The following is a 132,618-nucleotide window of genomic DNA, read 5'->3' on the forward strand; positions in this document are numbered from 1 at the left end:
CCCCAGCCTCGCTGGGCAGCCCGTGCCAGGGCTCCGTCACCCGCAGGGCAGGGAAGTTCTTCCTCACGTGGAGCTGGAACTTCTCGTGATGCGGTTTGTGCCCGTTGCCCCTTGTCCTGTCGCTGGGCACCACTGGAAGGGGCCTGGCCCCGTCCTGCTGGCACTCGCCCTGAAGACATTTGTATGGGTGAATAAAGACCCCTCTCAGCCTTCTCCTCTCCAGGCTAAACAGGTGTAAATTTGTAAAAATGTGTTAGTGCTAAGCAGATGCATTGTCTCCATGTTAGTTATCTTTGCTATAGATTCTGAAAATTCTGAACTTTGCAATCCCTCTATTTCACCTAAACAATATACGCTTGTGAAAACACACCACCCGGGGGCATGCTGGGTGTGTAGCGACAGGGTATGCTATAAAAGCCTTAGTTTTGCTCCCAAACCGTTAAAAGGCAACAGCTCTATCCTTAAGGATAAGCCGCCTGGCAAAGTTCATTGACAGGGTGACGTTCTCTGCTGTGCACGCTGAGCTGTGCCCAGGTGCCACCCCAGTCCCAGTCCCAGTCCCAGTCCCCTGCCGCCAGAGCCACCCTGGTGGTGCCACCGCCGAGCGCCCGCGGTGGCTCCCAGGAAGGGTCTGGAAGAGCGAGGGGACGTTCCAAGCTCGACAGCGCGTCGCCTTCGCGCTTGTCGCACCCCGACCCCTCCCCAGCCTGCAGAGCAGGGGTCCGCGTGCAGGCCCAGCTCGGCCCCGCTCACCCCCAGCCCCAGCCCTAGGCAGGACTTGCCCGAGGCGGCCGCTCCGGACCCCACTGCTGACCGCGCCGGGGAAAACCCCAGCCCAGGCTCCCCCCGAGCCGGCCGGGCGGCTCGGTCCCGCCCCCGCCCCGCCCCTGTGCCGCGCCGCGCCGCGCCGAGCCGAGCCGAGGAGAAGGGGTTCGGCCGGCGGTGGCGAGTGGGAGTCGGAGCCGCAGCCGCCCGCGGGCAGGGAGCGTTGCGCCGCCGCCATGTCCCACTCGGTGGTCCTGCGCGGCCCCTCGCCGTGGGGCTTTCGCCTGGTGGGCGGTAAAGACTTCAGCGCCCCGCTGACCATCTCCAGGGTGAGCCGGAGCGGGGCCGGAGCGGGGCGCGGCGGCAGGTGATGGGCGGCAGGGCCGGGACGAGGGGCAGCGCTGGGGGTCCCCCCCCTAACACCCGGGTTCCCCCCCTAACACCCGGGTCCCCGCACCCGCCCCGCTCCCGGCCGGTGCCCCCCACGGCGGGCAGCGCCGGCTGCTCCTCCCCGCGCTAGTGCGGAGCCTGCTCCGTGCGGGATTTCTCTGGATGTTAATTCATAAAGATCTGCTCTCCGAGTTCTCAGTGCTCAGCGCTGCAGAACGCTTGGACTCGTGCCCTGGACTGAGTTCACAGGCTGCTGGGTCTGGGGTTTTTGTAGGAAGGCATAAGTAAAGTCAGCAAGAAGTTTCTCCGCACGGGCTGCTGTGTTATGGGGTCCCTGTGGGCTGGTAGTAATTACCGTGAAAGTGCGCTCACACTTGCATTTAATCTCACAACGATATTTTCTGGAAACTTCTTTGGTAAGACAGCGCAGCTAGTTTGGGATCAGCTTTGTGGGTAGACCTATGTGAAAACAAACCCGTTGGCTGTGCGGGAGGGAGCGGGGCGAGAGGTGCAATGGGCTGTGTGATGGATGAGGCGCTGGGCACGTTCCTGCGGGTGCTGGTGGTCCCGTCACCGTCGGGCTGCCCTGGGGAGGCTGCTCTGCTTCCCCGGCATGTCGAGGCCATGTGGGATGCTGGGCTTTCCTGGGCTGCCGCTGCCGGAGCACTGGAGCAAGCGCCGAGGGTATTGATAGAGCTATAACTTCAAAATATTGTCGTAACACATACAAGCTGTTTGCCATCTTCTCTTCTTCTCTTCGTTCTTCTGCCAAAGCCATGACAGAAAAGGGAAAACATGTGCCCTGAGTTTTAAATATGGAAGAGAGCATGTTTTAAAGAGATTCGGTTTGTATTTCAGTTTGAACACGCCTGTTACGCAGCTTTATGTCTCTGTTTTTCCTTTGGACTGTCCCTTACCAAGTGTGCCAGCAAGGGCTCATTTTTGGAGGCGCAGCAGGAGGTGGATGGTGAGGGAAGCCCCACAGCAGGGAGGCCGGGGCCGCACGCAGCAGCCAGGGGGTCTGCGCTGCAGGGGGAGGCGCTCGGCTTTGTGGGCTCAGCGGCACCTCCCGGGCGCGGGGAAGTCCTCTTTCTCCCCCAGTAACATGGATATACCGCAGCAAAACACAAAACCACCTCTCGGTGACTGTAAAAATGTTCCTGTTGTGAAAATGAACATTTGAATTTAGCGCAGGGAGCCTGTTTTCCTGTTACTTTGGGGGAAAAAAATGGTTTAATTTTAAACAAGAAAAAACAAAGTCTGCTTTTGCCTAGACAGGTGGCCTGCCAAATTCCTTGTTTGATTCAGCAAACCTGGGAGGTGTGAGGATAATTCTCATCAGGCCAGTCTGGCTTTGGATCACAACTAGCTGTAACACAAGGAGCAGCTGTAGGGTGATACTTTGTATTACTGAGTGTTGCAGCCTTTTAAATTGGATACTTTTAAAATTCTGCTCTCCCTGAAGAGAGGGGTGATGCTCTGATGTGCTGTATGCCAACCGCTGCTCCCAAAGAGTGATAAACAACTTGCTGGGATGTAAATATGGGTGTAGAGTGCTTCTGCTTGGGCTCTAGTCTCTTAACGTAGGAAAAGACCTCACTGGCTCCGCCAATAGCACCTGGAAATGTTAAAACTGGGGAAGAATTAGCTTCTGCGGCAGCTTTCAGCCATGGGGTGTGGGAAGGGGCTGCTGGAGGGCTTCCCAGGGAGCTGGGGCTTTGCTTGGTGGTGGGTCTGTTCAACCCTGTCTGTTTGCAGAAGACTGAACACGGCCAGTGTGGTGCCATATTTGCTTTTATTCTGTAATTGTTTGTTCTGTAATTAGTTTAATTGTCTCACCAGGAAATCTGTTCTTTTGAGCTTGAAGCCCGGGCAAGGGGGCTGGATTACTGCAGGAGGGAGGGAGCTTCTTGCTATAGCCTAATTGTGGAGTCTTTTGGCTGACTTCTGCTTCCTTCAAAGTGCTTTGCGCTTTTTTTGCCTTTTTTTTTAAAAAAAAAAAAAAAAAAAGACTTATTTGTTTTTATACCAAAATGCCATTAAATTACAAACATATTTTTACAAGCAGAAATTCTGCTGGGAGGTGGGACCAGACTCTGAGACTGCCACATCCAGCTGTGAGCCCAAGATGCTGACATGCCCTGGGTGTGATGGACTGTCCGAGGGATGCGGGTTTGCCCTATTTCTGTGCCTGAGGGGGGCTGAGAACCGATATGCTACCAGGGGTTTGGGCTGTACAGCTCTACAAGCATCCTATCTGGATTGGTTAGATTGGGAATTCATAGATCTGGGATTTGAGGCACCCAAAGGCCACCCACATTCAGTTCTGGGTGCCAGAGGTTGGCTGCCTACTTATAAAACACAAATTCATCTGCATAGGGATTGAAAAAAAATTATTCAGTCATTAACATGTTGGTTTTCTCTACTCTTTGCTAAGCTACTGCAGGAAACATTTTCTCCCCAGACCTCTCACCAGCTGTAACAGAGCAGATGTGTCGTTGCCACAGCAAGCGATGCTTTGCCATCTGCTGGGGCAACCCTGTAAAGGTGCGGCTCCTTCTCTGAAGCTTGTCTGAGTGTTGTTGCTTGGGGTTCAGTGAAGGCAGAATTCCTTGATGTTGCATTAGTGGGACCTGAAGTCAAAGTGCCACTGCTAGAGCAGAAATAATGAAGCAGTTGGTGTGAGAGAAGCTGCCGGACCAGGCTGAGCGGCACAGCAGTGTGGCCCAACACCAGGCAGGGAGAGGTGCCTGGCGTGGGGCAGGGAGGAAGGCTGAAGGTAGTCACCAAAAGTGGCTTGTGACAGTATTGTCAAGGGATAACCTTGAAAAAACAGGGATTCTTCAGCAAGGAAAACAACGATCACACAGTCCTGCTTTGCAATAGAAGTGGACTCGCTCACCAGGGCTTGCTTTAGCCTGCAGCCCCCTGCAAGGCCACTGCATTTGTGCAGGTGCAGCTGATGGTGTTGAGCCCATCCTTGCAGCTCTTTCAAATATGCTGCTGAAATCAAGCGAAGATCTTTTTTTTTTTTTTTTTTTTTTGAGAGCAGGTCACTTCCTTCTGTGGTTTGAGATCTGATCGCTGAAGTGACCAGTAACAGCTGATGCTGAGCACTACCCTAGAGAGGCCAGGGCTCCAGCTGGGATGTTAAGTTCTTTGGTATTAAAGGTAAGGAAAGATAAATGCAAGTCCAGATGGGTGTGCTTAGGGCATCTTTCTTAGGTGGTTGTGTAAAAAGCTAAGTGTGCTAGCCACCTTTTTTCCCCCTTGTTTCATCTTGCATTTTCTGCAGGACCCAGATGAGCAGGGCTGGTGCTTGCTGGCTGGTTTGGGTGCCGCAGCAGCTATGCGCTGTCAGCGCGGTGCTGAGAAGGGAACTGTAGCCCAGGGCTGTGCTCTGGGGAAGAAACCCGGCTGGGTTTGTACCCACACTTATAGCAAGTGAAGGCCGGGGGTATTACATCATGAAGTTAATGGTTCCCCTTCCTAATGATGTTTATAGGGGTATGGGAGTGACCCCAAACATCTTTTAGACTTGGCCTTAATGACTTGATGGAAAGTCATTTTAAGGCTTAATTAAGTTTCTGGTAGCGCGTAGCTGCTTTTTCTTGGTTGAGCAGGTCAGCAAGTGGATGCTGTGTTCGCCCTTGGTGGGAAGGGGAGCCTACTCAGCCTTTACTCAGGGTAGCAACCAGATTGCCTTTGACCAGCAGCCATGGCTCAGGAACAGGAATGGAATAACTTACTCAGCTGCTCCCAGTGTTGTGCTTGTAACCACATCAGTGAGTGCTGCAGTTCTCTGTGGGATCACAGCTGATCTACCCCTTGCCTGGGATTAAAAGATAATCGGTCATTAGCGTAACTAGAGGAGCTGAATGCATTTAATCACTTGAACTTGCTTGTCCAGCTTCTAGAGCAGTCGATGTCATCGTCTACCAACTCTGCCGGTGTTAATCCACTTGCTGCTTTTAGAATCATAGAAAAATTACTTGGCTGAACAGATAATTGACAAATGGACCCATTCCAGTATCTTTTAAAAGAAGTTTTTAATACAACTTTTCCTTTATCTGCTGGCTTCAGCATCCTTTTACCCACTAGTCTCTAACAAAGCAGCAAAAATGCATTTTTCAGTGTTGGCTTGGAACTGTAATACAAGAAGGGTGGGAAATAATTGGTCTGCAATCCATTATCCAGGTATTGTTTGAGTTAAGGTTGACTTTTAAACTTAAGCAGCTTTTGTATTTGAGCAAATACGTGCCCTGTTAAAGTATAGGATACGCAAGAAGGAATTCTGCTGAGGGAGGAATTCCACTAAAAGTCATCTTGTTGACTCCATCGGGGCAGCAGCAAATGCCCGAGTGCTTCACTGTGATTCCACTTGAACAGAGAGTATCCACTCATAGTAGTAACTTCTGGGGTGGGCTGTGAGGCTTGCTCGGGGATGTCGGAGCACAAAGGGCTTGGCAGACCTCTGGCTGGGGGGTCCGGGTTTGGTTACCCCAGGAACTCCGTGTATGTTGGTGGGGAAGGCAGGAACCAGAGATGCCAGCAAAAGGAAACAGGGCTTTTTTCTTCGCATTCCATAAGGCTTTTTTCCTGGTTTTACATGTAACTTCTTAAGTATTTGATTGTTTATTAAACGGGAATGATGTACTTTCAGTTTAGAGCTCCCAAATGGACTGAAGTTGTTGCTCTGTGTTGATGAATCCCAAAACTAGGACCCCTGCTGATTTCTGCTGACCCTTGGTGTTTTCATTGCCTGCACAAGCCAAGCCATGCTAACAGTTCCTCAGTTGGTTACATATTAATGTTTGCTATAACATAATAGTTCAAGTGGGATGATTATTTTTTTTTCTTCTTCTTCCGATGACTGTTTGTTGTAACGGCTGGAGTGAGAGACCTGGGCAGTTATGCTTGAAGCCGTAGTGGTACTTAACGGTTAATCTGAACTCAGATGAGAGCTAATGAAAGTATGTAACAAATATATTTGCTGCTGAAGTTATTTTATCACTGAGGCTTTATTAAATAAACTGAGAGAGAAGACTAAATGCTTGTGCTGATTCAGGAGACAGTAATGGTGTGGAATGAAAGCCTAATGTTAATTACCATAATCAAGCACACTGATAATCCAGAGTGGGAAAGCAGGCGGAAAGAATGATTCATGTAGGTCCATTCGTGCAAGGTCTGACCTTGGGGCGAGTTTAGCAAAATAAACCCAGCACACCCTTGAAAACACTCCCGGCCTCTGCCAGGCTGAACAAAGCAGAAGGGGTTGGGGTGAGGGGGGGTTGTGGGTTTGGGGTGGGGTTTTTCCCTTTTTTCTTTTTTTTTTTCTCTTTAAATGATGGTGATGTCAATTTTCTGACTCGAAGATTGAAAGATTGCCTGTTGGGACAGGTATTCAGAGTTACTTTGGAAAAGTGCATGGTTGTAGCCCACTTGATAAAGGGATAAAAGAGAATGAGGTTAGATAGCAGACTCAATAACATGACTCTGTTAGTGTAGGAAGCATACAAGGGGAAATATGTGGAATTATTCTTTTTTTCTTAAACACTGCTGCTGTATAGCAGAATAGATGGTCCTGGTCCTGCTGAGAGTAGATCAGTTCTTTAATTTTAATACAAATACACCATTAAGAATTGTGTGGAATTAGTGCAGACTACTGCAATCTAATTTTTTTTTTTGGTAGTAGGGGAAAATGCATATCACAAGTCTGCAGAAGTTACATAGCAAACCCTATAAGGCACAAGTTCTCTTAAATACAGTATTTCTAACCTAATTTGTTGTTTGATTTCTGAGCTCTTTAAAATGCATTGACTCATGGTTCTTAGATACCCAAACACTTAGCGAAAACGTTTTTATTTTTTTAAGTCATCTGTGACCACAGGTGCTAGAGTGTGAAAGAAAACAGTAGATCTCTCAAGATCTGGTAGTGTTGATAAAAAAGCTAAACCAAACATGTTCACAGAAAATACTCTGCTTGATTTGTTGTCAGTGCAGCACTGCCAGATGTGTACCGAAGCAAAAGGCAGCGTATCTAGCCAGAGCTTGTTAATGTAGTGGATTTGTAGGCAGCCGTTAACACCCCACTTGCCCCAAGCCCTGGAAGATAAGGTTATGTTTGGTTTCTACTTCAGGACTTACACAAAAACTTCAAGCAAAACCAGGATTCATTGGGTTACAGGGAGGAATTGCAAAGATGTTGAGGCACAGCGTGGCATTTAAGGAGCTTGTACAGCCAGCAGAGACCTAAAATAAACCCCGCACTCTCACTGTGGAGAGCAGAGCTCTATTTAAAAAAAAAACAAAACCAACAACAAAATTTGCTGTGCAAGAGTATTGCAGCCAATGAATTTTCCAAACATCGTAAAGATGCCTCAAAGCCCATGCCACACTCAATCTTTCTTGTCAACCAGGGCAACTTACATTTATGCTCATTAAACCTGAGGTTGTTTTATGTGTTGTGTGGACTGATAGCAGAGTACGTGTGAATGACATTTTACAGTACAAGCTTCAGAAGGCAAAATACACCAGATCATAGAAGATTATTAAGAGTAATTACGTTAAATAATCAGGTATGGGCAATGCACAGCTGAAAGAGAAACTGTCTTGAACAACTGAATCCAGGACTGTTCAGCAACAGGCACCACAGAGTAGATGCTCACCTGGGAAGTTTACGGGACATTGGCTCTGAATGCTGTCCTTCACCGAGAGCCACAAAACGCTTCCCAGAAGCCTTTAGCACACATCAAGCTTCTGGTACAGAAGACCAAGCCCCACAAAATACCTGGTGTTCACAACTGAACTTGGGGAAAGCAGCCACGCTGCAAAGGCAGAGAACCCCGCAGGCTGCGCGAGACCCACGCGTTTCTTGAGAGCGAAGCTTCAGGTTTGCTCAGCAGCTGGATTCAAACATTTTGTGTTGGAGAATTATCTTCTGTTTGGAGATACCTTTGTGGCTACTTTCCTTTTTGATAGGAAAGAAAGTATTGACCCATCTTCCCAGCCAAGAAGGCTGGGGATTTGGAAGGGAGAGCTCCAGGCAGCTCCCGTGTGTCTTCTGCCAAGCACCCAGGGCTTTCTCCGAACAAGAGAGCTGGGAGAGGAGGCTTCACAGGAGAGCTGAGCACTAAACCTCTAAACAGATGAACCAGTGGTGACCACAAACACTTTCTCTGATGCTGCTGAATCCAGTTTGCCATGTGGTGTGCAGCTATGTCTGGAGGACCGCAGTGATGCTCCAAGCGCACCTACACCAAGGTTAGTCAGTGTCGCCCAGGGCAGGCTGTCCTACCCTGGCCTTGCTCCCCGGCATAGCAAAGGATAAAGCAGATGTAAGTGTAGTAGCAGCCGTAGTGGTTAACAGTGGGTCACTCCGTGTAGTAAAGCAGCATATCTGCAACTTGTGCTTGGAGGAAGGGGTGACTGTGGGCGCAGGAGGCAGCATGGCATGCTGCTGCGAGTGCTGCTGGAGTCTGGGTGCCCTTGGGCTGAGCAGGGCAAGCTTTCCGCAAAACAAGCCAGATGGGAGCGTTTGAACGACCTGTGTCTTTCTCCGTCAGCCTTTTGAGGTTTGCACGCAGGTTGTGTGGTTGGTCGCTCTAAAATTTGTGTCTGGTTTCATTGATTCTCAGCCCTTTCTTTGTACAAAGACCTCAGCCCTTGAGGTGAATTGGAATCTACGCCACAAATCTGATTCTAAATTTGGATTTGGATCCGTCAGTACTTGGATTCAAAAGGATTTTCAAGTGTCTTGCCTTTTGTAATACTCATACTCTGGTTCTTTCCCTTTTATGCTCTTAAGCTTCTTATTTTCTTCAGTAGTTAAATGAATTAATGTTGCATAAAAAGTGCTCTTCATTCACTGGCCTGTGCAGCATACCTAAATAATGTCCTGATATTTTGGACTTTTATATAACCGTTTAGCAAAATGCAAATGGATTGGCGAGAAATGTATGTCAGTTCAACGCACAATGCTTTGAAAAGCTGGAGAGAATCCCTGGAAGGATTGCTTAAAGGATTTGGGGAATTTATCTTCATTAGTTAGTCATTTAACTCTCGGTTCTTCCTGTTTTAGAAGATATTGCTACCTCAAGATCCTCTGCTGCCTCGTAGCATGCCTCCTGATAATAGAATAGGCTTCCTTTGTTTAAAAGCTGAGAATTTTGTCACGCTACCTTGAAAGCCTCTCAAAGACTTTAATCAGACCCTTTTGATCATGCTTGCAGAACGAAAATTTCCCCAGACTCGCCTGCAACAAACTGCTATTGATTTAAGAGAAGAGTGGTGTGGTCTGTGTAGGCTTGGATGGGCTCACACGTTTTAACCCATTACATTCTGGGAAGATGGCTTCATTAATTGGTGATGCATTTTATTCCGGTCGTTTTGGGGGTGTGTGGGTGTGTTTGTTTTTTAAAGACAGAGAGAAAGCTGCCTTTATTATGTAGGGGTGATTGGCCTGAAATTGACCTTTTTTAATTTGAATAAGAACTACTGGGAGAATAAATAGTAAGTTCTTCTTTCCAGTGGCTGTACTGAGACTGTGCAGGCAGCAAGGAGGAACCTCATCCCTGGGCTCTGACACAGGTGACGTTACAGAGGCAGGTTTCTGGGGAAAATAATTTTTTTTTAAAAAAAAGGTGGTTGAGTTAATATAACAAATTAACCTTTCACTGAAGTGTTCATCATTTCAGCTTGTGGTGTTGGCCCAATTCTGGCTTGATCAAAGCTGCTTGTGAGCTGAGCCGTCCCCGCGGCATGCAGGACTACCCCCACGTGGGCAGGGGGATGCATACAGCGATGCACGGGGGGCTTTGCCCTGTCAGACCTGCTCTGCGCTGCCTGGTCTCACAGCCCTGGCACGCTCCTGTAGTTGATCTCCAGGGGGGAAAGTGTAATGCTGTGTGCGTTTCAAGAGTAAACCCCTCTCGGTGCAAATAATCTTACTTTACTAAATTAGGCTGCACAGCTTCCAACACCAACTGGCTTAGTACAACAGTTGCCTTAATGTGCTTTATTTTATTGGCCTGATGTCAGATGCTAGCACTTAGTAAATCCTAACGAGGCTCCAGTGGCCCGATAAGATAGCTGCTGCCGGCTTGGGGATTTTTCCAATCTATTCCATAGCATCAGAGTATCCACTTGGCTGGGGAGGCAGCTGCTTGAGGCTGGTCCCCTTGGAGAGGCGAGTGGCAGTCTTGGGAAAGGTGATGGGGAAAATAATTGGAAAAACTTTTCAAAAAAGGTGGTTTGTAATCATGCAGATCCAGTTCACTGGTTGACAACTTGGCAAAAGGAGAGGTGAACCTGCAGGGTGTTGGCCCGGTGCTACAGATGTGGGTCACGTTTCCCCTCATCATCCTCAGCATGGGGGTGATGCTCGCAGCACTGTGACTGAGCCTCCTGTAGTGGCAGAGGACAGTGAGAGAGGGGCTACTTACTGGAGTCTCTTCTTTAAAATTCCCCTTGTCCTGCTGGAATAATACAAAAGGGCTGAGACAGGCAGTGATATTGGACCTCTCACCTTTTTTGAAGCACAGTGCTATGTGGAGGACATACAAAGGCATCACAAATGAGACTTGTCCTGAGGGGTTTAGGGACAATAATATACTTTGTAGAAAAGGGAAAAAGACATATGTTCTGGTGTCCTACTGGAGTGAATCCCTGCAGGAGGCATGGTCTGCAGGCATTGCTGCACGGGGAGGCCGATCTCAGAGCCTGGAGCTACTTACCAGGGCCACTTACACTGCAAACTCCACGTGCCCCGCTGCTACAATATTGTTAGCTGCGCATGTTTTTTGTTTCTTTTACTAGTTTCTGTTTATAAATATTCTTCTGCATCTGCATTTTTTGGAAAGAAATGAAGCAGCTTTTGCTTGTTTTTGTGGAGGGGTTAAATGCAGAACATTTTTCTCTTGGCTTTAATTTTGGGAAAGCACTAAAACCGACACGTGTTTATGCTGTGTTCCCAGAGCAGATGCTGTGCTGTGCGTGCGCGATCACCTCGGGCAGAGTGTGCATGAATGTGCTTCTGTGGGCATAAAAGGAGCTGTGAAAACATGAGTGCCAGTGACCTCCCCAGCATGCTGGCTGGTCCTGCACCCATTTCATGCTCAGTTCCTTCCTGCTGAAGATGCAGCAGTGATTAGGTGATGGCTAGTGGGTATTACACCCATAGCGCTGTGTGGGATCTGCTTAATCATCTCATGAAGAGCTCATCACCAGCTAACTCCATCCCTGCCTGGCTCACAGATTACAGGTCCAGTGCAGTGGACCCATTACTCAGAGTTGCTTTGATTCACTCTTAGAAAACCACACCAGGGGAGGTTTAGATGGGATATTGGGAAAAATTTCTTCACAGAAAGGGTGGTCAAGTATTGGAACAGGCTGCCCAGGGAGGTGGTAGAGTCACCATCCCTGGAGGTGTTTAAAAAACACACAGGTGCAGTGCTTGGGGCCGTGGGTTAGTGGTGGGCTTGGCAGTGCTGGGTTAGTGGCTGGACTTGATGATCTCAAAGGTCTTTTCCAACCTCCATGATTCTGTGATTCTATTGCATTCCAGGCTGTGCTTCAACCTGCTGAGCACCAGGGCTGGCACCCAGGAGCAGGAAGGTGCAGAAAGTCCTCTACCCTCTCGTGGGCAAGCTATGGGGTTGCCTAGGCTGTCTTGTGCAACTTCACCCCAAGTCTCCCATCAGCTGGCTTTGAATTTATATTGGTGTGAAAGTATCTTCAAGTGCAGGGCAACAATAACTAGCAGTGTAAGTTAGCTGATGGCCAGGAGTTCACATCAGTGCTGCTTCGTTGCTGTGTAAATTTGTAGCTTTGCGAGCTCAGAGCTTCCAAATGAGGCAGGATTCTTGTCTAGTTGAAAAAAGAAAAACCTTTAGGGGAACCTTAATAAAAATATTTATGTTTCTTCAAGCCTGTGGTGTTTGCGGTGGGTTTGGCTCTCAGTGCTATATGCTTGACTGCTCTGAACGTGTATTGAGGTTGCTGTCACCCCACAGCATGAGCAGGGCCCTTTGGGAGCTGCGTGGCCTCACAGGGAGTGATATCTGTAGGGGCTCAGACCACCCCATCCACCCATGTAATTCTCCACCAGCACCTTGCTCCATCCCTGAAACACCGGCAGCCACGTGGGGTTACCCCCCGGGGTTAGCAGGGTGTGAGGGACCGGGCTGGCTCCTTGCTAGCATGTAATTGCCCCACTTGAGCTCTTCACTGGAGAAAAGCAAACAAACAGCCCAGATCCTGGCAGGTGCCCAGCGTGGGCGAGACGAGGCATGGCACATGCAGGGTGCAGCAGGAGCCCGTGTTCAGCCCCAGCGCGTGAGCTGGGACGCTGCTTTAGGGTACTCGGCATTGTCCGTAGAAAGACAGCGTGGCGTGGGGGGACAAGGCTTGTCCTTGTCCCGGGGAGATCGCTCGCACCACCCTGGGTTACGTATCCCTTGGTCTGGTCTTGGTCTGTGTTCATTCAGCCTTGATTTTTAAAACTGTTTGTTCCTGGTGCTGATGGCTAATGTCAAAACCAAGCAAACAAAAATCTTATGGCTGTTTTTCTTAAACCTATCCTATCCTCAAACCTCAGTGCCTTTGGAGGCCCCTTTCAAGAACCCAGGGGTCCAGTGCCTCAGCGCAGGTTTTCTTCGCAGCATTTTTAACTTCATAACATGTCCAGCTACACTCAAATCCGTGTGCGCTTCATTCACACCGTGCACGTGGCGGTTATTGCTCACGGCAGCCCCCCGGCCCCTCTGCAGGGCAGTGAGCAGGAGTGCCTCCGGTAAAACCTCCGTCCCAGAACCTCTGTGCACTGCTGGCCTTTAATGTCACTGCCCTGGAAAGACCTGGCACCCATGGGCAACGCACGCAGCTGTAATTGCATTGCATAGAGCCATAGCCCTGGAGAATGGACTAATATTCAAACAAGGCTTATCGCTTGAACAAAAAATTCTGTATTTGTTTATAATGGTAGATGCTCAGCAGCCCTTGGGCAGTAGCTGGCCTTTGTAGAGAAGAGAGGCTGGTTGAGGAGCATTCTGGGTTGAGTTGATTGCTGCTGGGCACGAGTGCTGCCTGAACAAGACACTGAGATCCCTCCGGCTCCTTCCTTGTGTATTTGTTCATTTCCACGGGACAGTAGAGAGTTTATCTGTCTTGGATATTTTGCTCCAAGCATAGACAGGGTCATTTTTCTTGGATGTTTCACTCCAAGCATAGACACTCTTACAAAACATGCTATATTTAAAATTGCATCCTTGTCCTTATGGAGATGCTGGTTTTGTAGTAGGCTGTCTGCATGGATCTGCATGGTGCGAAGCAGGTAGGACCCTTGCATGAGGATTCATGCACAGCCCTGACCCATAACCAAGTTCGTAGGGCTTTCTGTGGCATGTTTGGTGTCAATGGCTTTGCACAGCTGTGAGTTAGGAAAACTCGCTTTGCAGTATTTTAAACACTATTCACGAAAATACAAACTTGGGACCTGACAGACACTGTAATACTGACTCCCAAGCTGCCATGACACTGGTGCTGTATCTCAAATTAATGAGTTCTTGGAGTACAGCTCTATTTCAAACCCTCAGTCATCTCCACGGCTAGCATGAAATGCTAATATGAAGATACTGCCAAAACAATTTGAAATAAACCAGAATCTAAAAATAGGAAACAGCTAAGAGCTCCATTTATGATCAGCTTATTCTCCAAGGACGCTACAATCTGGTGAAGATCAGTGCAGGGGGGAAACAAATCCATCGGACATTTAGACAGCATTGGATAGACAAGAACAAAATACAGCTGTCCTGGGTCAAACTGAAGGTCGGTTATTCCAAGAGCCCGCTGGCAGCCGGAGCTGCAGGGCGAGCACCGAGGGAAGCAGCTAATAACAGGCAAACGCATGGAGATGCCTCCTTGGAGGTGGTGGTTGAGCTTCTGGTTGACTTTCTGGTGGGTCTGGCAGCTTTGGTGGCTGTAGGAGGACCCTGACGCTCTGTGAATGCCACATCTTCTTATACAGATTCAAAAGTACCCAACAGGACAAATGCATGCCGGGAAAAAATGAACCTTTCTGGGGTTGAAGCGCCCTGTGTCAGGGCTCTACAGCTAACGTGTACCCTGTTCAGAAGGGCCTCCTGTGTCTGCTCTGAGCCGAGCTGCAGGGAAGCCCAGGAGCAGGGAAGGAGTTGGCCTGGCAGGTTTTTTAGAGCGAAAAAGCCTGGCTGAAACTATTGAAGAGCAAATGGCAAATGCTGATTCACTCTGACAACGCAACAAAAGCCTTAATTCAGGCTGCCAGTTCTACTTAAATGTAAGAAGTGGTTTGGAGCTCCCCACACACCTTCAGGTTCATGTTTCGGTGGTTTTGGTGGCTGTAGTCACGCGGGGAGCGGTGCAGCAGGTCTGTGTTACACCTCTCACAGCCCTGTGAGCGGCTGCGGTGCGATCCATGAAGGGCTTTGGTGGTAGGACGAAATCCTCTTCAAATTTCCTATGAAAACAGATGTGGAGAAAGCAAATCGAGATGGAAACAGGGATGCGTGCATGCCTCTTTTCTAAAAGACTGCCAGTTTAATGGTGGCCTGTGGTGGTCGGGGGCCGGGGGGGGGGCTTGTGGGCACCGCTTGGTCTCAAACTGTCCAAAAAACCCTACCTGGTTTGTCAGCATCTGGTTGCCACTGTGGACCCATGTAAGCCCCGTCCAAGGGGAGAGGCAGCACAGAGCAGTTGCTCGGATCTTTCAAGCGGGGTGTGACAGAGCAGATGCATTGCCAGAGACGGGATTATAGCCCTGTAAGTCATGAGCGAGCAGAATCAAAGCACCATCGCACTCTAAATGTGGGGGGACAGGAGTAACCAAAGTCAGACTCACTGTACTTTCTCACTTGATAAACCATGTGGTTGGTTAGCGGAGCGTTAGCAGATCCTCTGAATGACTGAAGAGGAAATTAGAGGGCAAGCACATAGCTATTAAGAGTTTAAACAGACACATTTACCTGTCCTGCCTATGCCTTGCATCATTTTTATATTATTGCAAAAATTAAAACCACATTTGGGCTGATGTAAACGAAATGGTAATTTCTTGAGGAACTCTTTTTTATGGGTGGCAGGATTGGTCTTATGGCTGGCCACAAACAGTACCTGGATCTGTCATTAGTTCCTCAGGAAAGAAGTTACGAGTTTTGTAAGGTTCTGGCGTTCCTACAAAACCAAAAGGAAAGAGCTGTGGAGACTTAACGAGCAGCATGATATTCCATGCAGGGCTAGAAGGAGACAAGTCAGTTGAACAACGGTCAGGAAAAACTGATGTCAAATATAACCTCTTTGCAGGAAGCAATTAGGGTGACTGCGCTCATCTTCTAATTACATAGTTATCCAAAGAGGAAGGTTTCATGTGCTCTATAGGGACTGATTCTTGTAGTGTGATTTAAGGCCTACAAGCCAAAGGAGTGTAAAGGATCCCTCTGGAAAGAGGGTATCGCATTATTTCAAGCAAGAGGCGAATCTGAAGAGAGGATCTGGTCACACACTGACTGGGGTTGACAGAAATCTCTATTTAAGAGCACTGTTGTAGGCGATGGCCCGAGCGCCCTGGCTCTGACATCCAACATCTGGTAGATGCCATCGGTGTAGGCAAAACACCTATCTTCTCCAGAAATAACTATTCCTTTTATCTGCTGCTTATTCCAAGAAACTCTTTAAAAACTGATCACTTTTAAGTAACCCTTTTATTTTTCCTTGCCTAGATTAACCCCGGCAGTAAAGCAGCCATGGCAAACCTGTGCGCAGGAGATATTATTCTGGCAATTAATGGAGAGAGCACGGAGAACATGACACACCTAGAAGCTCAAAACAAGATCAAAGCATGCATGGACCAACTGCTGCTTTCCCTGAACAGGTAGGTCCTCTTCTGTTTGAGGTGCTTTGGGGTCAGCTTTGCTTGGCCTCCGCAGAAGGCTTGCAGCTGGCCCTGGCGTGGTTGCACCCTTAGGCCCAGTTCTTGGTGCATGCCCATGGTCTCTGTAATTGTTCTGCATTTTTAAGTACAGTAAAACAAAATTATTTTTAAAGGGTCATTGACACAAAAAAAGGGGTTCAGTTCATGTATATGTGTGTATTATCATTCGTACCTTGCAAGGCTTATCCAGGCTGTGAGCTGGGTCAGATCCTTCAACCCAAGGGAGGTTTTATTGACTCGAGCAAGACTAGTACTGGGATTGCAATCTCCTTTGGGCAAAGCCTCCCACTTAGTTAACATCCACTTACCATTTTCCTAAACATCTGTTCAATGAATAGGCATTTGAAGGTCCTGCGAAATTAACATTTTTAGAATATTTCAGAGCAAAATGAAGGCTTGGCCTTTTTTTTGCTTTCCATTGGAATTAATTCTGTAGCTGAAGGTTCCTAGCATGAACCACAGGTTATCCAGGCAGAATGAGTGCTCCTTATAAGGCTCACAAATGCCCAGTGCTATCTGTAATAGGTTTAAATAAGTGTATACAATTTTTGACTTCAGATTAAAAAGGCATTTCCTGCTATAAAGAGCTATCGCTTACTGTTTATACTTCTCTTGGAAAACATGTAGTTTCTGACTGGAAGCCTGGGCAGTGGGGAAGGAGCGCTGCTGTAAATGGAGCACAGGCTCGCTGGCTCCTCATGGCTCATCAGTGGTGGCCGAGCCACCCGGCTGATGCAGAGTCCCCGAGCTTAGCCTGTGCCATAGGGATGATGTGGCTTCAGCATTAGGAAAGAAAGAAAAAAAGAAAAACAAGAAAACTCTTCGTGCAGGCAGAATTTCCCATAGCCAAGTAGGGTGGTCATTTGGCTTTCCATTTGGAGCAGCTTTAGGGAGGTGTGGATGGTCTTCCACCCCAGATGGGGCTGTACCCAGGGCAGGACCAGGGTTCCCTTCCTGGCTGTCCACAGGCTGGTGGAGCTCTCCTTGGAAGAGGTGGAAATCCTCGTGTAGTGATGGAAGCTTTCAGTGAGCAGAACAGCTTCATCAGGAGTTAGAATAAAGTTTTGCTGAAAAGAGCTTCCACCTGCAGCACGGCAGCGCTTTGCTTTCACGTACGAGCGTTTCCACTGTGTGAATTCACGGGCTGAATTCCCACTTTTACACCTCATTTTAGCCACCAGTATTAACTGGCATTTGGTTTGTTTTGTGGCTGAGGTGGGACCCTTGAGTGCTCCCCCTCTGTGGGTGGCACACTGTATGTGCCTGGCTTTCTGCCGGTGTCCAGCTGGTCCTCACACTTAGGAAGAGGTGCTTGGATCCTGCTGGAGGCAGCTGTGACCGTACTGGTGGTGGTAGCTGCCAGGTCAGTGTATGTGGTGTCAGCAGTATCTCTGTGAAAGCGCATCTCCTCTCCTAAGAGGTGACCTTGCACAGACACAGGGCAGGGGTTGCGTCACACTGGCGCGGCAGGGCTCCACCACGAGAGGAGCGGGCAGAGGTCCCAGCAGTGCTGGTATGTGCCTTGGTGGGATTACGGATGTTCTGTCTAGTTTCCCTCAGGCACAGAAATGGTCATTAATGACTTCGTGGTGATCTGGAAGCTGCTGTGTGGAAGACTTCTGGCAGCAGGAGGGTCTGTGGCTTCAGGCTGGGTTTGCCTAAGGACACCTAGTGAGGGTGGCATTTCTAACTGTGGGACCGTGCAACGTGCCCGGAGGGGCAGTGGGCTCTCTGTAGCAGCGGTCACTGGTGATGGCCCACAGCCTTGCAGCGGTGCAGGGTTCATGGGTGAGGTGGCCTGGGCTTTGCTAGGCAAGAGGGTTGCAGCGGTTTTGTCAGGACTTAGCCTTCAGAAATGCAGATTTTGAAGGCTCTTGTATCTGACAGGCAAAAATAAATGTGCAGGCTTCTGCAAGACTGGAGCAGACAGGAGCTGGTGATGGAGGGGAGCTGTTGGGAAGGAGTGGCTCCTCTCGGGAGGAAATTGCACTGTTGGGTCGGTGAGGTGGCTCCTCCAAGAGAAGAACAGACGTTGGCTGTGCCCAGAGAAGCCCATGAGAGTGGCCTTTCTCTCAATAGGGAAAACTGAATCGTTTATTTTTTTGACACTAAGGACAGCAGCTCCAGTAATGCTTTATTAGTCTGTTCTTAGTTCAGCCCAAAGCTACATGGTTCTTGGATCTCTCTCCTCTTTCCCGAGTGACCTGTTGGATCCAGACAGCTCTGCCCAGCTGTTTGTCATCCTTGGTGTGAGCAGATCCCTGTGCCGGGAGCTGCTGGCGAGGGAGCCGTGTCCTGGGGCAGCGGCAGGGGATTGCACTGGTCTCTGTGCACGTCCAGCAGCTGCGGTTTGCAATAGCTGCGGGTCACTGGCCTGGGCTCCCTGCGAGGCTGAGCTCCAGGAAAGCCCCACGCAGAGGTGTGGATTAGCATCATCTCCCTCGGGCAAGAGCATGCTCTCCAAGCAGTGTCTGTCTCTGTACTCTGCCTTCAACAAAACATAGCTTGCAAATCAATGTAAGGAAATTTTTTCTTAAAGTGTGTTTGTCTGGAATATATTTGAAATAACGAGCTTGTTTGTTTTATTTCTCTTAGTGAAGACGTATGAAATTTGATGTTAATTCTGTTCTGCTGAAGCTGGCTCCCTCCAGCTGGGCGTGTGTGCCAAGGGAGGGCAGTGAGCCTGGCAGCGAAGGGCTTCCAGCCCTTGGTGCCCTCTGGGCTTCTTCCATCCCGTGCCCTTTCTCTGTGAACCCTTGACATTATGCGTTACCATGACAGAGAACAAGATTGTTTTTGTTTTCAAACTGTGGTCGGTAAATGCTCTTTGACTGGAAAGTTCAGTAGGAAAATCGAAATGGGGGGAACACAAGGAGAGGGAGTTGCTGTGTGGTCTGACAGGATGTCCTGAGACCAGCATGGCCCGTCTGGGTTTCGGAGGTGTCAGGGATGCAGAGTACCCATGGCATTTGATGGGAAGAGATGCTAATTATCCCATTTACAAAATTTGTCTCATTAAGACATTTGGATGCACCGGTGGAGAAACAAGTAAGGAGCCAGGAGGACTGTGGGTCTTTGTGGGTAGAATAAACAATGGGAGCGTAAAACTTTCCCATGAAGTGCAGGCAATTTCTCTCCCCAATACTCGGGGAGGAAACAACTGAAGTAAGTGGGATTTCTGTTGCGATGCAAACTTTGGCCACAGTCAGGCGTGATGATGTGGATGGACTGCAAATAGATCAGCATGTTGGTCATTAGCACAGTTTGTCATTAGGAACGTCACACTGGGTCTGATGGTTTTTCTCTTACCCGGCTGCATGGTAGAATCTGTTCATTTAAGTCAATCTGGAAGGAGAAAAGCTTGAGTTTGAGATCAAACGTGAACATGTAATTTCCAAACACTGTAATGGAAAGCAGCACCCAGAGCACTCCTCCTTGTGGCTCTGCTGGCCAGAGGACCGTGCCAGCTGTTGGGAAGCACATCTGCTATGGTTTTGCTTGCCGGGACCTGCACTGAGCTCCAGAGGGATGTCTGGAGAAGTGATTTTTTGAGGCAGCAGAAAGATCCATGGTGCAAGGAGTATGGCTGTGTTGGCAGAAAGAAGCCACATCATTCCCTGGTGTATCTGGCACCGTTGCACGACAGCTCCTGGGAAACTGAAGCATCTGTTTTCTCTGCTTGGGGCACTCCAGTTCCCTGGACTGGTTATGATCGCTAGGGCTGGGCGTGCGGTGCTGAGGAGGTAGCTCTGGGAAAGCTCTGCATCTGGTCTTTGATGTAATTCTGGGGTGGCTGAGAGAGGCGGTGTCTGGAGGGCATCAGCAGCAAAGCACACAGCATGGTGAGAAGCTGGCAGAGCCTGGGCGTTCTGCCTCCCAGCAGTGGTCACCTTGGATGGAAAAGCTGGTTTGTTTCCTAACAGTAGCAAAGGATCCAGCAACACGGGCTTGATAAATTGCATCTGGATTCTCTCTAGTGATGTATGTTCATGTGAACAAGTACTTGTGCATTAAAATCAGTATTTTTTTCTTGCAATCAACCCTTTCTTGCCCTGGAAGACAGTCAGTGTCCAGTCAAGTGCACACAATGAGCCTAGGGCTCAGAGATAACCAGCGTGGCAGTGCAGCTTGCCCTGCTCTTGCTTACATATTACTGTGTATTTTCTTAACTCTTTTAAAGAAAGCCTTCCCAGCTCCTTTGAATATTAACATCTCTCGTGGTTATGCTGCAGCCCTAAAATTGGGTTGGAGCTGTGCTCTGCTGAAGCCACTGCTTGAGAACAGAGAGTTGAGCACCCAAAGGACCTCAGATGCTGGACAGGAGACCTTGTGGCACCACTGATGCTGTTCCCACTGACGCACACTGCTGGAAAGTCCTTGGCAGCACTGTCCAGACCTGCCCATCTGTGCCAGAGGGGGAAGGCAAGTCTGAAAGCTTTTTTTCCTGAAGCTTTTGTCATCTGCCAGCTGGGAGCATGAAAGTTTGTGCTGCATCCTTCCTGGAGGAGCTGGCCCCAAGCCCCCCCCTTGGGAAAACTGCTGGGAAGGGGATGTTACAGCTTTTCAGGTGTGCTGGGGTCTGTGACTCTCCCATGTCCCCTGCAGCCCCAGAGTCAGTGTTGGTGTCTGGGAGGCTGCCTCTGCTCTCAGGCTGTACTAACATGTATTTCTTAAAAAAAAAAAAAAAAAAAAAAAAAAATCTCCACTCTGTCCTTTATCAAGGACTTTAAGCGCTCTTGGTGTGGTTCTCCCTCCTTCTTCACACCCCTGTTCTCTTGACGCCTTTCTGGGCTGGACCCCTATGCCCCCTGACGTTAATGGGAGTTTTGTCCCCAGCTTTGCTGGGTCCCGTTTTGCCCAGAGATGTGCAGGGCTGTTTCTGGGCAGCGGTGCTGTGGAAGGCAGAGCAGCACAGTAGCTTTACTGTTCCTAAAGGGAGTAGAGGAAAATCCTCATCAGCTCATGAAAGGAGTCGATTTATGTAACCAATGCTCGTGTGGGTACTGGTGTAACGTGTGAGGAATTACCTCCGCATCCCTGTAACAAGGGGGTGGGCGGTCAGGTCGTGGCTAACAGCTCCAAGATGTGAGGCCAGGAGTTCAGCTGAGCTTAGTAAGGCTGGAGCAGTGCCTGGCACCTGGGCTGTGGGGGGAGGCGGCGGTGGCGCTGATGGAGATTTGAGTGGGATGGTCTGGGATGCCCTGCTGATAAATCAGGCAGCCTGTTCCAGCATCGTCTTCCCAGCTGCTGAATCCCAAGCCAAGGTAGCGCAGGGTCTGCTCCGCCTGCCTTACTGGTACCTGCAAGGGAGGGCAAGGGCAGGTGGGTGGCAGCTGGGTGGAGAGGATCCCGGCTGTCAAGCAGCCCTGTGAGTTATTGCTCACAGAGACGTGGTGTGGAGATCTTGGTAGTTAGCCACTAAATGTATGTATTTGACTGGTGGCCAAGGGTTTCAGAGTTTTGAATAATTTAAATGTGTGGTTAAGGTTGATCCCATGGTAAAACTTGTTCTTTTTTATGACTGCAAAGTTGTCTCTAGGTTGCACAAATAAGGAATTTCTTAACCAGGCACAAAGTGTGCTGGGGAGCAAGAGGTCCCTGGCTCGAGTAACATGTTCATACTCCTGTGATGTGCAGGGAGGAATTAATGTGTGTTGTGAGACTTTTTTTTTTTTTTTTTAAATAGTAATCGTAACGATTTTGATGCTGTTCTTCTCAGTCCAATCCAACTACGGCCCTTTCTTTGGGTAATAATACAGGCTGTTTGTGCATGGGGCCAGATGGGTGCTGGGGGACTGACAGCACCTGCCTGGCCCCAGGCACAACCAAGGACTCCTGGGTAGCTGCATTGTATTTATTTTCTGACTGTGGTGTCAAAGCATCTATCCTCAAAGGTTCAGCTTCGGTTCCTTCCATCTAAAGTAAATCCTGGAAGCAGTTTCTTCCCCCTCCATCTGGTGTGCGGGCTGCAGGAATGGCCTTTGCCTGCGGAGGGAAGGTGTTTCAGAGATGGTAACTCTTCTTTCTAAAGAGCAGCTGTGGAACCCCCTGCCCAGCTCTAGGGGCTGTTTTGCTCTGGGCAACCCTGGCAGAGGGAGGACAAGGGGCTGAGAAGGAAGCAAGGCAGCATGCATGGGCTGGGAAACCCACATTGCTTTACAGACAGCAGTGACGTGCAGCACTGCACTCGCAGCGTGGATCAAATTTGTTCTCGTTTGCTTGAGACCGAGTGACAAAGGCCAAGTGCAGAAGGGCAGTGAGGCTCGCAGCCATGTGCTGTGCCCTGCTGCAGGATGGATAACCAAAACCCCCTTCCCAGGGGATGAGCAGCGTGCAGGGAGCCCTCATGGACCGATGCACCGTTACAGTTTTGCTGAGTCTACTTGGAAAATTTGCATATAAAAGTTTTATATTTTCTCCTGCTTTCTGTACAGAGATAGAGCTTCTCTGGAAGTTTCTATGGGAGAAAGCCCAGTAATGAGTCTGCTGGACATATAGCCCCAAAAGTCCCTGGAACCTCACGTAGTTAGTGTTCTTCTGACCCCCTCTCCTGCCTCCCGCAGCCCATGGAGGTTTTGTGGGGTCCGTTTGCTGCGAGCAGCGCAGGCACGCTGCTGGAAGATGGGAAGGATGACAATGTATGATGTTCTCAAGTTTCCAGTAAAAGTACAACTGGAAAAGTGAATCACAGCTTCCCCTCCAGAGCTCCTCAAGGACTAATAGAGAGGAAAACCGGCATCTTTCCAGAGCCTCGATACACAGCAATGGTTTCAGCCAAGAGGAATGAAGGAGAAAACCTGCAGCTGCTCTTTCACATAGCCTGGATGAGCTGGGTCCATCAGGGTGTCAGCAGAGCTCAGCTACATCAGCCCCTGCCTGCATCACTGCAGGGATGCATCCAATGCCGTGCAGTTGTCACGGTGAGGTTCACAATCCTGGGGAGTTGCAAACTGAAAGAGGGGAGGTTTAGGTGAGATGTTAGGAAGAAATCCTTCCCTGTGAGGGTGGCGAGGCGCTGGCACGGGCTGCCCAGAGCAGCTGTGGGTGCCCCATCCCTGGCAGTGCCCAAGGCCAGGCTGGACAGGGCTGGGGGCAGCCTGGGCTGGTGGCTGGTGTCCCTGCCTGTGGCAGGGGGTTGGGCTGGGTGGCCTTCAAGGTCCCTTCCAACCCAAGCTATTCAACAAATTAGAAGCATCAGTTGTCACAGCACTCTCCAAACCAGCCGGCTGCAACAAGGTCTTTTACCATCTCATACCAACATACTCTTCATGCCAGTCCCTCTGCTGCCTTCTCCTAGTCACTCCTCACCCCAAGCGCACGTTCTCTCTCTCTTCTCTCTGCTTCTTCCTCCTCTCTCTTCACTGGCTGCCCAACCTCTTCACAGAACCAGCCACAGCTGCACCTTATCTACATCAGCCAACCCACCGCCCCTGAAGCCAACCACAGCTGGATATTATCAATGCTAATTAAGGCAGCTTCATCCCTCTACAATCAGCTGTAGCTGCTTCTAGACTGAGTTCAGCTGCTAGAAGGCTAATGGGCGTACCAATGATAAAGATCAGTTGTGACCATAGTGCTGTGCCATGATGGGAGGCGGATAGCATTCTGGAGATGGAAGGAACCTGGAGTCACCCCCCACCTCAGAAGGGACCGTACAGACTGGTGTGAAGTACAGGGATGTGGTTGTTCTGGAGGGTCGCATCGCTGTCACCGCTCATACCTGCGTGGCTGCACAATGGCAGGCGGCAGCGTCCTGGGTCGGGTCTGGCACTTTGCCAAGTGCTAAATGTTAGTTTATAAGGGGATGGAGAAATTAGAAATTCAGTAAGACCCTGGAAATCTTGCAACTTAAAAGCACCTCTACAAATGTAAAGAGCAAGACTTGCAGATCATTACCAGGTGAAAAAACACTCTGGTAAAATATGTGAGCATATGCAAGTAATCTTTTGAGAATGATGTTGAGACTTTTAGAAAACAAATGGTGGGATAAAAGGTGTCTGCAAGTTTGGTTGGTTTTATTTTTTTAGTTCTGTCTTGTTAACAGGTCTGTTTCCCACGAAGCCCCATGTTGAAGGCCCAGCACTGACCTCGGTCAAGTTATTTTTCTTAGGATTGTCCTAGCAGCCATTAAAATATGGCAGAGTGTTGCTAGCACAGGGTAATGATTTCCACATAGCTGACTTTAATCCCCTACAACACATCTGAAAACACTTTTCCTGTCCTTGAGCCGTAAGTTAAACGACTTGGAACATTTGAGCGTGATGTCTGATCTCACACCCATTACGTTAGAAAAGTGTGATTAGTTTTTGCTGTTGCCTAAACACAAAGCTCTGACTGTTGGCAGCGTGAACCTGCTGCCAGGGTGGGTTGGGGTGGCCGTGCTGAGCCCATGGTCCCCACTGCTCCAGGGCTGGCTCGGCTCCCCTGTCCTGGGGGGCTGCAGGGGACCCCCTGTGCTGCTGGTCCTGCCGGGGGCACAGGGGTGTCAGCTCCTCGGAGCATCAGCCCCTTCTCCAGTAGCTGCCCATGGCATCGTACTCAGAGTCATCTCTTAATTATTTCTGATTACCTCATATTCTACTGTTCCTGCAGAAAAGGAGTCTCCTTATATAAGCAGAAATCTCATCAAACTTACAACTTGCATTTCTATTTGCTGAGGCTCCTGTTTCTTCCGTACCCCTTTGCTTTGCCTTTAGAAGGACCAAACAGAACCTAAATTGTGCTTAATTTCAGAGTATTCAAGTGGAAGCTGTGGTTGAGGCGAGTCTGGCATTGCTCCGGCCATCGCTGGGAGCTGTATGAGGCTGCCTGGCTCATACCAAGAAATTCTGTTTGCTCTAAAGAATTGATGGTGAAGCCTACTGGCTACGAATGGGCTTCCAGGCCAGGCTGGGCAGGGCTAGGGGCAGCCTGGGCTAGTGGCCAGTGTCCCTGTCCGTGGCAGGGGGGTGAAACTAGGTGATCTTTAAAGTCCCTTCCAACCCAAACCATTCTGTCATTCTATACGCAAACCTAAGTCTGGCTGTGTCTTTCATTAAGTGTAAAGGCACCTATAATGGCTCTTTGAAAACACAAGTTTAGCTGCTTTCTGGCACAGATGGTGTGATTTTTGTTTGTCAGGGATGTGGGGACCTGGGAAATTCCAACTAGAATGTGCTGGCAGTACCGGTGAATGAATGCCGTAGCTTCATGCAGAGCAAATTTACTGCTATCGCTCTTATCTTCTGCAATCAGAATCGCTTTCTGAATCTCAGTTCTTGTTTACTGGCAAATTGAAGTCTTCAGGGATCCTTTAAGCTGTTTGGCATGCGGGCTCCAGAGCTGAGCAAAGAGGAATGTCGTAACTGCCCCTTCTCAGCGGCAGCGTGAGCACACATCGGGCTGATTCAGTGCACGGGGAAAAAAAGCACGGAAATAATAATGATGCTTGCTGCCAATGTAATTAGGCATTTTCATTGTTCTGGGCCTCCAGATGAAACTTTCAATGTGGAAGTGATATACACAGCACTGGATCATGGCACAAAGCAAGTCGGGATTGCTAGGAAGGCTGCCATTCCTGGGAAGGGCGGCTTCTTTTGTCCCACCGAAAACAGCTGGAAAGACCATCTTAAAGTGAATTCCCCCACTTAAAATCAAATAATTACAGTAAAGATAACTTATCAGAACAAGACATCTAGCTACGAGAAAGTGTATGTTATCCCCTGTTGAAAAAGCTGTGATGGTAGTACTGAATAGTGGTTTGGAACAAAAAAAGCTGAACCCCTCGGGGGATGGATCCGAAGTGCGTTACAGACGGCGGGAGCCTTTGCTTTCGAGAGGGTTTGGGTTGGACCCTGAGTTTGGAAAGGTAGGTCTGTACGCTGACTGGTTTAGAGGCAAAATAGCAAAGGTAAAATATCACCTCAGGAGTTCCTGGTTTAAAGCCACGCTCCTTATTTTTCAAACTTGGACTCTGCAGATCATTAAACTAGAGCTGAACGTGGTGTGTGGCAGGGGCCAGAGTCCAGCAGAGGACACCTGGCCGCAGCCAGCGATCTGTGCCTATCAAACAAGAGCTGTTTTCGTTAAGTGGTACATATGCGGACTGTGATGGTAAACAGAACAGTTTGCATGTGAAGAATTTATCTTATACTTTGCGTAGTTTCCATCTCCTCAGTCAACCTCTCAGCACCCAGAGAAGCCTGTGTATGTCCCTGCTGGACCTCACCCAAGCCCTGCAGCTCCCTCGTGCCCTGAGGGCTGGAGAGGACAGCCACGCTGGAGATCTTGTCCCAGCCGTGCCCCACGTACCTTTGTGGGGAAAAAATGATCAGGCACATGGAAAAATCTTTGGATAGTGGTAGCATCCTGCTCTGGCTTGGCAGGACTGAAGATGCATTTGTGAATGGAAACTGTATTTGTAGGGCTTCCTCTATCTGGCACCTGCTGAAAGGGTCAAGATGATTCATACAGGGTTGCATAAGCCTTCTCCCTGAAAGGCATTTGTATGGTTTCTGCTGTGGTCTAGTATACGGGCCTGCCAGGGATTACATGCATATATATATATACATACACACATGCGCACATTCGGAATATATTTCAGGATTCAGGGCCAGAATAAAGGGGCAAAGCCAGCAGTATGTAAAACAAGAACCACCACAAGCCTGTCTACTGATTTCTTGAACTGAAATAAATTTGTATCTTAAACTCCGCACTAAGCAGGAGCCTGTAGTTCAAGAATAGTTTTGAGCTTCATGGTTTTAATAACACAGAATTGGCATTTTCTCTGTTTACCACTGTAGTATTTCTGAGGATAATTTTAGGCAAACACATGTATATATTAATTCTTTGGCAAGCCTATATACTACATGTATGGTTTGGTGGGTTTTTGTCGGTTGTTGTTTGGGTTTTTTTAAGAAGTCTGGATTTTTTTGTTGTTTGGTGTGTTGCTGCTTGGATTTTGGGTTTGGGGTTTTTTTAAACTAATGTAAGTTGAGTTTACTTAATTTCCCATTGCAGAACTGAAGGGAAGACCTGGTCACCCCCTGTTCTGGAAGATGGCAAGGCTCAAGCGTACCGGATCAACGTAGAGCCGGAGCCACAGGTACGGCAGCAGCCCGGCACACAGGCTGCCCTTCCAGCCTGGCTTTTCTGGAGGGAGGAGATCCGTATCTGGAAAGCCCTCTGCTCTGCCTGCAGTCCTTCCAGAGCTTAAGGAGTTTCTATGCATGGTTTTAAAGCATCACGTTGGTTAGGTGTTTCCATGCAGGTCTTGTTGTGCTTTGCTTGGGCTGGTAAAGCCCGGGCTTCTGTGAACCAGATCCCTGACCTGATCTGGCTTAAACCCAGCTCCATAATTGCCCTCTGCACAAGCTGGGCTTTGTGGAATCAGCTTGCTGGTGGCATGAGGAGGCTGGGCAGTGCCACGGGGCGGGCAGCACCCAGCACCAGACCTCCCAAGCCCAGTGACCAAGCTCGTGGTCAGCATTATTTTTGATGGAGCCTTCCTAACGGAGCTGCCAGATGCCTGCCCTTCCTGGAGCCACAGCATGCCCAGGGTCTGTTTGCACCTGCCTTTGCTGACGTGCCTTCCTCTCGGCTGCTTGCAAAATCCACCGCACCCTCCTTGTCCCGTGACTGTGATTCAGTAGTTCACATGGTGGATATATTTTTTGGGGGTAATTTTTTGGTTTCCTCTTCCCTCCCGTCTTGCTCCTTTCTCTCCCTTCTCTCTGTTTTGCAGCTGGCCTCTTCCCTCTGTCTTCAACCCTTTTCCCCAGACCCTCCTGCCAGCACCCTGCCTGCAGCCTGCCCTGCCTTTCCACCCGCCGGGGCTGTCTCCAGCAGCACCCTGCTGCCGGGAGGTGGGTGGACCTGAGTAGATCTTCGTCTTCCATACCCAGATCTTGAGGAACAGCTTGTTAGTGAGGTCAAAGATGACTCTAATTCTCCTTTGGTTCCTCAAAGGGAAGAGGAACCATATCTCACTCCTCCCTTTCTGCCTGAGTTACCCAGATGTTGGGTTTTCGGATGTGCTGGTCCATGATGGGTGCAGTAGGGATAGCCAGAGAATGAGGAGGAGCCCAGGAGGAGGGGATGGGGCAGAGGGGACCTCCTGATGTCTTGCTCCCCCTCGGATAGGTGCGGGGCAGATGCGCATGGGTTGGAGGGGTTTCTTCCGTCCAGCTTTCCCAGGGCACACGAGGGGATGCATGGCAGGACTGAAGCCTACTGAGCCTTCTCAGTGCTGCAGGTTGGCCAGCTCCTCCCAGAGCAGGGGCAGGGGCACCAGAGCTGCCTGCAGGCTTCAGAAAACAAAAGTACCTCGGGCTGACAAAGAAACCAAGACCGTGACTGCTGCAGCGATGCAGGAGTGCTTGTGTGCTGATGCCAAGTATCACATACTGCTGGTACGGCTTCCTTCTCCGCAAAGGTGGCTTCTGGCCTGGGCTGGTTCAGGAGAGCTTTTTCTCCAGCACCTGCAAAGTGCCCGCATGAGGATGCTACTGGCTTAGTTCTGCTGCTGGTTTCTAGAGGTGGCTTTTTGAGTGTCCTGATGAGGGTGCCAAGGTCCCCCCACAGCCCTCCCAGGAAAAGAGCCTTGGCAGCAGTAACTCCATCAAGTGACAAGGATGGGAGTGAGATTCTCCATACCCCACGAAGAGCAGACCTGTATAGTCATGCCTGTGAATCTGTTGGCCAGTGCATGTGGGATTTGCAAATATTTTGCGTTCCTGCCCAGGACCAGAGGGCAGAGGGGCTGGCAGCTGCCGGCACTGCAGAGCGGCAGCACTGGCAAACCCACCCCACTATCGCACACGAGCGACTCATGGGTCTGCTCATCTTTCCTGCACTGACTGACGGGGCAGGGTGATCTGTGTGCTTGAGCCTTGAGTTCTGGCCACATTTGCTTCATCAATCAATTATGGCAATCTTTTCTGACAGATATTTTTTCTTAATAGACTTTGATGTACCCAAAACTCTATGAATAATATTAAATGAGGAACAAATGTGCAGCAGTCACACTGCCAGATACAACATTTCTGAGGTTTAATGCAGATTGGATTTGAATCTGACTGTTAATATATGCTACATATGGATCTTTTTTAAAATTAGACAGTTACATAGACTGTAACGAGGAGGTAGAGATGGATTTTCCTGAATTCAGACCTATACTGAGAATGTGTAAATCTGGGGAGTACTCGGTGGGTAAAGCTGATGTGTTTGTGGGGAGGCACTGGGAGAGGCATGCGAACAAGTGTTCACAGGTACAGATGGCAGGTTCCAGCTCTTGCTGTCTTTTTCAGTGGCTCTATCCCCACGTCATCTTGCTTAATGGCTTTTTGGGTTTCCCAGAGAGGCAGCGAGGGAGCTGCCATGCGCGCGTTAGAGTGCTCCTGCTGTGGGTGCACCCTCGGCGTGCCGGTTGTTTTGTCTCCCTCCCCAAACCGACTGTGCCTTGAGTGTGGCTGAGGCTTCAGCATGGCTCACGCTGACTGCTGGGTGCACGTGCCAGTAGCTGTCCTAAGCCCCGCGTTATTGCAGGTGTCTTCTTATTTGCTTGATGCTAGGGGTGATCATCAGCACTCAGGAGTGCAGACCCTTGCAGCAGGCATCCTGTCCCCCAGGAGCAGAGATTCGGATCGTGGCTGGGGTCCCTGGTGGAGCGATGCCATATGACCCGGGGCTGTATTTGCTCAGCCCCTGTGAGCAAAGGCACTTACTAGATCGTGAGAAAGAAAAGGTTCATTGTAAAGTAATAGCTTGGCTCAAAATGCACAACCTTTAGGTGCACTTCCTCGCATCTGGAAAAAAGCAATCTGCTTTGAAACACGGGGAAAGGGGAGGAATCTGCTGGAATTCTGCCCTCAAATCACAAAAATAGGTTTGGGGTTGTCCTTGAAAAGGGTTTTGAGAGTTTTACCCCAAGTGGCCTTTCCAGTAATGTGGAGCACATGTCTTTCCTTCCTCCAGGTTTTACTCTGTCAACTTTTCCATCATAATGGGCAAAGATGTCTAAAAAGTCTTTTGACTTGTGACTACAGTAATTCTTGCTAGAGGCCCCAAAATGTGTGAGCATAAGCAGAATGCCTAAATCTGTGCGATTTCTAGGAAAGCATATACCCTATAATTAAATTTGATTTATTTAGGCGCAGTCTTTGTCTTGAAGGCAGCAAGGCTTGCAGTTATCTTTTGTGCGAGAGAATTTGGAAGGTATGGACCAGCTGATGAGCTTTCCTCTCTTTCTAAATCTGTTGTGGTTTGTCATTTGAGCTTTGTGGAAAACCCCTACGCAAAGACCAAGAATGTAATCAATCCTTCTTATTAAAACTGATTACTGCCATGACTGCAGGGAATAACTGCCCTCACAACTGCAGAAGCTGGAAGTGGAGAGAGCTGCTTGTTCACAGCAGAAATGACACGGAACAGGATGCTAGTGGGTCACCTTCGTGAAATACCATTTGTTTTAAAAAAAGCAGGCTTCGGTTATCAGTTGGTTACACTATACAAGTCTGCCCTTAACAGCAGGAGTCTATAGTGGAGGTCACAAATTCAGTGACATTCAAACTTGCATCCTAAATAACAAAAAGATTCGTGTCTGCCGGACCTGGTTGTGGGTGACGGTGGGACCCACGGGGATGCTGAGGGCGGCTCGGTGCTCTCCAGCAGCACCGTTGCATGAAGTCAGGATCCCATCACGCAGACATGAAATCATTGCTGATGTGTTGGGATCTCCGGTCTGGCTTTGCCACCGGCTGTGCGCCCTGTGTCGGCATCGCTGCAGGCACTGGCCCTGGCTGTCCCGCCTCAGCAAGGCAGAGAGCGCAGAGCCCGATCCATCAGTTTCTGGGGATCCCGCTGTCTTCGGCTTCTTGTAGCGTGAACTCGCTAGTCAAAATACTGCCATGTGGTGCTAATAAAAGGAGAGGATGTTTGTTTTCTTGACCGTTCCCATACTGCCAGAATTGGCAGGTTTCTGGCCCAGGAGGGCTGGAAACACGGGCTTCAGGCTGTGGGGCAGAGCCTCATCAGCACTAATTGACAGTAGATCAAGTGTCTGGGTGGGAGAATAATTGCAGCAGAAATTGAATTGGCAGCACGTAGCCAGAGCTGGAATAGGATGCAAGTCCTCCCAGACCTGGACACTTGGCTGAGGGAAGCTATGTGGGGTGACAGGCTGGGTTTCCTCCGGCTGCCCGGAGAGGGAGTGGTACTTCCCGCAGGCGGTCCATTAGCCCTGTCCCACGGGAATGGCATCCCAGTGCCAGCGAGCCAGCGCAGCAGCACCCGTGTTGCTCCTGGAGGAGGGACGGGGCCGGCGGGTCAGTGCTCCCGCTCCCCCTTGCCGTGGTCCCCTCTTGTGCTGCGTGTGCCCCGGGAGCGGCAGCTTTCCAGCCTGACCCTCCGACTGAGGGCTGAGCTCTGGGAAGTGGAGAAGGCCTGGGCTTTTCTTATTCAGGATTAATTACTCCTCATTTGATTAATTAGCTTTGCGTATTGCATTAAGTTCTCAGCAGGCTGGTGGTGTGCATGAAATTTCCATATACAGCTTTGTGAAAGCATGGTATAGCCCAGACTTATTTCTGTGAACTGGGGGTTAAAGCCTTGTTGTTGGGGAGGTAGAATTCCCGTTCTGGAGGTGACCGACTTTCCTTCCTCCCCTGGCCGGTGGGATGGGCCATGTCTGCTCTCGTCAGGACCCCTGCCCCCCCCCTGCACCCAGCCCTCGCACGGGCATCGGCCGGTGCTCTCGGGGCGGGAGGAGAGGGAAAATGTCTGCCTCGTACTTTGGGGAAAACAAAGGATGAGATAATGCCCTGGCACAAGCCCGGGTTCCCGTCGCATGGGAACTCCCAGCTTGTTGTTTGAGGACTGATTTAATAGCAGAAACATGCTGAATCCTGACGGCGGCTGCAAGCGGCGTCAGCCTGGAGCTGCGAGCACTCCCACAGCGCTTCGCACTCAAGTCAGGGGTATATGTACCACCAACACCACTGGTCTAATATACTGGGTGAAGAGGTTGCACACAAGTCTGTTTCTATTTGTAACTCTGATATAATATTAAATCATTTGAAAGCAAAGGCATTTTCTCAGAACCACTTTGACACGTCAGACTGTTGTAGCTGTAACTTTCATGTGAAATCCTCTATGTATCTCTTACATGAATCGGCATCTTCAAGTGAGCTTGAACAATCCTGGTATTTGAAAGGGGAAAATCCAATCTTAGGGTGAAGGGAAAAAATGGGAATGGAAACTTCAAAATGGTGTTTTCTTCTGCCCAGGTAACTTGAATAACTTGGTTTTGTTGAAGGTAAATAGGTGCTATACTGAAATAGTAACAATGTGGGTTGATTTAAGACAAAACAGAAAATGCTGTTGGATAAAGAAGTAAGGCAGATACACACCGTGTTATTTTACTTGATAACATCAGTTTCAGTGATGATTCTGTTGACACAGGTTCAGAAACAGCCTGCTTGTGTATTCAGAAATACCAGGTGTTTGCTTGGAAGCAGAGGGAGGCATAGTTTAGTGTTTGTGTTCTTATCCATCGGGGAAAAATAACTTACCCCATTCCATTTTCACTTGTTGCTCACTTAAGATAAATTAATTGCTCTTGGCAGTTGCTTGTGTGACCTGCTGGGGTGAGAGTGTGCAGAGAGAGCACCGTCCCAGGCAGCTGGGTGCAGGGGGTGGTGATGCTGGGAGCAGGGATGGGGTGCTGGATGCAGGGGATGGCAATGCTGGTGCAAGGATGGGGTGCTGGGGCAGGGGATGGCAATGCTAATACAGGGATGGGGTGATGGGGGCAGGAGGGATGCTTACTGTGGTCCCCTAGGTTCCTTGCAGCCAGATGAGTGGCACAGGGCAGACCGGCTGCCAGCACGGCGGGTGAAGGGGATGCGTCAAGGGCAGGGAGCTGCTCCCAAACCTCTCTTTGGCCAGAGGGGTGGGTAAGTGGCAGCCAGGGAGAGCGGAGAGCCTGGGACAGCCAGGCTGCAGTAGCTGCCTCCCATCCCCTGGAACAGCCTGCTCCTGCCATGGAGGGCTGGGATGTCCCACAGGCACTGCCAGTGCTTGTTTGTTAGCAGGAAAACCCAAGACATGTTTTAATTCGAGCTGAGTTTATCTTCTTTATTAATGAGTAAAAGCAAAAGGTTGGGGAATTCCAAAATGAAAACAAAAAATATTATCCTACTGCTTTCATTGTGTTTTCCTGTGTACCTTACCCTGGCTTTCACAGAGAGAGACGTTCAGATAAGCCACACTGATGAAGTAGGCATCTTTGGGGTTTAAGCAGGTAATATTTCTCTAGTCTGAAGATTAGCTTGTTGCCAGTGATGCTTTTGTCTTTCAATTAGCTGCTGAAGGCACTTATGGGAAAAAAAAACACAAACCAGGAAGTATGATATGATAACACTTGGAAATGCAGCAATTCCCACAACTGGGAGTAGAGGAGAGAGACAGTAAGCTGGCAAGGATGGAATAGGGACGTTGCCTGCATTAAGTTCACTAGGTTTGTTCCTTAAGCCAAACACCAGATGGTGAGAAAAGTGATTTAATAGCAGCATTAAATGGTGGCTCAGTCAGGTGTCACTGAAATGGGACCAGCAGCATCTTCCCTAAGAGGAGGGGGAGCAGGCAGGAGGCTGGGCTGGATACTTGTGATGGTTTGGGGTTTTTTTTCCCCTCTGTAGTAGACATTATTTTCTGTCAGTGGGGAGTCTGATCCAAGGCATGCAGCAGCCCATGCACAGCAGGGCAGCTTGAGGCTGAGCACTGGCAGGAGCATCAGCCTGGTGCCTGCACTGAGTAATGTTCTCCTACACCATGGCTGTCTGCTGCTGGGCTGGGAAGGTGACCCTGAACACCGGAAAGCAGAGGGAAAATCCTTCCTGGGGTTTAGACTGTCGTTGAGTTTAGCTAAGGTCAGATAATCATCTGGCAGGAGGGCACTGCTGCCGCTGGAGAGAGGAGAGAATTTCGAGGCTCTTCTACCTTTGTTTTTCAGGGTTATTATATTGCAAAAAATACCTTGATGTTTCACTGATGTTTATTTTCTATTAATGGTCATTAGACTTTCCTGTATGGCTGAAAATTAAATACTATGTATAGGATACATAGAAATTCTTTTAGTCTTAGACTTCTTCACCTACTCTAATTTCTTCTAAAATTACTTATTACAAATATTAGTTCTGTGTACATATGAACCAGACTGAGGCTGGCTGAGGACTATGAGAGCTGGAGATACACCAAGCCTGAGCCTTGACGCAAGTGTGTTGTGTTACTGCAGTGCAGTAGTTACTGCCCTGTCCAGATGTATTCACGTTGCCTGGCTGCAGAGCTGTGCCCGAAGGTGTTTGGCAAATGCAGCCGGTGTGCCCTGTGACCTCCAGCGCAGCGCAGCGCATGCTCCCCAGCTATCTTGCTTTTTGTATGAAAGTGTTAATAAAACCGACATGTTTGTACAAAGCCCTCCTCTGTCTGCTTGCTAAACACTCCCTTGCATGCACCCTTGATATTAAAAACATGCCCTCTGCACTGGAGCAGGCGAGATAAATGGAAACACATTTTAATCGTTCTTGCTGGTCTTGGGGAACTTTTTTCCATCGCTGTGGATTTTTAAGAGACCGCTGGGGAGCCAGGTAGCTTAAGGGATAAAGTCGTGGCATTGCACTCCAGTCCCTCTTGATCTCCTTAATTCGCACGGGGGGGTGAAGCTGTTTGCTGCACCGCTGGGAGCTGGCAACCATCACACCCTTGCTGGTGGCCATCAGCGTGACTGCACCAAGGGGAGAAGCGTTTGCTCCTTCAGAAGGGTCGGTGTAGTTTGCTTCTCTAATTGTGAGAAATTGTCCCTGGGTTAGATATATGCTGTCCTTGTGCTATGTAATGTATAGTGCTGACAATGTGCATGTGCAAATACAGACCTGGAGTATTTTCCCAGCTTACCCTAAAACCAATTTTAAAAATACCTCATTTTATATTGCAGAGCTGCTTCTCGTGAGAGCATTCCTTCAGAAAGGCATAGATGTCTTCCTCCTGGAAGTTAAGAAATTCCCAACCATTGTTTACAAATGGTTTAGAAACTTTCCCATCCATGCAAATACATTTTGGGTGACTCTCGTCAAGGCTGCTATAATGCTGTCAAACGTGACACATCATTTAGAGCTGGTAGGAAATGTTCAGCTTTTGCCCCTTTGGTGCGAACCTCAGCCTGGCACTGGCCTTGGCAGCTCTGCAGTGCCCGGGGCGAGGGCAGCCGGGGCTTTGGGTCAAGCCCCAGCTCCTGGAGTCATGTGTTTATGGAATTACTCCTGAAAAACAAAGGCAGGCTTCTGTATGTAGAGGTGTGTGGGTTTTACCTGTGGAAATGGGGGTTTGTGGCTGGAAATTTGCAGTGACGGGAGGTGGATGGGGCTGACCTCAGCCAGCTCCCTGCCAGAACAGCAATTAAATAGAAGGCAATGGAGATTTTCACACAATGCTTTTGCTGTGGCTTGCAGGGGTTTCAGCAGAAATTGCAGCATGTAATACAGAAATAAGTGCTTTAAAATGAACCTGACTGCCAGGTCCAACACCACGAAGCTGAGCAAACCTTAGCAATGCTCACAGGGGCTGCACTCTGCCTACCAGAACGTGACCCAGCGATGTTTTTCAGCACGTCCAAGACCCAGCAAGAAGCCATGGGGTTCGTTTTGAGCCCCTGTCCTGAGACGTGACTTGCCATGTGCCAACAGCCGTGCCTTCTCAGGGCACAGACTGTCCTGGGGACGCGGGCAGGCTGGGGCTCAGCCAGGCTCTGCATTGAGTCATGTTTCATGTGAACGTTGTCTGCAGCCTTTTAACTAAAAGACCATCTGATTTTAAGGGTTTGGTCTCTTACTTAGAGAGATCTGAAAAATTAATTTGGTGTTTAGCTGATGACTGTGAAAGGAGCGTAGTAGGAAGGACATGATGGATAAAGTTCTTCAGACCATGGTATATGCTGAAAGAGGAACTTGGCAAAATCTTTGAAATCTATCTCGTAAAATAACCCACACACTCTGTTCATCCAGCTTCAGCGAACTATGCTCAGCCTTTTTTCTTATCTGTTAATCTTCTGAGCTGAGCTGAATAGTGGGATCATACTTACTAGAGCTTTTTAAAGTTAGACTGAAGCCTGCTTATGCTGTAAAAACAGCGTCTCAACAGGACATCTGAACTGTGCTTATAGGGACATATGTGTCAAAACGTATGCAGCTTTTAAAATTTATCCTTTTTCCCCCAGCTTTGGGGGCAGCCTTTGTCATAAGGGTTTGCCACAGGACTTCTTCTGAGGCAGCGAGCTGGAGAATCAATCCCACTCCTGCAGATGCTGGCCACGGCGTAAGTCTGTTATTTGCATTCGAGCGAAAACTGTGCTGTCTGTCCTGTACACCACCTCTGCGGGGTAATAATAAGATTTCCATTTCTGGGACTTTTGAACCAGTTTATCAGAGACAAAGCACTGTCTTTGCTGTTGAAAAGCTGGGGGGAATGAGGGGAAGGGATTGCTGCATTGCAGTTGTCCTTTGTGCAGAGGCTGAATTTCAGTCTTGAGGGTGTCGGGATATGCTACGGTATGTCTTCAGGCTTAATTGCTTGTCACATTTGCATGAAATAGTACCTGCAGTGATGAAGGCAGTAAAACTTCACCCACAAAAAGCCCTCTGCCAGGAGAGGTCAGAATCACGTCATCAAAGTCCGGCCGTGTCAGAAGAAAAGGCAGCCAGGGCAGGAATTACACCTTTGCTTTAGAGAGATCCTTGCTCCTATTCTACCCTTTTCTCTCGCTGCCAGGTCTGAGCTGGTCCCGTCGAGCCCTGGGCAGCCAGTGGTGCCAGGCGCCCACTGGAGAAGCCGGGGAGGCCATCACCGGGTTGTCTGGGGATGTTGGACAGCAGGCACGGTGGGGACTGGTCTCAAACCACTGCTCAGCCTTGCAGGAGCTGCGATGGGTTTGCTCTAAGCTGACCTTCCTTCAGGTGTAGCTAATGGGCATGGTCTGATGGTCTCCTAATAACAGTAATAGTGACATACAAGCATTACCCGGTTCCGCAGGAAGGTCCTTTTGCCCACTTCCCTTCTGTGGTGGGCAGCTGGGGACCGATGCCAGGGACACATCTTTTAGCCCTACATTGCAGAGAGTCAGAGAATCACTGGTGGATGCTGCAGAGCGCAGCTAGGCTCGACTACCCAAGCTGGGAGAGAGAAGTTGAACGCTGATGAGGAGCCAGAGCACTTGGGCTTGTCCTGCTGCCACTGGAGAATGGACACAAGTCACCAAGCATGGTCACAAGAGGTACCTCTTCCAGGTGACCCCACAGCTAAGGGATGCTTTGACCTCCTGGGGCACAAGTAGCACCGCTCACGTCTCTAATTCAGCTTGTTGGCAGCAAATGTCTAGCTGACCCTGACTGACTGCGTTCGGGTTTTAGGAAGTGAGTGGATCTGAAGTACATCGAAGCCATTAATGACCTTCAGCTCTGTTTAAGGCTGATGCAGCATGTGTTTATAGCAGAGAGCAGGACTGGCTCCCCTGGGCTCAGGGCAGGTGACCCCTGCAGTGGCTGGGCACCAGAGCTGCAGCCCGTCCTCTCCTGGCAGATCCTCTCCCACCGCTGCCCAAGTGGCTCCGGGATGGATTTGGGGCTCGAAGGTGTCATTTGGGAGGTGTGTTTGGCTCTGCAGCTGGTGGGTCCTCTCCCAATGAAGGTTTCTCAGATATGCTGAAGCCAACCGTTGCTCAAAGCCCTTCCAAATCAGGCCACAGGTGTAGGTGCTTCCATGGAGCTGCTAGGAGCCAACGCTGGCTTCTCAAATTAGCAATCTTCGGGTTTGATGTCTGATAGTCTGAAAAATGAGATTAGTTATTTTGTTTGCACTTCTGGCCTCTTAAGGGTGTAATTTCAAATACTGCAAAAGAAATGAATGAACTTTAAATGCTTTGGATCAGAACATGAAGTCTGAAGTTCTCTTAAGCTGTGTCTAAAACCTGTGGCCTCTAGAGCTAAAGACTCACAGTTGAAAAAGGCTGGAAGGGCAAATAGGGCGTTTTGTGAAATGTCAAAAAAATTCCTTTTTGGTTGGGATTGGGTTTTTTTTCTTAAGAGTAAGAAAAATTGAGGCATCAAAGTGGTCAAACTTGAGGAAAGTTGAGGTCAGATTTTACCAAAGTGTATCAGAATACAAATGCAAGTTCCCAAAACTCTGAAAAGAATTGTGTCTCCTGTAGCATCTTCTCTGGGTTCCAAGGCCAGGTAGCTCCTGCAGCTCTGCAAAACGCAGCCCTGAAGCTCTGGGCTGAGATCAGCTGGAACCAAGAGCGGCCGAGGCGGCGAGCACGGGGGACTTCTGCTTGCCAGGAGATGGGTTATGTTTAAATCCATGAGTTTAACTTTTAATAAGTTAAATCCTCTTCCCAGCTCTGGATCCCAGCATTACTCCTGTTAAGTAGGTAGTTGAAAGAGTGTGCTCGCCTTGGCGTATTTTAAAAATCCGTAGAAATTTCTGCTTTTTATTGTCTTTACAAAAGGTGGTTTCAAAATATGATAAACTCGCTCCCAGAGAGAGAGGGACTGAGGCTAATTTTCAAAACCTTTCCAAAATTCTAGGTTGGCAGCATGTTTTCCTACTTAGGGGAACACTTCTTTTAGCAGTGATTAGCTTGATAGAAGTACTTAATTTTTTGAGTCTTCTGTCCTATGACAGGTTCATCTAAAAGCCCTAAGGGATGAAAGTGCCTCGGTTCAGCTATTCCAGCAGAGTCAGCGCCACAGCTGTAATGAGCAGGCAAAGCCCGTCTTCTGACCCGTTACCTAGAGCACGCATTAGCTCTGCTTGGTGAAGCCGCAGAGTAGATTTGTATTTCTGTTGGAATGTCCAGCTTGCTTCTTTTAATGCTCCCCTATATGTTTCCTGACATTGGAAACCATGTGTCCTGTGGAAAGCATTTGAGCTTCATTACCTCGCTGATTGTGCACATTGCTCCACCAGCTATGTCCAGGCATCATGCTGTAGCTGAACGAAATACCTGATACAGGGGAAGAGAGCATCACTAATAAGCAGGCATAGAACAGAGGGATTTACTAGAAATTGAACTGAAGTGCTTGTAGAAGAAGAAGGCGTAAAAGCTCTCCGTATTTCTGGCTCTTTTTGGAATTTCCATGACTAAATCCAAGCAACCTGTCATTCAGCATCCTTCCCTTAAATATAAAAGGAAAATCATTCCTTTCATGCTCTCGATGCTGCATTGTATGGTGGGGACAAGAGCCAGGCATCCCAAACCCAGCTACATTTCTCTTTTCTCTTATCTGAATAAACAGTAGCACCCAAGAATGTGCCAGAGACACTGCAGGCAGGGAGGTGCAGCTCAGTGCAAGCCAAGTTGATGGCATCTGGCCGGCGGTGTCCAAGGCTCAGCGTGCAGAGATGCGGTAGCTCAGGTGCAATAGCCGACCCACCGCGCCTCATCGGCACTTGTAGCCCTGCGGCAACTCCGGGCAAGGCGCTACGTGCTGTCAGCGCTGCTCCTGCCAGCACTGCTCCTGCTGCAGCTACCTGTGTACCGCTGCCCCAGCTTCCTGCGCCTCCTGCCAAGAGAAACACTCCCATACCCTGTGTCACCTTTTCCTTCTGCTGGAAATAGTTCCTCAGAATATAAATACTGTATTGGTAAAGGCAGCTCTTACCTGTGCTTGATAAGGCAGAGGCTGCATTCATGCAATGCTGATAAATGCATCTTGAGGAGGAGGAGGAGGAGGAGGCAGCATTCTGGCAAGGCCGTGCATGGAATGGCTGGGGCAGGTGGTTGCTGCAAGTCATCTTTTTTGTTTGCTGTGGCTCATTCTCCTCCAAACAATTCCTTTTCCTCTGCTCATTCCTTCCCCTGGTGGGGAGGGACAGGCTGGGTGTCCCCAGCAAGGTGGTGCCCAGCAAAGGTGGCTCCAGCTGGGTGCTGGCCGAGGGCATTCACTGCACACTGTGCTGCAGCAGCACTGCAGCTGCACACAAAACCACCCCAAACCCCACCAGCTCCCTGGGACCGGGACTTCAAACAGCTCCTTTCCAGCCCTGCCTTGGATTTATCTGGTGTGGGACGGCTGCGCAGATCGTGTTTGCCAGGAGCAGGGCAGCCTGGGCTCCAGCAGCTCCAAGCGCTGCGTGTCAGGAGGGGGCTTCGCTTCGTCATTGATGGTCCGGGAAGGCAAGCGTGAGGGAACGGCTTGTGAGTTTCTTGTCTGTAGGCTAAAAGAGTTCTTCTCTGTGAAACTTCTCAGGCCAGCTGTTAGGAAAGGTTTGCAAACCCTCTTAATTTAAGAGAGACCATAAAAAGCAGGAAGAAAAAGCCAGCAGAGAGAAGCAAATTAGGTCCCAAAGGGGGGGAAATTTTAACTGATCTTGAATTTGAGAACTGGAAAGAAATCCATCTGGTTCTAGGTTTCCGAGAGCGAGTGCATGAGTGTTTTGCACAATGTGAAGCCTTTTGAAGGTCTCCCAGTCTTTGAGATGAGGAAAAGGAGACTGAGCTCAGTCCCAGGAACAGCTTTTTGTGCAACGGGGAGGTCGCGTAGCAGAGAAACTGAGAGCACCGAGGAAGGCAAGGACCAGTGAGCTCTCAGCCAGGTACACACCTTCTGCCTGTTTCCCACAGAGCCCTGAGCTGCCCCCAGCACACAGCACAGCTCTCCAAAGTCTGCAAAGGACTTGGTGGAAAAGGCTGAGGGACATCCAGTGCCTCACCTCTGTGGTCTCGGTCTGATGGGTGCGAGGGTAGCGGGAGCTCTCCAGTGTCCATTGGGAGGAGGCTGTTGATCCCTATGGATGCTGTTGGGTCATGGCTGAGCAGAAGTAGAGGTTGAGCTGCCACCACCATGAGCATCCCCCTCCTGCAGGGACAGGGAGCTGGTGGCACCAGGGGCACCGAGCAGCTCAGCAGTGCAGGGAGGGCTCTGAAACGCTCTATTTCCATCACCGGGCTTCCATGCCTTTGCAGAGCAGGCAGGCTGTGTGCTGTACCTTATAGCAACATTTGCTGTCGATGTCCAAATTGCTGAGCTTAATGGGGATGAAAGGGCAATGCTTTTCAAGCCACCTTGGATTAAAGGGGGTCTGTGGTGATGATGGTCTCTAGGCCCCTTGATGGAGGAGGTTTTCATTCCAGAAATAGCTGCCATGCTCTGTGGGAAAGGGTCTGGATGTCCCTGGTGTGGAGGAGCCAGAGGATGACCCTGCCCTGTGCCCGGCAGGCAGAGCTCCAGCTGCCCTCGCACCGGCTCCCACGCACGGGGAATTCATGGTCGTGGTTTCTAAAAGCATAACTCTGTAGCTCGTGATGGCTGGCCAGCCAGCATGGGCCATTGCGTTTTTCCCCGAAACATTTATGATCCTTCTTTTCCTTTCTGTGTCATGGTTGAAAGCGCTTTCTTTATTTTCCTTGAAATAATAATGTCAATCTGGGAATTGGAAACCAATAGCCTGGTTGTATTTATACTTTTTTTAAGAACATAAATTGGGGAACAGTTAAAATTATATTATTCCTGGCAGCTAAATTCCTTTTTTAATAGATAATTTGAAGTTATTTTGTTGGAAGCAGTTCTCCCCACATGTGTGTGCATGCACAGTGTGGAAGGAGTGGGGACCAGAGGGCTCGGAGCAGCTGCTGAAGCTTTCGAGGCGCTGGAAGTGCCAGGAGCTTGCCAGAATCTGCAGGTTTTCAGCTGGGAGCAGAAGAAAAACTCAAAGGCACCATCTTGCAGTTCTCAATTAAGCCCAGTTTTTATCAATGGGAGTTTTGCCTTGGGAAGAACTGAAGAACTGGACTTTCAAGATCTTTTGCTGGCAGGATCTGGTTTTTATTTCTCTTTGCTGCTCATTTTTACAAGGCTTGGGAGCGCCAGTGTTTTCTGCTATGCACCAGTGATAGACATTTGTTTCCAATTAGTATTTATTGGATTATTTTAGTCAAAAGTAAGCTTTGTATTAGAGCCCCGTAACATGCACTTTGTTATTTGTTCACAGGACGGTGTTTTCTTTTTCTGCTTGGTTTTGCATCAGCTCCAGTCTACTGAAAAGCTGGTGCAAGGCAGCATCTCTGGGGATCTGCCCTGAAACAGATTAAACCAGATTAAACAGATTACAGCATCTTATAAAGCATCTATTTCTTCCATTGGTATGGGCACATTTCTGACTCGCGTGACTGGGCATAGCAGCAGCCGATGCGCATCCTTAGGCTGTGTCTGGCTTTCTGCTGCCTTTCCCGATGGCTGGAATTAGCCCCTCCACTGGGAAGGGGCTGCTGGCCGCTCCCCCACGCCTAGCTCAGGTGGTTTGTGGCCAGATTAGCAGTAGGTACAGCGGGATTTATGGGTGTGCGCAGGGCTGACTAGCAAAGCTTTGGAAAAACACATAGGTAATGTTTTATGTAGGTAAAATAACATGGAAAACTTGTGTTTTAATGGCATCTGAGTTCCTAACTTAAGGTCATACGGCAAAAAGATTTCTGCAGTTTGCCTTGGGAATTAAAATGCAAATAAAAATATGAATACTGAGCTAAACCCTTGACCGGTGCCTTTCTCACACTGTGAATGACTGATCTGGGGAGAAAACCTCCCAAAATGAACACGGATCTTTGTGGACAAGAGTAGCTGCGAGTAAGTGAAAATACCAAGCCTGGCCCCTTGGCTTCAGGTTTTGCCCGACCTGTGCGCACAGGCAGAGCTCAGGTTTTATCGTGCCTTGCTTCTATCATGCTTTGCTAATGTAAATCAGAGCAATTGCCCCGAAGTCAGAAGAGCGGTAAGTGCTCTTAGAGTGATGTAACGCAAAATGAGAAGCAGACTCGCAGCCTTTCTTTTGCGGAAATAACAAATATGCTTTTACAGGAGGATAAATGCAGGATACTTGGCAGTGGCTCACACTGGAGAAACAGGCGAGTTCATTTGGTTGGAGACCAAGGAAAGCTGCATAGATTCAGCAAGATTTAACTGCAGGTCAAGCCTGCGTTTTCCTTTTCCTGCTGCATATCTCGGCTTTCCACAGCACGTATAAAAAATCGTTACTGCAAACTGCAAGTCCCAGCGCAGCCTCTCCGTGTATATCAAATCAAGAACTATAAATCTCAGTTTTTTCTGCTTTTTCTTCTCTTCCAGGACAACGGGCCTGCCCAGAGCAGGAGGCCAGTGCCCCACGGTACTGGTGGCAGCCCCATGGACAACAAGCAGATGTTGAATGTGCAGCATCATCACCCAACCCGGCTCTACGCTAACAGCAGCTCCGAGTCAGCTCTGCCGGGCCAGCTGAGTGGGCTGCACATCACCCCGGCCCAGAGGTAGGACGAGAGCATGGCTCAGACACTGGGTCCCACTGCTGTTCCTGCAAGCTCAATTTCAGGGGTGTGCACTGAAGCTGTTTTGCTCCTGGAGCTCCAGAGGTGCTGGGTTCAGCTCCTGCTCCATTGGGCTGGGCAAGTGTAGGTGGGAGAAAAAACGGGGGAAAAAAACTCTGAACAACCAAAGCCCCCCAAAACTCAAAAAAAAGGATGGTTGGAGATGCCAAGTTCTGAACAAAATGACCATGTCTACGTATGTAGTAACTGCTACACTGAATTTAAGCTTGTGATGCTGCGGCAATGTTCAATCACTTCTCTCTGAGAAGGGTGAAGGGGCTGGTGTTCCAGATCTGTGAAAGTTCCTTCTGTTGACAGCGGGGGTAGGTAGATGGGCATCTTCAGGTCCAGTCCCCAGGCTGGGATTAATTGCAGGGAGTGTCACAGACATTAGTATCCCATTTTTTCAAAGGATACATTCAAGGCGGGATGGAGGGTTTGGCTCTCCTAGGAGTGGGGATTGCACCGGCACAAAGCCAGGAGCCAGCACCTGGGTTGGGAGCTGGAGATATCATGGAGAAAATTAACCCCAGTAAACTGGGAGTTTTATCAATGTACGATCTGCTCAGTGCAGCTGTCTGGGAGGCTGAGAAATAAATAATGCTCGTAGGAAAGAAAAAGCTTTTGTGTAGCCAAGAATGGTTTGGGTGGATAACTCGGACTTTGAGATAGGCCAGGTTGTGGACGGTGATGCTTTCGCATGGCTTACGCCACTGCTGATTTATGCTTCTCCAGACTGGCAAAATATTCTGCAAGAAAGTAATGTCTGTATCAAGTACAAAGAGCAGAGCGAGTTTCTTTTCAGCTCGGGAACTCTGTGGCTGCACGAATTCATATTTCAGTGATGCTGCGAGCCAGCTTATTCCCTGTGCTGCTCCAGGGAAGTTAATGAAGTTGGAAAGAAGAGAACTGCACAAAAAATACAGAGAGCAAAATCTGCTGTTATCTGTGTGTGAGCCAAAAGCCAGATCAGCTTGGGCGTTGGAGCAGGACGGGGGCAGGAGGGCGATCTCTTTGAGTTGTGCTTGATCAGGCTGGACTGGTCAAAACCTGCCCTTTTTCACTGGAAGCGTGTGCACTGGTGCACAAGAGGGCTGTAGGCAGGCAGGTCGGCACTCGGGGCACACGGGGGCTTGGGCTGGCCGGGAGTCGCGGCGACGGGTCTTCAGCTGCCTCGGCAGCCCCGAGCCCCAGCAGCGGCACTTCTGCTCTGCCCGCCGGCACCGGCACTGCTGGGTGGGTCGCTTCCCAAAAATGGAGCTTTGGCTCTTCTTTGAGAATGAATTTTCTTTTGTTTTGGGGTGGGTTTTGTTGGTTTTTCTGTTTGTTTGTAAGTGAATTTTATTTTTCTCTCTCTCTTTTTTTTTTTTTTTTTTTAGCATGAATGTATTGCTGATGGAGAAAATGAGTCAGATGATGGCTAAAATATGTTAAGCTGTCTGGTGGCGTTCAGGGCTCATGCTGTATTTATTGGTTTTATAAAGACCTTGATGACCTTCTCCTTACAAAGGAAAAGGAGCCCCTTTTGCTGGAGCTGTGCTGTGCTTTGGGGCCTCAGTGAAGCTCAACAGCACTTCAGTTCCCCCCTACTCAGCAGGACACTTAAACATGTACCCAAAATATTTTTTTTTAATTCCTAACTATGCTTTTCATGTTTTGATGTATCGACTGAACTGGAATAATGGTTTAAATGACTATTTGTTGTCTGTTATGCCACATACAGACAAGGAGCAGCTCCAGGTCTGGATGCTGAAGGTGGGCATGTGGGCATGTGGCTGGGGGGGCAGGTACGGGGCTGCTCTCGTTCCCTGAGTGCTGAGCAGCCCCGCAGGGTGCTGTTCTCATTTAAGCTGTGGGCTCTGTCTGACCAATGGATCCTTTAATGCAGTCACCTACAGAAACGCTCACTTCAAAAGAGGCGCTGGTGGCTGGCCAGGGGATTTGCTGCCGTGCCGGTGCTGGGCAGCAGCACACGCTCTCCTCGTGCCGGATGCCCTCACAGTGGTACAAGGGGCCGTGGACCCCCTGGCCCTGTGTAATTAATGAAATGCAGTGGTTTACCCATTTTTTTCAATAAATTCCATGTGTGGCCAAGCAAGTTACAGTGCTTGTGGCAGCTGTCCTCTTCCCTGCGGGTACCTGGGCCAGCCCCAGCTACATTGCTCAATTGGAGCCCAACAGGGAACAAGTTTAACTTCCCTGGTTCGGTGGCTGCTCCTGGGACAGGCATACCTCCAGGCAGAGAAACCCATGGGAACAGAGAAGTGTTTGAGTTTGATTGAATCTGTGGGAATGTGGAGGTTTCAGTACCTCCCTGACGAGCTGACAGTTGCTGTTTATATTTGACTTGAGCTTTTCCTTCTTTAAAACAGCGTTGACCCCATGAAGTCTCTCCCACGGAACAGAAACGGGATTGATGTGGAGTCGGATGTCTACAAGATGCTTCAGGATTATGAAAAGCCCGTTTCAGAGCCTAAGCAGTCTGGATCCTTCCGATACTTGCAGGGCATGTTGGAGGCTGGTGAGAATGGTAAGGAGGGTTGGCACCCACAGCGTGTCCCCACCAGTCCCTACACCTCCCTGCCACTGGGGCTGTGGCACTGTGCTGCTGCGGGGCTTGAACCATCATTTGGTCCCTCTGCACCCCGTTCCATGGCCTGAAGCCCACGAAGATGCTGTTGCAGGCTGAGTTCTTTCTTCCTTTGCTGAGGTCCAGAAGCTTGAAAAGCCTCTAAAGGACCTGGCTGCAAGAGCTGATGGGGGGGGGGGCGGTTTGCAAATTCCTCTGCACCATCATTTTACTGCACATCACTCAGTGCTGGGGCAGCTCAGCTTGACACGGCAGGGTCCAAGCACTCTGTGAAGGGCAACACGTGGACAGCAGGTTTCAAATCAGGGTTTCAGGGACTTAGGCCAGCAACTGGGGGCTTGCCAGATTCGATGGCTGACTTGAGCGTCGTGTGAAAGCTGGAATTGCAAAAAGCTTCTGCATGGCAGCTGTTTTCCTGAGATCATTTATGAAAGTAATGGCCTAGAGCAGTTGTGTAAGATCACCAGTGGAGAACTGTAGGCCTGTTTAAGTAAATGGCATTTGCATAAGGATGTGGGATGGTCCTCAGCAAGGCAGGGATAGAGATCAGGAACTCTTGGCTCACTTCTCAGGTCTGTCACAGCTTCCTGCCTGCAAGGTTAATGCAGGCAGGGGCCAATGCTGAGCATTATATAATAAGATCCCCAAACTATATATTTCAGCTTCTTTTTACTTGCCTTTCAACCTTAAGTCCATTGGGGCCTTTATGTTCAAACTTCCAGGCTTCGCTTTACAACCATTAGGGCAAGACTTTTCTTTCTGCTTCCTTCCAAGAGCCTCGCACTCCAGTCATGTGAGTCCAGGAACTTAGATTTTATGGGAAAATACCCACTACTGCAAATCTCATCATGAACCCGTGAGAGGTAGCGAGTCGGGCTGTGGTGCTCCAGGTCCGGTGTATATAGAACGATGGAGAACCCTGTTCTTTGACTAGAAGGAAATTGCTTCTTGCTTCACAAGAAGGACGATCACAGGTAACTTCTGAGCATCAAGAGTTTCCACCAGTTTCAGTTTTCTCAGTGGTACTGAGGCATGTCTGCAAAGCGTAAGATAGGATCAGCCTTGGAAGCAGCGGGTGTAAATGTTGCAGCCCCTCCCAGGCTGGCAGGAAAACCGATGCTAATTACGGGCTTCAGTTGTGCCTGCAAGTCCTTCACCGAGAGCAAGCACGGGCAGCTTCCCGGTGCGGCATCTGCTGCACCCCCAAGTCTCCTCATTAGGAAAAAGTAAATAGGAAGCGACTGTGTTAATTGCAATTAGTAATGCTGCTGCCTTCCTCCCTTCTCTGTGCCAGGCAAAGGGAACAAAATCGAAGCTTTGCTGGTTTGCTCCTGCCTCCCCTCACATCCTGCAGCCTTGGGGTGGCAGAAACCCATCACTGCCTTTGGGAGAAAGGGAGAATGGAAAAGGTGTGGGCTGTGGAGGGGGGGCGGGGATGACAGAGAGGTGCCAGGATAGTCCCCAGACCCCCAGGGCTCTGCCACCGACCCTCTCCCTCCTGGCTGTGCTGTGCAGAGGGCAGAGGGGATGTGCGACCGACTGCCGGCGCAGTTTCACTCGTGCCTCCATTGTTACAACGCTGTTTATTTCATGGGGAATGAGAAATTAAGTGAAAAGCATCTCTCCTGGCATAAAGCTCTGTGATGTTTCAGCATGGTTTAAATCCCCAGGAGTGTTCTTGCTAGGTTGTTTTACAGCTTCCACCCCTGCTCCTTTTTTCTTAAGCCTACAATTATACATTTTGGCCCAAGCCTGCTGTGCGTTGTCCTTTTAAAGGCAAGATCTCCTCTCCTGAGGAGCCAAGTGTCCCATATAAGATAAGTCATTGTCTGAAAGGTGTTTCTGCTGGAAGCCGTGTTTTCTTCAGCACCACCAGCCCCGTGCCGCACCCTTAAGGAGCAATGTTTCGTGCTGAGGGTCTGATGGTGGCTGGAGGAATCATTGCAGTTGCCTCCGTAAGCACCTTTGGCATGTGAAGGATGAGCACTGCAGCCACAAACGGGGATGTGATGGTTAAGGTTGTGGGATTAAAGCATCTCACTGCCTTGCTGAGGACCATAAATTACGGTGGGGTTGTGGGCTGGCGCATAGAAGGAAATGATCCATCGTTTGGGAAGATGGAAGCAGCCCTCTCAGCAAGGCTCATTTTGCTGTAAAATCTTTTTTCCCTCCACCCGTCTCTCTTTCAAACAGCGTACCCAATCGCTCCATCTGAGAGACAGTGACAGCTTAACTGTTAAATGTTGGCCGATGAGCGTGCCTAGTCCAAGCACACCGTATCTCATGCTGGGGGAAGCCAACAACTCGAGCAGTTGGTTCGGCTGATTCCCAGCAAGGCAGCAGAAGGACTCAACAAGGGAGCTCGGCTGGAGCCAGCCAAGCGCTCGGAGCACCCTGGGGTGGAGCAGCCCCAGTGCGCTCCTGCACAGGCAGTCTGGCACGGACCAAAGCTCTCAGCATCTCCAAACACTGTATCTTGGGAAAGTGGGGTTTGGTGGGAAATTAGTCCTTTGGGTTTTACTTGCTTGGCTAGAACCGTTGGTCTCTAGATCAGAGCCACGGCTGGAGACAGGATCAGCCGTGCAAGGGTGCCTGCGCACCCCGAGGGTAGCCGGGGGGTTTGTCAGGCTGCTCCCTCCTCCCCAGCTGAGCCCAGGACAGAGGGTGCTCCTGAGATGTGCCAGCCGGGGGAGCGGGGGTCTCTCCGTGGAAGGGAGCTTTGCCAAGCAATGCCATTCAAAACAGACCGTGTGAACCTGCATGGGGTCAGCGAGCGACCGCCAGCGATGATGCAACGGCCTCAGGTTTAGGAAAGGCAGAGATGTTCCTGGAGCTGTGGAGGGCACTTCAGAGCAAAATCCAAGTGGAAGGTTCCAAAATGAGCTCAGAGTGTAGACACCTGGGTTAGAAAGGGCCTGTGCCCCAGCAGAGACCTCCTAGGCATCGTGGTTTAAGTTTGACCGTGGACTGAAATACCCTGGCAGCTCATGGAGCGTGGGAAGTCTGAATGCTGCAGGATGGCATGCTCATCCGAGAGCTCCTCTGCTGCTTTTCCAGACTGTGTCCACTGATGGAGTAAAATACGTTGTCCTTTTTCAGGAGCTTTTCCTTTCTATAACCTTAGGCCGTCACCAAGGAGCCACGGATCAATATATACCCGAAAGACCAGTCAGCTGTGAGCCATGAAGAAACAGGCAGTGAATACTCGAGGCTTTGAAGTATCCCAGTGGCTGGCAACAAGGATGTGTGTACTGCCCCAAGCCCAAGGGCAGCTGACAGACAATGTGGAGGGAGAGGGCTGCAACACGGAAAACTTTGCCGTGATATTGTTCACATGCACAAACTTTTCATTGTTTCCTTTCCCGTCATTGGACCTTTACGAAAGGAGGCTTGGTGCCCAGAAGATGTTATCTTCTATCACAATGTTTTATTTGAGATTAGATGAGTGTTCTAGGAAGAAAAAATGCATGTAATGCTATTCTTGTTGAGTTTAATTTGCCTAATTTTCTAAAAGGCTTTCATCTTTGTCTCCTTGACTGATGGGGGATCTACCAGGTGCACCTGAAATGTTGGTGTGAGAAAAGCTCTTCTTTCTGGAGCTTTTCTGAGATTTTTGCTATTTATCTTTCTTAATTCACTAAATAGTATTGCAGCCAAATTCATCTCTCATCTCTAGATTAAGGCTGCCGTGCCTTTTGACAAGGTGTATGTACAGAGCTGGTGTATCACGGTAGGGGACAGATCATCTGCTGGCACAGCTGAGGGCTGCCACATCCCTGCTTCCTTCGGATGAGCAGAGGGGCAGCGCGGTGTCCATGTGACTCCTGAGGTAGTTGGTCTCACTCTTTGCTTTTTTAATTCCTTCCAAGCAAGTTGCAGGTTCTGTTGTGACAGGCAGAGACTCATCTGACTCCTTAAGAAAGAAAGAAAAAATAAATAAAAAGCCCTGAGAGGACAAGTTCTCAATCTCCATTTAAAATTCTTGGCAGGTGAAAAACTCGACAAACTGAGCAACCCTCGAAACATCAAGTCGCCGGTGTCAAAGCTTGGCGGTGCCATGTCCGGGCTGCAGATGCTCCCCGAGTGCACCCGCTGCGGGAATGGGATTGTGTAAGTGTCGCGTCTCGCTGGAGCCTCCAGTTCGGTGAGGACAGGGACGCAGGGACGCAACACGTGGGTTGGAATTTGCAGTGAATACCTTTATTACAGAATAGCTTAAATCCCTTTCTGGGTTTTTTGCTAACCATATATAAACATGGAATTGAGGAATATGGTTTGGATTGCCCCTTTTAAGGGAATCTTGCAGCAAAATGGGAATGATTCATGGGATGGTTCCTGCCCTGCTTAGCACAGCAACTGCCTGGGGACTATGAATAGCGCTGGCAGCGTGGGCAGCACTGGCACTCTTCCACTGCCTTATGGAGGGGGAAACGCTTCAAGGGTTAAGTTGAAGAGGTCTGTGGATTGTTTTTGTTTGTTGAAGAGTTTACTCTCCACTGGATGGCTGCTGGGTTTGATTTCAGAGAATATAGGCATTTTTCTGCTTGTGATGTAACAGGTTCTGTTGTAATTTACGCTCTGCTCAAGGCACATTTGCTGGCTGGGCGTCTGCTCTGCCAGTGCCTGTGACTGTGTTCCCACTGGTGCTGGGACCTGAGCATCCCTGATCCAAAAGCTGAAGTGCCAGCGTGTGCGCAGCCCCGGCCCTGCCAGCAGCGCTCGGAAGATGCCAGCTCCCGATGTTCAGATCCAGGCTGATCGTAGATATTTATGGCTCTGTAGATATTTAAGGCTTTGCTTTGCATCGAGCCACGGAGCAGTACCACAGCGGGTGCAGGCGAACAGGAATGGAGCATCCCTTCCTGCAGCGGTACGGCGGAGCTGTGCCTGGAGCAGGGCGGCAGCTTTGGGTGGGCTGAAGTGTTGGGATGGGAACTGATAATAACCCCCTTGGGTGCCCCTGCGTGCCGCTTTCCTTTGCTTACTCTGCTTTGCTGGAGGCAGCAGGACAAGCTGTCTGTGCTCACTGTTCCTCCGCCTCACCCCAGCTCTCCCCATCTCTCACCAGCGGCACGATCGTCAAAGCCCGGGACAAGCTCTACCACCCCGAGTGCTTCATGTGTGACGACTGCGGCCTCAACCTGAAGCAGAGAGGGTATTTCTTCATCGAAGAGCAGCTGTACTGCGAGACGCACGCGAAGGAGAGGGTGAAGCCCCCTGAGGGATATGACGTGGTGGCTGTTTATCCCAACGCTAAAGTTGAACTTGTCTGAGCCCGGGCTGTGCTCCGGAGAGGGCGGGCGGCCACGCGCCCACCCACGTCCTCCCCGCCGGCTGCGCAGTGCGGCTGTAATCAACCCCGATTACCAAAGCCCAAGTTAAAGTGCCTTTTCCTAGATAAATCCGTTTACACTTGGGATCTCCAGGGGGATGGTGTTGAAAGCATACGAACAGGTTTTTCTCTTCTTTTTGACACTCTGCTTTTTGGGTTGCTGTGTTGGGTTATTATTAGTCTGTACCATAACCTTATCCAAGATCTGTGTAAATATTGATTAATTCTCTACTCTATTTCATATAAAACCAGTATTCTTTTTTTTGCCCCTCTCTCCTGAAAAAGCAAGGAAGATGTTTTAAAAACAAAGAAGATAAGGCACTTTCAGAAAAGAAGCTGACTCCCGTATCCTGACCTTAATCTCCTGCCCTCTGGCTGCCCTGGTGATTAAAAGCTGACCCCCTGAGGAGTCTGGGGTGCGGTACCGGTGGGTTGGGGTCTCCAGCTCAGCCCCACCCCAGCAGATGCGCCAAGGAAGGGTGATCTCTTAGAACAGTAATTGCTGTGAAACTGTATGGATCGGGGCACTGTAGTTTGAGCCTGACCTGGACCCATCCGAGTTCCCCGAGAGATCTCTACACTGAGTGTGCAGTGACGCTTTTTTCTTCCTTCTATCACTCCTAATTCAGTTGTTCTCTGTCATGTAATCACCCGAGCCCACCTACAAGAGGCACTGAAATAGCACAGAGCCCACCTTTGCTATTCTCACCTCCCATGCTCCTGCCCCACAGCTGTCCTTGCTTCGGCTGTTCTGAATCTTCCCCAGCTTTTGCTATGTTTTTGTAGTCCTTTATTTCTAGATCCCCAGACTGCTGCCATCTGGCTCTGCCTCCCAGCAGGGTGGTGGGGAGAAAATCTCTCCAGGCACTTAGGCAGTGGCTGGAGCCGCAGCAAGCCCCAAGTCCAGAGGCAGCAGGTTCAGATTTATACCCGTATCCCAAGGCTGCGCCATCAGCCAGGTCTGTCATCCACTCTATTTGACAGGAAAAAGTTCTTGAGGATCTCGGGATGTTGCTTTCTGGAGAAATGTTTTTTTCATGTTAGTGTTTGGAGGAGAGTTCAGTCACCCAGCTGCTGGGTGCCCCTGAGGGTGGCGACCAGAGGCATGCGTTTGGTACCATGGTTGCAACAGCGTCCTTCCTCCTCCTCGCTTGAGAGAGAGAGGATGTGTGGGAGAAGTGTCTGCTCACTTCCCTTCCATGGAGAAGGAAAATAAGATCAATGGGGCCAAAGCCCTCCTTCCCCTTCTGGCTGTCCATAACAGGGATGTGAGGAATCCAGGGCTGGAGGAGGGGCGGCAGCATTATCCCAGTCGGGGCTGAGCATGCAAATTCTTCCTACAGGTTTTACACCCTAGAAGGGAGTAAGGATTTTAGGGTGTTACTGGGCCACACCTAGACCTCTTTGTGGCGTGCCTTATAGGTATTGAAGCAGCTCCTGCCCCGTCCTGGCAGCCTCCTTAGCCAGCCTGGGCTGCCCAAGCATGCAGCTCCCTGCAGCTGGGTACTACCTTGCAGCCACAGGGATGCTGGCCACACGCGGTCCTGCTGACAGCAGCATATCCACCTCCTCCTCCTCCTGCCACCAGGATTTTTAATAATTAAGCACAAGAAACACGTGGAGATTTTTATCGCAGTGGTGAGCCTCATTTTTCATAGCTTTGCTTGGTAGGTTGGACCATCTGAAAGGAAATACTTGGGACAACTGTACATGATGAGAAGACTAACAGTAATTGGGTGGGAAGCGTTGCTGCCCCTGCCTGCGGGTGTCTGCTTGGAGCTTGTTACTTTGCTGTGTCAGAAACATTTGTTCTGAATTCCTCTGTCAACCTTGGGCGTAGCTGGGCTGAGCTCTGGCGCTTGTAGCTTGACAAGTTTAGGCTTTACCCAAACCCAGGACCAAATCCGGCTCAGCTGAGCCATGAAAAACTCACAACATGAATGGCACAGGGGGCTTTTTCCATTTTCCCGGTCGCAGCTGCCTGTCCATCTGGCTGTCCCCAGCTCCTGTCCCCTGTTTGACTCCATCTGTGCGGTGGCTGTGTCCTGCGGGGATGCCAGGAGTCTTGCAGCCCTGGCACAGGGAATGCCTGAGAACTTCATAGATCGTTTCATTGCCCTTAGTTGAACGCCCAACTGAGCTGGCTGCTGGTGGGGCATCCTTGGTGGTCTCACCTGGCTGCTGCACCAGTACAGCACTGGGAGCGCTGGGCACAGGGCTTTCCTTTTAATTTGAAACCAGGTTCCCACAAATCAATTTTTCCAAGTGGTTGTCTCGTGATACCATTTCTTAGGAGTAATCATCTCAATTGATCCCCCCTGCATTGAAACTGGAGCTGCCTCACACAACCCCGTCCCAGAGCACGTCAACTCCTGGCTTCAGGCCACCTCCCTCACATTATGGAGTTTTCTAAGAGATGCCACAAGCAAACCTGCATCACCACATGGAACACAATTTAACTCTGTAAAACACAGCAAGGGATCCGTTTGTATGAAATACAAAATAAAACTGTACTGTTGGTTTTCTGCCCACGTTACTTAGCTTGGCCGTTGCCTGGTCCCCAGCTGGGTCTCTCCCTGGCATTACCGTACATGCAGGGCTTTGTCAGCATCCAGATAAGGGGAAGTCTGGATACACTTTAAAAAGCATCTCTGAGACTGGGAGCTGCACTTCTCATGGCATTGTGCATTGAGAGCCTCGGCTGAGGCTTGGCCTGTGTTTTGGTGGAACGTTGGTTGGCTTTGACTTAACTTACAAGACCCTCCTGAGACCCTGCATCCCATTGGGCTCAGAGGTGGGAAGGGCCATCATGTCTCTGCCTGTTACGCGAACACCCATGGGTGCCCGGCTCCTCTCCATCGGTGTGACCCAGCCCATCCTGCGATGGTCCAGGGCTTTACTGCATCTGCCCCTGTGTAAGTGAAGTCAATTCAGTTTTTTAGCAGCAGCAGCCAGCCGCGGTGCTGCTGCCAGGTACCTTCTGCCCGATGGCCCAGGCTCTGACCGGAGCAGAAGGCGCAGCTCTGCAGGGCTGGGCATGGCACCTGCCCCATCGCTGGCAGAGAGATCCGGGCAGCACCCGGGCTTGAAAGCGCCCTTCTCCCTAAAGGTGATGTAAACCATGGTACAGCCATAAGCAATGAGTGCTCCTGAAAATCCCCGTGCACGGCATCGGCTGCGGCGCTGCTCAGGCTCTTTCCCTAAGTGCTGCAGCCCCGGCAGGGAGCCCAGAGCTGCGGCACTGGCACAGTGGGGGCAAAACCAGCCCCAAAAGCCCTGTCCCAGCCTGTCATGGCTGACATTGAACCACAGAAATCCACTGGGTGGTAGGAGCATGGGCATCAGCAGGCAGAGGGTGCGTTCATCAGGGTTTAGCAGCTGTACTATTGCCTACGCCGCTGGGTCTCAGCAGGTCTGGGTTTAATGGTTGATGGGTGTTCAATTCACTGCCACACGGGGAAGTCAGAAGCAGCATGAGTTAGGTGCCTCCAATAGATGTTTAATCTAACAGGTTTTATTTGGAAAGCATTCATATCTGGAAATTGTTGCTTGTACGTGCTTAAAATAACTGAAAAGACAAAGCCTCTGAGGATCCGCATGTGGCATTAAAGATTTCTGTACAGTTTGGGTCTGTGTAACTCCATCTCTAATTAGCGCACATATTCAAATCATTAGCATATCTATGACTCTCCAATTAGCAATTTCTCTGTTCACCCTTGAATACATACATGTCAGGTGTGGGCTTATGTTACAGCCACCATGACCCCAGCCTCTCTGCCCTGGGCACTGCAGCCCCAAGCTGAGCTCCATGGGGCAATCCCCAGGGGTGAGACCCAGTGGGGAGTGCAGGGTGCCTCGGCAGCCCTGGGACCCCTGCGAGACCCCTCGCTGTGCACATCGCAGCCCCAGCCCACGCAGCAGCCGCTGTCTGACCTGCCCAGCCCTGGGAGCCTCCTCCAGGCTCCTTGCTGCTTGGGAAAAAAACACACGTAAGATCCAACGTGGCAAAGGACACCGTTAATTAACTAAATGAGCTGGGACCAGGGCCAAACTGATTCAAGTTCTAATGGTTTAATTTTTTCTATGTATCTTCATTAAAGTTTCCTAGTTAGCTGGGCATTATTTCCACCACCACACCCCTTTTCTTCTGCTGCTTTTGTTCAGAGTTGTTTAACTTTGCTTTTGTTACTAGTTGGCTGCCCCAGGGACCTTAAAAAAAAATCTCGGCTGGTCCATTTGTATTAGGATAAAAGTCCTTGTGCCACAGGAGGGGAGGCAGAGGGAAAGAGGCTCTTTGGAAAAGTTCCCTCTCCTCCCTTTCTCATGTGTGAAAGAGGGTATTTTAATTACTTCAGGGAAACAAAATCTTCCCCACACATATAATGAAACACACAAAACTGCTCCTGAATGTAAAGGAACTTATCTGCAAGTTATTTTGCCTCTCTGTTTCTCCCCAGGAAAGCACAGGCTGTCAGGAAACACCCACAGAGCTCCCCCAGCCCAGGAACAGCTTCTCACACCAGGACATTTAAATGTTTAGAATTTTTATGTAGTCCTAAAGCCGTTCCTTCACGCAGGGCAAGCTGGTGGGGAGGGCCTGGGCTGCGGCCAGCACTGCTGCTTTGGGCAGTTAATGTGCTCGGGGTCGCTCTCATGCTGTGCAAAGACACTGTTCAAGCACGCTTCAGGCTTTTAGCTTTATTAATGAAAACAAATGTGTTTTGTTTTGTTTTGTTTTTTTTAAGAAATACCTTAGTTTTTCACTCCCAAACCTGAGGGGTGCCAGGGGGCCAGCGGCGAGCTTCTGTTCTCCCTGAGCTGATTGACTCAGAGGTCAACAGCAAGCTGCTGGCACCACGGGATGGGACGGCAGGGCTGGGACTCGCTCGAGGGACACTGAGCATCATTGTCGGAAAAGCCAATGGAGGGGACCTGGGGAGGCCACCTGCTCCCTGCCCCTGTCCCCAGGCAGTGCCAGCCACCAGCATCCCTCCCGGGAGGTGTCTGATCTTCCTCGGGATGGAGACTCCGAGCTTGCCAGGCTGCGTGTCCCACGGCATTGCTGAACATCTTGGGGGTGCGAAGGAGTGCCTTGGGTGCGTGATGTGCCGAGGAATGTATGGGGTGCATAGGGTAGATAGTGGTGAATCACAGAACGGCTTGGGTTGGAAGGGACCTTGAAGACCACCCAGTCCCACCCCCTGCCACAGGCAGGGACACCGGCCACCAGCCCAGGTTGCCCCCAGCCCCGTCCAGCCTGGCCTCGGGCACTGACAGGGATGGGGCACCCACAGCTGCCCTGGGCAGCCCATGCCAGCTCCTCGCCGCCCTCACAGGGAAGGATTTCCTCCTAATGGGGGTGCCTGGGGCTATATAGGATGTGTTGGGGGTGCCTGGGGGTACGCGAGGTGCAGATGGGGTACATGGAGCGCAGGGACACGGGGACAGGCCGAGCTCCAGCCCAGCCAGGCGCTGCGCCTGCCTCCTGCACCATCTAGTGATGGAAACCGAAATATCCAACGGCATCTCCCACCCGGGCAGGACGGGAGAACCTGCGCTGTGAGGATTCCCGGCGCTGTGGGGTGGTTCCCGGGTGGGAACAGCTAAACCCACCCGGAGGGCAGCGCTTCTGAGAAACCTCTGGCAGAGGCTGCTCCGGTGGAGACCGTTTCAAGCCGGAGCGATGGGTTTGAGCCCATCCCCAGCATGTGCGTGCTGCCAGACATCCCATCTCTTCTCCGGCAAGATCCCTCGCCTTTCCTTGCTGTGGTGCAGCCCTGCCCCACATCCCTGTGCCCGGACCCAAAGGCTGAGGGGCCAGGGGAGCAGGACGGGGTGGTCGTGCAGCTCCACGGTGCTGAGCTCTGCAGGACACCTCAATACACCTGCTCCTGCTGCAGAGCCGTGATGGAAGCGTGTGCTGGTGCCCTGGGCCAAAGCGGTGTCTCTTACCTGACCGGAGTGATGCTGCACCAGGTAAAACTACTTAAGTCCTTGGTGGGTGGTGGATGGCCTTGGGAAATGTTGAGTAGGTGCATTTCAGGGAGTTTTATCTCAAATCCTCACACACACGCTACGGGCTGGCACCCTGGCTCCAACCCTACAGGATTCCTACCACAAATACAATTGCCTGACAAATATTAATCCTGATGAGTGTTTGTCTGCCCAGCTCTGCTTAGGAAGGAAAAAGTTCACACACCACTGCCAGGAACTGGGAAGCGATGGCCGCAGCTGCCCCTGAAAGCTGTAAGTCCCGTAAATCAACCCAGTGTGAAGTGAGCCTTGCACCGGGGAAGCCTCGGCACCGCTCCGTGGGTAAATGCATCACACTGCTGAGAGCGCAGCAAGGCTGCAATCAGTCAGGAGCCTTTTCAAGCGCTGCCAAAGATTTTTTCCCAGATGCCATCGGTCCAGCGGGACGTGGCCCTGATGGACATGACCACTGGCTCCAGCTGCTCCGGAGCGGGGAGCAGGCAGGCAGGAGCGTAAAGCCAGGGCTTTGGGCAGAGCATGGCTGCACCCCGCTCGGCTGGGCGGCACACGCGCTTCAGCACCTCCACGCCAGCTCCAAGACCTCAGGGGACACTCTGCAGGTTCAGCAAACACACTTAGAAAATGGATTTTGATTTGTCACACTGACAAGCTTCCACATGATCTCAGTGCTAGGCAAACAACATGGAATTAGAAAACTCTAATTATCACATACTTTCTTAATTCCCAGCTCTTGAGATGGCTGCTGGGCGGGTGACACAGTAGTCCCACCAAGGCAGAGGATCCCTTGAGACAGGCCTTCCCAAGCAGAAGAGGAAGAGCAGAGCTGCCTCGGGCAGTAACCACCCCCACCCTGAGCAGAGCAGGAGCTCTGGGAGCACCACACAGCACGAGGGTGCAGTGACCGTGCACCAGCAGCCTGTTGGTGCCACTTCCACCTCCAGCCCCTGCCTGAGTGTTTCAGGCCCTGTTAGAAAATCTGTTTGCACAAGAACAGAAAATTTGCGTAAGAGCTGGTTTCTCAGCTCCTCAAAGATTTGCTCCTTCTCCCCCTGTGACGGAGGTACTCCTCCTTTGCTCTGCCGGCTCCTTAGCATCTGATTTCACTTTACAGGAATCTCTCTGCTCTTGTTTCCCGCATGCTGCTCTTCATCTAATAGCTGAAAGGGTGGTTTAGAGGGTTCAGTGAAACGCGCTGGCCACTTTCAGAGGGGTCATTTGGGAGAACTAGGATTGGTCCTTCCTCTACAGTGAACTTGCTCTGTGGCTGCCCGAGCCATTTACTGGCCACTAATCCCATGTGGGTTTCGTAATCTCCATGCCTGGGTTGAAGCATTCCTGATGTTGGATCATAAGCGGGGTCTGCAATGCGGGGAACACCCAGCAGAGCCTGGCAGGCGGGCGGCATCGCTCTGGGCTACAACAATTGTATGCAGAAGCTCATGGCGCTGTGGCCGAGCTGGTGAGAACACAAGGTGTTTCTAATCTACTAAATTACGTAGATTCACAACATAAAAGAAATAAGAAAAGACATGGTGTTTTCATGTTGAACACCTGAAATTTATAATACATTAAGGATTCATCTGCAAACCAGATAAACCTGAGCTTGTGTGCATGCCTACCACTTACTTTTGATATGCTAAATTTGCAGGCTAACCAGAGCTGTTTACAAGCACTGCAAATTATTCCTCTGTAAACAATTACTGTTGACTGAATAATTATTAAGATTGCACTAACACTAATGCTTAAGACAATACACTCCAAATTCCTTGCTTCCTCATGGGAGCAGGCATGCATTGCCTGTCTGCTGTGGCTCTTGCACAGCCCCAAGGCAGGGCAGGGTGGAGGGCTGCTGCCTGCCCCTGCCTGAGCTGCCTGCGAGCTCCTGATCTGCCTGAATCGGCCACCACCCCACTCTTATCACTGGGGACAGCTTTAGCTGTGTGGTGGTGGCCCAGGCCTGACAGTGAGATGCCACCTCCAGCCTCTCTCCAGGCAGGAGGTATCTAAATCTTCCCCATGACATCAGCTCTCCATCCCTTATGCCGAGGAGCAGCGGATCTCTGCCTGGCTCAGGTAAACGCTGCCCTGTGCTTCTCCTCCCCGCACTGCCGCAGCCATCGCTCCCAGTCTGTGCCTCCATCCTCCCACACACCCTCGTTACCCCCGATCATCCCAGCTGCAGAGATGCTTCCCGGCCTCCCACCGCCAACACGAGCATCCCCAGCTCTGCATGGCCGAGCTGTCCCGTTCCCTGCTGCAGGCCCCCAGGGAGCCCCACATCCATCCACCCACCACCAATCTGACCAGTCTGAGTGCTGTGCTTATTTCAAACACCCGCTGTTTCTGAGCACCCCGTGAGTTATTCCAGAAGATGACAGCGTTGCTGGGAATTCTGAAATGGCTTTACCAGCAACCTGTGTACCCGGCCGCAGGCACGGCCGAGAGACATGTGAAGCAGCGAGAGCAAAGGGATCGGGATGCGGAGTGTAACGGGCTCCTCTAGCGGGGCCGGGGCTGCTGCGGGCTCCCGCAGAGCCGGTGCTGCGTGCCCTGCCTGCTGCCCGAACGCGGCAGGGGCTAGCCCGGGGGGGCGATCGCGGCGGATTTCCAGGGGCGGCGAGCGCTGCGGCTGCTGGAGCGGTGGCCGGTGCACGGGGGCCGGGGGCTGCGTGGGGCACCTCGCCGGCTCGGCTCCGGCCGCAGGTGCGGTGCGCACCCCCCCGGGCTGCGGGCCTGCGGCCGGCGGGGGCGCCGAGCTGCCCGGACCGCCGTGCGGGCGCCGTGCGAACCGGGGGGGGGGGGGGGGGGCGGCGGGGCGGCGGGGCGGCAGCATCCCCCGCCCGCCGCCGGGACGCGCCGCCTCCGCGGGGGGCCGGGCCGGGGCGGAGCCGCCGCACGGGGCCTCCGCGAGGTGCGCAGAGCCGCGGAGCAGCCGCGCCATGCGCGACTACGACGCGGCCACCGCTTTCCTGGGCGAGTGGGGCCGCTTCCAGCGCCTCGTCTTCTTCCTCCTCAGCGCCAGCATCGTCCCTAACGGCTTCAACGGGATGTCGGCCGTCTTCCTGGCCGGCACCCCCGAGCACCGGTGCGCCGTGCCCCGCGGGGCCAACCTGAGCGGCGAGTGGCTCAACGCCAGCGCCCCGCTGGAGCTGCGGGGCGGGCGGGCGGTGCCGAGCCGCTGCCGCCGCTACCGCCTGGCCGCGCTCGCCAACTTCTCGGCGCTGGGGCTGCGGCCCGGCTCCGACGTGGAGCTGGGCTCGCTGGAGCTGGAGCCGTGCCTGGACGGCTGGGAGTACAGCCGCGATGTCTACCGCTCCACCATCGTCACCGAGGTGCGCGGCCGCGGAGCCCAACACCCCCCCCCCCCGCACCCCCCGAGCACCGGCTGGTCTGTGGGGGCCGTGCTGCCTGGCGGGGGGATGAACGGGGAGGGGGCCGGCGGGCGCGGTGCTGCGCGGGGAGGGATGCGTGGGGTGAACGGCCCCGGGAGGAGCCGCCCGGCCTGACTGTCGTGGCTGTGTTTGCCACTGAAACCGCTGCTTGTTTGCTTTGGAGAGGGTTTATTCCGCGGAGGGGAAGGCAAAGGCTGAAAATAGAAGCCTGATGGTTCCCTTCTGCCAGCCCACCGGCCCTCCCGGTAAAGTCGCCATCAGGCGGAATCGCTTGTTCCCGGTGTCGCGTTGGATGGGGACATCGACCCTGCCCGGTAAACACAAGCGGCCTGGCTGGGTGTGGGGCAGCGGTGGGCCCCGCTGGCCCCAGCCCCACTGCCAGCCCTGCCAGCCATGCCCGCAGTGGCGGCGGCGCTGGGTCAGGCCAGTCACTGCCTGTGACGTGCCCGTGGGCTGCGGTGGGCTCCCACGCGAGCCTGGCCCCCGGCGCAGTCCCCAAGGCTGTGCAGTGACACTGTTTGTGCAGGGTGTCCTGTGGGAACGTCAGCGGTGGCGGGTCATGTAAGCGCTTGTCTGGGCACTGTGGCTGTGCGCGGCGGGGACGCGCGGTCTGGCACTGCTGGCACCAGCGGGGAGCGCAGAGCTCTGCTGAGAAGGACAGCACGGGTCCCCTAAAGCTGCAGGGTTGCTGCTGCCCTTTTGTGTTTTGTGAGGGGGTTCGAGGAGTAACAGGCTCATCCTCACGCCAGCCAGCATTCGGGTTTGGAGCCGGCAGGCTTGGCGGTGGGTTGGCGGAGCAGCGTGCCCCACGTAGCCGAGGGATGCCCTGCTCACGCGCAGGGTGTGCAGCGCGGCAGGGAGCGGGTCCGTGGCTCTCGCCTCGAGCCCTGTGACTCAGCAGCATCTGCCACCAAAAAGCATTGCATGGGAGCACAGCCAGGACGAGTCCTGACCGAGAGGCGCATGGCTGTGGGGCCGTGCTCCAGGGACACGGGGGCAGGATCTGTGCCGGGGGTGTGCAGGTGTAGGCTCAGTGCACTGGAGCATGCAAGCAGGGAACAGCTCCAGGCTAGGGGAGGGCAGGGGACGCCAGCCTCCTCTCACATGCCCAGAGCAAAGCCACCAGCAGGCACGATGCCTGCGTGTGCGTATCTCTTGCCTTTTGTGCTGGCAATCGTGCTCAGTCACCGGGGATGCCACGCAACACCAAATCAGGGCAAGGGTGCTTGGGAAGCTCGCCCTGCTCATAGCCATGGGTGAACTGTAGCGGCAGCCCAGCTGCCACCCACGAGCTGCAGGCAGACGTGCCCGGCCGTAGCCTGTGGGCTGGCTTGGCTGCGTGGCGGATGCCTGGGAGCCACCGCCAGCACAGGCAGTGCCCTGGCATTCACTGCCGGGGGGAGCCCGGGTTACCCGGGGTGGCTGTGAGCTCGGAATCTGTGGTGTGGAGTTAGCAGTGAAGGGACACAGTGCACGAAGCAAAAGGAGGAGGAATATTATTCCTTCATAATGAGCAGCAAACAAGTTGTGCTGGCAGAGGCCAGACGAGTGTCTTCCGTACCAGATTCGAATGGGACACAGCGGTGGGGTTTGCCACGGGACCCGGTGCATGCCAGAGAGGCAATAGCACATTCAGGGATGGAAACCAAGTGCCAGGGTCCCATCTGTAAGCCAGATGGAAAAGAAGGATGCTTGTTTTGTTTTAAAAATGTCACGGACATTTGAAAAAAAATACAGAATTTGGTTTTAAAACAAGGAAAACAGGCAGTGATGAAATCCTGAGGAAAAAAAAGCAGCTTGGTTAAACTTCAGATGATTATTTTTGTACCTGATATTTTTCTCTGTATTAGGAAAGACAAGTCAGGACATGCCATCAGGAAAGCTCAGTGAAAAACCATTTTCAGTTCAAGAACTCAATTGGGGAGCAGGACTTGATGGTACAGGATTAAGCGCTGGAGGTCTGATTTGATTTGTGCAGTTGCATCAGATCCTGTTATTATTGCTGCTTGAGAGGAACAGGCTGGGAGATGTGAGCTTAGCGCCGTTGTTACTTGGTCTGCAGGGATGTGCTAAACCCTGGGAACAGAGGCTCCCAGTCTAGGTCATCTGGAACGAGATGGTGGTGGAAAAGTGAATATGTCCACAGTGCCAGTGAAAAAGGTGATCATCAGGCTGGGGTGATACAAACAAGTCTGTAGGTGTGATGATGGGCAAGTGGAAACATGGGGTCAAGTGTGGGGTGAGGTGTGATCCCACAGCTGAGGAGAAGGGGGTTTCCTGCTGCTTTGCAGGGCTCAGCTAGACCCCTTGGCAGGCTCCAGGGGCACAGGAGCCCCTTGGCCCAGCTGCCTCCCCGTCTACTGCAGCTCCTCCAATTGTCCCAACATAAAATGGCTGTTTTCCACCTAAGCAGGTGCTCACTGCTTTGGATTGGTGCCACCTGCGCTTGCACAAGGGGGCTTGAGCTGGCCTGGCGGGTCCTCACCCCAAAGCAGGGCTGCTTCTCTCTCGTTACCCCTTCTGCTTTCTGCCGTCTGTGCTTTGAAATGAATTTAAATGTTAACGTATGTATTTTTGTTACACTGAGGTTTTTTTGTCTGGAACTTAACCTACTTCTGCTTTAATTCCAGATAACAATGTTCAGATCTGACATTAATTAGAGGTTCAAGCACAAACACCAGTTTTGCTCTTTGGAGCGGGGCATTAACGTCCAGTTAATTCCCTCGAGCTAGGTTGTCTGCCAGCGCCACTGCCTGGGAACACGCTGGCAGGGCTGCTGGGACCACCGAGGCACAGCACGTACCCCAGGCACCACTGCAAAGCCCCTGCACAGGGCAGTGCCAAAGGCTTTGCTGGGACCGCTCGCCCCTTGCCTGCCTTGGGCTGCTCGGCGCCCCCGTCCCAGCCCTGGTAGCAAAGGTAGAAATCAGAAATTTTGGGACTGGCAGAGATGGATGGGAAGTTGCATATGAATTGCTGTGGTTTGAAGGCATCTGAAGGATTTTTCTGTTTCCTTTCAGCTTTTTCCAGCAGCTGTGAAGCTGCTCTTTACCCAGCACTGGTAGCCCGCCCTGCGCTGGGCATGGAGGTGGCTGAGCTGGTCACTCGTGCGCTGAGCGGAGCCGGTCCCGTTGCTGGATGTGGTGCCCAGGGTGCAGCACAGGGCGATCTGCAAATGTCTTCTAGTATCTCTTGAGCTGTTCGTCATCATATTTACTTCTGGAAACAAAGTCAGATTGTCCCTGGTTTACAACCTCGACCATTTACAGAAGGCTCCGCTGGTATTTTCTCCTCTGATGTGAACGGGCTGATACTCGGGATGGTTAATTAGTGATTTCTGATTGAGAAAGCAGGTGGCAGGGTCACTTGGGGCAGTCAGGGCACCTTCTCTGGCAGTTTCAGTTTTTCAGAAAGCTTGTGCATCCATAGCATTCCCACCGGCAGCACCCAGCAGAATTGGTTCTTTCAGTAGCTGGGAGCTTGTGGGGAAAGGTTGGAGGGATTTGATGGTAATAAAGTGATTTAATACTGTTCTTCTTGAGCAGCTTTTATTCCTGGTGTCGAAAGCACCTGCTTGGAAGTTACACGAACTTTGCTCTGCAGTGTGCTGAACCAGAGACATTACAGAATTACTAATTTTCTGGTTAATGAGTAATTAGTCAGTACAGACGGTTTGGAGATTGTGGTTGTAGGTAGATTAGCTGTGGCTGGGCTGTAGCTCCCCTGTTCGTGGTGTGTCAGCGCCAGCTGTGATGGATGCAGCCTCTGAGGAGGAGATCAAATAAGTTAAATTTCGGTTTTCATCAGGTACTGCTTGTGAGGAGTCAGCGTGCAATGGATACCTTAAAGCTTTATACGGTCAACCACAAGTGAAATCTTACCATGCCGACACGTGCTTGATCACCGTGCAGCGCTAGGGCGTGAGCTTCCGTCGGAGCTCGATGGGGAGGCTGGCGTTCTGGGAGAAGATAAGGTGTACCTAGAGATTAGGCTGTACAAATCATTGCCCAGCTCCCATGTGCTGTGTGTGGGATTTGATCTAAAATAGATGGTGTGGCTTTCTCACTCAGCAGCTTCCCGTATTTGTGGAATCAGGTGGTTTTGATGTGTTTGTGTGTTTTCTGGTCAAATACAGGGAGTTTCTGTAGACAGCAACCCCTCTGGCCAGCTGGCCACTGCATGCTGTGTACCATTTACGTCCTGTAAATCTTAAAGACTTGACCCTGTATAGTGAATTTTTGCTGTCTGTGCAGGATGTAATGGGAAAAGGTAGAGTGAACAGCTGGGTAGGAGGCATTTGGCACCAAGGAAACATAGGAAGCAGCTCAGTTTCATGGGCAAGTTATTATTTAGCTGGGTTTGTTTTGCAGCCAAAGTACCTTTGCCACAGTGGAGGCATTTTAAAAATGCTCACCCTTAACCTCAAGCAACTGAAATCTGAAGGTCTGGGAGCAGCTGCTGTGCTGGTGGCCCCAGAGCAGGGTGCTCAGGGCCCAGATAATTAATAATAGTCTGTATGGGCTGCAAATTTTGGCACCTCGTTAGTCACCAGCTTTCCCAGAAGACAGAAAGGGAGGTGCAGTGGGATGTGGCAAAACACCCCTGTAGTGTGGGGGCCGGGTGAGCCAGGCTGGCGCAGAGCTGCTGCAGCTCTTGCAGCGTGCAGGAGCTGCCCCTCTTCTGCCTTTCCCTCTTCCTTGCTTGCACTATATAAAGAAACACCTGCTTTTAATGCTGTGTTTCCTGCAGCTGAATTACTGCTTTGTTAATATGGGGCTTGATTTCCACCAAGGCTCTTCACAGAAATCTCAGTTTTCTTTGACTTATGAGACAGATCCCTGCATATATTTTTCACGATTAGCATCCCAGAAGGTATCAGAGCCCTGCTGACCTGCAGGCTCACATCCACCTCATCAAACACAGGGAAGGCAAATGCAGGTGCATGCCCAGACGGGCCCGTACCTTGCAACCTCTCCCTTCCCAGCAGGGACAAGAAAATATCTTACAGAAACAGCTGCCATAGGTTTCTTTTTGTTATTAATCACATTAAATTCTTGGAGGCATGTTTCAGTCTTCAGATCTCCAGGTGTTACAAACTTCTGTGTGTGTTTCTCAGGAAGAGGCCTGGGCTGTGTTTATTAACATCGATTCATCTCTTTGCGGTGTAGCTGCTGTGACATTGCATCAGGCAGAGGTGTGGTGGTACCCAGCCCCTCACCGCTGGCACGTACGGCCGTTCTGCCTGAGGACACACACCAATGGCTTCTCTTTCCTAAATTGCAGTCCAGAGCAACCTGCATCAAACCACACCATGTCCCCGCTGCCTTTGGGCTTTACTTCTGCCTGTTCTTCTGCAGCAGGAGTGAAATGCGGCTGCCGACCCATCAGTGGTTTGGTTTTGGCAGGACTCACAGCGCTGTTGGATGGCACCTGGATCTCTGTAATGCAAGAGTTGCTCCTTCTTGTTGCCTGTAGCTGAGCTGAGGGGCCTGAGCAGCCCAGAGGGGGGATGTCTGCACCACCACCCCTGCCTTCGCTTGGGCTCAGCTGCCGCTTGCTGAGACAGCTCAGCCCAGCCCTTCCCTGAGCACAGGGTGAACGCTGGGGTGGGTGATGTCCCCACTTTCTGATAACATGGCTAATTATTAAAATTATGCTATGCTTTGATCTGTGATCTAATTAGCTTACCTTGGTGGTAGAATTATCTAATCTGAGACTGACATGTTTGAAGTTTATCCATAAGCGCTGCTGGCAGGCATGCCTTCACCAGGAGGTTAGTCACCAGGACAGGAGCAAGCTGCAGCAGAAACACGCTTGGTGGATGGACATGCATTACACCGTTTTTATTTAAAGAAAAAAAAACCCCAAAAACCAAAAACAACCTTGTCTGGGGTTATGAGTGGCTTTAGGTGGAAGTTTCCATGTTGGCTCCTGTCCTAAGACTCCAGCCCCAGCCAGATCTGGTTGCGATGCTGAGTGATGGGCAGTGAGTCAGCCCTGCAGGTTGTGGGGATGGAAAGGAATTTGGAAACACATCAGGACAGGAGAAGAGATTTCATTCTGTGTGTCGTCTTGCGTATGCTTTTGTCAGCCCCAGCAGTTACAGAAATGCAGTGGGTTCTCTGCTGGCAGAGATCAGGTAAGCTGGAAACTGTCCCTAGCCAGGGATGGGACAAGCCTTCACCCTGCTCCATGGCTCTGCTTTTCGGGAGGGGAGCGTCTCGGGCCATGGGGAGCCAGGTCCTGGGTGTCAGGGAGCCTGACAGGTGCGTGATGGGGAGATTGTGCTGAAAGGGGGCCAGGGCAGCACACACTGGCTGCCCATCGGGTTTGACATTGCTGGCTGTCACCCACTTCAGAGGTGATGGGTCCCATCAGACAGCTGCTGGGTTTGGCCTGATGGGGCTTGCCCAGGGAGGCAACCGCTTTCCCTTCTTTTCTTGTGCTTTAAGCAGGGCATTCTGGCACTGACCTTCACTGTAAAGTAAACAAGTAAACAGTGCTCATGCCAGCGATGGGTGGAAATGGGGGTGTGGGGAAACTAAATTAAATGACATGGAAACATGCATGCCTCCAGCCAATAACCCCTGCAGCTGGATGGGGCTCAACAGTAGCATCACGGCTGTGACTGAGCCCGGGCCCTTCTCTTGCAGTGGAATCTGGTGTGTGACGACGACTGGAAAGCCCCGCTGACCACCTCCCTTTTCTTTGTGGGGGTCCTCATCGGCTCCTTCATCTCGGGGCAGCTCTCAGACAGGTAATGCCGCTGCTCCCACTCCACCCGTGGGCAGAGCAGGGCAGACCTGATGCCACGGCTGGTGCATTTGGTTTTAAGAGGCATGAAGGAGTTAAACGTCCAATTCTCTGAGTTTTGATCAAAATGAGGTAACTGGCCTGGCTTCTTCAGAAATCCCAACCTTGATCTACCCCAAGCGTAGGGTTACTGCCCCTTTGGCACTTCAGGAGACCAAGGACTGATCTCTGCAAGGAGCCCCGGTGGCTGCTTTGCAGACTGATGTGGTGGGGTTTCCTTCACGACCCCAGTTGTTTCTTTTTAGTAGTTCGAAAAGTCTTGTTCTTTGTCACACGTTAACTGACAGTCTGTTCTTCGAGCTGCAGGACAGAAACTTGTCCTTTGAATGGAAGCTCTGCATAGAAGAGTTGTTTTGTGGGAATCAAAGTGAGCATATCCAAGAGGAAGAACAAAGATAACCTGTATAAGGATAGCAATCATGCCATAGTATCTAACTAAGTAGATGTGAAATATTAAAAAAAGAAATATTACAGGTATTTGATAATTACCTCAGCAGGTAATTTGAAGTTTTGGCTCTACAAGTGCTGAATGCAGAATATCTGTTCCTTCTGCAAGTCTCTGCTTCTCTCCTCATACAGCCCTTAGCTTTTTTTTCCGTATCGTTCCAGCAGGGTCTCCCATACTGCCTTGGCTGCTGCCTGGGAAGTCATCAGAGCAGCAGCATGGCTCTGGGTGTTTAGCAGGGGGGTTTCAAAACTTGATGTGAGTCTTAATCCTAAAGCCTCCAGCATTAAATTCCATGTGATCCGAATTTAATCTCCTGACTCCTGCCACCAGTGCAGAAGTCAGTTGGTGTTACTCTTTGAAAGGGAGATGAGATAATCACTAAATCCTGCTGCTGCCATGTGCCCACCTGAGAAAGCACGTGTGCCCTGGCAGCAGCACGGCTGGTCAGCCTTCCCGAGAGCCCAGTCACCTTCTAGCATGAGCTGTCTTGAATTATTTTGGAAATATTTGGTCAGTAAAGAGGTATGTTCTGAGCCTGTACCTGAGCAATGTCCCTGTGCTGCTGCAGAAACCTTTCCCAAGTCAAGGGCTGCTGCAGGCAGCCGGCGATGCAGCCCCGCACAGGGCAGCGTGCCCCGTACATAAGCTTGCTCTTACCTTTCCATAAGGAAATCTGCGTAATTCTGATGCAGAGAAGCAGGTGAGAGAACAGGTGCAATCGTATGGTGGCTCAGAGAGACTGAAGCCAGTTGATAAAGCTATTCAGCACATTCAGAGCATAATGGTGTTGCAATGTATAGGTGCCAGTAGCCTAAAAGCCATCATTTCCTGATTTTTGGCTGTGTGGCTTGCAATCTTCATGTGTCTCACTTACGTACTGTTGTCCTGTTTCCTTAGTCTCTGTCTAGTGGCTTCCTGAAGTTTTTGCTCTTAATTCTTGTTTCCTGGGTCTCAGAGGTTTTAATTATTTTTAGCACTTATGAAAATAATGAACAAAATTCTTTAGGATGAACCAAACTTCAGGTTGTGCTAAGCTGTGTTGCTTGAGGTTGGATATTTGTGCTCCCTTGTGCTCTCTTACGTAGCCCCGCTCCATAAATACGTGCTGTTTCAATAATAATCTTTGTCTTTTGCAAAAGGTTTGGCAGGAAGAATATCCTTTTTTCGACGATGGCTGTGCAGACTGGCTTCAGCTTCCTGCAGATCTTCTCTACCAGCTGGGAGATGTTCACAGTGCTCTTTCTCATAGTGGGGATGGGACAGATCTCTAACTATGTGGTGGCCTTCATACTGGGTATGAACATGTTTGCATTAGATTAAATGCTTTCTTAATGTATTTTTATTTTTTTCCCCTCTGAACCTGCATCATTTAATTAGCGATAAATCCTCACTGGTACAATTCCTAATTTAGGCCACTCTGAGTTTTTTGCTGTTGGATACTGCAAGCCTATATACTTTCTATAGGTTTAGTGAAAAAGAATAGAGCAGGAAGACTCCTAATAAACATCCATTTTCCCCCCTCTTTGGAGAAGTTCAAGGCCCGTTCAGGGTTTGTTATCAGCAGAAGCAGGTCTGAGATAGAGAAGGCATTCAGGTTCCTCCCTGCCCCTGCGTCCCTTTGCAGAGGGGTTGGTGCATACCTGGGTACAAAGCTTTGGAGAAAACCAGCGTTTCCAGGCACAGCAAATGTGGGGGGCACTGGAGTGGAGGGGCCAGGTGGGTGTCAGAGCCCTGTTAGCCATAAAGGTGCTGGTCTCAGTGCGAGGGTTAACAATTAAGTCCCTAGGTTTAGAGGCAGAGGTTTAATATTTTTTTTTTTACAGGGAGTGTAGGAGGAAAGAGCCAGTGGCCATGGGGAGGCTGCACGGCTGTAGTCGCTGCCTGGGGACCCCGTGGGGAAGGGGACCCCACAGAGACTCCTGCTAGAGTCACGGGGTTTTCAGGAAAGGTGACTGCACAGGTGGATTACTGGGATGACTGATGCAGGCCTGAGGGGGGAGCTGGGATTTGCAGGAGCTACCTATAAAGTGTGCACATACATATTTATGTCAGCTTTTAAACCAACGGTGTCAAAATTAATTTTGTAGATCATACTGTGAGCTAGTCTAAATGAAAATGATACGCTAATAGTTAATGTTGTTCTTTCCTACCCCATGAGGCTTTAATGGGGGAAAAGTAGAGCAGAAGAGCATAATTTGAAATCAGTGCTGGGGGGGGCTGTGAGTCACCACTGCCAGTGAGTGACAGAGGATTAAGTAGGTCAGACTGTCAGCGGGGAGATCCCTTGCCATTGCTGATCCCTTGCCATTGCTGATCCCTTGCCATTGCTGCTTGCTCTGCCCAGGAGTTAACTCTTGTGCGGAGCTGATGGAGCAACATCTGCGGTGGGAAGGCAGGGGGGTACGGCTCTGGGTCAGGAGTGCTGGCTTGGCTGCAAATCCTCTTGGAAACACATGGGGTTTGTGCAGCACAAGTCCCTCTGATAAGGGTGCAGGATCTGATCAGGCAGGAATTTAGCTCCGGGGATGTGGGGCACAGCTGGAAGCAGATCAGCGGAGGCAAAGCTGGGGGGGCTGAGCACCCCACTGACCAAATGCCCCCGCTGCTGAGAGACAGGACCGGGTCTCCCAAAGTAATGGTAGGTTTGTTTAATTGCACAGCTGCAGTTTGCTGGCACTTTACCCCTCGCGTTGTCCCTTCTGCCCTCCCGTTTTCTGTAGAGATGTTGCAGCAGGGATGACCCCCTGGGAGTGGAGAGCCAGGTGCCTCAGGCACTCACCGCACTATGAGGCTGTTACTAAGGGCAAGATTAATTTAAACTAACTTAGACATTAGCTTCCTAATTGAAGTGGGTCACCAGCCGCCTGTCATCGGTAAGGAGGGAGGCACTAATGGGGGACGGTCCTTCCCACCCTACCTGCCTAGCTGTGGGGTCAGCATGCCCTGATGAGTGCCCAGCCTCTGCCCGTGGCAAGGCAAACCTGGGAGCCTCCTGGAAGCTGCACATGACAGAAGTGCTGGACAGGATACAGGATATCTTTTAAATTCTTTATTCTGTTACTCCAGGTTTTTTTAATGAAAATTCTTGTAGCTATCAAATAGGAGGGGTTTTTTTTTGCTCAGGTATTTTTTCCATTTTCTCTGCAATATTAAATATTGGGAGTTCTTGTCATGCTACATAAGCAAAATAAGCTCTCCAGACTTCCTGAGACCCTCCTGCTTGCTCAGCGTAATTTGCTTTTTAATTGAGTATGGATCAAACTGTGGGATTATTATGGCCCTTGCGGTGCTTCCAATGGAGACAAGAGCTCTGTAGACCTGGGGCTGAGGGCTCAGTGAGAAGTGAGGTGGACCTGAGGGCATCCGTGGGTTTTGTTAGCAGTGGCTAGGTATTTTATTGGAAAAGAAATCAAGTGCTCTTGAAGGCTTACAACAGTCTCAATCTTTATTACTAAATATTGGGTTGCTCCTAGTCTGTGTGTGACATGGTGGTTGTAGGATGCTTTCCTTGACTGCTGCCCGGCTGCTGGAGCAGCAGCATTATTAGAAGACGGTGTCTTCCCTGGTTGTGTCCTACAGCCTGTGATGTGCCAGTCTGACATTCCAGCCTTCTGTTCCAAAAAATAACCACGAAATTTATTCCCACCTCACTGTAAATTCCCATCCTTCCGTCCAGTGCCGTCCTGCTGTCCACAGACCTGCTGTACTCCAGAACTGCTCAGCAGTGAACTGCATCTTAAATGCCAATGGGTTAATTGGGGAGCAGGCTATGTCCTAGCTGAGCCTGTGGGGAAGGCTCCTGAAAGTCTGCCCGCTATTCCCCCATGCCCAACCTTATCTGTCTCTGACAATGCATTAACCAAAGCAAACAGAAGTCCCTCCTTCATCTGAAGGTCCCCAATACTCCCAGCAACCTTTCTGTACCGGGTGGGTCCATGCTGTGCTGCTCTTTTCTAAGATTGTTTAGCTTATTTTTTTGCAAATGCAGTAAAGTATTTAGTCATGACTGAAAAGAAAGAGTTAAAATGCTAATCCAACCTCCCTTGTTTTAAACAGGAACAGAAATTCTTGGCAAATCAGTTCGTATTATATTCTCTACATTAGGAGTTTGCATATTTTTTGCAATTGGCTACATGTTGCTGCCACTGTTTGCTTACTTCATCAGAGACTGGCGGATGCTGCTGCTGGCGCTCACTGTCCCGGGGCTGTTCTGCATCCCGCTCTGGTGGTGAGTGCCCCCGCGCTGAGGCCACGGTCCCCACCTCCCCTCCCTGCCTGATGCTCTCCAGTGCCGGGTGCTAGGTAATGGCAGGGTGTCAGGGGTCCTTGGTGGTTTTTTTTTTTTTATTTGCCGTGTGAGGAGGCTTTGCCTTGAGGTGGGCATTGGGGGGATTTTTTATTGGGGATTTTTTTTGCCAGTTGTAAATCAGGTTAACTACCTGCGGAGCCTCGCTGGTGCTGGCAGTGTGCTTGATGCCACTTTTTCACTGGCTTTCCAGAGCAGCTTAGGAATTCTGTATTTGACTCATGACTCTGGACACTGTTAACCACCTCTAGGTTTACCCCTGCAAAATCACTGCTGGATGATTCACTCTAACTTTGCTTCCTTCCTTTTTTCTTTATCCATTGTTTTTAATGTGGATCCACCTGCTGGTTGGTACTAACGTCAGTGAAAGGCTGAGCCCGCTCACTCAGCGCGCAGCAGCTGGCAGTTTTATTGCACTTGATGTCACTAAGCAGTTCATTGCACTAGATGTCATTAAGCAGAGGGGTCTGGCTGCAGGGCTCACTGGGCCAGCCCTCTCCCACAGGCTCGGCATGCCAGGAGCCCTGTGTCCTCCCAAACTTTGCTTTGGCTGCTGGAGCAGGACTTATTTGTGAGCTCCTTTGGCCCATAGGTTGGCTGTTCCTTGCCCTGCTCCTCTCAGCCATCCCACGCTGTCTTCTTGGTGGCCGAGTCCATGGTTTTGTTCGCTTTTCCACTGTGCTCATCCACCCCTGCTCTAATGCGCTGGTGGACATGTAGGTGCAACCTCACTTGCCCATGGCTGCTCTGCCCTGGGGGACTAGAAAAACAATTCAGGAAAACTGTCTGCTCTTCTCAGCTGTGCAGAAGCATTGAAGGCGGGCAGATATCCTTGTTCTGTTGCTGCTGTGCTCACCTGCTGTTTTCTGAAGAGAGAGGCGTTTAGAAAATAGGAAGGGAAAGGCAAGAGTATCACACGCTCTTAGAATAAGGATAATTTAGCACAAAACCAGTTCCTTCCTTTCATATTAATTTTATCGGGGAACTCCTTTCTTCTTGTTATCTTGAAAGCGTTATATCTGTAAGTAAGAGATTAATGTCTTTTAAAAAGTTAAGTGATTTAGACCCCCTCTTGTACAGTCTCAAAGACCTGCAGATCTCAGTCTTGTCAGAAGTCTCTGCTGATGGTTTTGGTTTGTTGGTTGTTTGCATTTGTTTAATATTAGTCTTCGAACCAAACCAAACCTTTACAGTAGTTTTCAGCTCCCCTCTCTGCTTTTAAAGATCTTTTAAAGATCTTCCTCTGATTTTAAAGACAGTTTAATTCTGTTTAAGGGTCAATTTGCTTTTTTAACTTGACATGTTTCAAACGCCTTCAGCACAGTGGCATTTCCCTATGCACCAAGCAGCTGCTCTTTGGGGAGGCTGGCTTTGGGTGGGCACATCTCAGATGTCTGCTAGAGAACGGGCATGATGAGGCACACACAATTTGTCCCCAGGGCATAGCTTCAGTGTGCGGCTTCAATGTATTTGGTGACAATTTACCGTGCTTTTTGGAGCATAAATCGTAAAGCATGCCAAAATTTTCCACAGATGGCACTTCCAGCCTGGGGCTAGTGTGGGGGTAGATGGGGATCACGGCATGTGGGCAAAGCTCTGCCGAGGCAGGTTGGTGTTAGCTGGCATCTGGGCCCACTGTTCCCACAGGTGATGTGACTTGCACATCCCACTGCTCCGTGCCATAGTTGCTCTTCTATTCATTCCTCTTCCAAATTCTCCAAAAGGTTCCCAGCATCGTCTCTGCAGTCTTGTGTTCCTCAGCTTGCCCACAAAGAACAGCAGTGGAAACAGCTCATCTCACAGAAAGTCACGTTAGTGGTTGAACGATCGGATATAAATCATCTGATGCTCGAAACTGTTGATGTGGCTTTGGGTCAATCCTTTAGACAATGCATCAGAAAAGGAGTGTCTGACCTGCTTTTTTCCACGGAGAGGAAAAAATACTGCTGGCTAAAGGGAACAAGGTAGCATCTGTTAAGATCAAAGGATTTAGTTAAGGAAAGGTGAGATTTTCCGTCCTGTGTTTGGTGTTAATTCACTCAACACATGCCCGGAATTGATTGGAAAATGTCATCAACTCTGCAAGGGGACACTGCCACTGTCTCTGCCTGGGAGAGCCTGCCTCAGAGTTGTGGCGATTGTGAGGTTTGTATATGAGATTCCTATGGCACAGAGCCTTTAAATACACCCTGTGCATTTAAAGCATTTCCACACTGTGTGCCATCTCCCAAGAACACTTTTGCTCAACACTGGCTCACCTACCCCCATCTTTGCTGTCTGTCTAGTGACATCTGGGTTTTTTCTGATGGACATCAATTATTCCTTAAAAAACAACCACCCAGGGCAAGGGCCTAAGTGTGCATCTACTTCAGCACAAGAATAAACATGTCCCATATATCTGAATTCTCCCACTGATCCCAGTGGGACAAATCCATGAGTTACATAGCCCACATGCTTCTGTGCTGACTGTCTTCTGCTGCAAGCAATCTGTGAGATGAGAGCATAACTCATAAAAACGATACATGTGTTCTTAATAACTTTCTACTTCTGTGAAAATGTTGAGTCATTTATTCTGAAACTTATTGCAGGATAATTCCTGAATCCCCTCGGTGGCTGATCTCCCAGGGAAGATATAAGGAGGCAGAAGTTATTATCCAAAAGGCTGCAAAAATAAACGGCGTTCCAGCCCCAGCCATGCTTTTTGACACTGCAGAGGTATGTTTCATACGTCCTGGCACTTTACCTGGCTGGCAGTTTCCCCCTTTGGCCAGCTGACTTGGGAAATGCCGTCAGAGCAATGGTTTGCACCAGCAGCTCATAGAGGCTGGCAGTGACTGCTGGTGTGAGGTAAGTGCTGGGCTAGCGAGTTCAAAATGAGAAGCAGAGGGAGGGCGTTATTTGTTTGGGGTTTTGGTGGTCGCTTTTTTTTACAGCAGAATTCTCTTCCTCAGCAGTGGTTGGTTGTGGTTTTCAGAGCAAGGGTGACCCAGTTCGCTTCATCCTTTGGGCACTGAGAAGACCCGAGGAAGACGTGTTTGCCCCCATTTCAGCCTGGCACAGTATTGGCGATTTGCAGTTTAACAGCAGCCCTTCGTGGGGGGGCTGTGCAGGGGACCCCAGATCGGCACCCACATGTTCCAGGGCTGTGTGGAGCCCCAAGGGACTCCTCAGGTCACCCAAACCAGCCAAAGCACCCGAGGGCTGCAAGGGCACTTGAAAACCATGATGTGACAGGGAGCAGGGCAGCTGGTTCCTGTGCTCGTCTCCCCCTCTAGTGGCTCTGCCCTCGCCAGAGCTCCTGCCGAAGAGGCACAGACTTTTTTCTTGTTCAAAGAAACCAGCAGCTTCCAGCCTTGCATCAGTAATGACCACGTGTCTGTATGTCAGACCTTACTTCACTGTTACGCGATCACCTGCTGTTACACCTCCTGATGTCCTCTGATTGAGCAGAAAGCAAAGCTGCTCCACAGTATCTGTGGGGGAAAGATGCTGCGTGCAACACCTCCCGTGGGCAGGATCCATCGCTTGAATGTCATAGTTACACTTTGGCTGAGCTGCTGAAGATCTTTTTTCCAAGTGTGTGTTCTAGTGTAAACTCAAGTGCACATTCCAGCTATGGGAAGCTCATCCTGCAGAAACCATGGAAAAATACTTTCCTTACTTCATAGCCAGAGTTCAGACATCTTTCATACTGGACACGACCCTTTCAGGCTCCAGCACGTGAGCTGGCTTTTCGTCACTCCTGCGTATTTTTGAGACCAAGCGGCAGCTCAGCTGTCCTGTACTTTGTGGGAATCTTGTGTACCAAAGCATTTGTCCACAAAAGCCTGAGGATGATGTTTTCCCTTTAAGTCCTCTGTTGGAAGTATTTTTTCTAACGTTGCTAGAAAAAAAGTCCTCCCTCCCTAGGATAGGGAATCTCCTGGGTAGCCCCATAGGGAGGGCCAGGGTGGTTCGCTCTTTGGGCTTGGGGGGAAGCCTGGCCACAGCCGCTGACTTTGCCCTGGCAAGGTGCTCCGTGCAAGCAGAAGGGCACCCTAATGCCACTCAGAAGATTTCTGCTTCAGGCCTCAAACCAGACCCTCCGTCTCCCATCAGGGATGGCGATGCTCCCATGATGTGCCCTGTTACCGCGCTGAGCTCTGGTACCCCTCCCCCCCGGCAGGGTTCCAGCAGGCAGGCAGGCAGCAAACCTGGGTGATTTCCTGCATTTATTTCACATCCTTTGTGAAGGCTGAAGAGAAGAAAGTTGAGTGGACAGTGCACAGAAAAATGCCTTGGGTAACGAAGTTACTCCTGGAAGCGTGGCGTTAGATCTTTAAGGAAGTGTTAATGCGTCTTTCTTGTCAACTGATACTCCTTTTTAATTAGTCAGTATGGTGTAGTGGTCTCAGTGCTACCTTTTCTTTTTTTTTTTTTTTTTTTTTTTTTTTTGACCAAAACCTGGAAACCATCACAAGTACAGCTGGGTGCAGAGACAAGCTGTACCTAAGGACCACCCTCCCTGGTGCAGGGGCGGCCTTTGGGCTGACTGGTATCCCCTGATAGACTCCTAACTTCCTAACTGCCCAAACTTGTGGGTGTGCAGAGGTTGTTTTGCTCTTAGGTGTGTGGGAATTTTTTTGGTTTTGTTTTCCTTTTTCCTTCAGATGCAGGATTCGAAGCCTCAGCAGCAGCAGAAGGCTATCCTTCTGGACCTATTTCGAACCCGAAACATTGCAACTATTACTATTATGTCATTACTTTTGTGGTAAGGAAATGTGTATTCCTAAAGTACCCAGGCAGTAGAACAGTTTCTGATTTGAGGGCATATGCCACAGGTTAAGATAATAAGTCTCAGCCTTGGAGCCCATCTACACATGGTCCTTGGCTGGTCCATGGCCCTCAGTGTCCTTGCACCCGCACTGCATTAATACACAACATACAAGAGTACGGAGACAGTAGCCTCAACCCAGATGTAAAATAGTTAGGAAACTATATGTAACAACTTGTGTATTTTAAATTCTGTTGCTTTTTTTTTGTTTGTTTTTTTAAGAGGCTCCCATCTTTTTAAATCTCTATTTGAAGAGAAATGTCCTGCTTGAAGCAAAGGCAGCAACTCAGTAACATAACAAGAAGCAGACCCATGGCCAGCGTTTTTGTTCCGTTTCTGTACGGTGTCCATCTCAGTGAGATCCTGGTCCCTGCCTGGGCAGCCACGAGGAATGAGGACCCGATAATACCATGTAGACAACCCGGGACCCTTTTCTGTACATATTTCCCCCAGCAGAAAGGAACTGGCTAGCACACTTGGCATGCCATAGTAAAGCACCCTTGAGATTTGAAACCTGAACATCCAGCTCTCTCGTGAAGATTAAATAAGATGTAACGGAACTGCTGAGGGTGGGAGATCCTGTCACTGGAGTTGGCTACAAGTAGAATGTAGTTGGCATGGGAAGCTTTCAAGAGTTATTTCATTGTGCCGTTAATGAGTCCATTGCAGTGAAAAGCCTTTGTGATCAACTTCCACAAAGTCTTTTACTTGGTATAGTGTATGCAGGAAGGACAGAGAAATCAGAGGTCTCTTCAAGCCGCTGTGGATATGGTCACTGGAAGGGATGACAGAATTAGAAAGATGGGGTTGCCGCTGAGACTTTTTTTTTAAGCCACGATGCCTGTGGCGATGCTTTGCGACATCCTATTTTTGTAACAACATCTGAGGCAACACTGGAGGCATTCAGAGACTGGTGTTTCTGGAATAATTTGATTTTATTGCTTTTCCCAGGTTTTTCACATCGGTTGGTTACTTTGGCCTGTCCCTCAGCACTCCAAACTGGCATGGAAATGCCTATATCAACTGTTTCCTCTCGGCTGTTATTGAAGTTCCAGCTTATGTGATTGCCTGGCTTCTCCTCCGCTCCCTCCCTCGGCGCTACTCCTTATCTGGCACCTTGTTCTTGGGAGGAGGTGTTGTCCTCTTCATTCAGCTGGTTCCTGCAGGTATGAGACTTAATACATGACCTAAGTATATAAAATGATAGAAATATGTTATGGTACTGTCAAATAGTTCTTTGAAATTACTGGGAACCATAATCAGGTTTAGAATTTGAGGTCAAATTCATGCTGATCACTTACAGCTGTGATATTTTTTTTCATGTATATGCCGAGTCATGCATGACGCTCATTTATTGTGTCAAATTACGGAGCTTTTTATAGTCCAGGGAACCAGCTTGTAAAATGACAGCCGAAAGTGTACTGTGATTTATCTGGTTGTGCGTAGAGGCTAAAAAAAACCTGCAAGTCTTCCAGATTTCACTGTGTGTACATCTCCACAGGATTTTGCAAAAAGGCGGTGGATTTAAACTATATAATCCAGAGTTTTGTTCCACTTCAAGAACGCTGTTTTACTGAGAGACTGCCAAAATCTGACAAGTACAAAGGAACCTGAGCATCTACATTATGCTTAGTGGGAAGTTCATAGCCAAGTCACCTAGGGATAGGGCTAATAGATTTTAGAATTTAAAACAAACAAACAAAACAAAAAAAAACCCCAAACCACTAGGAAAAAACCAGCTATAGCATCTTTGGGATGTAGAAGAAATAAAAGTAGTAAGTCCAGGGTGGTGTTTATTCACTTTGATTTTACTTTTTCTCCTCCAGACCTTAACATCCTGTCTGTTGGCCTGGTGATGCTTGGAAAATTTGGCATCACAGCTGCATTTTCAATGCTTTATGTCTACAACGTGGAGCTATACCCAACGTTAGTGCGAAACATGGCAGTTGGAGCTACTTCCACAGCTTCCAGGCTGGGCAGCATCATTGCTCCTTACTTTGTTTACCTGGGTGAGGCATCTCATGTTTCTTGCTTTGCACTACACAGCTGCCCAGAGAAGTTATCTGAGCCTCTGCAGGGCAGTCTTAGCTTTAAGTCCTTTCACTTGCCTTTTCAAGTCCCTTCTCTCACCTTGGGTCTGAGTTCACTGTCACACGCTGTAGAAACGAAGTGGAGTTTCTTGGGTTTCACAGAAGAATCAGGCACTCTTTTCTTTTATTGAAGCTGGGGGTGGTTCATCCACCACCACAGTGGGTCCAGGCTGGTCCAAGGCAATGTCAGTGTCCATAAACCACGTGAGCGGAGGGGTTGGGGGGATAACTGGTCACATCTTGGCCATGGATGTTACCCCTGGGACGCCAGTTAGTTTTCCAGGAGGGCATGACAAGAAGTGATCTTGCAAGTAAGGAAGTCTAGCAGTAGGAAATTCATTGTGTTGTACTCTTCATGCACATCTAAGATGGGTACATCAGAAGGAGATGAACCAGGCAGGAATCCAAACATCTCCTGAATGTGGGGTCTCTAAAGCATTACATGGAAAACATACAGATTAAGCAGCACAGGAGTGTGTTTAATTGTGATCTTCATGAAGTGATTTTTTTAGTTACTAAGCCAGGCACCTCAGCATTCCTTCTGCTTTTTCTTACTGGTCATGCCTCAGGCTGTAAGCAGACTTACTGATTTCCTCATAGGCTTTTTTTGGGGGGGAGACTTATTTACAACCACATTTTCAGTGGTGCACAAATATTAATTGATTTTAATTTTTTTAAAAAAGTACATGGAAATGATCCTTATATTGCAGATAAGAAAGTGTGACAGAGATTAGGGGATAAAGCGTGGAAGTATTGGTGAATACCAGCTGCTCAGTCCATGGTGCTCAATCTCCTGTTTCTTTTGCTCACACAGGATTTATTTCTTTCTGACATCACTGGACCCCTCTCAGCTCTCCCCTGCACCTAACGAGTCTTGCTGAGCCCTTTGATACAAAATGAGGGTGACTTTGCTGACTCTGGCAGAACATTGCTGATGTACTGCTAAGTGGTTAATTTCGGTTAATGCCAAGAAAGGGGAGAGGAGAACACTGTCTGTAGCTCACCTGTGTTATCTCACCTCTGCATTCCTGTGTGACTTTAACATACTGTACTAAAAATGATGAAAATACATTGTCTTTATTTCATGATTGTACAGTGCAAATGTCAAGTAAAAGGGACAGCAGGACTGTGATGCTCCCTAGGGTCTCCAGCCTTTGTTGCAGCACAGGTAATGGTAATAGGGAGTAAACAATAGGATAAAGGTTTTACTGTTGGCTTGTTGTTGTTGGTTTTTTTTTTTCTCCTAGGTTTCAATAGGCTCAGCTTTTAAATAAATCTTGTTGCAGTCATCAGAATAGTTTCCTAAACTTTAGGTGGTTTTAGGAGAAACTTGCCAGCTGCTATTTGCTACAGCTAAATTAGGACCTTGCAGTTCATCCAGCTCATGAAGACAGAAGAGATCAAATCACAAACTTTGGCTCTATGTGAAATACCCAGGGGTTTTAATCCTAGTTTATTCTATACATTATAAAGCATACTGCTCTGTCCCAACTGAAAAATAAAGCTGTTAAGTTCAGTTTGGTACTTTTTCTACCTTAAATACTTTTAACTCCTAGATAATCCCTTTACTGAAAGACCTTTTCATTGCTGTGCTATTGTGACTTGAAGATCTTGCATCCTGCCCAAACACTTGTGTGGTGACTTCAGGCTGCTGGCAGTGGCTGCTGACTTCTAGTCCAAAATAATATTCTGAGTAGACAAGGTCAGAGCTTCTCCTCTGTCACAGGAGGCCTGATGCTTTCTCCCTCTGTAACAGGCAATGTATTTAAGGGTTCCCCCATTAATGGCCCATTAGTCTGTAACGGGGTGGTTCAGCTGCCATCAGTCTCTTCCCTTCTTTTCACAAGCCCAGCGTCCTGCTGATGGTAGGTGTTGACCACCCTAGAGCACACATGTAGTTTTAAAATTGAAAAATTGCTTTGTTTGCTGGCAGATAACAGATGTAATTCAGGTTTGGATTCACATTTCATATTTATGAAGATTTCAGCTATTCCAAATTAATTCTGCATTACAGCAATGTCTGGAATGTAAATTTTACACATGGGTTTGTTGGTTGTGGGTGTTAAGTACAGTTGTCATGTCTTGTGTTCTGCCAGGTGCCTATGACAGATTCCTACCATATATCCTGATGGGAAGCCTGACTGTGCTGATCGGGATCCTTACCCTGTTTCTCCCAGAGAGCTATGGCAATCCCCTGCCTGAGAGCTTTGAGCAAATGCTGAAGGTGAAATGGTAAGGCGGCTTTTCTTCATCCCATGCTTCACAAGAATTCAGGACCTCTTTCTACATAGTCCTTTTTCACAATCGGTAAACATGTTTCATCAGATCCACTGCAAAACATCAAAGCTTTCCAAGTGCCCTTTAGATATTTTTTTTTTGTTATTTTGACTGACATTGACATTATGCAGTTTATCCAGAATCTGTGAACCTGAGAGCTGATTGATGCACTCAAAAGCAGGCACTCACAACGTAAAGCTGACCTTCGCATCACCTTGAGGCTGTTGCTTTATATCTCCCAACACTTTCCATCCTTTTATATCATTCACTCTCCTTAACTCTTCATTTAAACTGTTCATTTAGTAGGATGATTTACATTACTAAACATTTTTCATTAGGTACTACTCCAGATTAAGCACAAGATTTCAGTAGTCTAGCCTCCTTTATTTGGGAGGCTAGAGGCATGCCAGGACGGCTTTTCTCCTGGCTTATTTTGTTTAGCTGGAAGCAATGCCAGCTCTCTTGCACCACCACCATTGCTATTTAGGGTACCCTGAGCAAACATCTCCACTGAAATCTGTGCATGTACGTTATAGTGCTAGTGCAGTGGAGATTGCCAGTGTTTGCTAGTTACTATACTGGGAGGAAAATTCTTGGGAGCAGCAGAGGGAAACTGAATTAGCCGAAGTGCAGCTGCACAGCTACCCTCTAGCTTAGTGAGAATTTGTACTGAAACAGAATTTGTCCTTATAACCAATAACAGCTTGAAGAAGCTGGAATTGCCTTGTTCTGACTCCTGGTCAGTATAAGTAGATGTCATTACACTTCTAGAATAAGAAGAATTCTTGGGCCAGGTTCCTTGAGAAGGGCATGCTGCTCTCTGTTGCAATTAAGGACTTCTCATATGTCTGACCTATGGCTTTTTGGCTTAGCAGTTGACAAAGTGTAGCTAAGGAATCCTAAAGTCAAACCAGATTCCCTTTGCAGGTTTCTTGTATAAGCAGAATTACAGCCACTGAGTTAGGTTCAAGTTCCAAGTGTTGTTTGCTGTGCTACTTTGCCATCAAGAAAGGCATAACGTACATAGCATTACGGGTTTTTTAAAGTTTATATTAGTAGTGTAACGTGGTTATTTTAGCAGTGCTGAAGAGGAGAGGGAAGTGTCTGATGACACAGTGTAAAATGTTCTCTAACTTCTCAGTCTTCTGCTTACTTTCAGTTTCAGAAATGGGCAACAAACCACTGGCATTAGGAATTCAACAAAGAGTCCTAAAATTCTGGTAACACCCTTGTGAAGGACGCACGCTCTCAGAAGGGCTGAAAGAAGAACAGGATCTTCTCAAAATGCATTTTCTGCCAGAGGAAAATGAACAAAACCCAACAGTCAATGCTACTGCACCATAGCTGTTATCCCCTGTGCTACTGTACCCAAATCCATAGTTTACTGAACAGATGCTGTCTACTCCTGTAGGACTCTTTAGTCTGTAATTCAGTGTCCTGATACCTGGGGTCTGTCAGCAGACACTCCCCTGAGAAGTGGGGGGGCCCTGCCTGTATTTCAAGGAGTAAGCTAGAAATGAGCCTTAGGAATAATACAGCAATGAGGCCAGTCAGTCAGGTACTCAATGAAAGCTGCTTGGAAAAAAAAAAAAAAAAGCAAATGTAATGTTGGTGTTTTTTCTCACTGTGCACGTTGACTGGATGAAGGAAAGCCAGGTGTCTGTCTCTGAAAATCTCAGCAAATACCCCAAAAGTTCCCTTTCCTGGCCTCCTTTGAAATCTGTGACCAAAGCCCAGTAGATTAAGTGGGATCAGAATTTAGTTGTAGCAAAGCAGATGTAGACTTTGCTGTAAGGATGTGTTTTTTAAACAAGACATCAGAATATCTTTTGATGTCGCTTGCTTTTCCCAGGACCTGGGATCCACTTGCCCCTGTAGAAACTGATGCTTGTTCATAAAGCCTGAGCCTGCTGAAATCCTTGGGCTTCCTGAATGTTCAGTGTCTTTGGGGATGGGGGGGAAGTCTTTTAACCGAGTAAGGACTGTAGCTTGCTGGCCTTCTGATGGGCTTTCAAAAGAAACATGAGCTTTAGCAAGGCAATGATCCTATCCAAACATGCCGTGCAGTTTTAGCTTTCAGGTTTTTCCATCGTATATTTGCATAAGAAGTTTTTTAGATCTTTTGGGTTGTTTTTTTTTTTTTCCAAAGCATTTCCTTTCTCCTTTGAATGTATACCCCATTGTTCTGTACTTTCAGAGAAAGCTCATTGCAGTTTCAAAAACCTCAGCAAAACCATTTTACCATTTACAAATGTAAATGCTTGCAAAAATCTGATGTTCTGTACTGGAGATGTTCACCTGCAGCTGTTAAAACCACAAAAGGGCTAATTTGGGACCACTGTGTTTTCAAAACAAAACAAAACACCAACAAAGCCAGTATTTTGTTTTTCAAACCCAACAGGCTATGTATGCATTTTATTTTTTTAAAGTTCAGCAAAGCTATATTGGATGAAAACAAACGTAGAGCTTAGAATTGTGCTACTACTGTTTTATGAACACTACATAATTTGAGAAGAGTATAATACCTTTTATTTTTCTATTTATTAGCTGTGCATGCACTTCTTGGCCACATAAAAGTCTATCAGACCTGGCAGAATGATATTTTTTTTTTTTATCCTCTGTAAAGAACACTTAGCCGTGATTCACCTTTTATAAGCGTCAACAAGAGCACACTGTCTCGTCTCTAAAGAGAGACTTTGTGGCAAGTTGTCTTGTGCTGGCACTTGGCACAGAAATGAGGCTCTCCCTCTTAAGTTCAAGCACAAATATAAAGCTTTATAACATTTAAGTGCAAGGAACTTGTGCAGTTGTTTCAAGCTGCTCTTTGGGATGTGGAAATACTCTTTCATATTAATTTTCTGCAAGTATGCTTTTGCCACAAATGTAATGTGCCATGAGGCAACCATTATCCTGTGACCCCTGATGTTCTCATCCCTTCTAAAGCTAGAATTTCTCTAACAGCAGCAGTATTTAATCTTGGGTTTGCTTATTACAATGTTAATCTATAGAATAGCTGGTTAGACATAACTAAATTTCTCAACAAAGCTTTATCAGCATAGGACAGGTTTGAGGACTTGGTTAAATACAGGTGGCCATATTTTTATGAAGATTTATGTATTGATACTTATTTTATGTGATGGTAGGCTTGTGTATTTCTAAAGGGTAAATATTTTTGTACTCTTGAACTTTGTAGTACCTTAAAACCTAGTTTTCCTTTTTAAAATAGGAAAAAGTGTTGTGTGGGGTTTTTTTAAATACCTTGTTATAATCAGTCTCATTTTTCTTACTTATGCCATTGATCTCAAGCTAGTGTCACGTTTTAGTATTTTTAATGGCAAATTTTTAAAAAAGGATCATCTTTCGTAAGCGTGGAATGCCTTTCTGAAAAGTATGTGATGTTGTTATAAGGCCTTACGGTATCTGAGCATAGTAAAAATGAGAGAAGATTGCTTCAACTGATGAAGCATTTGCAAGGAGACTTTTTGTCCTTGTGCCAATTGTGCATGGGGATTTTTGAAGAAACCCAAAGAGCAGTAGTCTGTGGGAGAAGCAAATGGGGATGAATCTGGAGTGGCAGTTTCTGGCGAGTTACTATTTTTTTTAATTGTAAAGCCGAAGAAAACAGCACTGTTTTAGTAGCTATTGGCAGAAATAAAATACGTTGCTAGTAAGCTATGTAAGCCTCCTCTCGCTGCAATCTTCAGGGAGCTCTGCGTGTGGCAGGTGCTCGGCAGGGCTCAGTGTGGGACCTGGGTGTTCACGTGCAGCTGGGGGCTGCCCCAGGCTCTGACCCGGGGGTGAGAGGGAAGCACCAGCTGGATCGCTCCCACTGACTGCAGGGGCCACGACACTGCCTCATCTGTCACCTCTGCCACCTTTACTTGGGTCTCTCTCTGCAGCCTTTGATCCTCTGCTGGCTTACTGGATCAGCTAAAGCATACATGAAACTATCATAATTGTCACTTGTTAACTTCTGTCTTGATTGTAATAAAAATGTGCACTGGCACCGTATAACCTGCTTTCTGTGTAGATTGTAATTGAAGAATAGGTCCCCTAACTTATATAAAGTATGAAAATAAAACCCTAAAATAAGCTCTTCCACAAATAAGCTCTTCTGCACAGGAAGGCTATGATGGTGTAGTACAGTTTTTCTGGCTTTCAGATCATTGGATCCTGATTAATCCTGCAAAGCCCTGGACACAGACCCCAGTCAGGCTTAGGGATGGTTTTGACGTTTGTACTGGGTCGGGCTGAGCCCCACAGCAGCCCTCAGCACCGTGTTTCTATCAGTAGCTGGAAAGGTGGCAGTGACACACCAATGTTGCAGCTGCTGCTGAGCAGGGCTTGCACAGCAGCGAGGCTCCCCAGCCCCCCCACCCCCACCCACCCCCCGCAGCTCTCTGGGGGTGGGCAAGATTTTGGGGGGGACATAGCCAGGAAAGCTGACCCAAAGTGACCAACAGCATATTCCATACCATATGACATCTGCTCAGACATAAAAGCTAAGAGAAAGGGGAAGGAAGGTGGGGGCATTCATCATTTATGATGTCTGTCTTCAAGCCCAACCACTACGTGCACTGAAGCCCTGCTTCCTGGGAAGTGGCCAAACATCGCCTGCTGATGGGAAGTAGAGAGTAACAGCTTTTGTTTTCCTTTGCTTCTGTGTGTGCAACTTTAGCTGTTGCTTTATTAAACTGCCAAAATCTTGACCCACAAGATTTTTTTTTCCATCATATTTTTCTCCCCCCCCTGTTCTGCTGAGGAGGGGAGTGATAAAAGTGCCTTGGTGGGCATCAGGTGTCCAACCAAGGTCAACCCACCACAAGATTTAACTTCTATTTTGTCCATTTCATTTCCCATCTTTGAGATTGTTCACAGCTGTGCAATTGTAACATGGAACGAAAGCTCTTTTTAAATATAAGCATTCAAAAATGCTGCGAAAGGTATACATTTGGCTTTCGTCATTTGGAGGTGGAAAAGATGTCAGCCAAAAAAAGCCAGTCAGAAATGTGAACCAGCCATACAGAGAGCAAGGCCAAATTCTGCAGTGATGATCATGCAGCTGTTTAACTAAGCTCAGCGGGAGACACCATCTTCCTGACAGTGCCACTAGGTAATGAGCTGGGATTTGGGGCTGGAGAATAGAATATTATTTATTAAATTTATTATTTGTCAAACATATAGCACATGTTCCCTCAGAAAAGTGTCATGGTCAGCAAGACCTTTTTACAGCCACAGAGGAGCCTGCTGAAGGGATGATGGCAGCTTTGGGAAGGTGCTGAGGCAGGTCAAAACAAGGTGGGGAACCATTTGGTGCTTGGACGTGCAGAACGCTGCCTGCCTTCCACCGGGCGAGGAGCGAAACCATCAGGGAAGACTCGTGGCTCGTACGTGGCAACGAGCCAAGCCAAAGCCTTACACGGGAACCCCGGGCTGGTTCCCCTGCGTAGCCAAGGCCTGGGGGTACCAGGCAGCTGTGTGGTAACTTCCTTCACCTCAAGCCCGGTTTATGAACACTTTGCGCAGTAAATAAGGGATCTGATGCCTGTATTAATGGGCTGCTTCGACAAGGAGTCACCAGCGGGCAGGGGACAGGCTGCCCAGCCGGGCCTGGGCCGGGCACCTCATGAGGAGCTGGAAAGCAGCCCCAGCCAGGGCGATGCCTGCCCAGAGCCTGCAGCCCAGCACGGCTTCGGCAGGCCGGGAGCAGCGGCTGGCGCAGGCAGAGCCGGTGCCCGCACGCCTCTGCGCGCTACCGGCGCACCGGGCTCGCCTCTTCCCGCCCTCGCTGCGAACACACGGCCGAGGCGCTGTCCCGGCGCCCGCCCTCTCTCCCTCAGGCCTCGCAAGGCCGGCTCGGCTCGGCTCGGCTCGGCTCGGCTCGGCTCGGCTCGGCTCGGCTCGGGGGAGGGGAGGGGAGGGGAGGGGAGGGGAGGCCCGGCCAAGGTGTCCCCGCCCCAGGCTGCGCCCGGCTCTGCCAAACCTCAGGGGCCGAGCCCCCGCCGCGCCTCCCGCCGGCCGGGCGAAGGGCATGCCGGGAGCCGCCGGCGCCGGGCGGAGGCGGCCGGACCGGGCTGTGGCCGGCTCCACCTGAGGGGCCTCCGCCTGCAAACCCCACCCCCGGCCGCTCCCCCGCCACTGAGGCCCGGCCCATGGCGAGGCGCTCGGCGGGCTGCGCGGCGGCGCGGGGCGGCCGCTTCCTACCCGTGCCAGACGGGCCCGCAGGTAGCGGCGGCCGCAGCTCGGCTGCGCCATGCGCGACTACGAGGAGGTGACCGCCTTCCTGGGCGAGTGGGGCCGCTTCCAGCGCCTCGTCTTCTTCCTCCTCAGCGCCAGCATCATTCCCAACGGCTTCAACGGCCTCTCCATCGTCTTCCTGGCCGGCACCCCCGAGCACCGGTGCGCCGTGCCCCGCGGGGCCAACCTGAGCGGCGAGTGGCTCAACGCCAGCGCCCCGCTGGAGCTGCGGGGCGGGCGGGCGGTGCCGAGCCGCTGCCGCCGCTACCGCCTGGCCGCGCTCGCCAACTTCTCGGCGCTGGGGCTGCGGCCCGGCTCCGACGTGGAGCTGGGCTCGCTGGAGCTGGAGCCGTGCCTGGACGGCTGGGAGTACAGCCGCGATGTCTACCGCTCCACCATCGTCACCGAGGTGCGGGGGCGGCGGCGGGGCGCGCTGGCAGCGGGGGGCGCGGGCGGGCGGCCCAGGCGGAGCCAGGGGGAAGCGGGCAGTTACCGGGGCACAGGGGCGGCGCCCCCGTGGCTTGGGGCATGGCCCCGCTGTTCGGTCGGGCGTGCTGCCTTCACACTGAGATCTTCTGTCTGCTTCCACTTGCAAAAGGAACCTCCAAGTGCCTCAACCAGCGCGGCAGCGGTGCGGGAGCTGCCGGGCAGTGCAGGCACCTCACCTGGCGTGTCTGCGGGGCAGGGAGCAGGGTCAGCACAGGGACGGCGCGTTCGGCTCAGAGACCTCTCTCAACTCGGGAGATCGACTGGGTGGTAGTAGATCGAAAAGGTGGGCAGTAGAAGTCACCCTGAGTTGTGCAGGATGCAGCAAGCCGGCAGCCCTGGTCCGATGCTGTGTCCAAAAGGATCCTGGTGGTTGCTGAGCGCCTGCAATGGCCCTGCTGTGGCCGTGCCCGTGGCTTCTGTCCCCGCACTCACCTGTGGGCCAGGCCGGCTTCGCTGCTGCTCACACGCCCTCCAGTCCAGTCTGCGCCAGGGCCCAACCAGCGCTGCGCCACCGGTTCCTCCTGTTCCAAGAGAAAGCTGTGCAGCCCCCCAGGCTGGGTTCAGATACGAGGAAATGGACTTTGAGGAATACTTGAATTTCAAAACATGTATGAGTTTATTTTCAGAAAGTTGTACAGCCCCGTTGCCTGTTTGTGCCCATGGATAAATTTGACAGAGCTGGAACTATATTTGCTGTTATTTGTTGCTTTGCAAAATGGGTGTTTGGATAGTGATGGGTGTGAGTGCTTAATGACCAGAAGCTGATCTGAGCACAGAAATCCTCTTCAGGAGGGCTGGGGTGAGGAAGGGAGCAAGGGAGAGGAGCCACAGCAGCACAGGGAGGCATGGAAGTGGTGACACTGGGGTTGTTGGAAACTTCCCTTGAACACGCGCAGCAAGGGCTTGAGTGATTCTGACAAGTGGCACAAGGCATTGCCTCACCTGTCTCTGAAGAACTGCTGTTTTCCTCGATAAGAAAGCTGTTCTGAATTTCTAGATCCTGGTCATTGCTGAAATGCACTGTTGTGAAAGGCTGAGCTGCTCTTGGGGCAGTGTAAAGAAATTGGCATCTTCTCGGGGCAGTCTCACTCAGCTGAATGTACAGGTTTCATTCCAAGTGCCTTACTGTAATGGTTGTCCAGGCTTAGATGTGGCTTCAGCCAGTACTTTGTCTTCAGAGTTGCTTCCCTGAGCTATGGCCTACTGTAAATTAAGATGTCTTGAGCTATCAGGGTATTGTCCAGGAGTCTTATGATCTATAAAAAACAGGAGCTGCTAACATTTTACGGAGACTCCCCAGAAGCTCTGGCCCGTTGTCTGTATGGTTTGGCAGATGTTCTGTGTCTGTGGGAGGTAGTGTTTGTCTGCCCAGACATCATGCACTGAGGCAGTATTTTTTTTCTCCTTTAATATTAATGCTTCTGAGGGAGTTTTGCAAGAACTGTGGCCTTTCACATACTTGTAGGTTTTTGGTGTTAAACTTGTTTAATTTCTTGGCTTGGTGCTGCTGGTTTTATGATTAACTAATCTTGTGTTTGGTTGCATATCTCTAACTTGTTGAATAATCATGAGGACCTTTGTCCCAGATTTCCGTAGCCAACACCAGGAGGGGGAAGGGGGGATTTTTTTAAAGAAAGCTTTTTGCTGAATCTCTTACGACTCTAGGGAAAGGCCTCATTTATGGTTCTGCTTTTCAGGAGAGACTTAAAACATTCAGTTCCCTCTCAGTTGGAGAGGCTTCCTTTTCTCACACAGGCTAACAACAGTATGTTGTTGTTAGCCAGTCTGCAGTATTTAACCAGCTCCCCTGTAACAAAATCCCTTTCTGTCTCTTGCTGTTTGAAATGCTGTAGCTCAGGGGATAAGAAAAGCTTTACTTTGGCTCAAGAAGCCATTTGTGTTATTCCTATTCCTCCATAAGTCCCATAAAAAAAGAATGTAGGAGTAATAAAAGTTTGTATGTGGTAGTAAACGGAATAAAGCTGGAGTAATTAAGGGAAAAGGCTAACTTCTGCCTATTGTGGCTGTTATGGGGCTGTACTGAATAACTGGGAATAGAATTGAGCAGTGGAATTATTAAGAGCATGAATGAACTGGAAATATGATGTGATGAGGAGATGTTAGACAACATAGTCAAAACATTTTAGTCCATACGGGAGTAATTCTTACTTACTGAAGCATAAATAGACAGTGTATTTTGTATACACGTATCCTTTGTCAACCTCTAAAAATGTATTGCCTTATTCATCAGTTTGAAATCAGAGCAGTGCAGGTGCTGTACTCCAGAACTGCGTGTTTTATGCCTGTTGTGCTCTTAACAAGCTTCAGCGACTGTTTGGCTTTTGCAGAGGAAGGATGCACGTGGTGGGAATTGCCAAGTGTCCTGAGGCTTGGTGCAGGGCTGGTGCTCTGTCATGCAGGGACATGCAGAGAGAGTAAGTTCTAGGCAGTTATGAAGGCTCAGAAGTTTCCATTCCCTGCACACCAGGGATTCAAGTGCCCTGCTGTATTGTCAGAGCCCTGTCCCTGAAGGTCAGCGGGCTATGCCAGAAGACCTTCGGGAAACAAGTGGAGAGTGCAGTGGTGACACCTGGAATGACACGAAGAGGCACTGTGATACAGCTGTCAAACCAGAGGTTTCAACGTTCACTTTTTGTTGGAAGGCAGAGAGATGCATTTTTTGCTTTACCATAATAAAAACACAGGCTCATGCTAGACATTGTAATTTATGGAATAATAGAATGGTTTGGGGTTTGAAGGGACCTTAAAGATCATCTAGTTCCAACCCCCTGCCATGGGCAGGGACACCTGCGGATTTTCTAAGAGCAGAGCTAGGAGCTGAAGTGTAAATCAAGCTCGTGTCATCCAGGTTCAGCTCTCACTGAACTCTTCATTAGTGTTAGCCACCCCCATGTTATCTCTCATCTTTTAAAACAGGTGCATTCTCTTTCTTTCTGTAGGTTAATAACTGCTTATTTTTCTGGCTGAAGTTCATACTGACAGCTTTTCAGCCCCAGGTGCTGATAAAGTTATGGAAAGACCTTTAGGTGATTTGCAAGTATAAAATCTTAGTATTAATACTCTTGTCAGAATAAGGGAAAAAAGGTCTAGCTTTCATTTAAGAAGTAAATACAAATAAATGTCTGACATGTACAGAAGTACTTGTAAAATACTGAGGTTTTAAAGGTGTGGTTTAAGAAGCACGTCATGCAGGACTCCTCAGAATTCTACAAAGTGCAGGGTCAGAAATGTGCAATTGATATAGTTTAATGGAAACAATGCTCTTTTAGAGGTACCATGGACAATTAATGATAGGGTAATGTTTTCATTATGCTGTCTTTACCTTTAATTTAAAACTCAGCTCATGTTTCTCAGTTTCTGATGTCTGTGCCTTGTTTCCTTTTTCTCCAGTCATCTCAAAAATCTGATATATGGGGGAGGGTGAAGTTTCTGCACTGGAATTATGAAATATTTGGCACCTTCCTTCCTGTTCTATGCAAGTTTTACCTCTGTCAAAATTTAAAACAACTACAAGGAGAAAAATTGAGCGGAATCTATATTTTGTAGATACAGACCTCTGTTTACATTTAGCTGATAAGCTTTAATGTAACATCTGGAACTTCTAAGTATTTGAAATATACAAATGTATTTTCAGAGGAAAGGGTGTTTAATAACACTCATAGCTTTCAAGTAAGAAGAGGATATTTATATGGGTACGGGCAAGACCAGATTCGAAGGTTATGAGATGGTGAGGTTTTTTTGTTGTTGTTGAACCTGCCTCTACTTGTGGAGAGAAGCAAGTGGCAGGAGAGAGTACAGGATATTGGATTAGTTTCAAAAATTTTTGCTAACATGTTGATTTTGAAAAGAAAATATTAGTACATGGAACTATCCCACTTCATTTTTCTATCATGTGTGTTATTCTTGGCAAGAGACGAAAACAGTTTTTTTGGGGGGGGAAAGAGTGGGAGGACATGATACATTGTAGCTGTAAAAAAATTCCTTTTCTTAAAAGGCTTTTGCTTGTAACACGGGTGTAACCAAGTAAGGCTATTAAAGTTACTGTGTTTGTCATAGTTCTTCTTTGTTTAGGGTTCTCGTTAATGGTGTTAGGGAAGTGGGAGTTCTCCTGTGGTGGAACAGTTCTCTATAATCTGAGAAACATGCTTTTTTCAAGTGAGGTCTTAAATTATGTTGTTGGTGGTTTTGCAACTACTTCTGTAACTTTCCAAACGTACTTGGTAGTGGTGTGTATTTGGTGGTGGTATGTATTTGTTTGCTGCGATGCTGTATTGCAAGAACTTCTGAAGTTTTCAAGAGCACGCCTGTAATTAGACTTGCAATCTCCATGTTATGATGCATTAAAAATATTGGGCAAATTTTATGTTTAAATAGGATACAAATCTTGTTACTAGCAACTAGAATGTTATTACTTCCTGGTTTGTCATTTCTTGCAAGATGATACAATTGCAGTGAAAGTGAAGCAGGATAAGGGACCTGCATCAGTGACTGGATGAGAGCCATTGCAGGATTTACTGTTAGTAATTCATGAAGTGCCAGCTCTCCTTTCGAGGCAGGTGATATTCTGCAAGTGCAGTGGAAGCAGAGCCTGTACACAGGAAATTACTCTTCAGCCCTGAAGGTTTTAAAGTGCCTAGAGATCTTCGGGAATTATATTTTTTACTTGTATAGTGGTATCTTCAGCTGGACTTGGGGCATTCTGTCTGCCTAAACTTGCCTTGCAATTTTTGTTTGATGCTGTTATTTTATGCTTTTAATGTTGTTCCACAGCTTGTAGTTAAAATAATTCAAATATTTCATCTTGGAGTCTGAATTTTGTTGTGATTGCAGTTTGTATGAAAACTGTAGGGTAGTTTTCTGTTTGGGTTGAGGTGTTATATTAATGTTCAGTTTAGTATTGGAAAGGTGTAAGAAGGAACACAGGAAACACTATTCTAGCAAGATAAACACACTTCTGTGTATGCTGCTTAGTGTAATTCTGGATAAACCTGCATTAATATTTCTTGTTCAGGTTGTATTGTGATAAAAGACTGGAAGCTAATAAAATGTGGTTGGGAAGGACCTTGTGTTTGTGGGAGGGAGAAGATCCGAGGGAGTAGGTTGTTTTTTATTCTTCCCAGTTTTGTAACTGGGCTTGCCTTATAGCAAGAGATTTGGATATGTGGTTCCAGGTAGCTGACTTGCTGTGTAAGAGATGAAGCAGAACTTGGAAAGGATTCTCCTAAATACATGCTTAAGTGATGACTGTGAATACCTAGGACGGTTTCATACTCTAGTCCCAAACCTGTGCTCGAGAAGTAATGGCTTCAGTCCCTCTGCCTTCTCCCCCAAGCTGTCTGGATTTCCTGGTCGTTTCCATAGCCTGTCTTCTTTTCCCTGTCCCCTCTTTCCACCTGTCCTCACCAGCAGCTGGTATCAGCCAGGAATCGCTTACGGAGGCACCTATCTCCCCATGCATCTTGACTCCAATGTGCAAGTGATTATTGCTACTAGGTGTGAGGCTGCTGACAAAGATGTAACTCAACCTGGTGAATTGTTTGGGAAGTAGCTAAAGCACAAAATATCTGCAAGCTGTCTGAGAAAGAAGATAAGTTTAAGCTGCAACAGAGGATGTCCTCTTCTAAAGGTATAATAAAATTGAGTGAGAATGCTATGTGCTGTGCCTTGAGCATTGGGTACCAGTGTTCAGCAGCTCGGTTCTTTGCAACATCAGCAGCTGCTCTTTGAAACAAAGCTGAAATGTTTTTCTCCTGTTTGGAGCCCTGATACCTTGCTGAGGTTAACCTTATCTCATTCACTGGGGCAAAGGCCATTAGAGCTAGCAGGCTAACTCAAAGGACACTAAGAAGTGAAAATAGCACATGATTTTAGAGCACTGGGTCACAGTATACTGTGTCCAAACAGCACTGCCAGCAGCATGTTTCTATCAGTAACTACTCCTGGGACACTCGCTCTTTGCAATGCTGGTCTTCTAACAGTAGTACTTTGGTGACTTCTTTGTGGGCAATGTGTAGTTGAGTGAAGGGTGTAGCTGCAGGATGGTTCTGGGAGCCTCTGCCACCACCACTGACAAGAAATATAGTAGACTTTGTTGGTGAGTCATTAAAAAGTTGAAGACTTCAGCATTCGTTTACCTGGGGCAAGGGGTAACAGACCTTAAAATCCCTTTGTTCTGATGGTTGTGCATCTATGGAGTCTGTAAATAACTGGTATTGCACAACCAAAGTCATTTTCCTTGGAAACCTGATACTGAAGTTCACTTCGAGGCCTGGTTCAAACGGTCTTCAGCATAATGGTTCCTAACATTGCTGTAATAGAGTGGACAGAAAAACAAGCTGATAATAATTGCCATGTTTTAAGGACCAATGTGTTTCCACCTACCAATGCAAGAAGCTATTGGCAGAACAGTGCAAAACATTTCAATACCATAAACTTTTTCAAGCAATGTCTCTACCTCAGTGGTCTGAAGAAAATGTTTGTTGCTGGGCACAAGCATGCCAGCATCTGGAAAGCCAAATGTTGCACAGCCTTGTGCCAAAGCACAGGGTGTAAGATGAAAGGAGATGACTAACTTGCAAGCACAGGGTGAGCAGCTGGAAAATAATGACTTATTTAGTAATGATAGATATAAATCACCGAGCTAGATGTTTGGCTAGTTAGATTTTAATTCTGTTTTTGAAGGTGTCTGGCTCCAGTAGCTCATGTAAAGATAATTCTTTGTGAGTAGACGAGTCTTTATTAATACAGAGTTAGTAGTTGTGGTATTTATTTTCTTGGTTAAGTGTTGTCATATGAGGGCATATGATAACCACTGAAACCTTTGGCCTGTATAAATTTGATAATGATCTTTTGTTACGTATTTCCAAGTTGCCAAATACAATTTGCTGAAGCTTTCTGGCTGGATTAGCCTCTGTGGTCGTCACAGAATTGCCTAAACTTTCTTTAATCTATAATGTAGTACAACTTCTGTTCAGTAAATAGAGATTTAATTATAAATGTTAATTGCAGATTTTAATCCAAATGTTACTGATAACTATAGTAAGTTACATCCCTTACATGAGTGGTATAAATTTGTTAGCACATTAGGAAGCCACAGTTCTGAAAGGAACTTCCATGATGATGCATAATTGATAGTGTCGGTAGGATTTGTTGGAGCATTGCACTGAGCACTGGTGCTTGTGCTTGAGGTGGTGTGAGGCTGGAAAGGTTTGGGGAATAAGTGCAAGAATAATGTCAATGGGTATGAAGTCTGATAGAAGGAGATATTTTTTTCAGACACGAAACCAGTCAGATTTATCAAAGGAGAGGTTAAGAAATGACTTGCACCTTTTCCCAATTTGTAACTGTATTCATTTTGTTTGCTTCTATGACCGTAAAAAAAATAGTAAAGATGGACATGAATTCATAAGATAGCCCAAGGCTGGCAGCTGAAGTTACACAAACACCGATGAAAGTGCAGCCAGTATGAATGAGCATCATTCACCTCTAGAAGAACTTCCAGTTCTAGTTAACTGGATGCTCTTCCATGAAATAGGTGGTGGCTCAGTTGAGTTTTGCCTTTGGGATCACAGAGTGGAAGGCCATTGCTGGTGTTGTTCGTTCAGTGCAAGGTTTTTAGTGATCCTCCAACCTTAAAACATACATTAGGATGTAGTTGTAGCGTGAACTGTTAACAGACTGAGGGCTGTGAGGCTCCTGGAGTCAGAGGCATTATGCTAAGGAGGCAGGGCTGGCGGACAAAGCAAAATGCTGTCAGGGGACCATGGACAAGGTGTGGATGGCAGAGCTGGGACGTGCAGCAGCTGGGTTTCTTATGGGGTAGATCAAAGCATTGATGAGTGTTCCAGTACAAATTTAAAAAAACTTAAGAGTAAAACATGCTATACTTACTAATTTGTAATTGGGGGGGCAAGGGGGATTAATTATTAGGGTCAGGGTGAATATCTTTGTTTCAACCTTTTAATACAGATTAAAAGTTTCTGTCCCTCAAACATCAGAAGGGGCCCTGTGGGAGCTGTTTGTGTAATTAAGTTCAGGAGGCTTTGGCCTCACATCAGAAGCATTGGGTGCCTCCAAATTCCTCTCCTGTGGGGCTGCAGCACCTCCTGCCCCCAGCACGCAGGCTGCTGGGCAACATGGTGGGACTGGGAGAGCACTGGGAACTCCTCCAGCCACAGCATAGCAGTGAGGTAAGGGATGAGGTGTCCCTGCTGGGTTTTGTCCTTCTAATATTTGCACGCTTTTTTCTCCCCAGATAACCAAAATAAAATTAAGAGTCTTTCAATAATAGCTGTTGGTATAGGTACAAAAATAATATAAGTACTGCTTCAAAAATACCAGACTGAAATGGGTAGGAGATTGGAAACTATTGCAGTCTTCATTTAAAAAATATATCTTGTTTTCTTCTTCTTCTATTACTACGTTTTTTGTTTTGTTTTAATTTTGGAAATTTTTGTTTGTTTGGTATGTATTTCTATTTGTATTCCAGAGATGATAATGATGTTAGTTAGGTTCTCAGTGAGGAGTGAACAGTCTCCAGTCTCATTCAGAATGGTATTAAAGTATTTTTTCTATATTCTTGTTTCCATAGTTCAGTATCTCTTATATTAGAAATGTGAAATTTTAATGGCAAACTTAGCCGCATGCAGGGAAGTTTGGAATCTATTCTGACTCCTTCCAAAACCAGCAGAACTGCAGCAGTTTAAGGGGCTGCAGAGCCTTTGAAAGGGACCTGAACCAAGCGCATTATGAAATAATTAGTTACCATCACTTGTACACGTGTAGGTGAAATAGCACAGCCATCACCTGTGTAAAGAAAGCCACATGGGTCACAGCTAAAGGTAGTGTTGGGGCTGCAGCTGGATGGTTTCCGAGATGGCTCAGGGTGGTGGCCCTTGCCCATTGCTGCTGGGCATCCCTTGCCGTTACTTTCATGGAGCTGCATCCGTGCAATAGGTTAGTTATTTGTTTCTCTCATGGAGGTTTTCTGTCCAAAGGGTATGTTTTCATCTGGGCTGAGCAGGAAGAGGAGATCCTGTTTGTTAAAAGGCTTTCGTGTTCTCTCTCCTTGCAGTGGAATCTCGTATGTGACGACGACTGGAAAGGACCCCTGAGCACCTCCCTGTTCTTTGTGGGCGTCCTGCTTGGATCTTTCGTATCGGGACAGCTTTCAGACAAGTAAAGTATATATATACACCAGAGCTGCTGGCTCTTCATTTGTTGCTGTTTTGTAAGCAATTCTTGTGTGTGAAGTTTTTTGTAAGTGTCTTTCTACAGCTACTAACATGTCTTTGTTCTGTGACTGGCTAATCTGAATGTAGACAGAGTATAGACTAAAGGTCCTGCACTAGAACAGAATGTTACAAAGACTGTTGGTGGGTGTTACCTTTATCTGTTTATTTTTTCAGTGAAATCACTTCTCAAGCAAACTGGTTTTATGCCAGAAAGCAGGTGTAAGAGATAAGTTTCATGTGGAAAAAATCAATCAATGGCATTCTTTTCTAATTACTTTGGACTATGTTCAGAGAGATCCCTAAGGCTTGTTTTCCTTTCTTTGAGGTCAAACTTAAAATTCTTTTTTTTTTTATAAACACACATAGCTTCTCTTCCTCATCATCAAATGCAGCATATAAAACCAATGATCTGCATTTGTAGAAGCTGAAAAGCATGAATGCTGTTGAGCTGTACTCCAGAGAACAAAGGCTTCTTTATCAGTACAAACATTTTTTTTAAAAATATAAAATGGAAGACACCATTAATTTTTGTGATCTTGACTGTTTGTTTCTTTGGGGTTTTTTAAGCTCATTTTTTCTGATTCTCTCCCTGGGATTTGCTGTGCAATGCTTTGTGTGCTGTCTTCCTGATTCTCAGAGAACAACATGTGATCCTCTAATTTGCTGATTTACTTGTAGAGTTCCTATTTTTTGGAAACATAATCCCTATGCCACAAATCTTGTAGCATCATTCAGGGCCTTTATGTTGTTTCCTGCTCATCAGGTTGGACCAATCTTGAGCTTGGAGGCAGTGAGCCTTGAAAATGAACCAGCTCTCCTGGACTTCTCTCCAGATCCATATGCTGTTGGATTTTTCCAAATAGATCCCTGATCAGGCCAGTGTTTGCTCTCCCTGTGATCCTGCCTTCGGCCTTGATCCTCCCCTCGTGATCCCGCGCTTCACCATTGCGCAGCCAGCAGCCATGGCTGCTGTCGACCTTTACATCTCCGAACAGTTCTCCCTTGTTCACGAGCTTGACGTCCACCAGTCTCTCCCTTTGTCAGCTCCTCAGTCATCTGCATTAGGGAATTGTCATTGATGCGCTCCAGAAACCTCCTGGGTCTTGTCCTTCCAGCAGGTACTGGAGTAGTTGAAGTCCCCCATGAAGACAGGCTGAGAGCGCTGGGGTTGCTGGAGAAAGGGCTCCGGGGAGGCCTTATAGCAGACCTTCCCGATTTAAAGGGGCCTACAGGAAAGCAGGAGAGGGACTTTTTACCAGGGCATATAGCGATAGGACAGGAGGGTACGGTTTTAAACTAAAAACGGGTAGATCTAGATTAGATATTAGGAAGACATTCTTTATGGTGAGGGTGGTGAGACACTGGGGTGGGCTGCCCAGAGCAGCTGTGGGTGCCCCATCCCTGGCAGTGCCCAAGGCCAGGCTGGACAGGGCTGGGGGCAACCTGGGCTGGTGGCCGGTGTCCCTGCCTGTGGCAGGGGGTGGGACTGGGTGGTCTTTAAGGTCCCTTCCAACCCAGACTATTTCTTGATGGCCTCTGCCTGTGAACACAAGGCTTGCTGTGGTTGTCTGAAGAATGCCTCTTTTACCCTTTTCTGATCAGGTGGTCTGCAGCAGACACCCATAGTGGTGCCACTGTTGGTCTGCCTGCTAATCCCAACCCATAAGCGCTCAGCTTACTCGTCATCCATCCCCAGGCAGAGCTCCATGCTTTCCAGCTGCTCTCCCATGTGAGGGACAATATCTCCTCTTTGCTATGGGGAGTCTCCCGCCACTTCATCCTGGTGCTGCTGCAGGTCTCGGATGCTTTGTTCAAAAGAGCTCTCAGCCCCTCCGCTGCTGCAAGGATGCTGAGTGTCTTCCATGGTCACTAACGAGCAGGTGACACAGGAGCTGTTCTCCTGGTGGCAGAAGCCACCAGCTTCACACTTTCACAATCATGGGAGTCTCCTGCAGGTCCTTCACAGAGTGACAGAGATCCTCACCCAGTGCAGCAGCAACTAGCTCGTGGTCAGGAGTCTGCTCCAGCCAGGCTGCCTGCGGTCTTCTGCTGCCGCCGTCTGCCCATCTGGTACGGAAAGCTGTGCAGCAAGCCTGCGCCCCGCACCTGGCCAGGCACGACATTGAGACTGACAGGATATTTTGCAGGGTCCATTGTGAATGCGTCATGGCCTGCCCGAGGCTTGTGGCACCAGCTCGAGACCCTCTGCTTGAGTCTGACTTCGGAGTGGGGTGGACGTCCTGTCACAGGCTGCAAAGTCTGCTTGTGTTGTGGGGCTGCCCGGGCCAGGACATCAGCACTGACCCTTGTAACAGCTTGATGGGTTGGGTTTAGTTTAATTACTTTGGTTTGGTTTGGTTTTTAATACTTCACTGATAGAACTGCCAGAGTCCCTTAAAATTGTTTCTTTTTTTTTTACGAAGTGGAATGAAGATTGCAGCATGGGATCACTAGCTGATAATAGCATCTTACAAACCTGAGTTTTACTTTTCAGAAGCTTTCCTTTTTTTTTTTTTTTTCCCACATGCTAATCTATGTCATACTGTGTGCTCCTTAGAGGACAAGGAGCACCTAATACTCTTGCATTTTAAATATTTTGCTCCCAGTGATTTGTTTCCCTGTTCATCCTATCAGTAAGAAGGAAATAGCATTACAGCACATACTTAAAGGCAACTTAACTAGCAGCCCTTAGAATATTGTTTTCTCTGGGCCAGTGGATTTTTTCCAGTGTATTCAGAATAGCTGTGCCCGTGTCACGTTTCCTGAACCTCTGCTTTCTGCAGATATAATATATCTCCCTAAGTATGCGTGTGAGTAATCTTATTTTTCTGTTTCTGAAGATTCATTCATGCTATTGTATAATCATCTCTTTTTTTCTTCTTTTTTTTTCTTCTTTTTTCCCCTGTTTTCTTTTTTTTTTTTTTTTTTCCTCCTCCTTCTAATCTGTCCATGGAAGGTTTGGCAGGAAGAATGTGCTCTTTGCAACTCTGGCAATGCAGACTGTCTTCAGCTTCATACAGGTCTTCTCTACCAGCTGGGAGATGTTTTCAGTGTTCTTTGTGCTGGTCGGCATGGGACAGATATCTAACTACGTGGCAGCATTTGTTCTTGGTATGAAAGTCCTGCTGGGCACAGTATGTGTTCTTCCGTCTTGTGTTTTTCCTACTCCTTTTCAATACTGGCTTAGGTTGATGGCTTAGGTTGATTTGTTTTGCCAAGCAGCACTGTTAAGATGTGTCCTTACTATGCTTGGATGACTTGTCCTCTCCTTGGACATTCCTAGTTGATAGAGGTGCAATCTGAATTAATTCTGTGGCTTACCAACCTAAAAAGCAAAATGACAGAAATCAATTATTTGAAATAAAGTCCACCTTCTAGCTGGAGAGATGTATAAGACATGATTTTTCAGGGATTTCTATTGTCCGTTTTGGGGCCTAAATGCCTATTTGATTTAAAGACTTGCAAAAAAAAAATAGTAGAGTAAGCGTTATAAAGTCCTTTAAACAGCCTAGCATAAAAATTTAAATGACATAATGATTCTTGCTTTGTAGATCTTCAGTATAACTAAGGCCATATATGATCATGGGAATGTGAATTACCTGATGAATCTGACATTTGAAAAAAAAAGGGTTTTTTCATTAATGTTATTTACAGTGACCTCACTGTCCAAAGTACCAAATGCTGGCAAGAAATTCCTTTTGGGCCAGAGAAGGCCAGTGCAGCCGTGAAAGCAGTGTTCAGCTAACCTCACTGCACACATCCTGCTGCAACATCTGTAATCTTCTTTGATTTCTGTGGAAAGAAGGAAGATTATATTTCTTTCTATGTTTCTTGATTTGCAGGTCCCAAAGCATTTCAGAGGGAAGCACTGACCCCTGTTTGTGCGTTTAATTCCACTGCCAGTAGCCTGGCCTTTGTTAGTGATTCAACGTGAACTCCACGTGTGTACACCGAAAGAGTGTGAGGTTTTTTGGCTAATAGCAAAATAGTCTTTTAGAAGGTGACATGGGTCAGGAGCCTAGTTTAGGCATCTCTGAATTATTCTTTAAAGAAGCTGGTCTTTCTCCATGAGCTGGAGGGGACCTGATAGAGATGAAGCTGAGGTTAACTGTTGTGAATGTTTTGTAGTATGTCAGATGGTTTTAGCTCCTCAGGTCAAGTGTGAGATTCAAAGAAGATAAAATTAGGCAAGTATTAGCTACTTTGAGTTACAGAAATATTGTATGGCCCAGTTCTCTTCCTTCTATATGTAGAATGACCTGGGTTGATGCAGGATCACTGCGTGAAGCAGTTCTGCAGTGCCTCTAAAACTGGATGGCAGACCACGCTATATACTGGGACTATCAGTGCAGTATGTTTCAAAACCAATTCTTAGAGGTAGTTTTCGTAAGTTACTTGGTTGCTATTAAGTTAAAATACTAATCTTCACTCTGCTGTTTTGAACAGGCACTGAAATTCTTGGCCAGTCAATTCGTGTGCTGTTCTGCACACTGGGCGTTTGCATATTCTATGCATTTGGCTACATGTTGCTGCCACTGTTTGCTTACTTCATCAGAGACTGGCGGATGCTGCTGCTGGCGCTTACTTTACCTGGGCTGCTCTGCATCCCGCTCTGGTGGTGAGTATAACTAAGTTAAAAGACTTTAGTCTTTAGAAGCTCTTGTCTACAGATAAATTTTAAGATCCAGACTCCAAGCCAACCAGCCTTCACCAATGACATTCAGAAATGGGCAGATGAAGAACGGACATTGTGTCTTTTACTCTTCCCAGCTGTTTAGCTGCAAGTCCACAGCTTTGTGGGTGATCTGATTCATGCCTGGAAAGCCTACTCTTCATTTTCTGTAGGCTTCTATAGAATTAAGTGGTGTACATGCAAATAATATAAAAAGTCAATAAACTGCATCCTTCTGCACTGACCTGTAATCCATAAGCTTTTAAAAGCAGGCCTGAACTGAGGGCAGGAGAAGACAGTTGTTTTGGGAAGCTGGGCAATGCTAGGGTGACATAGAGCTGACAAGCTACAAAACAGGACTTGCGTATCTGTGAGACTTCGTGTTTTCCTCCTGGTTAATAAGGTACTTCTAGGTGGTGTGTAAAGTTTCAGTGGTCCACACGGGGGTGGTGTTTCTTCACGTCCACTAGCATTTGTGTTGGAGATGCCATCCCGTTTTTTAGAACGTTCAATGACTGGTGAATTCTGCTTTCTGACTTGCCTTTATGTGACAGTATTTACAGTTAGTAATTTTATATGTGTTATTCTCTAAGAATACGCCTCTTAACGTACAGCGTGCTGCCTGTGTTTCACATTTCTGAATTTCTTTAAACTGTCTTCCCGTGCTTTGAAGATTTTTATTGCTTTTTTCCGAGTCATTGCTAATTTCCTCAGTACTTCTAAAACCCACAAACGCATTTTAGTCTGCTCTTGTTCAGTGTACTAGTCTGCTCTTGTAAATCTGATTTCTGTTGTCATTGCTCTAATTTCTGCAAGATGTGGCAAGTTTTGAGATTTTCATGCCTGGAACAATGTGTATTGGTGTCTGCAGCAAGTGCTTTCTGTGGAAATGTAGGCTTGTTATTCTGAACCTTTTCTGCAGGGTCATTCCAGAATCTCCACGGTGGCTGATCTCCCAGGGAAGATTTCAAGAGGCAGAGGACATCATCCGAAAGGCTGCAAAAACTAACGGCATTACAGCCCCAGATGTAATACTTGACCCTAGTGAGGTAAGAGTCATTTAGCAGTCCAGTTGTTTGTTGGACTTAATAATGACTGTGTAAAGTTATTAATTTCCAGATATGACTTGACTTAGCAATATATTACTTCTCAAATGGGTAAGAGGTCATCCTTTTTCTAAAAAGCAGAATACCCTTTCCCCACAATTCCCTTGGGAATGACAACATGCATTCTAATGCAAACATCTTTTGGATCGGTTTACAGCTGCCTCTCTCCTTTTAAACTCTAGTTTTTGTGGGAGGGTAATGAATTTGAGGTACCGGTTGCTTTGTGATCCAGATACTTGGGCTGAACAGATTTTATGCTTGTGCAGTGTAATACAGTTCTATAAAAGTTTAACACAGAACTAATCCTGGCCAGTGGCACTGAAAATAATGTTAACCTAGTTCATACTCAACTCCAATTTCTACTCCATGTTAAGGAAAGCAAAACTCGAGCATCTTTCAGGGTGGTGTAGCTAGCAGTATCTTTTCTTTCCTATCTATTTCTTCCAACATGTTTGTGTTCCCTCTGGGTATCTCCCCTTTGTCTGAGCTGTTTGGTGACCTTAAGGCATAGAAGCAGTTCCACACTCATTCAAACGTGACCTGCAAAAGTCAGACAGACAAACTGTTTGCATAATCCGGGAGAATGGATGCCTCTTTTAGGCAGATCTGTAGAATCTGTCTGGGCAGTTGCCCAGTTGTGTTCTGGTTGACAATTGACTTTGTCTTGTCATTTACATGAAAATCTCTTGCACACTCACTTGCTTTACAAGGCTTCTGTACCAGGCTAAAAGGGAAATGGCTAGCCTTTAGACTGTAGTGTGTTTGCTGTTGAGATTTAAATAGCTTCGCTGGGGTTGAATTAGCTGAGGGGCAAACCTACCTGTTTGTCCAGACTTACTTGTACATGGTAGGATAGAATCCTGGTCTTGCTGGAACAGAGTGAGACTGCCAGGAAAACCCAGACCTTCTTCTGATAGCTTTTCCCCTAGATTTTCATTAGAACGTGCCTTTTTCCTTTTTTCTTTTTTTTTTTTTTTTTTTTTTTTCTCCTTCCTTCTCACGCCCATTGCCAGCACTGCAGCAGAACAGAAAATAAGCTCTGGCTACAACATCTGCTTAAGGTCACTGTCCCTGGAATTCTCTGTCTCCCATTCTTAGAAAGAAATGCTGCTCTGTTTGCCGTCTCTGAATGGGACTGGATTAGAAGCTGCAGAAGGCAGGGGCAGGAGTAGGGATGTTGCCGCAGGGAACACTGGACAAGGGGAAGAAGTGCTGGCTTCTGCCGCAGGGTGGGCTGGAGTATGCGGTGCATGTTTACAGGTAAATAGTGGCACATCAGCTTTCAGAAACGCAGATTAACATTCCGACACTCAAAGGAAAATGAGCTCCACGAACAGGCATTGTTTGAATGCAGAACTCCTTCCATCTTTTTACTTTTTAAGGTAAAAGTAATGCTGTGGCCAAAAAATGTGTGCAAAGCTTCTCTACATCAGTGGTCTGTTTACAGTGTTCTTGTCTGCTTTCTGAAGAGCTCCAAAGCAGAAGGCTCGCAGCATCTCTTGAGTTTTTAGGAAACATGTTTATGCTGCAGAGAGGTTCTCAGAAATCCATCTGGCCCTTAGCCCTCGTGCATTTGGAACGTGAGTTTTGGACAGAGGAGCAACCCCAGCTCGTGTTTGGAATGTTCCTCAAACCCGTGCAGGTAGGGAGCAGCACCTGCGGTATTTAGACTCCAAAACCAGTTAGGATCCAGCAGGTGACTGGTTGCAAACAAGCCATGGAGCACAAATAGGGCCTGGTTGGTTGAATTATCCCATATGAGGGGGATGGAAATGTTTGCTTGATAGATTTAATGTCAAACCATTGTTTTGCCCTTAATGCCCTTCTCATAGCTTCTTGTTCTAGCTTGTCCTGCTAAGGATCATCTTGTCTGCTTATGGCTCCTAAAAGGCAGGGTTCTTTTTTCTCATCAACTGTGACGCTGAATTTTAGTGTTCCTGGTTTTGTTTTGTGGTTTGTTTGGGTTTTTTTCTCCATTTTTTTGTTTCCTGTTTGCTGGTTTCTTGGCAACAAATAGTGGCAGAACTGGAGAGTACTTAGGAAAGATCATGTGATTTATGAGAAAGGGCTGTGAGCTGTAAAGCTGCCTGCAGTCTGTGTGGGGGAGGTTTGTCTTCAGGCAGAGTGAAAGCCATCAGATGTAAAGAACTGTTTACTTTTCATAGAAAATGAAGAATTATGGAAACAAATACACTGAAACTTGGTGTGCATGAGCATCAGGTTGTTATTTTATCCTCCAGGTCTTCAGAACAGAGTATCACTCGGGAAGAATTTTCGCCTGACTTGCAGGGGTTACATGAACTTCGCGTTCCCATTAGCTCAGATAAAGTTTATGAGACATTGAGGAGATAATGTATATTTTGACTTGAGGAACAAGACTTAAGGGCCCCAAATCAGTGTCCGGCAAGTAGCTTGCTAAAAGAAACTTTGCTAACTGAATATGGAAGAGAGGTTCTTGAGGAATGAAGTTAAACTGATGGTTGCTTTTGTCTTTATTGGTGTGTTGTGCCCTGGAATACATCCAACTACTGCTGGACCAGCCTGGTGTTTTAAGGAAAAAAGTATTAAATAAGCTGAACTAATGCAGAATAGAGCATGGTATGTTAGTCCAGGCGGAAAGTGTTCCGAAAAGTGTAAAGTAGTGAGTAATTGCATTCTTTTGAAACTACAATTATAGTTTACTTTTGTTGAGAACCGTTTGCACATACCATGAAAAAGTACACAGTGCCAACAAAAGGCATTCAGTCTTTAAACATATTAAAATTTAGGTTGGCTTTCTCAGGTCACGCTGACTTAAAAAAGTCAAGGGAGAACATAATCTTTGTGTACGGTTTATTGTGCTTGCGCATAACAGGTCTGTCAGGCAAGAGTGATTCTTCTAGTTGTGCAAAGAGGAGTCTTTACTTAAATATTGTGTCTTGGCAGTACAGTTCAAAAATTGTCAAAAGTAAAAATATTTCAGTATTACCTTTTCCATTTGATAATTTTGAGCTGCTAAGATGGATGCTTATTTCTTCCTTGGTTAGATTTCTAACTGTTGATAGTGTCACAGATTCGGATAGATACAAAATATCCTATCAGAAAAAAGAATTTGTGGAAGATTGTAAGATCAAAATCTTGTTAATGTTCATACTGTAAGGCTGTTAAAAATACCATTAAACTGATGAGTAAGTAGCCTGTGATAAATCCTGAAAACATCCATCTTTTGTGAAAAATGTGACATGCTCAGAAAACTGTGGTTCTTCAGCCATATAGCGTTTATCACTTTAGCAGAGTTCAGCCATTATCAGAGTTGATAATTTGAATCATTTAGTTTGGGAAAGACTATTTGATCATCAAGTCCAACCATAAATCTAACACTGCCAAGTCACTCATCCTCTTAAATCACCCTTTACATATTTTGAAAAATCTCTCCCTTGTTACCCCTTGTTAGGGGTCTAAATTAATGTCCTGATTTAAAAAAAAAAAAAAAACCTTAAATGATTTCCTTTTTTACAATCTTACTGAGCACAAAACTTGTTTGCATGCTTCATGGGTGAGTATCTTCCATTGTTTACATGGAAGTGGTTTTATATTGAGGAGCTAGAAAGTTTCAAGGGGAAAGGAGAAGCTTGCTCCCTTTTTGCTTATATTCTTAGAAAAAGGTCTCAAAAACAGGCTGGATGATGATGGGGACTCTTCAGCTCATTAGCTGGTTTGTCTGAGTTTAAATACATTTCTGTTAGGTCCAGCATGAGGAGTCATTTACTAAATCTGTCCTGCTGCAGTTTAATCTTGTTATTTCTTGCCTTGTCTGCAGTGAACATGGAAGGACAATTTATCACTTTTTTTTTTTTTTTTTTCTGATCTTGGAAGACCATTTAAGATGCTCTTGGTCTTCTGGCCCTCAGGCTAAATAAACCTACTTCTACAGATCACGTTTTCCAAATGTCTCATCATCCTTGCTTTCTTGTCTGAGTGCAGTTGATTTCCGTGATCCTCAAGGCACAGTGCTGTAAACTGGATGCAAGAACCCTGCCAGAAGCAATATATAAATCATGAATTAATGCTATTTCTTTATAATTCAAGTATAAAAGTAACAATAAGCAGTTGTTTTGTGAAGCATTGGGCAGAGAAAACTATTACTAATTTCAGCCTAAATTTTAAGTGACTTTAAATTAGGGAGGAGCAACTACTTTCACGGGTTGTTGGCTCTTACAACTTAGAGGTGTTTCATTGAAAGTGAGGCACCTGTTTTAGCTCTGCAGTGTATGAAAATACTGATGTATAAGTTGAAGGGGGACTTATTTTCACAATAATTCTGGTTGCAAGAAGTTAATGTTCCTGTGGTTGGTTGGTTTGTTTTTCAGCTGCAAGATTTGAAGTCCCAGAAGCAACAGACGTACACCATTTTGGATCTAATGAAAACCCGAAATATCCTAACTATCACAATTATGTCAGTGATTCTTTGGTAAGCAAGTGCAGTTCAGGTGTATGTAAGCACAAAAGGAGCAAAACAATAGAAAACTGCTTTTTGACCACTTAAGGTATTCTGAAGAGATACGGACAAAACCAGCTCAAAAACCCAATGACCTGCTGGCTGAACCAACCAAATTTTTACAAACATGGTTACGTAGGTTCCTCATTTCAGTAACAGTCTAGAAACACATCTGGATTGTTACTTCTGAAGCAGTCAGACATATCCTGAATTGAGTAAGAATCAGATCAGCTGGCAGTGATGCATGGGAATCCTGCCTGATACCGGCCTTGGGGAGTGCTCTGCTGACTGTAACGAAGTCTTTTAAGAGGAATGAGTCATGCCCTGTCTTCGTGTCACCCCCACCCCCCCGCCCCCGCCAGAGATCTACTTCCCAGGGGTCTAAACACCAGGAGGCCTGACCTGGGTGGGGAGAATCTTCCCATCTCTTTTTCAAAGCTGTCTTTGAAGTTCTAATCTGAGATTTCCCTAAACTTTCCTGCTAGCTCCTCTGTCGACCTGCCATCTTCAGCTTGGTTCTGCACTAGCTGAAGTCATACTTTATGCTCTATTTGATTAAATGGTTGTTATTTTCCTGTACTGGGAATGTCAGTGAAGCTGTAATTGCTTAGAAAAGAGAAGATGGAGAGGGTAACTTAGCCTGCCAGAGGCCATAAAAATGAGCTTCTACTACTGCATGTACCTACAGTGCCCTAACCAAGAAGGTCCCTCAAGTGCTTTTGGAGCTAACTAAGTCTATTTGCTGCCTTTTTGAACAATGTTCCTGTGCTTTAGTGAGGCAAAGCCTTGGAGTTCAGTCCACCAAGCTGCCAATGTGTACAAGCCAATGTTGCTTTTTGGGTCCAAGGATGACTTGGCTAATATTTAAGCCAGATTCCCTTGCCCATCACCAAGCACAGTGTTACAAACACACTGAGAAAGGAACCTGAGCAGAAAACGGCTCAAAAAAGAAAAGTAATATTGCTTCTTTGCAGAAATGTCAGTACAGTTTCTGTATACTGTTGTCTTACCTCCAAGTCCAATTGCTGACTCTCACCTCTAATTGGAAATGAGCTAGAGCATTAAGTCTGTCCTAATTCTAAGCTGCACGGAGTAGATCAGCAGCAGGTTCCTAGGCACAGCCGATTTTCTGTCTCTGGTTGTAAAAAGCAAATGCAATATCTGTTTGAACAGCATTTCTGGTAGGAGAAGGCATCTGAGAGAAACAGTAACGTGGCAATATGTAACCCATTCCATATGCTGAAGGGCTTTTTACCACATGATAAATGAAATTTTATGATGGGCAGGAAATGTCGAACATATACAGCTGACTTACACAATCTTGCCTCCTCTTGCAGAGAAATATTCAGTGATTTGAGCAATTTTTCCACTCTTTTTACCTTGCGTATCAGTTGCCGAACCTCCTTTTAATTAATTTCCAGAAATGAAAGTATCTTGTACTGACTCACAGCAATGTTTTCCAACCCATGGTATACCGATGGCATATTTTGCGTTATGAATTGAGAGCTCATAAAAGAGGCTCTGTAAAAAAGCATGCTTGCAGATAGCAATAAATCACTTCTATGCATTGCTGAGTGTTTTGTTAATTTTGAGTAAGCAGCAGGCCTTTAAACTAATCCCTTTGCTGGGTTTTATCAGGGAGGAGGAAGTTTGGCTTCTTGTCACCCTAGGATGTGTAAATACCGTTAAAAGTTTTCCTAGAAAATGTATCAAGGTTTGCCAATGTGATAAGCTAAGGCAAACTGCTACTGAAAGTGGGTTCCAGCAAGCACCGTTTATTGTATATACAAATAACTCCTGGGAGCACAGGGCTGGACATATTGCACAGCATTGTGGAAATCATCGCCTAACTACTCTGGAGAAGAATAGCTTTAGCTGGCAGGGCACACAGCAGCGGAGGGGTTACCCTCAGCTGTATGACTGCATGCTTTGCCAAGCACATTAGGCAGGCAACTTATTTTAAGCGATTGGACTGTGAAGGCTCTTCCCATGTGACGTGAGGAAGAGCAGATCTTTTGTCAGCGATCCACTTCATGCTGTACAGTGATTTTTTTTCTCTGGGTTCCCTTGTAACATAGATGCTGAAGGAGTTGAAGTGCAGAGTGCTCTGTGCCTCAGTGTTGCACCTGAACATGTCTTGATCTGGTACCCATTATTTCCTTGTTTACCATGTGATACTTGGTGAAGCATAACCTTCTCTTCCCAGCATCTCCCAAGACACAACAGGATTTGTCTCCAAGGCCGGTTGTGTGTTTCCCTTGATCATGTGGAACCCAGATGTCATCTAGCAGCAGCACAATTAGGATGGCAGTGTTCCCAGCCCCCCGGCTCTGTCCTGCTGCACTGACCAGCCCAGGCACTGAGGCATGCAAACGTGACTTGGATGCTGCCCAGCCAGCTTGGGGCACAGCAGAGAAAGTTCCGGATTGTTTGGGTCTGCCAGGATGCCCTACTCCTCCTCTCTGACTTTATACACAAAGCATGGAGGGTAATGATCCAGAAACAATGTTCTCCACCCAGAACTCCCTGGTAAACATGATAGGAAGCTACTGTAGGCCTCGGCAGCAGTGAAATTCAGTAGTCCAAACTTTCAGCCAAAGGCTGTAACCACTAGTAATGGGAACTGCTGTATCATTGCATGAATGATCATCACTTATCTCCTGGGGTGACCTGCAGTACGGAGGCTTAGTGAGAATTAGGCAGACCCTCTCCATCAGCACAACTAGCATTGTTAATTCTGTTAATGCTGAATAGGATATTTTTAGGTTTTTTAAATATATTTTATTCTTTGAATTCAAGAGCAGCTTGAAAGGTAAAAAGCATCAGGACTGTTTAATTGTTGTCTTGCTGTTTCTGAAGTCAGCGCTTGAGCTGCTTCAGAGCTGAACAAATCTGGCAGATGCTGAGTTTGCCTTACATAGTGATTTCCGTGTTTGAGAGATGTAAGAGAAGGTCATGGCAACCTCAGGAAGAACAGAAATTTGTCTGATCCTGTTGTTCTGCTTCTTTCAGGATGATAATCTCTGTCGGTTATTTTGGACTTTCTCTTGACACACCTAACTTGCATGGAGATGTCTATGTGAACTGCTTCCTCTCGGCAGTGATTGAAGTTCCAGCCTACGTTATTTCCTGGCTGCTGCTTCGAAATCTGCCTCGACGGTATTCAATGGCTGCTGCGTTATTCTTGGGAGGCTGTGTTCTTCTCTTCATTCAGCTGGTGCCTTCACGTATGGAATCATTAGTTGATCTCAAATATGTATGATAGGTGAAGTGCAGTACCATGCACTGGGCGGATGTGGAGGAAAAGTGTCCTGAGGGGACTAAATACAGGTATCATGTCCTGTCTTAGTCCCTCTTCCTTGGTTCTCAGTGGTGCTGCACAAGGAGCTCACAGAACATGTCAATTCAGATGCATTTTTAAAGGTGGGTCATTGGCTCTGTGATGTGTTGGGATTAGCATTGTATTCCAGTTTTGCCTTGAATGTACATCCCTGGCGAGGTGCCCTGGTAAGGCCCAAGTGTAAAACCAGGACTAGACCCACCAGAATTTAGTAACTGGAGGTGACCAAAAGGCTGCAGAACTTCCTTCCCAAGCAGCTGTCAGTGACTGGCTCTTGATGTTATATTCAGGGGAGTTGTTACTTGTCAGAAACGCTTCCACAAAGAACTTACTGAATTAGTGTTGTCAGTTAACTGTACTGAATTAGTGTTGATAATTAAAATAATGGTTGGCAACTGGAAAGGAGGACGAAATAACATTTATTGGATACCGAACCATATGCATCTTTAGGCCAGTTGGATTAATAGCGTTACAGACTCATTACTGATGATGTTAAATATGGGGTGTGGGGTGGGGTGTGTGGTGTTGCTTAGCAGTTGTTTAAAAATCAAAGAATAAACAAAAGAGAATGTGCAAGAACTGCCTTGCTTATTTTGTACAGGTGATGTATGTGTTGCATTCTCTTTAGGTTTTGGGCTTTTTTCTTCTGTCCTTTTGAGTTGATCGGACAGTGATGCAATCTGTTTTGATTTTCAAATTAGCTATCCCAGTTAAAGTCAACCCAGCTTCCTGTAATTAAATTATTGACTTGTAACTAGGAATGTTAATGAGCAACCAGAGCAGGGAACCAAAAATAACTTGTTTCAATGTTTAATTTTGTTCGTTTTACTAAAAAGGAGTATATGTCATTGTTTGCAATAGCAGGCCCCTGAAATCTGAGAGGACCTTTCCAGTTCTTGTTCTGTTCTCCTTACTTTTTGCTTGGCAGGAAGCCTCATGCTCAAGAGGAAATGAAAGTTGAGTCCTAGTAATTTAAAAACAGAAAAGCCAAAACACTAACAAAAAAAACCATCCAAAAAACATTAAAAATGTTGCCCATGCTTGTAGACATGTACAGGGGAAAAAAGACACCAGATACTGGAATTAATTGGGCAGGAGTTATACAAATACAATGGAATTAAGAATTACCATGAATTGGCAGAGCTGTATGGAAGTCCTTGCTATGTTTTGATTTCAGATATCCGTGCACTATCTATTCTACTGGTGATGTTGGGGAAATTTGGGATCACATCTGCCTTTTCAATGGTTTATGTTTACACGGCTGAGCTCTACCCAACAGTAGTGAGAAACATGGGAGTTGGAGCAAGTTCTATGGCCTCTAGACTGGGCAGCATCCTCTCACCTTACTTCGTTTACCTTGGTAAGTTAACTAGTCTGTGCAGGGGCAGGAGAGATGGTGGTGGGTGGAAAGTTACCCAGATGAGTGTTCTGCCCCTGAGGGCTGTTGGGCTTTTCTACTGTTCTCTGTTTCCAGGTCCAGGTGTCTTGTGCAGCTGAAGGTAAAAATAAAGGTCTCGGCATCTCTGAGGATTGATTGTAAAGGAGAGAGACAGCCTTTTGTGCCCTGTTGAACAGGTGCTCTGAAGACTTACAATGTTACTGACTCAATAGGGACAGCTTTTATAGCTATTGTTTCCCAATAGGAAACTCTTGAGTTCCTAAAACCACATTTATAACAACATATGCCTTGAATGCCAGGCTGTGAGGGGGGTTAGTTTGCTTGGTTTTTACTGAACACGTAAATCTTGGCAGGATAAAGCCCTGTATCTAGGTACAAACATTATCAGAGACTTAGAGCTGGTGCTACCTTTTTTTTTTAATATATGTTTTTTATTCTGCTAGGTGCCTATGATAGATTCCTGCCTTACATCCTGATGGGGAGCCTGACTGTGCTGTCAGGAATTCTAACTTTATTTCTGCCAGAAAGCTATGGTATGCCTCTTCCAGACACAATTGAGCAAATGTTGTTGGTGAAAGGGTAAGTGTCACTTTCTGATCTTAACACACCTTTTCTCTGTTCCAAGGAGCGGACTTGCTTGGGTATTGTCAGAGTGAGGGGCTGGTTTTGGTAGTGTAGTTAATGCTCTGTTGAAAATATAAGAGCTTGGCTGGAATCCTGGTCCCTCTTCCCAAGTGTTTATGTTCGTATGTACATCTCTTGGCTCCAAATTTATTGTTTTACTCTGAGGACTGAATAAAAGCACGTATGGGAAATGCATTTATAAAAGTGCATTGCTTTGTAAAGGTTTAGGGACACTTTGTGGGTTATAATCTTATCTTTCTAGGTTCTGAAAATCATATAAGTACTGGTGAAGGGCTGAAATCTTCCTATTTAGTTCAACTGGCCTAAGAAGGCATTGAGAGCATTTGGCCTTTTGCCATGGCTCTGATTGAAAATGATACATAATCGTACACCTGGAGTAAGAAAGGGATCTGTCCAACTCAAGTCAACAGGGTATTAAAATTAGGAGTCTGTAATGTCAAGTAGGACTCAGGATATCAAAGGTATTTTCTTCCTCTGTTCTCTCATCTTTTTTTAAAAAAAAAGTTTTCTTTTTTCTTTCTTTTTTTTTTCTTCCCCCACCCCCACGCCCCCCCAGATTAGAATACAGGCCTGCCTCTAATGGCACAAGAGATTCCAAGGAGGAAGAAGAAAATCCAGAGATTTTTAAAAGCACAGCTTTTTGATGGAACTCCTGCGTACTTCCTGGTGGACTCAAATTTAAATGGACTTTTCTTCTATAATTCATTCTAGAAAGGGCTAGTGGCCACACTTTTTGTTCCTGTAATTTTAACCTTATTTATTAATTTAAACACTGTGTTCCGTACATTCTCTTTTTATATGAACATACATACTGTATAGCCTTCAAAGAGATTTTTCAGCCACAGTTGTTTTAATGCAGTAGTACTATGGAACAATCTGATCAATCCTTTATAACTTTTAAATGTATAGTTCAGCTGAAAGATACTTGAAAATGAGTTCAAGAGCAGGCAGGGTACATGGATTCCTCAGTGAACCTTCTCCAGAGCTAATGCACATCAAGAACTAAAAATTGCCAGAAAAAGCTGCTAATTGGGTTTGAGTCCTTGACTTCTGTCTCTGGACAGAAAACTTATTTATTATAGTTATTACAGTGAAGGTTATGAGAACATGCCTTTGTCTGATCTTAGACAAATTGCTTTGCACGTGCTGAATTTGTTAGGGAATTCTGAAAGATGCAAAGGAAGATTTTGAGAATTAATTCTAACTTGATACGTTTTAACTGAACATAGGTTGAAAGAGTTGTCTTGCACAAACTGTTTGTAGCACTGAAGTTTTGCTCACAAAATTCACTTGATTCCAATGCTGGTTTTCAACTGTACCTGCATGGTGAAGTTGTTTACATCCGACCCTGGATGTGGCCTGCTTCCAGGCTGGATTTATTTTAAATTATGCAAAAGGTTTCATCCATCTGTGGAGGGAGTGGTGTTAGTTTGGGGTTCTTCCCTTTTTGATGTGTGGTGGAAGTTTTTTGTCTAAATTGTTTTAATGTCTTCTGTGCAATTTGGATGATGGAAAACATTCTCCTGTGTTTGCTCTGTGCCTTTTGCACACGTGCACATACGCACACAATTAATATATTTGGAGATAAATGTTTGTGTTAATTTATGCCACTGCATTGACCTCGTGGTGGAATGTACTGAGAACAAAATTCAGAATGTATTTCTGACCGCTGGTTCTCAATTCTCAAGTGCCAACTGTGTGATTGCTGAGGTCTGTTACTTCACTTAGCTCATGTAATTGATGATTGTTTCTGAATTGTTTTTAAAAAAATCTTGTTGACAAGCTGCCAAGAAATTGTTCCTTGGGTTGTGGAAGCACCTGTGGCATTGCCTGTGTTTCTTTAAATACATACAATATATATGTACGCCCAGTGTTCATTTGTGCTGTTGCGACTATACTTTGACAGATGTGAGCAGTGAAAGATTTCTGTCTTGTGGCACTTATTTGTGTTTTGTTCTGTCTTGTAGAGACTTGATAAACAGAACGTAAACCTTTGTAGCCAAAGCTGTTTGGGGCCTTACTCTCTGCTGCGGCAGCTGCTCGAGGAAGTTTGGCATTTTCCTGCTGTATTTGAGTACTTAAGTGGCATCGGCTGGTTCCAGCTTTTTGTTAACCAAAACCCATATTCTGCCCTGGTAGCTGGCTCCAGCAGCCCAAGTGATGCATGCCCTCCAGACTACTTGTCACAGAAAAAAGAAAGCAGAAACCACTGTATAGACTACACTGGTTTGTTTTGTTAAAACTCTTCCTATCAGTGTCTTGAGCCTTAGAGTTTGCTCTGTTTGTTCTGCATCTTCTCACCCACTTGTCCAGTATTTCAGTTGCACAGCAGGAAGCTGGCCAGTGTTACTGGGTCAGAGAAGGATACTGGGAAACATAGTTCTGCCCTCCCGTCAGTTCTTGCGAGAAAAGCAGTCCGAACGTTTGGGCAGGTTCGGTGTCAGTCCTGTTTAATAAGCTGACAGGCCCTTGGCAGGCAGGTTTAAAACGCAGTGTGTGATGTGAAGCTTTTGAGGATCTGGGTTTTGCAAGCCTGACTGCACATCATGTAATAGCCTTGACATGAGCAAATACATGTCAGGAGAGGGCATGTAACAGCCAGTCTCCCTTGCCCAAAAGGCATGATACGATTTGTCAGCCTTGCCACCTTTTTTGAGATGTTCATTGCAAACATAAGAGTATGCTCTAAAACCTGGTACAAATATTTTTCTTTGTAAACCTTATTTCTAGGAACTGGAACGTTTAGAAACAGCTTCTTTTCTGTGTTTTATAGAAGAATTATCTGATAACCACAGGAGTCTGAGGCAAAACACATTTAGCTGCAACTTCCTTGTAATGAATTTGCCAATGTAAACAACTGTGTCCCATTAACTCTCTTCCTGTAAACTGTTTCAGAAAATATCCTGGAATGTAAGATATGTGCTTGCCTGATACATGATCTAGTATGGAAATTCCTGTCCTAAAGTACAGAGTCCACTTAATGCCTGATTTAGCTGTAATTTCTTATCCACTGTTTTATCCAGGTATGTGCCTTGACAGTGAGACTTTCATTCTTGAGTATTTAAATATTCTGATGTTTACTAAAGTGGGGTTTTTTTGGGGATGTGTATGTTTGTTTAATCCAGACAAATTGGGGAATTTCCTGGTTATGACTAATACTACAAAACACAATGGCAATCTCTTTGTGTCAATTTTTTTTTTCTTTGCCTCTGTTTTTAAAAACAAAAAGTATGATTTGGAAATGTAGAATATATTTCACATAGCATACTGGGTTATTTTGTATTTACTACTTAATTCTACTCCTTTGAAGTTTATCTCTAAAAGAAGCAGCTTGTTTTAGTGAGTAGGCAGATTCCAGCTAATAGGTATTTTCAAAAGAAATTGAGGGAGCATTTTAATACAGGTGGGTGATCTGATCTGTGCCAATGAGATGCAGATGAAAGGACCTGATCCAGTTGTTGGCACATCTTAAGAGTGGCATCAGTGCTGCACCGTGCCTTGGCTTTGGAAGGTGTGTGCCAAGTGCCACGTTTTCGGGTGTGACTGACTCCTAGACAATGTATGGGTTTGTTAATAGACATGTTGGCATGTCACTGCGTTATGCTGATGCGAAGCAGGATTGGGACGGGCCTTCTGAGACTTTGCTGTAAATGGACCACTTTGTAACTTACATTTGTGAGCACATTTCACTCACCCCTGGTGAGCTGTTGTGTGAGTGTGGTGAAACGGGACGCATGGGGCAGCCTTGACTCCCAAGGTGAGGTCACACATAGATTGTCCCCTCTGTGAAGAGTTGATGGTTTCTAGTACCAGTATCCGAATGCACCTGGACACTGGTCTTGCCTAGTGTGCTGGCTAGTGGCGAAGGGCCTGTTCTCTGCTCTCTGGGAAAGCCAGTGCTTTTGCCTCTGTTATCCTCAAAGATATAGTGAGTGACACTTTGTAAGGGGGAAAGGATGGAATTTGCCTTTGGAAGAGGAGTTGTAATAAACCTATAAGCTCCTTGTACTGCTGAGGAAGATTTTACAGACTTTGACATTCAGGCTAACCTTAACCTGAGAAATACTGAATGGTTTTGGTGCCCATAAACCTGTATTACAGCAGCAATACAGGTTATACAAAATTAATCTCATTAGGCAAAATTCTCTGTTGCTAAAGAACGATGCTTACTACAATATCTCCACCAAGGAAAACAACATATGGCCTCGAGCTGGGAACTAGGATCCCTTCATTTCCAGCTCTTGGACTGACTTCTTTCATCATCTTGGGCATGTCGCGTAATCCTGTGGCTTCAGTTTCTTTGTTTGCAAGTGGGAATACCATTAACTCAAAAGGTAACATAATTTCTTGTGATGCACCACAGTCTGTATTCATTAGATTCTCTGTTTGAGTCTCCTGTTGGTGAATGTAATGCTCACATGAGCATCACTTAGTATTTCGTCTTGCAGGAGCAGGCAGCTTCGGATGACTTGTGGCACTGTTTTTGTTAAGAGGTGTGAACACGTCCTCCCCTGTTTCCAAGTTACCATTTGGAAGAAGAAAGCACAGGGAGGTGATGCATTGCCCAGGGAATTGGACTGCAGTAAGTCAAGCGAGGATTGCGTTTTGAATGCTTAATCATACTTTAATTGCACAGCCCCTTCATAGTTCTACACGAGACTGCCTGTGAGGGGGGCATTACTGAACATTTTCGCTGTGTACCTAACTACATTGTAAAAATGCTGTTCAGAGGACTTCCATTTGGAGATATGACGATGCTACTACTGTATAGCTGATCTCATGGAATTTGAGGTTAATGTGAGTTATACCCATCTCTGCTCTACGACCGTTCCATTTTACAGCCTCACCCAGAGGGGCTCTTCTTTTTGATGCTCTCCAGGAGCCCACGCACAGACACAGCACGTGTGGAAACCAATGGGACAGCCTCTGCGAATAAATACCTATTTCAGTATTTGCAGAATAGAACCTTAATCCTGGCAGTTGTAAATGGTCATCTTAAAGCATAGAATTGGCTCAGGCACCATAGTGCCTTACTTACAAATGCCTTTGGGAGTCCTTTAAACTAGTAATAGCCACAGCCTTGTATATAGAAGGATACAGAAATTTCTTCTTAGAATGTAAATATTCCTAGCTGTAACTAAATTGATTCTTACCCTAGTTTTTTATAGAAAAATGCTTGTTCTCTGTAAAATTCAGAATAAAATCATGTCAGGAATTATCTTTAAAATGAAGTAGTCTTGCAATTTTTTTTACATCTTCATGTTTTAAAATGTTTTGTATAACGGAGCTACTCCATTTTTTGTGATCTTGTAGGCTTTACCTTGACTGATCTTGTATTATATATAATGACTTTTTTCCATGTTGCTTTTTTTAATATTTGTTCTAAGCAAAGAGGTGGTCTTCATAACTTGATCACTGTCTGTGACTGCTGCCCATGGAAGAGGTGAATGGGATGGATGGGAGGTGGGTGCTGGAGCAGCTCTGTGGGCACTTGCTTCCTCTTTTCCCTGGAGAGGCTGCCATTGAAAGGAGTTTCTTTTAGGTGCTACTTAAATGTTTGCAACAGAACTGTATGGGAGTCTTCATGTGACACCGAGACAGCAAGCTGTGCGAATGTCATCACTGGATTCAGTCTGGGGTTTTGTGGGGTTCCCCCCACGTGCTGTGTTGAGCTGAATGCCGGTAGATAAGCAAAAGTACCACTGGCAAGGTCAGCCAAGCTTGATAAACTAGGAGGTGTAAGAAACAATTTAGGGGACTGTGCCTATTGTCCCCTGGTTTTTCTTACTAAATAATGAGCATTTAGCCCATCTTCTACATGGTACACACAGGTGGTCTGGTACACCTGTAAAAAAATCTTCGCCCGTCTTGTGAGAAAATAGCTCAGAGTTTGGACCGGTGTCCGCAAATGATCTTTAAAACCTGGGTCGCTTCTGTTCTAGTAAGTTTTTCTTACTCCCTTTTAAAGAAATGCAGTAAAGGAGTAAGGAAGATGGAAGATGAGATACTAGGGCAGCAGGAATTTACTTGAGATGTTTACAGAACTAAGTGCTTGGCTAACTGTCTACAACTAAACTGCTGCTGTCCATAGCCTGAACGGCTAACTTTAATCCTTCAAGAAGGGCTGAAGAAAAGGCCAGCAGTAAGGGATAAAAAAGCCCTTATCCAACAGAGCTTGGTTGGAGAGCTGCTTCCCAGCTGGTTTTCAAGAAACCCACCCTTGTCTGGAAGGAGCACCAAGACTGGGAGGCAAGGGCAGGCAGGTTGTGCAGCAGGGTTTGCGCTGGGCAGCACGGGGGAAGAGATTCCCCCTGTGGCAATGTGTGAGGGCTTGATTGTGGGTTCTTTTAATTTTTTTGTTAAAAAAAAAAAAAAGTGCAGACATTTGTAGTGCAGAAATCTTGATGTGAAGAGAAATTGATACCTCTACAACAAAGCTCCTGTAGAAGAGGTCTTTTATTTCAGAGGGGCTCGTTTCAGAGTGGGATTGTTCATCCAGCGTGGAAGAGCTAATTGCCACACAGGGTGGAGGTATTTCTTTATTACAGATTCATGCAAAGCTGGAGACTAAGTGGTATTCCACAAAGCCAGCCAACCATCCAAAAGAACTTCAGCATATTTATCTTGTTACATGATTTGGAAAAACCTGCCTAAATTCATGCTCATTAGTTAGTAGTTACCAACCCATCTGCTATGGGTTAATTATATCCAAATTAGTCTTACTTGCATGTAGATTAGCATGTGTGCTCCTTGCAGGGCTGCGGGGGCAAGTCTTTCCAGTCTTAAATTGAGGTGGTGGTCACAGTCTCCCCCTGCCTCCATCACCTTTCCCCTAGTTACCGCGACTTTTGCTGACTTCCAGCCTCTGGCACCTTCTATGGCAGGATGTTCCCCTTCCATCAGTCTTTTTGTTCTTCAAGGGTACAGTCCTCGGTAAGGCACACGCTGTTTGTACGCAGTACCCAGGCTTGCATGATGAAGGTTATTGATCGCCACAGCCTAGGTGTTAACCTAAACACGCGGCCACACGTGTGCTTTCCTCTTTCTGAATCCATCAGTCTAAGTGACACTTCCCAAGTTCCCTGCTTTGCAGTTTTGTCAAGGATGACAGTTAAAAGTCTTGCAGAAATCTGAGCTGTGCACAAGATGCCACGCGAGGGACCTGGCAGCCAGGGACAGCGCTTAGGGCAGAGTCTGAAAGTTTACAAAGGGCAAATGGCAGGAGTAAGCCCAACCCAAGGCACACACCACCCACCCCCCGGTGCTGCAGAGACAATTAAGCAGCCTGAGTAACTCTTGCTGACCGGTTCCCATGACCCACGCTTCAAATATGATTAGGTAACTGGTGTTTTGCCATGTCTCCCCAGCAGCCAGAACTCAGGTAACAAGTCACCTTTGAAGCAGTGCCTTGGATTCCCAGGTCACTTAAGCACTTGGAAACCTGTGTAGCCCATGGGATGCTGTACTGGGACTGGGGGCTGTTTCCTTGGGAAGTTGCTCACACTTCCCACAGCTTAGTTTTTCTACCTGTAAAAGAAGGATCGTCATTCTGCAAGTTTCTAAAACATTTGAAGAGGCAAGGTACTGCTTCTTCACCAAATACCAATCTTCTTCCTTAAGTCAGTTGTGACAGATTTTAGAAATACATCTTAGAAACTATTTGAAATGCTGTTTAGCATGAGGTTTTGTTGTTTAACAGCCAGTCTGATTATCTCCTGGACTCTGTACACCCAAACAACAGCAGTCCGGGAGGTGCCAGCAGCACTTGTGCAACCAAGACTTGCCGCCTGGGATCTGAGGCTGAGCCCTGCCCTTGCTATTCCCCTCCCTCACAAAACAAAAACAACAAACCAAACTCTTTTAAGAATGTAAAAATCCTTTGTGCCTCTAGCAGCCTGGGCACTGGGGTGTTGCTTAGATTTGGAGATTCTTCCATATGGGGCCTGTGAGCAGTGTTCTGCAAATCCCTCTGCAGAGTGCTTCTAAGAAGAGGAAAAAAAAACCAAAAACACAAAACAAACCGGAGCCAGAGACTGCACCATGCTGAGCCAGCAGAGTCTGGGGATGTAGAGCTGGGGATGTAGAGCCAGAGCTGTAGGGAGGTGGCTTTTCTGCCTCACTTGCACCATATATCTTTGACCTTCTGTGTTAGCAGATCTTATCGCCATCGCTTGCCTCTTTGCCTACTGCAAAACTGCAAGCATACCTGCTGCTAGCTCCTGTATTAGCTTTGTTTTGAGGCAAGGCAAATAAGAAGAGTGATAAGCAAGAAATGCCCAAGAATACCAGGTAACGGATTAAATTCCTGAAGAAAATAGCTTTAAAGCATGCAGTCATTAAGTGAGTGTTCCCCTAGCAGCGGTATGCCTCCTGGAAGGTGCAGGAGGACTAAAGCAGAACAGCTGAGGAGGAGGTTCTTCGCTCCTGCTAATTGCTGTTGAGAGCCCCAGCTCTCCGTGGTGGCCTTGGCCGTGGGGGGAAGCTCCTTCTCTGTTGGCTCTGGATGCGAGGCTTTGTGAAGCAGCTTAATTGTGACCATCTGGACCCTGGGGTGAACCAAGTTAATTTCCTTTTGATTTATTCACTAATTGTCCTTAGCCATCAGAAATCCCATGGCTCTGGTAGCTTCTCCCCCTCTGCCCCAGGAGTTCATACAGCTCCTGCTTACAGTTAGAGAGGGGTGTGTGAGGAGCTCCCCTCTGTTGGGGGACCGCTGCTTTCCGTGAGGGCACTCCCTCCCTCCCTGCATCCCAGGCGCCTCTCCTTCAAGTCCCAGGTGGGAAATCACCCGGGGGCAGTGGGGCTGCCCGCGGGCATCCAGGTGTCTCTGCTGAAGAGCCCAGGTACCTCCTTGCCCGCTGTGCTGCAAGTCCTGGGAAACACCACGGCGCAGGCAGCTGGGGAAGGAGTAAACTCGTCTTGTTACACGGGTGCGAGCAGTCGCGTTGGCCACCGGTCCTGGGTGCCCGGGCTCCGGGTCGGCTTGTCCCCCGGGCTCCCCCAGCCCCTTCCCCGGAGGGCGGCCGGCGGCCGGGGCCGCCCCTTCTGTTTCGGAGGGAAAGGGAAAGCGAAAGCGCAGCGCGGTGGCGTTGCGGAGCGGGACCGGCGGGCCGGGGGCGGCGGGTGCTCGGCAGGCAGCTCGCATCGTCCCCCACCACGGGACCGGCCCCCCGGAGCGTTCCCCCCCGGAGCATCCTCCCGGAGCGTCCCCGCCGGCCCCGGCGCAGCGGAAGGTAAGTGTCGCCTTCCGCCGGTCCCCGAGCATCGCCCCCTCCCCGGGGGAAGGCAGGAGCGGGGGCAGCCGGTGCTGCGCGGGGCTGAGGGGCAGGATTCCACGGGAAGGAGCTGCCTGTGCCTGGGGAACGGGGCTGAGCCCGGCGGGAGGCAACGCCTATGCATCTATAGGTACCTGCCCGCTGCGGGGGATGGAGGGGAGCTGCTGCCCCCCGCTCTCTCCCTGGCCCCGCAGCGCTCTCCTCCTCCGCCCTGGGCCGGGACGAGCCTGGGTGGAATAACTGCCCCCTTGCCCGAGGGGGATAAAGGCTCCTCCGTCCCTGCTGGCCACTGCCTCTGTCCGGCTGCTGCTAGGGGTCCGGCCAGCTCCCTGTGCCCAAGTGCCGGATTTTTGGGCTTCTGGGAGCTCCCGGAGAAGCTGGCACCTGTGCAAGTCTGGCCTTTGAATTACTTTTGGGGAGTTTTCCTTTGTGCGTGTGTTCCCAGAGGTAACAGGTTCCATAGGCTGTTGCTGAGCTGGGCACTGCTGCCCAGCGCTTGTTCAGTTTATCCCACAGCAAGTTACTGGTTTTGAGTTTTTAATTCCTTATAACTGCCAGCTTCAATTGTTTGAGCTGAAAATGTTCCGTCCTGGATGTCTGCCTCGGCTGGGCTTTCGTTGCTGTGTTTCTTTATTTTATTCCAGCCAAGAGGGAGGCAAGGAGTGACCCTTGTTTCTCAGATGGCTGCAGTTCTGGTGACCTTTCCTTGGAGCAGCACTGCCTGCCCAGCCTCCCTCTGCTCCCAGCAAGGAATTTGCGTTTGGGAAGGGAGAGCAGCTTTTGTAAAGATCTGTTGCCCAAATATAAGCTGATTTGCACAAACTATAATAAACTATAAGCTTAGTTTCCTTCAGTTCTACGTCAGGTCAAGTATTAATTATAGCTCTGGTACATGCTGCTGCTGGTGGCACAGCAGGAAGAACAGGTCAAAGTCAAGAACCTGAAAAGTGTGAGAAATAAATGTGGATTTAGAGGAGACCAGCAGAGCTGTGCGAGCTGGGGCCTGGGCCAAAGGGGTAAGGCTGAGGCTGGACTAGGAACTGCTGAGGATGGAGACCAGTGGGGACAGGGTCCCCTCGCAGGTAGCTGCTGCCAGAGCCGAGTGCCCCAGGCTTCACCTTGCCTTTGGCAGATGAAATTCAGTTTGTTCCTGTAGCAACAGCTGTGATCTCTGCCCGCTGCCCCTTTGAGAACAGAGCCCTCGATATGTCAAACAGCTCAGACTGTGCTCAGCCTTTCCCCCAGCCCAGCTGTACGTTAACGAAGAGCAAGTAACACCCTTCTGCTTCCCTGGCAAAGGGCAGTTGGAGCAAGCAAAAATGGGTGTTGCATCACCATGCAGCCAACTACACCTTTGGAAAGGCAGTCTGTGTTCGGCCCATACTCACACTGCTGTCTCAGCTTGTGTGTTCACGTTTATTTTTAAACAGGGCATACGTACTGGTGCCAGGTACCCTGCAGGCACTGGCAGTGCTGGAGCCAGCCTCAGGCAGTGGCTGAGTGCAGGTTGCTCTGACATCCCTGTCCCAGGCTGGTGTGTTGTGCCCAGGAGCCAGGAGGGATGGAGCTGCAGCCAGGAGCTGGGATGGAGGGAGCTCTGGGAGCGGCAGCTGGAGGAGGCGGCTGTCTCCAGAGCCCAGCCTGCTCGCAGGGTGGCTGGTGGTATGGTGCAGGCAGGAGCAGCAGCCAAAGGAGATACTCTTTCAGAAGTGCTGACTGCTTGGAGCAGCCACAGAGCCAAGAACACTGAGCTTTAGATGCATGAAGTGCTGTGTTGATGTCATTTGACAATGCGGCGGTGTAGGTCGGTCGCTGGACTGGCAGTGTTACATTGCAATGCCACAGCTCTTGCCACGGCCCAAGAAACGGGACTGCAAGGCCAAGCACCAGACTCACACAACAAATATTCTGGGAGCACATGCCTCGGAAGAGCTGGTGGGATGATGCAATTTGTCCTCAGAGCAGGGTTTAGCCAGCATGGAGAGAATGCCAGGCTTGAGCAATGTGGAGAAACAGTATGCAGGGAGTGAGCACTGCTCATCTGCTGCAGGGAGCTGAGGGACAGCGGGACACGTTCATGTTGCTCGAGTGTCTTGCAATGATGCGAGTCGGGGGATTTCAGTGTTTGGAGTCTGAGTTTGTGACTGTGGTCCTGTTGTTTCTCCATCAAAATGTGGCTCCTGGAGCACTCAAGCCATTAAGATTCTGTACCTAAAGATACAAATTAATCACTAGTCAAACTGCACGAGCTCAGTCCCAACTGAGTGTTGGGTGAATGTGGCCCACAGGTTCTTATCAGGTCTTGAAAATTGGCACTGGTTTATGGTACTGGGCGCTGGGTGCTCTGTGCTGCACTGGGATCAGGGGACAGTGATGGATATCTGAGTCTTCAGCTCCAGCTCTGCTGGGGAACATTTTTCTTCCACTTCTACCCCAGGAATCAGCCCAACCTCACTGTCTTTCTTACCCTTACTGTGTTTATAACAGCAATAATTACTGGAGTTTTAAAACTGCACTTGGGACACTGGAAGTAGGGGTGGTGGTGGGGCATCGCGTGGGAGCCGTGGGTGGTGTTAGTCTCTGCTTGAGCTGTGTTGAATGCACCCAGGTGCCAGAGCCCTTGGCACAGAAGCCCTTTCTTATCTTCTGCTTTCCATTTTGCAAACAAGCCGCAGACCAGACTGCTTTTATGATTAACTTGCTGCTACAAAGCAAATACTGTTCAAATACACACATAAAACAACTAGCTCTATTTCCGCTTTTTGCATTAAGGTGTAGGATCTATATGTAACAATCTGGCTGGCTTACCAAGGAAAGCCTTCAAAGCAGAAACATGTATTTGAAACCAGAGCTGCTGGCACACCAGTGTGGCCAGTGTGCTCAGACCAAGGTCAGTGCCAGCCGGCAGCCTGTGGGGCAGCTGGGCAGGAGTGTCGGGCAGGGCTGGAGCAACAGTGCTTCCTGCGACACCTCCAGAACCAGTTTCCTGCAGCCAGCAGATTCCCTGGGAAATACCCTCTGAGCAGCACGGGGAAGAGCAGGGAGTCTGGAGGTGTCCCGACGGCTCACCCACTCTCTGCTTCTGGAGAGAAGAGAGCAACGATCAGCATCTCCGCGGGTGGCTGAAGGAGCTGGCTCCCTTCGAGCTGTCACTGCCCACAGTCCTGCCCTGATCCCGGCTCAGCCTGGTCGCTGCAGTCTGGGAAGCTTCAACAAAGACCTTTACGGGGCTTGCCAAAGCTGTTGTCCTCTGCGCCATGTCCCGTCCTGGTGCTGCTCTCTCCCTCCTCAGCTCCACTGCTTCGCCTTCCACTTTCAGTCAAGCAGAGTGTGCTACGTCCCACTGACTGAGTCTCTGCTGACTACAGACCCAGCCTGCAGTAGCCAGTTTAGACCGAGACATGGTGCGGAGCCAGGCGTGTCCCCAGCCCGTGACCAGAGGCAGCGCGTGGCCGCAGCTCCTCTCTGCGCGGGGCCATCCAGCCGCGCTCGGCACCGGCTGTCAGATGGAAGCTGCAAAAGGGCACGGCCAGAGGCGTTAGGGTGGGATGACCCATCCCGGCTCAGCTCTCGGCTGTTCTTCGGTGGCTTCTGTGAGAACCGCAGCTCGGCTGGGGAGTTCCCAGTTGGGGCAATGGACGAGATGGGGGTCAGGGACCGTGCTTCCCCCCCAGCGCCATTCCCAGTGCTCCCACTGTGGGTGGATGTGTTTCTATGGATGAATTATCTTCTAGGCTGGGATTTTGTAGGGTGAGCCCGTGTGAGGTGAGGCTGGAAGGAGAGGATGACGAGGGACGTGCTGGCTGCGTGGTGGCAGGTTCCTCTGGGGACTGCAGAGGGCAGTGGCACCCACGAGAAGCGCGGGTGGCCCTGGGTGCTGGCTGGAGGAGCTGCCCTGGAGCAGTTCCTGGCAGGCTGGGTGGGAGTCGTGTGCTGGTCCTGGGTGGCAGTGTGGGTCTCTGCAAGTTATTGCATGTGCTGGTGGTTCGCTGGTGGCTTTCAGGGGCCGCCCTGGTGTCCCAGCCTCTGTGCTGCCATCCCTCCTGGCCATGGCAGTGGGGAATGCCCGCTCAAGGCAAGTGACCACCGCCGTGATGCTTCCCTTACGCTGCCCTGATGGTGAACACCATCAGCTGTTCACAGCAGTGAGAAACAGCTGTGGTAAAGATCAGGGTCACACAAAAGGTGATGTCAACCCAGTGCAGTGTCCTCTTCCCTCCTGCCTCCTCATTCCGTCCCCCAGTGTGATCACTGGAGCCAGTTCTGATGGGAAGGAGTCTCTGAGTGCCTGAAGCAAGGTGCAGGTTGCAGTGGTTGCAGAGCGCACACAGAGCCTGTCTTGCCCTGCTCCAGCACTGCCCCCCCCGAGATGAGGGGGCTGGCAGGCTCTCTTCGCAGGTGCTGACTGTTCATGCAGAAGTAAAAAAAGGGAACAGCAGCTGCCTTCTGCTTGGCCAGGGTGTGAGGGTGAGGATGTGGAGCACAAGCCTGTGGAGATTTTTGGGGTGAGGTTCAGAGGCAGAGAGACTGGAAGATGTTCAAAGTGTAACAAGGGAGGCTCCGTGGTCATGCAGCCCATGTGTTCTCAGACCTTGGAGGCATCCACCATCATCAGACACTTTTCAGGGTAGCCTCTGCATCTGCTGCATCTGGAGGAGAGGTTTGAAGGAGGGGCTCAGCTAGGAGACCCCAGCACTTTCTGCTTGTGGGGGACTTGGTCACTCTGAAGAGCTTCCAGATCCTGAGGAGTCCTGGGAAAGAGCAGCAGCTCCGAGAGATCTTGGAGGAGCATCTCTCGGTTGAGGGTAGAGAGCTGCTGGTCTTATTGGAGCTGTCAGGTGTAGCTCTTGGGAAGAAATGAATGTACTGAGTTCAGCTTTACCAGGCCGTGATCAAAATCTTTGCCTTGAGCGCTTGCCAGAACTTGTGGTTTTCTGCCAGTCTCTTTGCCTGCGGTTCCTTTTATTCATCTCCTTTTCCCCCGCCTGCTGGAAGTGCAGCTTGCAGTTGTTGTGCTTCCTCAGCAGACTGTTTTTCTGTTCTTAATTAGTCCCATAAGTGCTGTGCACGGTATCTGTGCTGTCTGACAGGCACAGGGAGTGCCTGCCCTCCTCCCTGAGCCCTGGCCAAGCTTGTGCCCATCATGACTTTCTTACCCTTGGACCCAAACAGTCAACTGCCAGCCCCCAGTCAGCGAAGCCTGGGCATGGCATTTTCCCTCTGGAAGCCAAAGTCAGCCTCCAGCAGTGGCTCTGAGCTGTGGGGTGGGAGCCACATCTCCTCGTTGTCCTGGGACCTTTGCACAGAATCCATTGGCTTCAGCCCCGTGTTGAGTTTATTCACAGGGCTAGAGGTCAAGTTCAGGTCTCTGGTGTGACAGCCAAGAGTTTACGTAGGCTGCAGCATGGCTGGAGAGAAAGACTTATAAAACCATGAAAAACACAACTGGCTTTGGGTCTGTGGCACTCCAGGACCCATAACACACGCCAAGCAGCCCTGTGGGGCTTGCTTTCCTTTGTGGCTCAGGAGGTCTGCGGTCACCTTTTCAGCATCTCTGGTACACCTGGAGTTACAGTCTCCTGCCCTGTTTGTCACAGCTTGTTCTCGAGCTGACACCCATCCCACCCTTTCCTGTCTCCTCTCGAGCTGCTGCAGGGGAAGGTGAGCTGCTGGGGCAGCCACACGTACCGCTTCACAGTAGTCACGGGCATCTGCCACATACAGCCTGTCCTGCAGCCCGCTCGGCTACGATAGTCTAAAAAGATAAATACCATCACTTTTTAAAAGTAAGTGCTCCAGGATTTTCCATATAGGTGCTCTGGAGTGTTGTGGGGAAGTGGCTGGATACTAGATGCAAGCAAAGCTCTGCCAGCTGTGGGGCAGGAGGAGACCCAGGAGGGTGAGCGTTAGTAGAGGAGAGACGCAGAAGGGTTTGCAGAAAAAGGGGTCACAGAAGTGGGCCAGGTCTGGTGGAGAAAATACAAACGGAGTTGGTTGAAGCAACAGGAGCTGTCAAGAAGACAAAGACAGGAGATGTCGGGTGCTCTATGTCCTTGCCAGACCACTGCAGCCGAGGAAGGGAAGAGCAGGTTCTTCCCTTGTGCTCGGATGTGCTCGCCGTGCCGGCACAGCGGGCTAACAAACCACCCCGGTTTGTTACCGTGCAGGCGCCGCTGCCGAGGCTGTGGCTTGCAGGGGTCCCGCGGCGCAGAGCTGTCACCTGCCTTTGTGGGGTCACCGCCGCCTGCCCTGCCTGCCCGCGGGGTAGTGCCTGGGGCCATGCACAGAGGAAGCTCCGCTTGCATGGACAGGATCCAGCCACCGCTTTGAGATAATTCATCATGATACACAGCTCCTGCAACCACTGTTTCGCTGCCGAGTTCTTGTTGTGCAGCATAGAAGTTGCATTCATGAGCATGTCAAATTGCTCTGCTAATGAGCCTGTTAATCCCCACTAATTCATCAATATATGATTATTCCTCCCCCAGCACAGCCATTCTTGCATAGCCGTGGAGGAGTCTGTATGCTTTCTATGGCTGGGAAAAGAACTGGGAAATTTTCAGCATAGCACAGTCTGTGCTGACTTGCTTTAGGATTATTTTTGGCGTGCAACGCCCCGTTAAGCCCCTGGTATGCATTGCATTTTGGGTTTCCCTGATCAGGAGCCCATAAGTGTGTTCACCAGAATGCTGGTAGTGGTTTCCTCTGCTGTAAAAGGCAAATCTGTGGGGAGAGGTGGGGGCTCCTCACCCAGGGGGCAATTCAGCTGCTGGTAAAAGTGCTTGGTGACTTAGAGGTGTTCGGGTCAGTCCCCTTTGCCTTATTTTAGCAAAATACATCTATAACTTATCCTTATGCTGCTAAGTGTAAGAGCCCAAATAAGTGTCTCTGAGGCTGTGTCCCTGGTGGAAGACCTTGGGTGACTTTATTGACCTTAGTGGTCCTGGCAAAAAGCCTCGGGGCAGCTTCTCTGCTCTTCCTTACCTCTACCAGCTGCTGGGAGTGATGGTCACCTGCTGTTGGAGCGAAGGCTGTGCTTTCATGGGTGAGATGCTCTTGTTTTGAGTGAACCCTACCTAAGGTTTTATGGTAGTTATACAATGTAAATGGTGTTCATCTGGTACACCATTAATTAACCCAGTGATTAAGCTGAATAAAGCTCACTTGCTTGCTTGTTCTCCTTTACAAGCACCTTGTTCTCCATCAGCAAATTAGCATGGTGGAAGGGCTGCAAAACCAGTTCTGCCACTCTTTTATGGGAAAGGGATTGTCTTATATACAAGATAGTCATAGCGCAGGTGGTGTGAATCAGGGGTGCCCGTGTCACCTGGGGCGGCTCAGCAGCTTTGCCTTGGCTTTAAGATGAAACAGCTTTTGTCTTTGCCTCATCTGATGGTGGACGGTGCAGAACGGGGGAATCTAGAGGTGACAAGCTTTGCACCTCTGCTTTCTTTTCTCTGGGTTTCCTGGAACACCTGTTGAAAAGCATGAGCTGTGCCCTGCCTGCCCGACGCGCTCACCTGCAGGGCTCCTGAGGTGCCATAACCTCCACGTCCATCCTGCGGTGCCGTAACCTCCACGTCCCGCAGTGCACAGCGTTTCTGTGAGCTTAAAGAATGGCATCGTCCCTTCCCAGGGAACGTGGCTGCGAGCCTTGGGAGTAAACAGTGTCCTGGGTTTCACCCTGCCTGAGTACCAACGTGTACCTGCAGCCCAGTCCCCATGGCTGCTCATGCTAATTGTGATTTCTGCATAGGGTACGAGTTATTAGGCAGCTGCTGGGTGAAGGGCAGCCACACATTTTCACTTTTGAGGGTGAGCTAGAAGGCTGAAAACAGAATTTAGTTTTAACCTGGAGAAAATTGAGTTTTATTAGTCTCCATTTATCATGCTTCAGTCTGCATAGACTTTTGGGTATAGAGTTAATGATTTCCAGAGGACAATAAAAGATAATGACTCCTGGACAGGCTGTAGGGTGGAAAGGTTACGTTACTGATTATTTAGTGTCACCCGAGTGGCAGTGTGCCTGCCAGCTACTTCAGACAGCGGTGCTCAGCCTGGCATGCCACTGCAGCTGCTGCTCTTTGCTCCGTGCTTGCCTCGACACGCCACTTGCCGCCAGCAAGGATGTGGCTTTGTGGAGTGGCCCCACTGCAGGTCGATGGATAGAGTAATTTTGCCTGTAGTGATTCATTATTATCTCACCCACCTGCTTTTAATGTACATTCATAAGTTACGATTTATGACCTGTATCTGTTTTGATCAATCCATTGTGGTTTATGTGCTTTCTTTGCTGGTAGGTGGTGTGACATGTCAGGGTCCTGTGAGGTCAGCGGGGATGGAGATGGCTGGAGTTGATGAAGCTGAGCTGGTTTTATGCCCCTTACGAGAGAAGGGTAACTGCAAGCTGCATGAAAAAGCACAGGCAGATGTTTTAATTCCACGTGCCTTATTCACATGGATCAAAGTTCCCCTGCATGATCCTTCCCTGGGGAGAGCCATGCCACCTCTGCTCCCTGGCAGCAGCGCACGACGGACGATGGACCAGCTCCGCCAGACCTGTTTGCACCCTGTGGCTGCTGCTCCCACTGAGTTCAGCTGAGCAGCAGAGGAGCCAACATTCGTGCTGGGATAATGCAGCAGAGATTAGATAGAGAAAAAGGATTGTCTTATCCGCTCAACCCTTGGAGTTCAGCCCCCAGGAAAAGCCAGAGCAGGGCCAGAGGAGGAAGACGACCATGGGTCAGGGACAGCGCTGCTTGATTTTGCCACTTCACTAACATACACTAATTTTTGCATCCTGATATTTTTGCTTCCCTTTCAGGAAAGAGAAGGCACAGCCAAAAGCCTTCTTGAGGAGGTCAGTAAGCACGGCAGCAGCCGTTCCATTTTGAAAGTCTCTTTTCTGAAACAATAAACAGCGTTGTACAAAATAGCTGACATTTCCCATGCAGCCGTTGCATCATCTTCCTCTGAACCAGCATTGTGGTTAATAAAAGTGGAGTGTGTGACAACCCAGTGATAACAAGCTTAAATATGGGAGGTCCCTCAGCACATGAAGGTGCTCTGGAAGAGCTTAAATTTATATCAAATATACAGTGCAAATAAAACTAGCTTGTGCTGTGCAGAAAGCGCTGCAGGCACAGACAGGCAAGGTGGGCATGTGTGGGCCGGACAGGCTGCAGGAGCTGCTTTAGGGAAGGCTGCTGCACATCCACCTGGATTATTCAGAGGGCTGGAAGCTGGTCTGAAAATTGCAACCTGTTTTAATAGTGCTGTGTTGCTTTACATCCAGCTGTGTGACTATATAACATGCAGCTGTAACTGTTTTTATTAGTTCCAACAGACGAAGCACAGTGCACTGTAAGAAGCTTTGTGGGATTCCCTGTAGCTTTTTTTCAAAATTCTACTGATCTTTTCTGCTGCAGTGAACAGAAAGCAGTTTTTTCCCTGAATGATGGATCAGTGGAGATGACTCAAATCATCTGTATTCCCTTATTGTTATTCCTCATGACCAAAGTCTGCTGGGGAGAGCAGAGCAAGCACTCCTTGCCTCCTGCCTTGGAGAGGTGAGTCAGCAGCAGCGTAGTCACCATCTCAATGAGCGCAGCCTCGCTTGTTGGAGGCAGCGAGCTCTCCTGCTCACCTCGAGCAAAACCAGCCACCTCTGCCTGGTGCCAAGACATGGTGCTTCACAAATGCTTGAGCTGGAATCACCTGCAGAAAAGCCATTCCCCGCTCTCCTCCCCGAGAGCTCCTGCCAGCCCCAGGCATCCCTCTCCGCCTGGGACGTGTGATGGTGCAGTGGAGTCGGACTGGCAGGAGGGGTGGGCAGCACTGGTGCTGGCATGTTTCCTGAGCAACCCCCCAGCCCTGCACCCCCCTCCAGCCATGCCCAGAGCTGTCCCAGCTGAGCCGCTGAGCCTTACCACCAGGATTGCTCAGTTCCATTTGTTTTCTTGTGTGTCAAGAAAACTATAGACTTATGAGCTAAAGCAGGATTTCTTGTGTCAACAACCCAATCTGCAAGTTATGTTGATTTATGTTGATTTCCTTGTTCAGAGAGAAATTACCTGTACGCCGTGGCACGTATCCCTTGCATGCAGCGCGTGTGGGGAGCGGCCACTGTTGGTGATGGCAGAGTCACAGCTGCTATTTTAAAGCACT

General features: G+C 48.4%; 3 protein-coding genes across 12 annotated transcripts; all 3 read left to right on the forward strand.

Annotated features, from left to right (window-relative positions):
- The first annotated feature begins 897 nt into the window (after window positions 1–897).
- On the forward strand, window positions 898–53,960 carry PDLIM4 (PDZ and LIM domain 4). Its single transcript, XM_080397801.1, has 7 exons — window positions 898–1,094; window positions 15,906–16,057; window positions 27,116–27,200; window positions 43,267–43,445; window positions 45,875–46,032; window positions 50,082–50,202; window positions 51,161–53,960. The coding sequence occupies exons 1-7, from the start codon at window positions 1,002–1,004 to the stop codon at window positions 51,363–51,365; spliced, it is 993 nt and encodes a 330-aa protein (XP_080253927.1). The 5' UTR covers window positions 898–1,001; the 3' UTR covers window positions 51,366–53,960.
- A 1,226-nt stretch (window positions 53,961–55,186) lies between these two features.
- On the forward strand, window positions 55,187–85,576 carry LOC308067977 (solute carrier family 22 member 4-like). Of its 10 annotated transcripts, none has more exons than XM_080397784.1 (12): window positions 55,187–59,491; window positions 67,464–67,567; window positions 69,211–69,365; window positions 72,128–72,299; window positions 74,102–74,341; window positions 74,966–75,092; window positions 77,027–77,127; window positions 78,142–78,356; window positions 79,017–79,199; window positions 80,377–80,448; window positions 81,377–81,512; window positions 82,717–85,576. In XM_080397784.1, exons 1-12 carry the CDS (start codon window positions 59,435–59,437, stop codon window positions 82,790–82,792), a joined length of 1,638 nt encoding a protein of 545 aa, XP_080253910.1. In that variant the 5' UTR covers window positions 55,187–59,434; the 3' UTR covers window positions 82,793–85,576. The 10 variants fall into 10 exon arrangements, 9 of the variants coding, with proteins under 9 accessions (XP_080253910.1, XP_080253912.1, XP_080253913.1 ...); XM_080397779.1 differs by lacking the exon at window positions 55,187–59,491 and adding an exon at window positions 60,116–60,750; XM_080397785.1 differs by lacking the exon at window positions 55,187–59,491 and adding an exon at window positions 61,175–66,949.
- Window positions 85,577–87,544: 1,968 nt separating this feature from the next.
- Window positions 87,545–115,040, forward strand: LOC308067978 (organic cation/carnitine transporter 2-like). The gene is made up of 10 exons (XM_080397788.1): window positions 87,545–88,203; window positions 97,378–97,481; window positions 100,494–100,648; window positions 101,984–102,155; window positions 103,132–103,258; window positions 107,665–107,765; window positions 110,805–111,019; window positions 112,310–112,492; window positions 112,975–113,110; window positions 113,733–115,040. The coding sequence occupies exons 1-10, from the start codon at window positions 87,811–87,813 to the stop codon at window positions 113,818–113,820; spliced, it is 1,674 nt and encodes a 557-aa protein (XP_080253914.1). The 5' UTR covers window positions 87,545–87,810; the 3' UTR covers window positions 113,821–115,040.
- Window positions 115,041–132,618: the final 17,578 nt, after the last annotated feature.

The sequence above is a fragment of the Falco punctatus genome (assembly GCF_963210335.1).
Source record: "Falco punctatus genome assembly, chromosome: 8".
NCBI classification, from domain to species: domain Eukaryota; kingdom Metazoa; phylum Chordata; class Aves; order Falconiformes; family Falconidae; genus Falco; species Falco punctatus.

What these genes read in the sequence shown, in the direction of transcription:
- PDLIM4 (XM_080397801.1), top strand. Translation starts at nt 1,002, where the DNA reads ATGTCCCACTCGGTGGTCCTGCGCGGCCCCTCGCCGTGGGGCTTTCGC. An exon ending in CCCCGCTGACCATCTCCAGG is followed by an intron (nt 1,095 to 15,905) that starts GTGAGCCGGAGC and finishes TTCCTTGCCTAG; the next exon opens with ATTAACCCCGGCAGTAAAGC. An exon ending in CTGCTGCTTTCCCTGAACAG is followed by an intron (nt 16,058 to 27,115) that starts GTAGGTCCTCTT and finishes TTCCCATTGCAG; the next exon opens with AACTGAAGGGAAGACCTGGT.
- LOC308067977 (XM_080397779.1), top strand. Translation starts at nt 60,358, where the DNA reads ATGCGCGACTACGACGCGGCCACCGCTTTCCTGGGCGAGTGGGGCCGC. An exon ending in TGCTGGCTAAAGGGAACAAG is followed by an intron (nt 74,342 to 74,965) that starts GTAGCATCTGTT and finishes AACTTATTGCAG; the next exon opens with GATAATTCCTGAATCCCCTC. An exon ending in TGCTTTTTGACACTGCAGAG is followed by an intron (nt 75,093 to 77,026) that starts GTATGTTTCATA and finishes TTTTTCCTTCAG; the next exon opens with ATGCAGGATTCGAAGCCTCA.
- LOC308067978 (XM_080397788.1), top strand. Translation starts at nt 87,811, where the DNA reads ATGCGCGACTACGAGGAGGTGACCGCCTTCCTGGGCGAGTGGGGCCGC. An exon ending in CGTGGCAGCATTTGTTCTTG is followed by an intron (nt 100,649 to 101,983) that starts GTATGAAAGTCC and finishes TGTTTTGAACAG; the next exon opens with GCACTGAAATTCTTGGCCAG. An exon ending in TAATACTTGACCCTAGTGAG is followed by an intron (nt 103,259 to 107,664) that starts GTAAGAGTCATT and finishes TTTGTTTTTCAG; the next exon opens with CTGCAAGATTTGAAGTCCCA.